The 125,583-nt window shown below is 49.6% G+C and overlaps 3 protein-coding genes and 1 long non-coding RNA gene across 8 annotated transcripts; 1 reads left to right on the forward strand and 3 right to left on the reverse strand.

Moving 5' to 3' along the window:
- Positions 1-20,402: 20,402 nt before the first annotated feature.
- LOC135328563 (uncharacterized) lies at positions 20,403-23,470 on the reverse strand. Its single transcript, XR_010389575.1, has 2 exons — positions 21,181-23,470; positions 20,403-20,741 (listed from the first exon to the last, which is right to left on the reverse strand). It is a non-coding gene; the product is annotated as an uncharacterized LOC135328563 (long non-coding RNA).
- Positions 23,471-26,290: 2,820 nt separating this feature from the next.
- FEN1 (flap structure-specific endonuclease 1) lies at positions 26,291-28,034 on the reverse strand. The gene has a single exon (XM_026109312.2). The coding sequence runs from the start codon at positions 27,665-27,667 to the stop codon at positions 26,519-26,521; it is 1,149 nt and encodes a 382-aa protein (XP_025965097.1). The 5' UTR covers positions 27,668-28,034; the 3' UTR covers positions 26,291-26,518.
- Positions 27,973-29,558, forward strand: TMEM258 (transmembrane protein 258). Its single transcript, XM_026109272.2, has 4 exons — positions 27,973-28,140; positions 28,326-28,435; positions 28,551-28,699; positions 29,419-29,558. Exons 1-3 carry the CDS (start codon positions 27,988-27,990, stop codon positions 28,675-28,677), a joined length of 390 nt encoding a protein of 129 aa, XP_025965057.2. The 5' UTR covers positions 27,973-27,987; the 3' UTR covers positions 28,678-28,699; positions 29,419-29,558.
- A 2,056-nt stretch (positions 29,559-31,614) lies between these two features.
- On the reverse strand, positions 31,615-114,359 carry MYRF (myelin regulatory factor). 5 transcript variants are annotated; one of them, XM_026109299.2, is made up of 28 exons: positions 114,007-114,359; positions 79,526-79,613; positions 78,202-78,531; positions 73,980-74,041; positions 65,115-65,415; positions 64,405-64,577; positions 63,972-64,095; positions 52,837-53,032; positions 51,873-51,949; positions 51,459-51,569; positions 51,010-51,100; positions 48,985-49,185; positions 48,170-48,278; positions 47,370-47,479; positions 46,063-46,223; positions 45,421-45,493; positions 45,003-45,091; positions 44,029-44,097; positions 43,277-43,357; positions 41,098-41,183; positions 40,701-40,862; positions 39,704-39,809; positions 39,516-39,604; positions 38,300-38,387; positions 37,850-37,924; positions 37,238-37,340; positions 36,018-36,092; positions 31,615-35,610 (listed from the first exon to the last, which is right to left on the reverse strand). In XM_026109299.2, the coding sequence occupies exons 1-28, from the start codon at positions 114,050-114,052 to the stop codon at positions 35,524-35,526; spliced, it is 3,363 nt and encodes a 1,120-aa protein (XP_025965084.2). In that variant the 5' UTR covers positions 114,053-114,359; the 3' UTR covers positions 31,615-35,523. The 5 variants fall into 5 exon arrangements, with proteins under 5 accessions (XP_025965084.2, XP_064369449.1, XP_025965082.2 ...); XM_064513379.1 differs by lacking the exon at positions 43,277-43,357; XM_026109297.2 differs by having other exon boundaries at positions 39,516-39,809.
- Positions 114,360-125,583: the final 11,224 nt, after the last annotated feature.

Consider the following 125,583-nt stretch of genomic DNA (forward strand, 5'->3'; position numbering starts at 1 on the left):
CCTGAAGACCCCTTAGCACTGCTCTTTTTCCCACAGAACCCCTCCTGGGGACTTCCTTTTTTCTCAGTCATTTTTTTGGCCATTTAGTCCGCCTAGAACCCCTCTAGCGTACTCTGGACTACTCTTTCATTCTTCCTTGTGCCTCAGAGCAGTCTTTTGGCCCTCTAGACCCCTTAGGGCCCCTCTAGTTCCCTCAGGACCCCTCAGTCCCACAGCCCTTCTGTTGGTACTCCAGCCCCTTTAGGATTCCCCCCCCTCCTGTAGTCCCCTCACAACCCCTCCTGAGCCCGGCTGGCTTGTTGTTGTTGTTTTTGTCATATAGACCCTTTAGGGTTCTTCTAGTGTGCACTGGAATCCTCTTTCATCCTTTCTTGTTTCATAGAGCTGTATCTTGGCCCTCTAGACCTCTTAGGACCCTGTAGTCCCCTCATAACCCCTCCAGAGTCATTTGTTGTGCCCCAGAGCTGTCTTCTGGCCCTTTAGACCATTAGGGCCCCTTTAGTCCCACCATGAACACTCATGAGGCCTTTGTTGCACCCTGAGCCCCTATTTTGGCTGTTTTAACCTCTTAAGACCCCTCTATTCCCTTTATGACCCCTCTTGAGGCCTTTCTTGTGCCTCAGAACACTGTGTTGGCCGTCTAGCCCCCTTAGCAGCCCTCTAGACTGCTCTGGACACCTCTTTTGGTCTTTTTTCCCCCCACAGACATCTGCTGGCCCTCTAGACACCATAGCACCCCTCCAGTGTGCTCTGGACTACTCTTTCACAGCCTCCTTCAGCCCATGAGTTGCCTTTTGGTCCTTTAAACCCCTTTGTGTCCATCTAGTCCGCTCAGAACTCTCCTGGAGGCCTTTTTTCTGCCCCAGAGCACTCTGTTGGCCCTCTAAGCTACTTTAGCACTCCTCTTCTCCCCTCAGGACTCCTCCTGAGGCCTTTGCTCTGGAACCCTCTTTTGGCCCTCCAGCCCCCAGTGGACTTTTTTGTTCCTTCAGAACCTCTCCTGAGGTCTTCCTTGTGCCCTAGAGTTGTTTTTTGGCCATGTATACCACTAGAGGGCTTATAAGCCCTCTAATGCACTCTGCACTACTCTCTCAGCCTGCCTTCTGCCCCAGAGCTGTCTTTTGGCCCTCCAGAGCCCTTAGGATACATCTAGTCCAATCATAACCCCTCTGGAGGCCTTCATTGTGCCCCACAGCCCTCTGTGGCCTTCCAGCCACTTTAGAACCCCTCCAGTTCACTCAGGACCCCTCCTGAGGATGTTTTTCTGCCCCAGAGTTCTCCATTGGCCCTCCACCCCCCTCGGCAGCCTTCTAGTCAGCTCTAGACCCCTCTTTTGGCCAAAATTGTGCCCCAGAGGCATTTTGTGGTCCTCCAGACCTGTTAGCAGCCCTCTAGTTTGCTCTGGACCCCTCTTTTGGCCTTCTTTGTCCCTGAGAGGCCTCTGTTGGCCCTCTAGATCCCTTAGGACCCCTCTAGTGTGCTCCGGACTACTCTTCCAGCCTTTCTTGTTCCCCAGAACTGTCTTTTGGCTCTCTAGATCTGCTAGGACTTCTGTAGTGTTCTCAGAACCCCTCCTGATGCCTTTCTGATGCCCCAGAGTGCTCTTTTTGTCATCCAGCTGCCTTAACACCCCCATTTTCCCCTCTGGACCTCATGGGAAGCCTTTGTTGTTCTCTAAAGGTTTCTTTTTATTGCTATCTAGTCTCCATAGGAAATATCTAATCTGCTCTGGATTCCTCTTCAGGGCTTTGTTGTGCTTCATAGACTTCTATTGGTCCTGTAGACTCCTGAGGAACCCTTTTATTTTACTCTGGACTATTCTTTCAGCCTTTATTTTTTGCCAGAGCTCTGTTTTGGCCCTTTAGTCCCCATAGGTCCCCTCCCGAAGCCTTTGTTGTGCCCTAGAGCCCTGTGTTGGTCTTCCAGCCCTCTTGGCACATGTCTTGTCCCCTCAGAAGCCATCTTGAGGTCTCCTTGTACAAGTTCTCCATTTAGCAATACAGAGATAGTATTCCCCTGGGAAGCTACCCATTCTACCCACAGACCCCTTTTTCTAATTATTCTAGGTACTACACAGGAAACATCCCCCTTAGGAGGCACTCATGTAAACAGAAAAAAGACTTATTCCAGGATTTTTCTTTTTTGATATCTTGGTTTGCCCTACAGCAAATGCTGTCCTTCCAGAACAGCTGTGTTACATACATGCCTGAATCAATTAGAAGATTGTGGTGTAGTGTTCCCTTTATAGGTTATGTGGAATGTTGTAGCTTTCTTTTTAAATATAACCAGAACTGACTTCTAATTTTTAATGCAAAGGCTTGTACTAGTCAGGGTAAAAAGAAGTTTAATAACATACCTCATGATATTGTGGATGTAGTATATGAAGTCCTAGTAACAAAAATAGATGTTCTGTTTCAGAGGTCCACTTATCCATTCTGTGCTTTCCATTCTAGATACTGAGGGAAGGAAAAGACATGCTTTTGCCTAGCTCTATGTATTTATGGCTGCCATTGGTTTGCCCTACCCCTCCCAAGGGCTTGTGGGTAGGGCAGTGGATGGGACCTATGGTTGCATGGACTGGAGATCTCAGCTTGGGGAGCTCATTTTGCCTTTGATCTCTTATGGGAGTAGTACTCTGGAATTGCCTTAGTAAATGACAGTATTTGAGCCGGTAAAGCTACACAGGAAACTCTATTCCTACCCTTGGAGAAGAAAATGCTATTCATTAATGTAAAAGCAATGGATAGCTCAAGCTGGAGTTGTGAGCATGACAGAAAGCTGTTTGTAGTAGGTAGTTTTTTTTCTTGGATCAGTATCTCAGCATGGGGTGCTCAGGAGTGGAAGAGGGCTTCTGAGTCTCCAGTTGTATCTTTTGTTAACTGCTAGTATTGTTTTCTGGTGTTTCTGTGTTTACTGGGGAAGGGGCCTAGCTTTATCACTGGGCTCTTCCAAGATGGCTACACTTGCAGAACTGTCTGTTCCTCTCTAGGACTGCAGCAAAGTGGAGACAGTGGGAGTTCTGGGAACACATTTCCTTCTACATTTGCACCCTAGGTGTGTGTGGCTTTTTTTTTTTTTTTTTTTTTTTTTTTTTTTTTTGGTGCAGTAGCATGTCCAGTAATTGGGATGTGTATTAGGTATTGCCCTCATCAGGGTTCAGGCAGTCCAGGCTGGTTTCTGGCTTGCTTGTTGGATATTTTGCTGCTCCTCAGAAATACTGTCAGCCCTGTTTAGGGAGAAACTGTGTGGAGTTTGTGTAGTATGTAGATCTGTAGAAGAGCCCAGACTTTGTATGAAGAGGGAAGGAAGCATGCTGCCCTAAAAGCCAGGGTAGGGGTCAGAAGAGGAGCCACAAAAGAGCAGGTAGCAGTGGGTTCAGGGGCCTGGATGTAAGAAAAGAGCTGGTAGGCAAAAGTGCACATTGGTTCCCAGTGGTCCAGAGAAATCCAGCATTTTCCTACCTCTCAGTGCTGAGGCTTGGGCAGGAAAAAGAGGTGAGTTCATTGGCTGTGTATAGGTTGGCTTTTGAGCTCTTGGGGCACATGGGCTTAATCACAGTTGTGTTTGATTTCCAATGAGATGGCGGTTTTTTTCCTCATCATACTGCAGCTGCAGGGAGGGAGGATAAAGTCATCCTCAGAAATGCAGTGAAAACCACATAGCTTTCAATGTCCACATGGGTCAGTCAGCTGTGTCTCACCAGTCGGAATGGACTCGGGCAGGACCTGCCATGTCAAGAGAGTTTTGAGAGAACTTTGGATACGGTGGGGGTGGGATACACTTATTTCTTTGGGGATTTTCTTATTTGGCAGAGATTCTTGTTGCTAGCCAGACATTCATACTGGCTTAACTCTGTAGGGAGGAGGCTGCTGTCCGTTGTGTGGATGAAGTTTTCGCTACTTGTCTGCAGTAAAGAATGTAACTCTGGAGAGGGGAGGGGCAGCCCACTATGCTGATTTGGTCACAGCATCAGACTAGATGCAGCATGTAGTGTTTTGAGGGAGTAATGTCTATGGCAGGTTGTTGTTTCTTTTCTCTTAATGTTGCTGCAGGTGGCAGCCCCGGCACCCAGGAAGAATTATTGATCATGTCTGTCCAAACTGGTTTTTGAAGTGTGTCCCTGATTGCTGTGAAAGCTATGTGGATTAGGGTAAACATAGGAAATGGCTGTTGTATGGGAGGCCCTAGTCTGAAATCAGCATCATGTGGATAATGGTACTGTAAAGCTGAGAATCCGGACAGCCCTGAGACTCTCTGGGATAAAAGGTGAGTGTGTGAGTAATTGGGCTGAGTTACTGCCAGAGATGTTTTTGCGAATGCTAGAGACATTCTGCTGGGGGGGGGGGGGGGGGTGGCAGAGGAAGGGAGGGGAGGGGATCGAATGGGAGGAGATGAGTGATGATCACTGTTTTCCTTTCCTCTAGGAGGAGGCATGATCAGAGGGGTAGCTGGGGCAGCGTATAGTCAGCCGGGGTGCATGCCTGTGGCTGAAATCAGTTGTCGTCACTCCATGGTAAAGCAGGGGTATGGTGGAGTTCTCCAGTTACAGGGCTAACCCTGATGCTGTGCTGATCAGTTGTCTACTATGGAAATGTTACTTCTTTGATGCAGCGATGGTGGCAGTACTGCTGTTCTGTTTAGCTTTATTGGAGACTGAGTGAACGATGGAGCAGGGTACTGGAGCTTAATATTTTCTCTGGTTTTTCTGCCATTACAGGTGCCACAGTGCAGATCTGCCCTCAAGGAAGGGTGTGAGGAGTTCAGTTCTGACCATCAGTGGGCAGAAGAGAGTCCTCTGTAGGCTAAGATGAAGTAGTAAAATTACTTGCTAACCTTGATTTTTGGCATTGAGGGACAGGTACAATACGAGGAGCACAAATAGGTGAAACACATTTTGGGAGGAGGGGGGTGACAAGGTGATAGCTCCAAGGCTGTAGGGGATGTCACAAAGGCGGATGTGAGTGCAGCACCTGAATTGCCAGGTAAGAGAATGGGGAGGCAGGGTTGGACATGGCAGAACGGTTTTCTTCGGTACTCTGGTTTGGAGTGCTTGGCCAGCATCACCTTCAGCTCACATGCATCAAGCTTCTGCTTCATTGAGAGATGGCTTAGTCATCGAGTAGTTGCGTATCACAGAATCACACAACCATGCAGCTCAGATATTCTGGAGAAGCCCAGAAAAAGAGCCAAGCGCCACAGCCCACAATGGAAAGTGGCCAGCAAGGCCAGGATGATTGATGCAGGAGACACAAGAAAGACCCAAGGCCATGACAACACAGGGAAGAAAACCCTGAAAAGATACCAGGAAGATACAGAAGAGCTGCCAACAAGGCCTCAATGGTCACTTCGAAGATGGCCAGCCACAAACAGCTATGATGCAAGTTTGGCATGACAGACCACCCCTTTGAGCTGGCACCTGTCTGCCAACCTGACCTCTTGTCTAGAGAGGTTTGTTGCCTGCCAGGGGCTCGAATAAGGGATGTCATACAAAGACTGCCGAGGCTTGTCCACGCGTCGGACTATTACCCTCTGCTGCTCTTCCATATGGGCACTAATGATACCAAGGGCAAATTGGAAAGCATCAAACAGGATTTCAGAGCACTGAGGATGGTGGTCAAGGGTCTGGGAGCCCAGGTCATTCTCTCCTCAATCCTGCCAGTGAGGGGGGAGGATGGGAGGAGGAGTGAAGGGATTTTCCAAGTTAAGAACTGACTGCACTGCTGGCGTTGGCAACAGGGTTTTGGTTTCTATGAGCATGGGACCCTGTTTGAAGATCGACAACTGATGGGGAGAGATAAGCTCCACCTCATTAAGAGAAGTGCGTGTGTCTTTGTCAATAGGTTGACCAGCCTGGTAAGGAAGGCTTTAAACTAGGAAAGATGGGGGAAGGGGAGAGTTATAGAGACAGGGTAGTCAGCAAAACGCGGCTCAAGTCGGGATGCCTCCAGCAGGTGCATGCAGCTGGGAAAGTGTGTACGGGACATGACTATGGAGGATCCTCTTGCATCCCTCCTGGGGAAACCTGCACACTCGATTACCTCCCTGAAATGCCTGTACACCACGCAGCATGGGGCATAAACAGGAAGCATTAGAGATCTGTGTGCGGTCGCAGGGCCATGATCTCATGGCAATTACAGAGACATGGTAGGATAGCTCACATGACTGGAATGCTGTCATGGATGGCTACGTGCTTTTTAGGAAAGACAGGCCAGGAAGGCAAGGTGGTGGAGTTGCTCTGTATGTGAGAGAGCAACTGGAACATATGGAGTTCTGCCTAGGGGTGGATGAAGAATGAGTCGAGAGTTTATGAGTAAGGATTAAGGGGCAGGCTAACGTGGGTGACACTGTTGTGGGTGTTGACTACAGGCCACCTGATCAGGAAGAGGAAGTTGATGAGGTCTTCTACAGACAGCTGGAAGTAGCCTCACACTCACAGGCCCTGGTTCTCATGAGGGACTTCAACCAGGTAGAAAAAAATGGTGACCAAGCCACCATATGTCACAGGGTAGAAATAAGCCTCAAGAGTCAGGGAAGCAAAGCAAGATGCTGAGCTCTATTTTCCTTCTGGGAAATCAGCATGCTCAAGTACCTCTCTAAAGTGCCTGAAGTGCCTGTACACACATGAATGCAGCATGGGGAATAAACAGGAGGAATTAGAGATCTGTGCGCAGTCGCAGGGCTATGATCTCATCGTGATTAAGGAGACATAGTGGGGTAACTCACATGACTGGAATGCTGCCATGGATGGCTACGGTCTCTTTAGGAAGGATAGGCCAGGAAGGTGAGGGGAGGGAGTCATCCTTTATGTGAGAAAGCAACTGGAATGTATTGAGCTCTGCCTAGGGATGGATAATGAGTAGGTCAAGAGCTTATGGGTATGGATTAAATGACAGACTAACAGGGGTGACCCTGTTGTGGGTGTTGACTACAGGCCACCTGATCAGGAAGAGGAAGTTGATGAGGTCTTCTACAGACAGCTGGAAGTAGCCTCACACTCACAGGCCCTGGTTCTCATGAGGGACTTCAACCACCCTGATATCTGCTGGAAAGACAACACAGCTAGGCACAAACAGTCCAGGAGGTTCCTGCAGAGCATTTTTGATAATTTTTTGACACAGGTGATGGAGAAGCCAATGAGGAGAGGCGTGCTGCTGGACCTTGTACTAACAAACAAGGAAGGACTGGTTGAAAATGTGAAGGTAGGGGGCAGCCTTGGCTGCAGTGACCATGAGATGGTGGAGTTCAGGATCCTGTGAGGAAGAAGCAGGGCAAAAAGTAGGATCACAACCCTGGACTTCAGCAGAGCAAACTTTGGCCTCTTCAGGGACATTCCTGGTAGAATCCCATGGGATAGGGCCGTAGAAGGAAGAGGGGTCCAAGAGAGTAGGCTAATATTCAAGCATCACTTCCTCCAGGCTCAAAATCAGTGCATCCCTATGAGCAGGAAGTCAAGCAGGGGCAGGAGACCTGCATGGATGACCAAGGAGCTCCTGACAACACTCAGACAGAAGAAAGAAGTGCACAGAAGGTGGAAGCGGGGACAGGCCACTTGGGAGAAATACAGGGATGTCGTCTGACTATGCAGGGATGGGACTAGGAAGGCCAAGGCCCATTTGGAGTTGAATCTGGCAAGAGACATCAAGAAGAGCAAGAAGGGCTTCAAATACTTCAGTAACAAAAGGGAGACTAGGGAAAATGTGGGCCTGCTGCTGAATGGGGTGGGTGCCCTGGTGATGAGGGATACAGAGAAGGCAGAGTTACTGAATGCCTTCTTTGCTTCAGTCTTTACTGCTAAGGCCAGCCCTCAGGAATCCCAGACCCTAGAGCCCAGGGAGAAAGTCTGGAGAAAGGAAGACTTTCCCTTGGTCAAGGAGGATTGGGTTAGAGATCATTTAGGCAAAGCTGACACCCCCAAATCCATGGGCCCCGATGGGATGCACCCACAAGTGCCGAGGGAGCTGGTGGACGTCACTGCTAGGCCACTCTCAATCATCTCTGAAAGGAAATGGAGATTAGGAGAGGTGCCCGAGGACTGGAAGAAAGCTAATGTCATTTCTGTCTTCAAAAAGGGCAAGGAGGAGGACCCAGGGGAACTATAGGCCAGTCAGCCTCACCTCCATCCCTGGAAAGGTAATGGAGCAGCTCATCCTGGATGTCGTCTCTAAGCACATGGAGGAAAAGAAGGTGATCAGGAGCAGTCAGCATGGATTCACAAAGGGGAAAATCATGCTTAACCAATCTGATAGCCTTCTACAATCGGATGAATGGCTGAGCAGATGAGGGCAGAGCAGTGATGTTGCCTCCCTTGACTTCAGGAAGGCTTTCAACACTGTCTCCCATAGCACCTCATAGGTAAGCTCAGGAAGTGGGAGATAGATGAACAGACAGTGAGGTGGATTGAGAACTGGCTGAATGGCAGAGCTCAGAGTCTGAGTTGCTGGTGCAAAGTCTAGTTGGAGGCCTGTAGCTAGCGATGTACCCCCAGGGGGTCAGTATTGGGTCCAGTCTTGTTCAACTTATTCATCAGTGACCTGAATGAAGGGACAGAGTGCACGCTCAGCAAGTTTGCTGATGATACTAAACTGGGAGGAGTGGCTGATACACCAGAGGTCTGTGCTGCCATTCAGAGAGACCTTGACAGGCTGGAGAGATGGGCAGGGAGGAACCTCAGGAAGTTCAACAAAGGCAAGTGCAGAGCCCCTCACCTAGGGAGGAATAACCCCATGCACCAGGACAGGCTGGGGGCTGACCTGCCGGAAAGCAGCTCTGCGGAGAAGGACCTCAGAGTCCTGGTGGACAAGTTGACCATGAGCCAGCAATATGCCCTTGTGGCCAAGAAGGCCAGTGGTATCTTGGGCTGCATTAGGCAGAGCATTGCCAGCAGGCTGAGGGAGGTAATCCTCCCCCTCTACTCAGTCTTGGTGAGGTTGCATATGGAGTGCTGGGTCTAGTGCTGGGTTCCTCAGTACAGGAGAGATATGGAGCTAAAGCGAGTCCAGCCTAGGACTACGAAGATGATGAAGGGGCTGGAGCATCTCTCATCTGAGGAAAGGCTGAGAGAGCTGGGCCTCTTCAGCCTGGAGAAGAGAAGACTGAGGAGGGATCTTATCAATGTGTATAAGTATCTGAAGGATGGGTGTAGAGAGGATGGGGCCAGGCTCTTTTCAGTGGACAACAGGCAGTGACAGGACGAGAGACAACAGGCACAAACTGGAACACAGGAAGTTCCATCTGAACATGAGGAAAAACTTGTTTGCTGCGAAGGTGACTGAACACTGGAACAGGCTGCCCAGAGAAGTTGTGGAGTCTCCCTCCTTGGAGATATTCAAAAGCTGTCTGGACACAGTCCTAGGCAATGTGCTCTAGGTGACCCAGCTTGAGCAGGGAGCAGGACTAGATGATCTTCAAAGGTCCCCCAAGAAGGCCAATGGTATCCTGGGGTGCATTAGGAAGAGGGTTGCCAGCAGGTCAAGGGAGGTCATCCTCCCCCTCTACTCAGCCCTGGTGAGGTCACATCTGGAGTGCTGTGTCCATTTCTGTGCTCCCCAGTATAGGAGAGACCTGAAACTACTGGAGAGAGGCCAGCATAGGGCTATGAAGATGATTAGGGGACTGGAGCACCTCTCTTAAGAGGAAAGGCTGAGAGTGCTGGTCCTGTTTAGCCTGGAGAATAGAAGACTGAGGGGACCTCTTATCAATGTACACAAATATCTTAAGGGAGGGTGTCAAGAGAATGGGGCCAGACTATTTTCAGTGGTGCCCAGCAACAGGACAAGAGGCAACGGGCAGAAACTGAAACATAGGAGGTTCCAGTGGAATATGAGGAAAAAATTCTTTACTGTGAGGGTTACAGAGCACTGGAACAGGTTGCCCAGAGAGGTTGTGGAGTCTCCTTCTCTGGAGATATTCAAAACCTGCCTGGACATGCTCCTGTGCAACATAGTCTCGGTGACCCTGCTTGAGCACAGTGGTTAGACTAGATGATCTCTAGAGGTCCCTTTCAACCTCAACCTCTCTGTGACTTTGACTCTGTGAAAATCTTTGAGCTGGGGACAGGCTTTGAGGGTTTGGCTTTGAGTTGGGACCAGACTTCGAGCGTTAGGCTTTGCGTTGCAGACAGGCTTTGAGGACTAGAGTTTGAGCTGGGTCAGGCTTTGAGGACTAGGTTTCAAGCCTGGGTCAGGCTTCAAGGACTAGGCTTCGAGTTGGGGACATGCTATGAGGGTTAGGCAACTAGCTGGGCAGAGGCTTTGAGCTGGGGCCAGGCTTTGAGGGTTAGGCTACCAGTTTGGGCTAGGCTTTGAGCTGGGGACAAGCTTTGAGGGCTAGGCTTCCAGTTGGAGACAGACTTTGAAGGTTAGGCTTTGAGTTGAGGACATGCTTTGAGTTGGGGACAGGCTTTGAGGGTTAGGCTTCGAGCTGGAGACAGGCTTCTGGTTGGGGAGAGACTTCAAGTGTTAGCCTTCGAGCTGCAGATAGGCTTCAAGTTGAGGCCTGGCTTCAAGGAGTAGGCTTCCAGCTGGGGCCAGGCTTCCAGCTGGGGCCAGGCTTTGAGGGTTAGGCTTTGAGCTGGGGACAGCCTTCGAAGGTTAAGCATCGAGCTGGAGACAGGCTTAGAGGACTAGGCTCATTATGGACAGGCTTAAAGGGAGAGGCTTTACAGTTTGGGTCAGTCTTAGGCGGTTAGGTTCAGGCTTCGAGGACTAGGGTCAAGCTTAGCGGGATGGGCCTTAAGGTTTAGGCTTCCAGTTGGGGACAGGCTTTGAATTGGGGCTAGTCTTCAAGTTGGGGATGGGCTTCGAGGATTAGGCTTTGCACTGGAGACAAATTTTGAGGCTTAGGCTTCACATTGGGGGCAGCCTTTGAGCTGGGGACATCCTTAGATTCAGGGACAGGCATCGAGGATTTGGTGTGTTGGGAAGCCATTTGAGCAGGGTGGCACTCCTAGGAGTAAGCTTTGAGTAGGCCTGGTGTGTCGACAGCGGAGGACGGTGAGCAGGGCATGAGCTGGGGGGCTGCCGTACGCATGCAGAGGCAACCTTGGTGTGCCGAGACCTCTTCCTGTGAGCCCTTTTTTGGGGAGGAGGCATTGGAGTAGGGAGGCATTGCGAGTAGTAAGCTGTGAGTAGGCCTGGTGTAAGTGTCGGGAGGGGAGTAAGGTGAGCAGGGCACGAGTTGTGGGGGTCCCCTAGCCATGTGGAGGCAAGCTTGAGAGCTCTTGCCTGTGAGCCCTGGTTGCTGGGGGAGGCGTTTGAGCAGGGTGGCACTCATAGTAGTATGGCATGAGTAGGGCTGGTGTAAGTTTAGGGAGGGGAGAAAGGCAAGCAGGGCATGTGTTTTGGGGTTGCCCTAGGCATGCAGAGGCAAGCTTTTCTTGCCCAGAGCTCTTGCCTATGATCCCTGGATGATGGAGCAGGTGTTTCAGTATGGTGGCCCTTTCGAGTAGTAAGCTGTGAGTAGGCCTGGTGTAAGTTCTGGGAGGTGAGGAAGGCAAGCAGGGCACTTGTTGTGGGGCTGTCCTAGGCATGTGGAGGCAAGCTTGGCATGCTCAGAACCCTTGCCTGTGAGCCCTGATTGGTGGAAGCTGTTTAGCAGGGTTGAACTCCTAGGAGTAAGCTGTGCCATGGTATTGTTCTGGCTTTGATAAGCATGGAGATGCCCATCAGTAAGTTCTGTGTCAAGAGCAGCAGGGTTTTGCTTAGGGAACATGGAAGTGATCCAAAGCCATCAGGACAGATGCCACCTCCTCCCTGAAAAAGCTGGAAAGGAAATCTTGCATGCAGGGCAGAGAACCCGGGAGGGAAGTCTGCTTCTGTGGATCAGAGCAGCAGCCTAAAAGAGCCCTGGGCTAGTGTCCCTCTGGGCAGGTCCCTGGTCACTGACTGCAGTGTGAGCCTTTGGGACAACCCCTGAGGTGGGATACAGAGTCCCAGCTTCCTTCCTGGGCCTAGGTGTCTCTCCAGCAGAAGGTTGGCTGACATTCTTCCCTAGGCTTTCTACCCCTGGGGGCTAGCATGCCCATGGGAAACTCGCTTCATCCTCTTCCTCAGCCTCCCCTTGAGGGAGGGGGAGGCACACTGAGATTGCTGGGGAAGCAGGAGGCAGAGAAGAGCTAGGTCCTGTTGCTAGCCTGATGCCAGTTTACCTGGCATGCACCCAGGAAACCCCCTGCTCTCTTGGTGTTGATGGGCTCCTTCAAAAGCAGGTCACTGAAACCAAGCTGCCTCCTGGTGAGCCACAGTTATGGGGATGCTCCTGTTGGGCTCTGCAGGAGTGTCCAAAGCCTCGCCTTGAGATCTTGGCAATGCAGGACTTCTCCAGCAATATCACTCCAAGACTCCTTTCAGCTGACTTTGAGGAGACCTGGCTGCTAGCTCAGGAGAAGCTGAGCAAGCGGCACAAGCTGGAAGAAGGGAGAGAGTAAGTTTTGCAAGCAATCCTACTGTTAGCGAGTGACTGCTAGAGGCCTGGGACTTCCCTGCAAATTGACAGTCTTATGTAAAAAAACACTGGTTTTGTCAGCTCGCTGTTGGTGCTGCGGGTTTGGATTTAGAGGGAAAGTGGCACAGAAAAGCCTCTCTCTAGTCAGAAGAATGCTTTCTTAAAGCATTTGCAATTGCTCCACAAAGAAGAAAGAAGTGCAGGAAACCGGTGCAACGTTGTTGGCTGTTGCACTTCATTCAGGGACTCAGACACCTTTGTGGCCCAGGACATGGCCCTGCAGAGAGAAGGCAGCAGCCTGACCTGGGAAGGCGATCAAGCTAGGCTAATGTACACAGCTGACGAGCAAATAGTCCCCAAGAAGGACCATGAAGTGCTGCTTCAGATCTCTTTCCCTGGACCTGTGCTGTCCTTTCTAGATCCTCATCAGCCTTCATCTCTAAGTCTTTAAATCAGTGGTAACAGTGCCAGCAAGGTTAGTGAGGGAGGCTTTGCCTTTGAGCCCTTCCCTGCCTGAGAGGCCCAGCCTGTGTGATGGGCAACTGCTCCCAGCCCTAGACCTCTCAGAGTGCTTAAGGCATGGCTTGGGGAACTGCTGAGAGATCCTGGGGTGACACGAGAAGCTGGTGCAGCTGCAGCTCCCTCCTCTGCAGCAAACTGGAGTGCAGAGGCACACTGGGAATGTTGGACAGGCATCTCATGGCTTCTCAAATGATGCAGGAATACTAGCCAGGAAAAATGTGGAGGACACATGCTAACCTACAGCAAGATTGAGCTCTGTGCCCCCTTGCCCACATGGAGGGAGCTGTGAGGAGCATCCTGGTGCACTACCGAACCAGCTGCCAGGAGGCAGCTCTGGATGCAAAAGGTCAGAGACACCCATGTATCACCAGCTCCACAGACTGCTCAGAGTTAGAGCTTCCCAACATGCATTGTCTCTTTCTAAAGATCCTGAGGAATGGTTTGTTTTGAATCTCCATTTCCAAATCCATGGCTGTATCCCTTCTGCATATCCATGGGTACTGGTTGCCATTGTTGGTGTTTTTTGCTCTTTTGGGGTTGTTTCTTTCTTTTTTCTTTTTTTTTTTTTCCTGAAACTCTTCTGACCTTAAGGAGGGGAGAAGAGACTTCTTTGCTCTGAAACAGATGCCAAGGTGAGGTCAGTTGGGCTGCTGGAGATTGCAGTCTCCTTGTAATGTGTTTCGAGGCTAGATCCTCCCCTCGCAGCCCTCTTGGCCCTCTGAACAGTTCCTCATTGATTCCACTGTGTTTTGCTCTCTTGGGACTCAACAGTTGGAGCTCAAGCTGCCCCTAATCCAAAGCATCACTGAGGTCAGCTGTGACATCCAGGAGGTGGGTGACTTCCAAAGCTTTGAGCTCTCCTACAGACAGGAGCTGCTTGAGACCCTGCTGTTGAATGTCCTGGAACCAGGCGTGTCCTGTAGGAGAGTTTTGGGGCTGCGCAATGAGGCTGATTTCCTCAGAGGCACGATGGTCTCTCTGGGCTGGGTGCGGCCGTGTTCACCAAGCCCAGGAGCTACCACAGCCTTGTGCCCAGCAGCAGGAAATGGCCTTTGACCCAAACTAGAGCTTTGGCAGTGTTTTCTAATGCAGGCTTTCTGCATTTCAGTTGTGACTTGTCCACCGGCTGGAAAGCACTCAGAGGCACTTGGATGGCTCTGGAGAACATGGAAAGGTACCTGGGAGCCCTGGTGCACTTGGGAAGGGAGATGGAGGGGTCCAGAGGGAAGTGGGGGGCAAAGAAATGCAGACCCTAGGCCACACAGGGCAGACATGCCCTGCCCCTCCCTGGGACAGTGGGTGACAGTGCCATGTCTGTGCTGTCTTGAGCAAGTGCCTGAGCTGCTCCCACTTCAGGAGCTTAGCAGCACTGAGGAGAGCTTCCCAAGAGGCCTGCAGAGCAGCAGCAACTGGAAGATGCCACTACAGCCCAGGCAGGAGATCCTGCATCCCCACACTTTGGCAACACTCAGAGCCTTTCCCAGCCCATTATGGGAAGCTGCAAATGGGGAGCGAGTTGGGCTTTCATGCCCTAGGCAGAGACCACCTCAGGGCAGCAGAACAGAGCTGGCCAAAGCCCTGGCCTAGGATGCCTGCAAGGACAGCTGGGAAGCCCCTAGGGACACCAATGCTGGGGCCTTGCTAGGCAAACCTGGCCAAAAGAAAAAACAGTCCTGCCCCACACAACCAACCAATATGGCCACACACCTGCACCACACTTGGGATTGCCTCATGCACATGGACGAACAGTGGGAGAAGGCTGCTATGCATATGCTTCCTCATCTGCTCTTTCTGGGTGCCCACTACAATCACCATCACATGCTGCAAGAGCTGGATGGAGACCTCTCGCAGGTGGGCAGCCTCCTGCAGGGAAGGAAGATGGGAAGACCTCAGCAACGGCTGCTCCAAGCTGTGGAGATGTCTGTGCCTGGAAGGGCTGCTCTGGCCCTGGGCAACACTCTCGCCAGTCGCCTCCTGGCCGACTCACAGGGTAGCTGCCCTGCAAATGTGTAGAGAAGGAGATGGGGGCCAGCCCTCAGCATCAGCTCCTGGGTGCATCCCACCTGCCCAAGGTCTCAAAAAATGGGCTGCCCTGGCATGAGGCCACATCCCTGGGCCATGCGCCTATGCTCCACAGCCACGTCAACAGAGCCCCCACCTTGCCCACCAGCCTTATGTCATCAAAGAGTGGCCGAAGCTCCTCAGCAAGTGGCAGGCCAATGGTGCTAGTGCTCTTCCTGTCCTGGAGATGGAGCACGTAGCTGAGGATGGTGAGGGCCTTGGCTCAGAAGTTGCTGTCAGCACCTTGCAGTTGCTCCAGGAGTGCGGGCAGCAGGCCTTGCAGACTTCTTGCCTACATGAAACACAGAAGGCCCCTTTTGTGAAGCAAGGGATGATTGCATTGGCACAAATGCTCTGGCTGTAACACTCTGCAGATACAGGGCGGCGGGGGAGGTGGCAGCAGCTCCTGGAGCTCTCAATCCCTGCCACTGCCCTTCCCTCCACTGCCTTACCCTCCACCTCCAGCCCCAGGCTGCTGGCCTGACTTTGCCCGGCTGCCCCCTGCTCACTGTTCGGATTCTCTCAGACAGCATGACAAGGCCTGTGATCACCACCTCACACATCGCCAAGCTCTGGTTCCGCAGATGCAATTGCAGGAAGCCCAGGACATCCTCATCAATCTCCTGCTCAAAGTTGGTGCAGTTCCGCAACTGAAACACACACAGCTGCAGAGTGAGCAACTCGCAGAGCCAGCAGCACTCCCCATGTCCTCTGAACCATGCGCAGCCTCTCAGTCTTGGGCCTTTGTGAAGCAGTTGAATGTAGAGAACTGGCCCAAAGGGTGCATGACCTGCAAGTGGTTATGAGCCTTCTGACAGCAGGACTGGCCTCTTGGCAGGAACAAGCCCTGGCTGGGGTGACTGAGGGGAGTCCGGCTCCCATGGGAGAGAAGCCTGGCTCCACTGACTGGCAACCTGCCCCTTGGCCCATAGGGCAGGGAGCCCAGTGTTTGCAGGCACCATCCAGAGGCACCACTTGCCCCAGGCCCACCTCGATGAAGACAGCCATGGCAGCAATCTCTGCAGCTGAGTACCACGACCACATGGTCAGACATCCAGGCACACTCATCAGCTGTGTTCATCTGCAGCTCCCTGGCCGGGGAGGGGAGAAAGCGCTGTGGGCATGGAGCTGGGCAGGCAAACCTCTTTGGGCCTGTGCTGCCAACTCGAGCCATCCTCCCTGCAGCCCCACGGGCCAAAGCTGTGTGTGCTCAGCTCTGGCAGCCAGTGGCATTGGCTCAAGCAACAGCAGCCTTTCCCCACCACGCCTTGTGACGAAAAACCTGGCATCTTACCCAGTCAGGCTTATTTTGGTGAGAAACCGGAAAAGCACCCTTGCTACACCAAAGGTACGGCCTTCCAGCACTACGTCTCCAGGGCAGAAATGCTGGGGCAGATGAGGACGAAGGCAGCTCTCACCTAGTCAGCCAAGTGACTCCTGTGTGGTAGGTCTCCCTGCTCATAAACATGTCCCAGCCCCCCTGCCTCTCAATGGAATCAGCCAGATGGGCATAGTCAGCACGGCAGAGCACAGCTTGCATGGCCTGCACTGCACTCCTGCATGTAGAGCAAAGGCGGGTCGCACACGGAGGCCAAGCCCAAGCTCTGGACCCATGGGAGCAACCGGGAGAGAGGGATGGAGCACCTGATGGGGCTGACTGGAGGACACTTGTCCTCCTGGCCACACATCCGGCTTGGAGGTCCTGCAGAGTGTACTCCATGCTGAAGAAGATCTGGAAGAGCACCACTAGGTAGAGCTGGGGGAAGATTAACTGCACCAGCATTTTGCTGGAGGGCAGCAGGAGGATCTCGTTCAGGGTCCTGATTGCCTGCAGAAAGCACCCAGAGACAAGTCTCTGCAGAGAGATCACCTAAGCCAAGGCAAGGCAAGCCAAAGCTCTTGTTTGTAATGCCAGCAAATGAGCCTTCCTGGGCTGGAATGATGGTCCCCCTGGCAGGCCTCCTTGACCCTGCAGGTGGTCCTGGCTTCCCGGCCCCAGGCCATGCAGCCTGCCCTGGCCAGGCTGTGCAGCCCTGGGCAGGGCTGAGTGAGGCATCACCTGGAAACTCACAGTCAATGGAAGGATGTAGCTGTCCTTTGGCAGGAAGCTGTCCCACCTGAGCAGTGGCTGGTCTCACAGCCAAAAGAGCAGCTCCTTCAGCACCTCCTCTGCAGGGCAGTGCTTGGAGAGGCAGCATCCTCCATATGGCCCCAGCAACACTGCAGACCCAGAGCACGCTGTCAGCAGCCTGCCTCGGCCTGCAATGGCCCCGTAACTGTCACATGGCAGGGAGGTGTTCAGCAGGCCCTCGACCACCTGATCAGGGTCCAAGCAGCCCATCTGGAAAACGGTCCTGTTCAAGATGGCCTGGAATGATGCCTCACTGATGCCCATCAGCTTTTCGTGGATGCTGCTTACCACCTGTGGCACCTGGAGGGACACAGGTGAGAGTGGAGCCGCCACGGGAGTGTAGCAATTGCCCCAGGGGCCACTGAGACCTGATTGCTTCCCATTGCTCTTTGCTGGCCTCAAAGGCTGTCAGGTGCCTGAGAGCCCTGGCCTCCACTCCAGAGCGCGTAAGTACAGGGCAGTGCAGCTGCAAACTGCTTACCCTGTCCAGCTCAGAGTCAGGGTCTCTCAAGACCGCCTCCATCATGCTGGACACCTTGGTGTCCAAGACCCTTGGGTCTGTCATGCCCTCAATGGTTGTCAGGAGGAAGTCTGTCCTCTCGGAGGGGAAGAGAAAGCTCTCAAATGCCTGTGGGGGGAAAGACCCATAGCACTGAGTGTGCACCCTGAGGAGCTGAGAGAGTGGCTTGGGTGGGGAGAGAGGGGGAGAGAGAGAGAGAGAGAAAATGTAGATGGGCTCCAAAGAAAGCAAGCAGAAGCCCTCTTGGGCATTAGCCATGCTTTTACCCTCTGTGGGTTTTGAAGGGCTCTGCGAAATAGCCAGGGAGTAAGTGGGAAATTTCCTAGCAAGCAAAAAGGGAACATTTCTAGAAGGCAAAAGGGGGAAATTGCTGGAAAAGCAATGAGGGCATTCTTGGGAAATAATGGGGGAATTTCCTAGAAATTGAGAGGGAGATTGGCTAGAAAACAGAGGAGGAAAGTTCATAGAAAGGAAGGGGAAAAATTCCTAAACTACAAGGGGAAATTTCCTGAAAAGCAAAAGTGAAATTTCTTCAGAAGTGAGACTGACATTTCCTGGAAAGCAATAGGAGAAATTGCTAGAAAGCAAAAAGGGAAATCTCCTAGAAAGTGAAGCTATTTCCCAAAAAGCAAAAAGGGGAAAATTCCTAAAAAGCAAAAAGGGGAAAATTCCTTGTGACCAAACAATAACCTCTAAAATGGCAGAAGGCTCAGAGGGCAAGGTGCACCATGAAGCTCAGGGATAGTGTAAGATGGGGCTTGTGAATCCTTGCTGTTGCACAGAGAACTGGCTTCATCTCAACACAAAGGGGCCGGAGAGTGACCTTTGTTTTAGATAAGCAGCCGTAGCTGTTAATTGGACCACGTGTAAATGTTTCTTCCTGAGCTGACCAGAAGAATGTGAATGTCTCCCTGAGATTAGCCAGACCAGCATGGTGGAAGCATATAGATGGCTCAACCCAATGTAGAGTATAAAACCTGAGCAGCTAACAAAGGAATTTTGAAGAGAGCAACAGGCTTGAGCTGGCTTCAACCCACGTATTCCTTCTCAGCGACTGGGGACACCCAGCCTCATGATGGTGAGTATATTATAGAGACTGGTAATGGCAATCACATTGGTATTGTGATTGAACTGTATAGGTGTACACTTGTACTGTGATTTCAGTATATTGCTGGATCACTCTGCTAAAACAAAAATCCCATGTAACATCAAATATCTTCAAAGTAAACTTTTAGATTAAACATTGCACTCTGTGTGTGTGTGGAATATCTAAAAGAACCTGGTCAGAGAGTACTGGACTCTGACATTAACTGGCGTCATCGACAGGCTATTTCTGAGAATGAATATTTTCTATTGTATTGCTAGCATTTCAGCAATACTGGGATTTCTGATTTAAGGTTACAGTCATGAACAAGAGCCTGACAGGCGACTCATGTTGAGTGAGAAGGGTAATGATAAGACCAGCTGCAGACAGGACCGCTGCCATTAAAGAGGTTATAAAGCATTATGAAGAGTAACAAAGGCTGGAAAATGCTAGGCAGTAAATTTGAAAAAGCGGGATGGAAAACTCCTATCTGGATTTTTCATGGGTAAAACAACATTGTACTCCTCCCAGTGATATTTGGGATGAATTTGAAAAAAAGAAGAGTTCTAAAAAAAATTGAAGAAAGGAAAGGGAAAAGCAAGCCTTTGTTAGGAAGTTGCTTGTGAGCAGTAGTGGAAAAGTTAGAAAAGGAGATATATTAAGAATAACATGCTAGAAAAAGAGAAACAAACAGTTATAAAAGATAACATGATGTATAAAACCAGATGTACACAGCTATAAAATGAGAATAGGTTCCTAGAATCAAGATTGCAGCCCCATATCATAGCCAATGCCTACATACATAGGGATCACTTACTGCGATCTACTCAAATAGTCCCTGTTAAAGTAATGGCTGCAATGTATACTGAGGATGATGAATGGTCATATGAGATACCTGACTTGATCCCAGTTCTCCTGATCCTTCTCGTGATGATGATTAAGATGACAAGTCAGTCCTCCCATTACAGGAAAAACTATTCTCCATATGATTAAGACTATGAAACTCCTACCAACAGTCCCACTCCTGCCTAACAGCAAACCAGTTAACATTCCTCAGTATAAGCTACCTGCTCCTGCCATAAAACCTGTGACAGGATTTGTCAAACAATTAGAGCAGCGAGGTATTACAGAAAAAATCCATTCACCATAGAACAGCCCAATATGGCCTGTTTAAAAAAAAAAAAAAAAAAAAAAAAAAACAGACAGGACATGGTGCCTGACTATTGGCTGTAAGGCTTTAAATAAAGCAACTGGCCCTTTAACAGCCGCTGTTGCTAGCACAGTAGATGTAGTTAATACAGCAAATGAATGTGCTTTCCCACGGATGGGAGTGTTAGATATAAAAGACATGCTCTTTATGATCCCAATACATGAGCAAGACAACCCAAAATTTGCTTTTACTTGGGTGGTATACAGTACACCTTGAATCACCTACCCCAAGGTTGGAAACATAGCCCCACCATTGCCCATGCTATTTTAGCTAAAGAATTAGCATCAGTCATCCTCCCACCTGAAGTAACGATTTTACAATATATAGATGGTATTCTAAACAGAGGACCAGATGAGGAAAGGGTCCACCAAAGCATGGACACTATCGTCCAGCACCGACAAGAATTAAATATTTGCATTCCTGACTCAAAACAGCAAGGACCAAGTCCAGAGGTTATATTTTTAGGTACTTGATGCACAGGAGGACAGAAAACTGCACCAGCATATGTATTAAGAGGGATACAGAATATTCTGGCACCTTCTGATTAAAGAGAGTTGTTGGCTTTATTAGGAACTTTGGGGTTTTGGAGGTCACACATTCCTGGATTCAGTATTCTGGTGAGACCTCTATATGCTTACCTTGTCCAGCACAGAGTCAGGGTCTCTCAAGACTGCCTCCATTATGCTGGCAACCACCTTGGGTCAGTCATGCCCTCAATGGTTGTCAGGAGGAAGTCTGTCCTCTCGGAGGGGAAGAGAAAACTCTCAAATACCTGTGGGAGGAAAGACCTGTGGCACCGAGTGTGCACCCTGAGGAGCTGAGAGGGTGGCTTGGGGAGAAAGTGCCGAAGCAATGCTAGCACAGTGTCCCCAGAAGAGCTGGGCACAGGGGCTGTGCTAGGATGGGCTGATTGCAGCCTGGGGGTAGTTGGCAGTGAACTGCCAGGGTGCGGGTGGACTGCTGGCGTCAGGGTCACAGTGTGCTGGCCCTACAAGGAAGCAGAGCTCGTGGGTGGCCAAGACAGCCAGAGCTGCTGCTCTGCCACTGGGACAAAGCCTTTGGCTACGCCAGGCTCAGGGAGAGTGGGACATCCCTGCGCCCGAGGCCTGGGAGACTGCCATGCCAGCCCCACTGATTATGGATCCATTTGTTCCTCCAGGCCTCCTGCCGGCCCTGTGGCCAAGAATGCCAGCGAGGGAGGAGCTTCTCACCATGCTCTCATCAGTGGCATTGCTGGGCCGGAAGGTGTTTGGGGCTTCCCCCTGCCACTCATCTCTGGAGGCGCTAGATTGTCATCTGCCACCTTTCTACCTGTGCAGGAGGGGAAACAGAGCAGTCAGGAAGAATGATGGTGAGTTGGAGATGGCAGACTGAAGGTGTCAAAGAGAGCTCCGTGGCTTGCAGAGAGGGGCTGTCACTACCGTGTGGGGAGCAGAGAGCCTCCTAGGGAGGACACGGGCTTATTTCCAGGTGACAAAGGGGAAATTGCCTATTAGGATGCAGAAAGGCAGAAGAGTTTGGTCTGGCTTTCTGCTCTGAAGCAGGACAGCAGCCCTGGGACGCTGCTGCCACAGGCTTGCCAGTCTGCTGGTTATCAGGACAGTTCCTAAACCACTGCTCCAAGGGCCATAACAGCAAGGCTAAGCTGTAGCAGCGGGGACCAAAGCCCTGACCCCCACACAAGAGCGGGTCCAGGCCTGAGTGCCACATGAGCCAAAGCTTTGGAGGCATCTGCCCAGCCCTGCTCCCAACAGTGACCAGTGGGGTACAGAGCTGTGTGTCCCAGCCTGCCTACCCCTGCCTCCTGCCAGTTCTGTTGCCCAGCCAAGGGCAACCTCCCCTCCCTTCAGGCAGCCCCAGAGCCAGCATGTGGCAGCCCTGACAAGGTGAGGAGCGTGCTGCCTCCCTGCCTTGCCTTGCAAGGCTTTTGACTGCCATCCCTGTAAGCCCATGCCACTGAGGTGCCTAAACAAGGAGTCAGAGCTTGGGTCTTTCCCCGGCTCGCAGCTCCTCCACACACACACTCCTTCTTCCCATGGCTGATGGGAGCTCCTCCTCCTGCTCCCGCTGGCCTGCCCATCTCCAAGAGCACATCAAGCCAGGTGCCCTCTCCTCCTGCCTGAGCCTGCCTGAGAGGAGGGTTGCCCATGGCCTGGAGCCACCCAGTTACCTCCAGCAGAGAAGAGCTGCCCAGGAGCCAGCTCAGCCACACAATCCTTCCCACGGCCCTCTGGCACTCAGCCACTTTCTGGGATGCTGTGAAGGGCAGCAGCACCTGAGGAGACCAAAGCTGCTGGTCAGTGCTGGGACCTGACAGCAACTCCAGGAGCAACAGCTCTGCTAAGTGCCTGTCAGGGTTTCCACCTCTGCTGCCTTCCATGCACTCCTCCAGAAAGGGCCTTGCATCCCCTCCTCATGCCAAACTCCTTCCACTGCTTTGGTGCAAGGGAAGGCTTTTGGGGGTAAGGGGCTGAGGCGCAGAGGGCAAGGCTTTCCCGTGATGCTGGCGGGGGAAAGGACTCTGCCACCAGGAGAGAGAGCCAGCTCAGCCAAGACCATGGTGGGGCCCCTGCCTGCCTCCCCCCTCCAGAGATGGGCCTCTCCCCACAGCATGTTCTCTGTGCCTGGTCCCAGGCAGGGCTGGCCCCTTGACTCAAGAGGGTCACTTCCCTTTGGGGTGAGGAACAAGCCCTGCCACTGCCCCCCCTAACTCTTTGCAAACAGCAGACCTGCAAGATGTTCTGCAGCTGCCAGAGATCAGAGGCCTGTGACTCAAACACCAGCACCTTCAGCATCTCATCCAGAGCATCCAGGGTTTGCAAGGGGAGCAGAGGGTGGGCACCCCTTCTCTGGCCCCTCTTGCTTACAGGAGGCTGGCTCAAACCCCTTCTGCCCACGGCGGGCACCTTCCTGAGGGTAGAGTGAAGCATCCAGGCTTTGCATCCGCTCTTGGGGAGGAAGGGAGAAGATGCTGGCGATGCAGGTGCAGAGCAGCCTGTTGTTCTGGGTGTCCTTCAGGAATGGTCACTCTTTGCTGGCAGGAGAGAGAGGTGCCTGTGAAGTGCTGGGGCAGGGAGCAGTGCCCAGATGCCCTGGGAAGGTGGACACAGCCATGGGTGGTGGGAGTGCCCATGCTGGTAGCCATAGGAGGTGGGGAAGCCCTGCAGGTAGGTACCAATTGTCCTTCTCCGATGATGCAGACCCAGGGGCCGAGGACAGTGCTGGCAGGTGGGGCACAACGCCCACTCCATCTCCTGCCTCTCCCTTCAGGGGAAAAGCCCAGAGACATCCCTCTGCACTCCCGCCTGCCCCACTGAGGGTGAGTGAGGAGGCCCGACAGACTGCACCATCCAATGGGGCTTGGGTGGGGTCATCAGGGCCATGTTGTGGGCAGGCCCAGCTAAGCCAGCAGCTGGGGCAGGTATCTCATTGTGGCGATGGCCAGCATGGCTTGCTGCCGCACCGCAGAGTCCAGGCGGTCAGGGGACTCTTCTTCCAGCAGCACCTAGGGAGCACAGGCAGCATGGGGCACGGGAGCTGCCAGCCCCCAGTGAGCAGTTGGCAGCACCCAGCAGGCCCCCCCATCCCACAGCTGGCACCCTGGCTCAGCAGCCCTCGGCGAGGAGGGCTGTGCCCACGGGGGCCTGCCCACCCCTCCCTGTGTCTGGGTGCCCCAGTCCTCTGCGTGCCCAGCCAGCTTTGCCCCCTCCCACAGCCCCTCTGGCTGCCCCCCTCACCTCCATCTTCTCCGCCAGCTCGCAGAAATCAGCCAGGTAGCTGCCCATCACCTTGGCTCCGCAGAGGGTGTGGATGGAGGCCAGAAACCTCAGCTTCTGCGCCTCGTCCTGACAGCCGGGGATGAGAGAGACAAACAGGGCAGGTGAGAGGGCAGAGGCACTGCCAGCAGCACCGCAGCCTCAAGGGGCACGCAGTGACGGCGTAGGGCACCCAGAGGCAGCAGCTGGGCACAGCCAAAGGCCCTCCCAGAGCCTTGCAGCAGGCAGCAGACACAGAGGCAGCCAGCTGGGAGCTGCAGGCACCGCTGGGCTGACAAGGTCTGTAGTCACCTGTTAAGGGCTTGTGGGAAAAGGCCTGCAGATACTCCAGGGCTTCCTGCTCCTCTCCCTCCAACTCCAGGCAGGAGGCAGAAGAATCTGGATCTGGGGAAGGAAAAGAGCAGGGCTGTAGGTGGGTTCTGGCAGGAGGCAGAGGAACAAGCTATGGCCTCTTCTCAGTGCCAGGCCTGCTCCTGTGGACAATGGCCCTGGATTATGACATCAGAGCCTTGCCCCATGACATCACAGCCCCTAATGCCCAACCCCTATTCGCAGTTCCCCATGCTGCCACAGCTATGATCTCACAATCTCCAGAATCCCTGTGTCTAGGATAATTCAGCCCCTAGTCCCCAGTGCCCTGCAACCTCACTGTTCTTAATGCCCCTGGGCTATGACACCACAACCCCTGCGTCTCCACCCTGACAGCTCACATCTGCTTGCTTTCTGGGTGAGTTATGGGGCGGTAGGTAGTTCTGGTCAGCCCAGATGCCTAGGTCCCTGCTGGGGGGGGGGCGGCAGTGGGCACAGATGCCTGGACCCCAGGCCCTACCCACAACCTGTCACCCTGCCCCCTCCACTAGACACCACCCCTTGCTCAAGACCCACCAGACCTCCCCGCTCAGCCCTGCTCCAGGGGTGCTCCACACCCTAGGAGAGCCGAGAGTTCTGGGTGTCTTATGGGTGCTGGGGTTCCTGAGAATCCTAGGGGTGTTGGAGTCCTGGGGGTGCTGAGACTTTTTATGGGTCTTGGCAGTGCTGGGGATCCTGGGGGTGCTGAGGGTGCTGTGGGGAGGATGAGTGTCCCAGGAGTGCAGGGGGTCCCAGGGTTTCGGAGTGGGAGAAAGGTCCTAGGAGGTGCTGGGGGGTGAGACGGGGTCCTAGAGCTGCTGGATGAGGCCAGGGTGAATCTGAGTGTCACTGGGCTGGGGAGGCCCTGTAAACACTGGAATGGCAAAGAGACTGGAGGCTGTGGGAGGTGTGGGGGGCCATCCCTGAAAGACACCCCGAGGGCCCCAGGATGCCCCAACATGCATACCAGAAAACCCTGCAGCACCCCTGACAGGCACAGAGTAGGCTTTGGGGTGCACTAAAAAGCCTGCTCGGCTTCTCAAGGTACCCCTTACAGGCAATCTGCAAATAAGCCTACTTTTAGGGGTGGTAATATTGGCAGAAATATAATAAACATATGGGCTATTACTTCCAAACAGTGAGCCCCAATTTCTCTTTCCTGATGTTTGTAAACACACCTTAACTTAGCATTTTTTTGTATGTGTATGCACACGCAGGCACATGTAAGAAAGTCTACAGATCAATTGTACCTTTTGAACAGAACCACTGCCTTTCATTCAGCTTTCCATGTAAAAACCAAAATGAGAATTTGGTACCACAGAGAAAGACTATGGAGAAAAGAGGAAGGTCCAGAGGTCATCTTCTATCTGCCAACCTCACCATGGCTGTAATGTTCCCCCCACCCCCACACCCTTCTCTTATTTCTATACTACCTTATTCTCAGTCTTCCGGTGCTCTTTCTTATGTTTTTTTTTAACCTGTAGATTCAAATAATGTCAACTCAGACTCCAGGCAGGTCCTTAAAGCTTTCCTCACAGACCCAGGAAAACCATTACAGGAGTACCTAGAGTGGCTCAGCAGGTAAGAAACCAAACAGGAGCTGGATCAAGCAGTGTCAAAATACTGATCAAGTGTGGTAACAGCTATCCCTGCCTTGAACTTTAGCATTCAGATCAGAAAAACTTAGAAGCAATATCTGAAACAGGAAGAAGGGACACCTCTCCACACACTCCCTCTTCCAGCCATAGCCAGGCAGGATGTCCAACTTAAGAAGCTGTCTGCCAGCTACATGCAGCAATCACTTCTTTTGTTTACAGTACATTTTACAAAACATTCTGAATGTTCCCAGGTTTAAAACCAAATATTACTTTAACAATGCTAAGGGAATTCCCCTGTGAGACAAGCGCAATTTCTCATTTGAAACATGGGAGAGAATTGAGCCACAGAGCTTGAGAACTGGTGTCTATCAAAAAGCCACTATGAATGCCAGGATTCTACACATGGGAGAGAATTGACCCACAGATCTTGAGAACTGGTGTCTATCAAAAAGCCACTATGAATGCCAGGATTCTACACTTGATGTGTTAACCACTGTAACTGATGTGCTTTTCTTTAAAACTGGTATTTTATTTCAGCTGTGCAAGTACAGCCTTCAGCAACAAGGTTTAAGCTACCTCTCTGGAAAATCTGAGAAACATTGTATTTGTATGTAAATTTTATTCTGAAAAAAATAGCACATTGCTTTAACAGGTTATAGGAAAAGGTTACATAAAGTACAGCATAAAAAAAAAAAGAAGCATTTTCTTTTTTCTTCTTAGTCTGGGAATTTATTTATACCTATATTTTTGTTATTAGCCTAAAACTCTTCACTTCTTCATTGTTGAGAATAAAAAAAACCCCAATCCTAATGGTTTGGGAAACTTAATTATCTCCCCTTTCTGAACTTTGCTGCTGCTGCATTGTTGGTCTTTGCTTTCTTCTTTGCTGATCCCTTGGATTCTGGCTCTTTGCGCTTGGCTGATGTGATGGAGCCAGTCACCTTGAAGAAGTCATCCAGTCGGCCCTGGGTGCTGCCTTGCCGGCTCTTGCTCAATCTTTTGATCCCATTGCGGATCCGTTCTTCATTGAACTGCTTCTCTCCACACATGAATTGGATGAGCTCTTCTTCATTTGGCTCAGTCCACTTCAGTTCAACAGCATCAGGGTCTACCACATCTGGCTCTAGAAAGAGCTTCTGGGCCTCTTTGTGCAACCAGTTCTCAGGCAGAGGATACTTCTTGGTATCTATGTGCTGAACGATCTTTTCAATAGTTTTGTGTTGCTTGATGAGCTCAACTGCACGCTTAGGTCCAATGCCACGGATGCTCTCACAGTAGTCACAGCCCAGGAGAATACACAGGTCCACAAACTGTTCCCAGGTCAGATCTAGATCTTGCAGAATACGATTCAGGTGAAACTCTTGGACTGGTAACTTCTTAGCCTCGCTAGCAGTAAGGTGTCGCATCAGTACTGGACTGCCAAAGGTCAGGCAATCCATATCTTCAGTAGCAGCTGCATAGACCTTACCAGCTTTCACCAAGGTGGCACAGCTGGCTTCAGCCTCTCCTGGTGCCTCAATATAAGGAATGCCCATCAGCATTAGTAACTTCTTGCATTCATCAGTGTGCTGCTGGGTCACCTTGACCAGTCTCTTGCTGAATTTCTCAATGTTGTTCTCCTCTCCGGCCTCTTGAGCTTCATGCAAATGCTTCTCCGCCTCAGCACGGCGCTCCGTCCGCTTTGCTAGCTCCCCTGACTTCAGCTGAGGGGGCTTACCGTCGAAGACATAGACCGGCTTGATGCCGCTCTCCACCATGCGGATGGTGCGGTAGAACATGCCCATCAGATGGCTGGTGGTCTCACCCTCCTCGTTCTGCAGCACCTCAGCTCCCTGCCGCACCGCGATGAGGAACTGGTAGATGCTCATCGATGCATCAATAGCCACCTTCCGACCAAAGTAAGCCTTAATGTCGTTCTCCCGGATGGCAGCTGGGGCCACGTCGGCGATGAGCTTGGCCAGGCCGTGGATTCCCATCTCGGACAGCAAGGCAGGGCCCGTGCAGCTGGGGCCGGGCTCGCAGCTGCCAGACAGCAAGAGGAGCCGGAGGGTGATGGCAGGGCCGCAGCCCCCGCGCCGGCCGGGGAGGCCGCAAGAGGAGGCAGCCCGACGTGGGGGCGCCTCGAGGCAGCAAGGGGACGCGAGAAAGGCGGCGGCGGCGCTCGCCCCAGCCCACCGTTACCTGCCCCTGCCGCTGCCGCTGCCGCTGCCGCTGCCGCCGCCGCTGCCGCCGCCGCCGCTGCGCCTGCGCCGCCGCCGCCGCCGCCGCCGCGCGCGCTCTGCAAACCGCCTCGCCAATGGCGACGAACTCCTCCCCTGGAGGCTCCCGGCATGCCCCGCGCCGCGCCCTTCCGCTTCCGGGGCGCGGGACGGGAGGGGGGAGGGAACGGCGGGAGTCGGGGCGACGTGTCTTTGTGCTGCCAGGAGCCGCGTTGCGAGGGGAGGTCATGGTGAGCGGGGGGGGAGGCCTCGATGGGGTTCCACGGTGAGCGGGGGCGCGGGGAGGGCGGTCCCGGGGGGAGCGGTCCTGGGGGGAGCGCGGCCGCGGGGGGGGGGTGCGTGGTGAGCCGGGGGTAGAGGCTGGTTCCGCTGAGCCCCGACGGTGCCACCACGGAGCCGCGCGGTGCCCCCGCAGGAGCTGGAGGCCATGAGCAGATACACCAGCCCAGTGAACCCGGCCGTGTTCCCGCACCTCACCGTGGTGCTCCTGGCCATCGGCATGTTCTTCACCGCCTGGTTCTTCGTGTATCTGCTGCGGTGGGGCTGGGGAGGCCGGGCGGGGGGCGCCGTGCTGCCACCAGGGCCCCCAGCTGCCCCCGCGCTGCTGGCTGTCGCGTTTGCCTTAACCCCCAGCTCTCAGTTATGAGGTGACTTCTACCAAGTACACACGGGACATCTACAAGGAGCTGTTGATCTCCCTGGTGGCCTCGCTGTTCATGGGCTTTGGGGTCCTGTTCCTGCTGCTTTGGGTCGGTATCTACGTGTGAGGCCTGGCCGAAGGAGCCCCAGGTACAGCTTAGGCAGCGCATGGGGTGCTGTGTCCTTAGTGGCCGGATAAACCTTGAATAGGTTTAATGAGCTCACTGAAGCTCGATAATGCTAATTATGCATGTGTGGGTTTCCTGGAAATGTAATTTTGTGACAAGTTGGGAGAGGCTGTGCTTTACAAAACCCGCCTTCCTTTAGGGGCAAATTTGGGAATGTAAGAACAACCAAACAGCAGTGTCCTGATACCAGCTGTCCTATGGCAGCCCCTGCAAGGCAACACTTTGGCTTAAGAAGCACAATTACCCTGGAAGCAGCGCATCTGTGCAGATGCAGAGCTGCTCACTGCTTTTCACAGCACAGGGAAGCTGCACTTCTGCCAATACCTGAGCTACAAAGTGACTGCTGGATAATATAGCTGAAGAGTGTTCTTGTGCTCCGCCACCATTTTCTGTGAATTACGTGTGCAGAATTGGGATTAATCCCAGTTTGAGGCATTAAGGAATTGTATTTGTCATATATTGTCCTTTGCTCGAGGAGTCCTTTGGACCTAGCAGTATCATTTTTGAGCAAATCTGATATAGGATCTGCCGCTCAGGGTGTATGTGGAGCTTTCTCTAAACTCACCTCTACCATGTATCCCTTCTGACAGGCTGCAGCTTTAGTAACAGCAAGTCTGGTCACAGGTCCCACTCTGGGGAAAACTGTCTCACTGACCTCCTTCATCTCTTGCTTGGTTCTAGGTGGGAAGCCTTGCAGAAGCTCTTTTTATATTTCTTTTATACGTCAACAACAAAGCCTATATCAGACATGGACTGTGCTCCTGTCAGGTGACTTCTGCCAGCACAACAAACCAAAGCTGAATAAAACTGGTTCTGTGATATACCTGCTCTGGGACTTGCAGTTTGTGTTTTAGATTCTTTTGATCTGGCTTTTCAAAACTGCTTTGATCTTAGCACAAGATCCATGTGCCTTGGGATGGACCCTGTATTGCACTCAAAAGTAAACTGACCATTTCGTAGCATGTTTTCAGCAGCAGGAGCAGCTCTATTGTAAGGAACCAAGCATAGTTCAGATTTCCTTCTAGGCTGTTTAACACCTAATCAGAATTCAGACATGCATTCCACTGGAGAAACTAGTTAATGCTGTAAAACTGTAACTGGTGGCGTCTCAAGCATTGCTGATATTGAACTTAAGCAGCTTGACAACAGTTTTCTTTGGCAATGAAGTTCATATGCCGTAGTGAGTGGCATGCAGCTAACCAGTGAAACTAGCCATTGCATGCAGGGTTTTTCTTCTATGATAGGTTTCAGTGATATGATGTATTATCACTCTGACAGACTGTGAAGATCAGCATTGCTCTGTGACCCCAAAAGACTGGGAACCACAGGCCTGACAGGAACAGAATTGTGCTGCATAAAGTACTTGCAATTTCTTTGCAGTAACATAAGAGGGGGGGGATAAAGAAAGGATGTCTTCTCTCTAAGAGACTGCTTGTTTTTGCTAGGTAGGAGTACTTATCTTAGTCTTTTTTCATCTGTGTAGTGCTTTGTGCAGCAGGGCAGTGCAGGAGAAGCCTAAATCAAAACTGACTTGTTCCAAAGTGTGACCATCCTGTGGTATTCAGTGTTCCTTTCTAGGAGCTCTGCTTTTGAGAATTACACTTCTGAACTTCCTGATCTTTATCTGTCTTAAGTATTTAAACCTCTAGACATATCTGGGCCCAAAATAGTATCATGGTCAGCATTACAGAAAACAATGTTAAGTTCAAAACCATAGTCATAAAAAGAACATTTTAATCAGCTGCAGCTTAATCCCAGGGATTTTGAACTCCAGCTCCTTTGGTTTTGATCATAGATTTCCACTGTTGTGTATGCCTGGAAAGCACTTCAGTGCCATCTTGTGCCTTAGTGCAGAAAGAGTCCTAGAAAACAAGAGCTTCCCGCTTCTTTTTCTTAAGCTTACTCTTCTGTCCCTCAACGTTCACTGCCATCTGCCTTCCTCACCCTCTTACTGGAAAGCAGTGTCCTATCTTACCCCATGTTGAGCTGTTCTGAGCTAGCAGCTCTCTGGACTGAGTTTGGGGCAGCAGTGCTAACTGCCCCTTGCAGCGGCTGAGGGGAACAGGGACCACTGAAGTGGTTCACTTACCATTTGTAGTGTGCAGTTGGGAACTCTTGCATTAGAAATGGAGCTGATGGAAGCATCTGGTCCTGCTCTTCAGCCAGGCTCCATGCTTCTGAGGTGACTGGGCAGTGGATGGTGGCAGTGCAGCAGTGGCCCAGTGAACATGCAGTTTGGCTTAAGTAAAACAATACTTGCAAAACATCCTCTGACTAGAGTTACCATGTAGTAGGTTGGTGTGGCTCCTCAGATGCAAAGCAAGAGTAACACCTGTCTACTGGATGCAGCAGTAAGTGTCACAAACGATGCTTATGGGAAATCAGTTTTTCGGAGGAATGCTTGAGAAGTACTGAGCAGAATAACCTTGCAGCTTACTGTGGCCTTCAGCTAAGTAGTGAATTATTTATCTATGGCAGGCATAACTACATTTTAAAGGTATTTTTGCATTTTGTATCCCAGCTTTCAAAGCAATCTAACATTCAGCAGGTAGCTTACAGCTGCCTCTAATTTTCTATTTTGGAAGGAAGCTTTTCCTGTGCAGATGTTCTTAGATGCTTCTGCATCTGCCCCTGCCCTCTGCAGCATGAGCAATGATAACTCCTTTTTATATCTGTTCTAAAGCATGCTGCATAACAGTGAGCAAGCCACAGGTTATGACTGTTTTGACCTTGACTGGACCCCATCTGGGCACTTCTGGAAACTCAAGCTGACACTAGTGTTGTTCAGCCTTGGTGCTTTGTGAGAAGCAATTTTATAACTACTGAATTGAAAGATTTTTTTTCAGGTCAAGGGAGGAATGCAGCCAGGAGCCATCCTTGGATACAAAGCAGTATTTATATATTTATTTATATGGGTATATTTACCACCAGCATAAAACAAAGTCTAAATAAGCCAAACAAAAAAATGTGGGGAATCCGGAGACTCAGCACGCAAATTCAGCAAAATATAAATATAAATCAGAAAGAAAGGAGGGAAACCACACTTGTTCCCCACAAATAAAAACCAATAATCAATAATATCTGCTAAGAATACAGCTCTACAAACTTGCTGGCAATATACATTGATTAAAGCTGTGACAGCAACATTTAAACCAAACAAATTAGTGCTTTACTTTTTCTTAATTCTTGCAGTGGTGGCATAGTCTCTATTTACAGGCTTTAAGCTTTAAAAGTAGGACAGAAGGTTTGTGAATTTGCTTTTGAAACAAACTGCAGAACAGCCAAACTTTGGAAACTGGCCTCATTTTCACACTTGTCTTCCTTCCTGCCAAGAATGTCTAGAGAGATGAAGCTTCTAGTTTCCAGCTGGGACAAAAAAGAGTTTTCCCTAAGCTGCAAGGCTGGAGACATTGGCTCAGAGCTCCCTCCATCTCATGCAGGAAAAGGCCTGATGGTTAACTCTTTCTTGTTGCTGATTTGGGAAGGGGATGGGGAGAAGATCTTTAGTTACAGGTGAGTAGGGCAGAAACATCTTGTCAGGAAGTCTATACAAGCAGTTGTTTCCATGGGCTTAGAAGCCATCCTGCTACCCTTTCAGCATTAAAAAAAAAACCCTATTAAGTTCTAGTTTCTGCCTTGCTCTGGTATTGCTGCCTGGTGGCTGGTACAACTGGTATATGAGTTGTGACATACGTTAAGATTAAGCATACTATTGCAACATAAGACACTAAAAACTGCATTCTGAATCTCTGACTCTTCTTTCAATACCATAGATTGCTGTCAGCCCACTGCCACTCTGCTTGAAACAGTTGTATGTGGGTAGGACTGGCCTTTGCATTTTAGGTGTTGCCTTGTCTCACTACTTTGACTGACTACCATTTTTGAGGCACATGGCATTTATTGTACATGTGGGAAGCCACTGTTCCCTCATACAGTCCTACTAGCAGAAAAAGGCACTAGAGATGTTCCTGTAGTCTTAGGCACTTGGTTTGCTAGGGCCCCTCATAAACCCCATGCCTAAGAGTCACAGGGATACCTGAGAGACTCTCCCATCTCCTGTTGGGCCATGACTGTTAACCCATTTCTGGTGATTGATTCCTCCCCTCCAGGAATGGTTTCCCTTGCAGGAGGGTGAGATGCACTTGCGGATCTCAGCTAACCTCAGCCACTACCTCTGAGAACTTTTTGGGGGATCAGTTGGGTGGTGGTGATTGCAGGCAGTGTTTCAGCTCTGGTCCTCAAGACATTGCCAGTTACCGCTTCAGTTGCTAAATGAAAGCACAGGCATTCAGTCCAGCTCAGCAGAGGAGGGGGGGCAGCAACTGAGCCTGAGAACACTACTGCTCAGCTGAGCAGACTCAGAAGAGTGCATATTCACTAACCTGAATACGGACTTGCCACACTGGGCCACTGATTGCCAAGTGGAGAATAAAAGCTGCCAAGAAAGTTAACTTCCCAGTTTAAGGCCAAGCAAAAAAAGCTCAGGGCTGGTGGAAGGAAGAACTGGAAGAGCACAGAGTGTCCTCTCCAGAGAGCTGCACTGGGTTTCCTTATGAGTTGCAGGCAGGAGCAGAGAGTCCTACTGAGTATAGAGCTGACCTGTTTGTGCTTAGTTACTACCAAGCCCTAGGCCTTCTTGCTTTCCCTCTGAGCTCCCCACAGTTGGGCAGAAGGCTGTCCTCTAGCTGCGTACTCACTGGGTTGCCAGAAATTCCCTGCTCACTCTGCTTCCTGGCTGCCAAGGCTTAAGTGCATTTTAATAACTAGATTGCGTTAACAGTATTTGCTGCCCAAAGGCACAGAATGGGAATAAAGACCTGACCTTGAAACCACCTTACAAATAAAGGGCTTGGTCCTTTGGAAGCAGAGATGCCAACGCCTAGTGATGATACCAGGAATTGCAGGGCTATGGCTGCTTTGTCAGGACAGGCTCAGAAGGAAATTCTGAAATGGGTGACAGGAAACACAAGGGAGATAAAACTGCTCCCCAGACTGGAGAATGATCCCAAGAGATCCATACAGGAACCACCTCCGTATCTGGCTAAAGCACATTTGCAGCTCATTTCTCCAGCGCAGCCGAGCCAGCTGGTGGTGGCATTGGGGCATGTCAACCATGCATTCCTCAGTGCTGGTAAAAATGGATTGCTGCAGCTGTGTCCACCGAAGGCAACAAGACCAGCAGCTGGGGCCCCGATGTGGTTGCCCAAACCTAATTTGGTTAGAGTTGCCTACATCTAGTGACAGGACTGTGCAAGGGTTTTTTTGTTTGTTTTTATTTTTCTCTGAAGTCACTTTTCAAGTTTGCTTCAGGAAGAGTGGCATTCCCCTCCCCCCCCCCCCCCAACTGCCCTATCCTTTCCTCAGAGGTGGTTGCTGTTTCCTTAAAAAAAAAAAAAACAAAAAAACAAAAAAAACAGAGTCTCAAAAACTATTAACCTGGTAGTGGCTCAGCCTCCAGGAGTGTAGATGTTTCCTTCTTTACTAAGAGGTTCTGGAGTGGGACGGGGTGGAGGACACCTGGGTGCTGGTAGCTGTCAGTCTGGCATATCCCAGCACCACTGTAGCAGTCAAGCTTTAATATGGAGCTTAGCAAAGGGCCCCTTTGGTTTCCTATGTGAGACACACATAGCTCAATAGCAACAGAATTAAGAGGCCCGTTTTTATACGGCTTAAAAAAATTCAGTAGTTTAGCAAGTTAAGAACTTGTAACAGTAAAATACCCAAAATACACTTAACATAACTGCTTTTTTGAGAACAACAGTGAGAGTGAGGGCCCACAGTCCCTGCCATTTCTCCCTGTGTGGTGGGAGAAGACTAACCATTTTTCTTCACTGCTTGGCAGCGATCCATCGGACAGCAGAGCCGCATTCACCAGGTGGTGTAGAGAAACCAACCCACATGTCCGGAACAACCCCAATCCCGCTTTGCAGGGTGTGCTGTGCCCAGTAATTTTTCTCCCATGCGTTGATGACACGTGCCCCCCACACATGGTTTGGCCTGGGCACAGCTTTAGCAGCGTCTTAGTGAGGTTCTTGAGTTTATCCATCCAGACCTGTATATTGTGGAGGTTAGGGTATAGCGAGGAGAGGGAGAGAAGCTGCAATGGCAATGTTTGCCCTTTCTCTTGCTGTCAGCAGAGAACATGCAATTCATGGATCCTGGGGCCTCCAGGAATCTGTGGAACAGGGCTGCCAGGGATTGCCCTGGGCCAGCTAGAAGGAACAGCAGCTCCAGTGTATGACTTCCAGTATGTCCAGGCACAGCCTTGCTTTCCAGAAGAAATTCCAGTGTTTCAGTCTTGGAAAAGCCTCCAGTGTTGAGCAATTCCAGTGTTGTAGAGAGCTAATGCAGCACATCTGGAACCACTGGGCCAGTACAGGGTGGAGTTCCCAGTTGCACTCTGGGGTGTGGCAGGCCCATCCACATAAATCCAGTGTAATGCTTTCAAATCCAGTGTAGCAGGGGGAGGGAGCAGTGATGGAGGACACAGTTGTCCCCATAAGGGAAGGAGAGAGTTGTTCAGGGCAGCATGGGATGGCAGGAGTCAGTGCTAGGGTCAGCCCAGGAGAGACCGCAGGACTGGTTGTGTTTCTGTGGCATAAGCTCTGTTTGTGCTGTGCTTCAGTGTCTGTGACACCAGGCCACAACCAAACCAGCTCCACACCCAAAGCAGGAGACAGGGATAAGGTGGGGCTGGGGGCTAGTAGAGGAGGGGGTACAGGAGTCTCCCCAGTGTCACCAGTCCCGCTCCTCTCTCCAACCAGAGGGCACTGGCGCTGCTAGGACTCACTCACAGAGCCAGTAAAACTGAAAATAATAGTCAGTGAAAAGGTGTCCCATCTGCTCAGGAGCAGTGCTACAGTTGGCTCGACCCTATGTGAATAGAGCAAGAAAAACAGCTTACAAATAGCAGGATACGTACTCTAAGGGATTTGTGCCTGAACTATGGGCTGAGGCAGTGAAGAGCAAGTCCCTAGATTCACATACTGCCTCAGGAATAAACAAATCTTACCCTCTTCTAGGCCTGTGTATGAGCAGGTCTGCTCTTGTGTTGCCCTTCCCTTCCCAGTGCATGAGTGGGCACTTGTTCCCCAAGTAAATTACCTTCCTCCACTACATGTGTAACTGTGTGCAAGGGAACAACCACAATATACAGGGCTGTGGAAGGCTCTAAGCATGACTAAACCCATGAGCAGAGACAGCCCTGCCCACTCTGCTGTGGTCCCATTGCTCCACTCTCCATTCAGCCCTCGACAACAGAAAAGACAACTTGTACTCACAGGTTGGGCTACTCTGAAGTGGTATGTGAACTCCCTGAAAGACATCATCACTAGAGGCCAACGGTGCATTGTTTCCTGGGGAAGAAAACACAATAGCTGTGATGAGACTAGTCCTGAGCATTAGGGGACTTTCTCCTTGGCTGGATTAGCAAAGAAATATATAACTCCACTCTGTCAAATGACCCTATAGCTGTCTTTGTGGAGGAGTGAGGATCAGCAACGGAGCTGGACTGAGTGGACCAAAGAGGCACTCAACCATTTTACCCAGCTCCATAGGCATCACAAGAATGGAAGCTGACAGCCCACAGCTTTAGTTTGCGGAAAAGGCTGGTGAAACACGCAACAAAATACTGGGCTTATGCAGAGTACAATGCTTGCCAAGCTCCTTGACTCTGCCTCTTCTGGAAGCTGGCCCTCGCCCCATCACCCTTGTGCTGTTATCCATGACATGGATGTCCATGCCATGCCACGTTTCTTCAGCTTCTCAGAAGTGCAGCTCCCCAACTGTGCCGCTGCATCAGCCATCACAGAAGCCAAGGAGAAAGTAGGTGTGATTATTGCAAGTGTAAACCCTCCCTTGGCCTGGGGGAAATAAGCTTTTGTTTGAAATAAAAAAATACTGTTACCACCTCCTGGGGTCCTAAAAACACTGCCAGCACTTCTCACTTTTTGCTGTATCATGTACCCTTGCCCTGGAAGGAGTGAGCTACTGTAACCTAGTACTACTTTTTATTCTAACACACTGGCAACCTCCACCCCACACACAACTTTTTGTGAGTCCAGAGGGAATCATGACTCATGAAGAGTCTGATGCAGACTCACCACACAGAGATCTGTGGGGAATATCCCTGAAAGAGTTTCACTAGGACAGGTTACAGCAACATACAGCCTGGCCCAGGCTTTTCCTAACAGTCCTTGGGCTCAGGCACAGGGGCTGGGTGGGATGATTTCACAGGAGTGACCACAGCATCCATGATTCATGTATCAGGTTGGCAAACAGTTCCCTGTTGGGGGCCATGCAGGAATGTCTGAGGTACATTTATATTAGCAAGTGCGGAGTAAGGCTATCTGAGCATGAATTCCCACACACAACTTCTGTATTACCTTAGCCCAACTGCTATAGTCCCCCCTGCCCCAGAGGTAACTGCATTGTGCCGGGATGACATATAACATCTGGCTGCCTGTGAGTGTGTGGACTTTGTGAGCCATCACCTCCCTACCTGTGTGTCTGTGGTATTGATGAAGCTGTCCATGCTTGCAGCATCCTGGCATGGGTCGCTAGAGACAAGGCCACAAAGGGAGATGGACACAACAGAAGAGGTGCTAGAGAGACAAAGACACAGTGAGATCATGGAAGGGAGCAGGCTCTACTGTGTCTTTCCTAGCATCTGCAGGAGATAGCATGGCCACATGGCATAGTACCCAGCTGACTTCAAGAGAGCAGACTGGCTACCCTGAAATCTAATCCCAGCAGCTTCCCAGGCTGTCCTGTCACTCCCAAAACCCCACATGCCCGCTGCAAGCCACAGGAGTGACAATTCCCCCCGCCCCAAACTTCTGCTCACAGCTGCTCCTGATACTTCCATGTAATCTCTGCTTACCAGTCCCGTTATCTTTGAATTCCTGCTCCCAATTCCACTTCCTAGACCATCTCCCCATCAATCTTTTCTTACTCTCTGGACTCACTTCCTTCTCTAGCCACTCTTGACTGACACCCTGCAAACCCTCTCCCTCTGAGCAGATCTTGGTGAATCTCTACCCACCCTATGGTCTGCAGCCCTTGGTCTCTGCCAGGAATGGAAACACATAAAAGAGGAATCTAGTTCACTCACTTCATCTCCAGGGTCAGATTGGTGTTTACTGCTGTGAGCTGACTGACAGGGATGCGGTAGGTGAAGTTTCCAGTCCTGAGGACAGAGAAGGAGCATTAGACTTTGCAGCATCAGTTCATCCTGCTGTAAGATGGCCCAGGACAGGACCCAGAGTCTCTATTTGGCTGGGACTTCAGAGGGCAGGGGTTCCCAGCCTAGTTCCCAAGCTCATCACCAAATCACTGTCCGGAGGGGCAGCAGTCTTCCTGCAGGCACTCTTAGCAAAGGAGCAGGGACTGAGTCCAGAGAGAGTCCCAGCGCCTCTGCCCAAGGGGCAGCACAGGCTACCTTGCGACAGTAGCAGGAGAGAAGACGGCACGAGGCTCCAGGAGCTGGCTCTCTGCTCCTTTTACTGGAGCTTCCACAGCACTGCTGCCACCATAGCACTGGCACCAAGCCCTCTTCGCTCACCTGCATGCATCGCTCGCTGCACAGTACTGGGACTGGATGGCTACATTGATCTCCAAGATCCGGATGGAATGCAGCACTGGGCTTGGTCCTGTGGGTGTGAAACAGATTATTTAAGAGGAGCGAAGGGAGGGCTGTAAGGGATGTCTGGCACTGAGACTGCCTTTCCTCATCATTGTGTCTGAGGCGGGGGTCAGACTGTTGTTGGACTGTGCTGACACCATGTCCAGTCACGGTCTGGGTGAGCCAGCCTCACACTCTTGCAGTACTGGCCCCTGATGAGCTAAAGCACCCCCAGCTCCTGATGGTCATACCCTGCTTTGCCATGGCATGGCTTGGCTTGGCTGCCAGAGGGGTTGTGGGCTCATCAGCCCTGGGACAACACAGGCAGCTGAGTCACTCAATCCTCTCTCCTAGCACGTAGACCTGAACTTAAGTGTGAAACTTCACAATGGGGAGTGCAATTGCTTGCTGACAAAGGGCTCCCAGATCCCTCAGGCATTGCTTACTGTACATCTTTTTAATCACCTCTGCTGGCAAGACATGGCACCCTTGTCAGTTTGAGCTCCAGAGATGGTCCTATGCCCTTGCCATATGCCCCTCTCCCTGCAGCCTGGAGTTTTCTGCTCTCTGGCTGGGTGTTTGGCCCATGTTAGGCAGCTGGGTACCTTGTCTAAGCAAGGTCACCCCACAGTTGCTCTGAGGATTTGATTACCGCTCTATACTGCACTGAGAGAGCTGGGAACAGGTGAAGGGATATTCCTGGGCCTGCCTCCTGCACCTGAGAATGGGTGTCCCAGACTGTGCCATGGGCTGGTAATCGGCAGACCTCTCTGGTGCCAGCATGTCTGAATCTGTGTACATCTTCCTCTCGGTCTGATTTAGAAACAGCTGAGCAAGCTGTGATGGGAGTAGGAAAGGAGATGTTGACATGGTAGCCTCAAAAGGGAACTGGGAAAGCTCAAGATGGCAACCATGTAGCTGGCTAACATAGCCAGAAAGTGCAGGTCATGTGGGGGAGGAAGGGGAGGGCTGGAGGTTCAATCTGGCTGCAGTGGAAGGGCTGGGGCCCACATGGCTCTGTCACACTATAGAGACACAGTGAGAGGGCCATGCAGGACAGATGAACCTCAGCTGGTTGAGGATGCAGAAGGATGCCAGGAGGCAGCCCAGGAAAACAATGTTGTCACAGGGATGGAAGAGGAGAGGGCCCACCTACCATCCGTGCCAAGATCCTCTGCACGGGGCCACTCGCTCACCGGCTGCTTGACACTGCGCTGCTGCCGGGCCTGCCCCAGTGGCGAGTTGCTGCGGGAGAGCGAGAGGTTGGAGATGTACTTGGATTTGCCCTGGATGTGGGTGAAAGGGGAGGAGGGGCTGGCATTGGGGCTGCCGAAACTCTGAGACCTGTCAGGTGTCTTTGGCCACTTGGCGTAAGAGGTCGCTTTCCCGGAGACACCCCTGGATTTGGCTTTGATATTTGTCACTGGCAGAAGTGAGATCTGACTTTGGTCTGTGAAGGAAAGAGAGAAAGAGATTGTGTTCAGGCGAGTCAGAAAGAGACGGGCAGCCCTCCCAAATTCCGAGGCCCCAGGGAGCCTCAGCTCACCTGCGGGGAAGGGGGTCAGTGCAGAGGGAACAGCTACAAGCTCGGGGGTTCATTCTGTCCCCACTTTATACTCTTATGAGCAGCTGAGGCCTCCCAGCCCTCTGTGTGTTAAGGGAATGATGGGATCACCGCAGCAAAGGGAAGCTACAACAGGCTGTGGGAACAAAGTGGGGGCACAGACCTGTGGTTTGATAGAACGCAGTGTTTAAGACAGGGTTAAGGCATGACTCCAGGGGGTTTAGGGCTCTACAGGGACTGCCCAAAGCACTGTTCCTCCTGCAACAGCAACAGAGCAAGCAAGCTCTGCAAAAGCACTGTCCGGGCAGCCAAGACACAGCATACCTCATGGCCTGTCAAAATACTGCTCATGGTGAACACAGGAATGAGGCCAGGCTGCAAGGGATGGCTGCTCAGGCATGCTGGCCAGCTCAGCCTAGCCTCTCACAGCCCCATGCTGGCAGAGCAGACAGCTGCCAGAGACCTTCCAGTCCCCACTTATGCCAGCAGCATAACCACAGGTGCTTGTAACATGCCACACACTGGCAGTGAAGGCAGATCAGCCCAGCAATCACACATTGCCCCACAGGCTGCCTGCTGGAGCGGGTCTCAACACCTTCAAGCAGCAAGTGTTGATGAAACCAGCTGTCTTTCAAAGGCTGGGTTGCATGTCCTTTTCACAAGGTGCAGAGGTAGGAAATGAGCTGAGAGGGGCTGGGGCCACAAGATGAAGCAACAGTGGGACTGATGCACCTCAGCACTGTCCCAGCACCTCCCTCCTGTTGGACTGGTACTTACCTGTCTGGTTAGTGGCATGAGTGGGGCTGGTCTCAGAGAGGGCAATGGAGGAGACATTGGTGGGAGCAGCAGAGCAGCACATGGAGAAACACGGTGGGTTGAAGCACGCTAGCACACTTTGGCCAGGTAAGCCGTGGACAGAGTCATGCACATTCGCTGTGACTGCAGGGCAAACAGCAGGGACACTGGAGTAAGCCAGGGGAGAGGACATCTAACAACAGCAGCATTGAGAGCCCTGGGAATCCTCTCTACAAAACCACAGCCTCAGGACCACCCAGCGTAACAGCAGGACAGTGCCAGAGAGCCCCTGGCACAGAGATGCGTCCATGTTCATTACCCTGCACCACAATACATCACAGTGCTTTTCTGGCTGGCACTCTGCCATGCTGCAACCTACCTTGGTGTGTAGGGGTCCTGTCACTGGCTCTGTCTGATGCAACTGTGGATGGCACCAACTGAGTTTTATCAAAGTTCTGATTTGACCTAAAATGCAGGAAAATACATATGAAAACCTCTAGCACAGGGGACAACATGTACATGGAGAAGTGACTGCAGCAGTGAGTGGGTGATGGAACCTGGTATGTGGAGCAAGAGCAGACACAAAGAGTGCAGCAGCGAGGAGAAGCAGACTGAGGTAGAATGGAGCAATCAGGCAAAGGAGAGCAATGCAGGAAAGGGGAGAGAGGCACACAAACCACAAAGACAGCAAAGAGAGTTAGAAAATGCCCCAGTAGACTGGCCTCAGCACTGCATGACTGTCCGTGACTAGTCCCAGATGGTTCAGAGGACACTATTAATGCTCCCTTAGTGCTCACTGTGGAATAATCTGTCCTCAGGGAGTTTGTTTTCTAATACTGATCTCTTGGATGGCTTTATGACCTCAGACCCTAGGGCACAGCATTCTCCCCACACAGCTGCACTGATAATCCCCATGTCTGGGAGCCTCTATGCTCATGCTCATGCCCAGTGCCGGGGTCTCAACACTCTAGGCCACGGTGGGTTCCAAGCACTCACCATTCTTTAAGGGCAGTATCCTTTATCAATCAGAGACAGATTATTCCTCGCCTCGTTTTTTAAAAATACAAACAATCCAACTCAGATTCATCCTACATAATTTCAGGCATCTCACTGAAGTGTCTGAGACCTCAGCAGAGCTGCCACAGGAATCTCCAGAGAGCAAGTCAGATCTGAAAGAGGAGGTGCTGCTGTCTCCTGCTGCTTGTTTCTTTCCACTGTCCATACAGGCAGCCTAGAGCAACACCAATTCTGGGCACTTCAGCTACTGCTGCAGAGAGGTAGGAGGAATGTAGCATCTCACCTTCACAGACTGAGCAGAGATTTTTACTGCACTCCTAACAAACATGTTCAAGACTTCCTGTCCAGGGCCCCTGAGGCATAGGAACTGTTCAGTTTTTTCTATCCCACATTTTGCTTGTTCTTTGCCAATGCAAGGCTTCTCAAAGATAAATGTAGTCTTCATTCATTTAGAGAAATCAAAATACCATTTTGTCACCTGCAAGACATACCTCACTACGTATATTTCTTTCCTCATGAAAGGAGATAAAACACCAGTCTTCTAGAGGCAGTGTGGACAACACCCTCCAGTGCTTACTGTTATCCCAGCTGAAAAGCTACCACTATCCCTCATGCACCTCCCCTATCTTGTCAACATTTTTCATACATGGCTTTATCCTGCATCCCATGGCCACTATCTTTTCAAACAGCCTCTTGTGAAACATTCTGCTGTGGAGTCCTTAAAAGAACACAATAATTGTGCCTTGCATTGCTCTTTATGCAGTAGTTTGCTGACTTGTTCAAAGGATTCTGCTAGGTAAGATGTTTTCCTTTTAAGGAAAGTATGCTGTTGCATCCCTGCATTTCATGTTAATTGAGGTGTTTTACAGTTCTGTTCCTAATTAGTAACTCAGCCAGCTTTCCCTCTGTTGTGCAAGGCCATACCTCCCAAAGACACTCCTTTTTCTTTTTTTTTTAAAGACATTACTTTTCCTGAAGCTGTAAAATAAAGGAGCCGAGTTCTTTGAGCAGCTGGGGGCTTCAGTAACTTGCCTGTTCCTGGGTCAGATACCAGAAGAACTGTGTCAGTATCTTTCCAAACATTCCCTGTGGTGATGGTTTATAAAAAGAAATAATTTAGTTTTTTTCCTGTCCTTTTTTCTCCCACTAAGCTGACCCTTCACAATAAAGCTACTCACATACAAAGAGGTAGTAACATCCTTTTCGCTAATTCTTTGAAGTCTTTATTCTTTTTACATATTGTCTTCACTCCTCTCAGACTGCCTATTCCTGCTCTACCTAAAATATGCAATTTCTTTATTCAGTTTTGATTAAGTGGTTCTTCAATCCCCTAATCCTAATGCCCCTTCCATATTGCCTGATGAGGTCCATGATCCTTCCTGTTGGAGTCCCACTTGCTGAATGATATTCGTATCACTCTCTTTGCCTTCACATTTTGCTCAAGATTCTTTGCTTTCTGTGGTGCAGATGGAAGAAAAAGAATAAGAATTGAGAGAAAGGATGCAGCAATTAAATAACAGTATAATGAAACAGTAACATACCGTGGGCATAGAGCGACCGGGACCCCAGGACCCCTGTGCCGAAAGAGTGCCAGGAGACAGGCAGTGGGCACAGCAAAAGAGCTACAGGGTAGTGAAAGAAGAGAGGTTGGTAGAGGAAGAGAACAGGAGAGAATGAAAGAGAATACAGAAGATAATGGAAATGAAAAGACAAGAAAGGGAAAAATTAAAGAGACAGTGGAAAAGAAAGTGGGTTAGATGAGAGAAGTAACCAGAACAGGAAGGAGAGAAATAAGACAGGGAGAGAGAGAAAAGGAAACTCATTATCTAGTAATGTGAGCTCCAAAAGGAGCAAAGTGTGCTGACACTAAATGCCCAGCACAGGCTGTCCATATGCAAGCTTGCTGGGTTGGGGCCATTCACTGGCTGCTCTCCTCACACTAAGGACCCAGTTTGGAGAAGGAAAACCCTCACCTAGCACAGACTGCTTCAGCACCACAACAATCAGTGCAGCTATGCTGTTTCAGTCCAGCTGAAGAGGCATCCTAATAACATTTAGACAGGCCACGAGTAGAAATATGAGTAGCCAAACAACGTGATATTTTCTTTTTCTTCTTTCTTCCTCACTTTTTACTCCAGATAACTTTCCTGACATCAGACTTGGATGCAAGGAAGCATTTGGTTGTATTTACAGCTTGACTCACTGGAACTGTGGTCAATCGCCCTGCAGCAACTTGTGTCTCAGAGACCCCCCCAGTCACCTCATCTTTCCCACAGAACCCAGAGATACCTACCCATCAATATCCACAAGGTCCTCCTCATTGCGCAAGCTCAGCACGTAGAGGGTGGACATGGACACCACACTGGAAAGATGGAGAGAATTACAGGCTGAGGGACATGTCATGGTGCTGATCTGCTTCCAAGGGATTTCAGCCCATGAAAGTAGCTGTAGGTCCACAGCCTCTCACTGCCCACCCCATGGATGGCAGTGAAAGCCAGGCCTGCTTGTTCTGTGCAGGGGAAGTGTAGTGGGGAGCTGTGACAGGGAAAGATGTCTCACAAGGCACCAGTATGTTTCCCTACCACCATACAGACTGGTGCTGAGAACCCTTGAGATTGCAGTGAGAAGTGACATTACTTCTGGGAACCAAAGCAAATCCAGTGCTTCCAGCATGAACAGCTTGGTCAGACTGGTCCAGGACAAACCAATGAGTCGTAGGGATATAGACTGTTTGTTCAGCACATCCCACGGCTCAGCAGTACAAATGACAGAGAGGAGACAGCTGCTGAGCTAAGACAACAAGTGATTCACATGCCTCCTCTCTCCAGACCTGAATGGGCACTGGGGTGGCACTGCAAGGGTTAGAGACTGGGTAAATGTTGGTGATATGTGTGAGATGAAGTTGAGGGAGACGAGGGTCTGGCTAGTGCCAGATGGACAGAGGCCTGCAGATGGAGCCAAGTATGGTGCCTATGGCAAGGCCTAGGCAAGCAGGTGTCAGTCTGCTGACACCAAGGAGAGCTGGTCCTGACCCTCCAGCAAGGGCAGCGAAAATACCCATGTGCTGAGAGGGGGAAAAACCATTCTTCCAGCTAGCGGCAGGGATCCCCAGCAGTGTAACATGCTGGGGAGAGGGTGGCCCTGACCAGCCTGCTGCAGCTGGGGCTGGGAGAATTCCCCAAGGCTAGCCCTCACTGTGCTGGGAGATCTGAGGGAAATCCCTCCTCGTCAGTGTGGAGAAGAGGCAGGCTGGGTGTGCAGTCTTACCTGAATGCCATGATGATGACCAGGGCAATGATCGTGCCTTGCAGGAAGCGTTGGCTGATGCAGGCTTGTTCTGGAATGACTGATGGTGACTGCAAGAGAAACACCAGAAGATTCACTCAGGGCGCCTTACCACTCTGGCCCTCTGCTTCAGAGTACGGCCCATCCTGCCCAGCCCATACAAAGCTCTCCTCCTGCTTCCCTGCAAGCCCTGAACTCCTCAGTGCAGAAGCCAGATAACATTTTTGTAAGGCATGGACTAAAATGCTGCCACAGGTAGGAAAGAGCAGGAAAATGGGAGCTGACAGGGTCTCCCCTCTGTAATGTGCATAGGACAAGACATGAGAATGATGCAGGCAACTACTTCTGGACAGATGACCTCCTCCCGGCACAACACTGTTCTTTGGAAATGGTTCCTTACCTTGCTGGCTACTTTGTGTGGCCTCTTTTTGTGGGGTACACTTCCTGCACGGCTGAACTGGCTTCCTGTTTGGCTGCAAGGAGAAAGGAGGAATTGTGCTGAGCTGTGCAGGGCACTGCACTGAGAGCAACTGTCAGACAAAAAGTGTGTATGTCTGCCAGGGGAGGAGTCTCTGTGTGACATGACAGTCACAAACTCACTGTCACTCAGTCTGCTACAGGAACAGATGCAGTGCTGGTGCATTGCCCAAAGAGCCTGAACTCTGCCCCAAAGCCCACATAAGCAGATTAGGGTCAGTAGGATGACTTTGGAAGTGTGAGAAACTCTTCACCTTGAGAAAGCTGCTCACTAGCTCTGCAGGAATGAAGAGGCAATTTCGTACTGGGTTTCTTTGGGCTGGTCTGAGAGAAGGATGTTGAGAAGTACATGGCAGATCTGTCTCATCAGTCTCAGAACCTTGAAATCTACCGCAAGCCAAATGGCAACTGTCAATACCCCACTGTTCCCAGGCTGAGCTGACAGTACTGAGATTCCACCCAATTCCTTCCCAGCTTCGCTTTCCCAAACTGAGATGGCATTTAAGGCTGCCTGGGCTTGCAGGGAGACATCCCTTTTGCTCCCTTGCCCTCAGCATGCCTGTACCTGAATGTCCCAGAGCTCACAGTTGACTTCATGCTATCCAGCCGCTTGAGTTTGGCCAGTTTATGACTCCACCTTTCCAGCTCATCAATGCGGGTCTCCAGGTTGTCTGTCAATTTGCACAGCTCCTTCACAGCTCCCACGTTCTCCATGAATATCCGCTCCTGCCAGGGAACAGGTCTGAAGTCTAAGTGGCTTAGCACATGGAGGCACTCCTGCTTCTCACCCTGGGTCCACCCACTCAGACTGCTATCCCATGCCCTACCCCAGGAGAAAGGTTACACAAAAATACCCAGCACTGAGGAGGTAGGGGAACCACCCAGCAGGGCACACCTAGATCTCCACAGCTCATAGATGTAAGCACAAGAGATACTCTCTTCAAACTCTACCAAAACAATAAATGTTAGAGCCCACACAGAGCTTCCTAAGGCAGCACATCTCATTTGCGTGCTGGCTCAGTGCTGAGAACAAAGAATCTTCGATGCCATGGATAATTTGCAGTAGCGGGTAGATGCCTCTTCAGAGGCTGAAGAGCTCAACTAGAGCAAACCACACAGCCTGCTGCAACATGCCTTTTTGCAATTTGCACCATGCAAGAACACTCTGCCCAGCTCTGCTCTGAGGGCTGATGAACAGCAACAGGCTGGCCATGTGCAGGTGGGACAGAAAATCCAAGAGCTCGTGTTCCCAGCTGCTACTAGTTGGTGATATAACTGCAGGGATCTAGCCTCCCACAAAAGAGAAACAAGGCACTAAGTTCAAGCCCTGGCCATCCCTGCTCCGGGCAGTGAGGACAGAGTGATGCAAGAGATAGCTGGCAGCTTTGAGAGAACAGTATGGATGTACGCCATGGGAGGCTGTCTGCTCAACACCCAGAGCAGCAAGCAGGCTGCCATAGGTTAGGGAGAGGTCAGGCTGCCAGGTGCTCTGGGTTATCTTGACATAACCCCTTTATCTTATCTAGAAAGGAAAGATTATGAGTAAGAGCCTCCCTACAGGAGGCTGCCAACAAGAAGCCCTTCCTGAGAGAGCTGCTGCCAACTTCTACCAACATCAGGCTAGTTCTTTCCTGTTGGTTTCTGCTGTCCACCCACATCTGCTCCCGACACCTGACAGACCAACCAGGTCTGAAACTCACATAGGTGGTATTGGCTGAGAATCATTTCCCAGGCAACGCATTTTCACTCTTCCATTTCCAACTTTATGCTAAGAAAAACGGAAAAGAAACTTCTCTCCACAACCCCCCTGACCCAGGCTCATGGCCTCCCCAGCCTCTCTGGCCCTCCTTTTCCCTTCAGGCTGCCACTAACCTTGTTCACCACCAGGAAGTTCTCAAGGGTCTTCCCATTGGAAAAGACCAGGTCCCCAGTGTCCTTCACAGCTTCTGGGAGGATCTCCTTTACTTCCTGAGCAATGACACCTGGGTGGAAATGGCACAGTAGGTCACAGTGGTCTAGGCAGGGCTCATCCTGCTGCAACTCTTTCTCTAGCCCATGAGGTTGTTGGCAGGACTCCTCTGCACTAGCAGCGATTCAAGGGCACTCCTCCACTCATCCTGGCCTGTGCACAGCCATGCAGAGCTCATCAGAGGCTCCGTGGCCTGGGTAGTCCATATACTGCTGAGGTTCACCAGCAGAAGAGTGGATGAGGAACAGCGAAGCCAGAGGCTGTTCAGTCACAGCTGGTTCTCACATTAATGGAGACAAGGGTATTTGCATCACCCTGCTGTAGCACACAGCTGTGTCCAGGCTCCCCATGCACTCCTGAAGAGAAGCGTAGATTTGGAGGAGCCTTATCACAGCCCAAGAGAGGGGCTCTGAGCTACCTGAGGCAGGTGCCATTTTCTCTCCTATTCACTAAAGGGGGAGCTTCATTAGATGCCTAAACTTGAGGTAATGAGAAGCCCCCTCTCTCCTACTCCCATATCACACATGTCTCTACCACTCCAGGGGCTGCCCCAGGGCAGAGCTGGCAGGCATGCTACAGCTGCCAGGCAGGCCAGGGCAGTGGCACTGGGCACTGCAAACAAAATGTCACTGTAGGTTGCAAAATGCAAGGTGTAGCATTGCAGACATAAGCAGGGCACCACAGTATGAAGCAGGGGCCCTACCTGTCTCAGAGCTGTTGTCAATGCCCACAGTGGCTGCAAACTCAGGCTTGTAGTTGTAGTGTACTAGCCGCATACGGGAGATCCTCTTCAGTTGCTCCGTGGTGTCCACCTGGGACAAAACAGACACATGTAACTCATAAATGGAGTGTTGCTTCCTAAGTTCCCATAACCCTGACCCCAAGCAGCAAAATGCACTAGGGCTCATGGTAATGCCTTTGCAACCAGTCCTAAAAGCCTGAGGCACTTCATGAGACAGCCCTGAACCCCGCTTGGACCAGTCATGTGGACAAACAGCATTTGCACTGGGATTACTCTCTAGTTCTTGTCACTGGACACATTTCTTGGACAGTGAAGCCAGGAGAAGACTGAGCCCCATTGCACACCAGGCATAGGACGGAGACAGTTCTCATAAACATGAGACTATATTGCATCCAGCTTTTCTGTACGGCTACATCCAGCTGAAAGGATTTAAGAGCAGAGCAGAGCAGAGCAGAGCTGAGTCTTTCACCCAGACTCTTTCCCACTGTGCTGTTTGATGTATTCAGCTGTTTCAAGGTTTGTCACTTCTGCATTTCCTACTTCTGGCTAGCAGTGGAAGAGCCAATATTCCCTAGGACACACTGGACAGGCTGTGTTTGGGACAGATAGAGGTATTTCCAGTCTGGTCAATAGAGGCAGCTCACAGCCTCTCCAGAAAGACTATGTTACTGTCAAAATCGTCAGCTGAAAGAGGCTCACAAGGACACTCGCGCTGTCTGTGGTGCCTCTTTGGATCCCTAATCATCCTGAGCATAGCTGGTTTTCTCAGCTCCTACCTCCTGGATGTCCTCCTTCACGCGGATGTCTGAAGGGTGCATCAGCGAACCCATGACCTTCACATTGCCATGGACCACAAGGGCTTCATCAGGGCGGTCTGTGTTAATGCCAACTCGACCGTGGTGAAAGACAGTATCAGGGAGCTGTGCCCGCTGCCAGAGCACATCACTATCACTCTCAAACTGGCCAGGGTTTGAGGCCTGTAGAGAGACAAGAAAACAGGGACTGAAAAACAGCAGTAACAAAACAAGGGAGAAAAACACTCAGGGGCTGCTAGGCAGCAGCATTCTGAGACACAGACTGAAGACTTCAGGAGAGACCCACAGACCCAACCCACTAAGCGCACGCCGGAAGGACTGGATGGCAGGAGAGGCCACGGACAACAGATGCACATTAGAGAGCCGCAAGCTGCCATGGTGGCCTGCACAGTACCACATACCTCATTCCAGCAAAGCCCCATTCCCACTAGTATGGGGGGAAAACAGATGGAAAATAAAGTTGGGCACAAGCAGAAACACCCTGATGATACAGCTGTGTCTTTGCTTTGCAGAAGGGAACCAGGGATGGGGAAGATCTCGGATGAAACTGGGACACCCTGATCCAGGTGGCTTTTGGGATCAAGGGCTTGGGATCCTGGCAGAGGCACCCTTTCCAGCCCTCAGTGCACCTGAATTACAACTCTGTGATGACCTTGAGGCTGATCTGTGTCCCCAGCCTCACAGAAGGGACAGCAAGGGAGTTAGACAGACAGGCATGGCAGATCCAGCAGAGGATGAGCAAGGCCATGGAGGTATGAGACAGAGCTTTGCAGCAGTACAAAGTGGCAGGGGTAGGGCTCCACTGCCAGTCCTGGGAATAGATCCCACCCTGCCCTTACAATAGAGACAGCCAAGGCATTCATCTATTGGCCCTGTATGAGCTTCTCTCTGCAGGAACCAAGGCTGTGCCTTTTCTTGTGCCTGCTCTGCTCCTCTCCCTGAAGGAGCAGACCTGCTCTCTTGAGATGTCTGTTAGCTCAGTTTTCAGAGCTGCTCTAATGATCTCAACAACTCCAACCAGAACTGCAGAGGCTCATCTCCTAGGGGCTGGGAGTTACCGAGTCTGCAGAAGGAGACTGCAAGTGACATGGCTGTTGCTCCTGGGCCCAGAATCCTAGGGTCCTGGCCCACCAGAACAGTTCTCTGCAGGCCTTGCTGTGGCTGTGACCAACTTGGGTTGAAACTGGGCAGTCCAGGCTGTCTGCAATTCCCTAAGGTTTTGCACTGGGTATCCTGGAGACTGCATAATTTGTCATGTACTTACTTGTCTGCAGACTCTAGGGTCCCCATCTGTCCTCTGCTTGTGTCTTAACCCCGCACCAGCCCTTTGCTAGAGGAAATGGACAAGCACTTAAAAGGCTGCAGGGCACACATAGCCCATCACAACTTCACAGACTGTCCTGCAGAAGCCACGGGCTCCTGTCTTCAGGCCCCAGGACTGAGAGCTCTCTTAACAGAGCACTGGGAGAGTCTGGGGATAGCATCTTCCTTTTCCTGCTCCTGTGCACTTCATTTAAGCACTGCTGTCTTAGCACTTGTGAGAGGGTGCGGTCCTCCGAAGGCATGCCAGTCTTCCCTGTGCCTGGAGGCTTGTCCCTGCTGCAGAATCCCAACAACACTGGCCCCACACTCCGAACAGATCTACCTTGGACATCTGTTCAAACTTGGGAGAACGGATCGCCTTCCCTGTCCATGTCTCCCTGCAACAGATTCTTGCATGCCTTGGGGCTGCTTGGACCGGTGCACATGGGTTCAGCAGGTGTGGAAAGGCTGGAGTGAAAACCCAGGCACAGACAGGCATAGCTACAGGCAAGCCAGTGAAGTTTTGGAGAAGGCAAGCAAGGGCTGGGAGGGGAAAGCACTCAAAAGCCAGAGAAAGGTAGGAGGATTGCCCAGGCAGTCCAGCAAAGGACTGTGGGGCACTCCAGAGGCTGAGAGAGGAGAAAGGGAACCTAAAAGCCAGGTAGAGACAAACAGGTGACTTACTCTGACGATGATGCGTTCGGAGATGTGAGCTGCAAGTGTGTAGTTCTGGTTCTGGGCATGTGCCTGCAGAGCTACCACAAGCATGAAATACCTGACAAGAGGGGAGACAGGTCAGGATGCCATTCCTCTGGCACGGGCAATGCACTGGGAACTGCTGAGCCTAGCCTAGCTTCTGGAGGCTGCAGGCACCAGACCGTCATGGCAGACTTGGCATGTCACCTCCCCTTATGCTGTGGGGCACACCCAGTGTCTCCAACCCCTCACAGTGGGGAAGGCCCTTCTTGTGGGCACAGGAGACACTCTCTTTCCTTCACACAGACAAGGATGGTCAATTCAGGACCCATTCCCCTGTCTCCTGGATTCCAGCTACACTCTCCAAGATGGGGACTGGCACATCCACAGGCCCTGACTGCTGAAAACAGTCTGGAGAAGGCCTCTCCACTTCTCACCTCTGGTCCGGGTTGGGCTTGCCTTTCTTCCGCATGTTATTGGCTGTGGTTTCACTGAAGTGTAGCCGCCCCACAGTGACCTTGGTGACCTGCTCTGAAGGCAGGTTGACCCTGGGGAAGGAAAAACAGACACGAGTGAGGACACTGCTGGAGAGGAGAATCCTCAGAGAATGGCCATCTCCTAGCCTGTTCCACCATGGCAGGTCTATGAACCAGGCAAAGGCTCAGGTAGTGCACGGTGGAGTAGGGAATGCAAAGGGAGGAAAACTTTGCTGTGGGAGACAGAGGAGAAAAATGGAGGGTGTTATGCCCACAGTACTATTCTGAGGCCTCCAGCTCAGCCCCCTTCCCCATCCTCTTTCTTATTCTCCAAAAGCAGTTTCCCCACATGAACATACCCTTGGCAATACTCACGTGACAGGGTTGAAGGGCCGTTTGCTGCGATCAGACTGTGACTGTTCTATGTTGATTGACTGGTTCAAGGCCTCTAGCTGGAGAAAAAGATTCAAGCATGTGACAAAGGGGAAAACTGGGACTTTCCCCACCCCAGCTCCTTTTACCCAGATTTTGCATATGCCAGCAGTTTGCCCAGGCCCTTCTATGACCTCATACAACTAACTTACAACACCTAACTTCAGTGTAATTATTGTCCAAGCACAACTGCCTCCCTTGGCAGGGGGTAGGTTGAAAGTGAAGGGAGAGAGGATTTTCTCAAAGTGCCCATATTCCTCTGCAGTCAATGGAGAGTGACAGGCAGCCCTGAAGACACCCAGGCAGTGATCGAGTCCATCTACATCCAGTCCTGGGATACAGGACTGGGCCCTTCTCTAATCTACATCAAACCCAGTCCTCAGAAAATTTCCCATGCTCCCCTCTCTACTCCTCTTCTGCAGCTATGAATTAACTGAAGAGAGGGGCTGGAGCTCTCTGCACACTCAGGCCAAATGGCCTCTTCCAGGTACTGTCCTAGATGCAGATACACCCAGCCACAAGCCCCACCATGCCTAATTCCCTAAGGAGCACTTTTTGTTGCCTGTACCTCTTAGCTGCAAAGATGGTGGCTTTGCTCATTCCCATCTTGTCTCCTGCTTGCAGGCAGAGACAGAAGACAGGCTTCAGCCAGCTAGCAGTGAAGTGGTGTGAAGACAACTATGGGGGCCTGGGACAGTACGGGCCCTCATCTCCTGACCTAGGCATGACTGCCATCTAACTGTGGGCCTCACAAAAAGCACAGGCAAGAGATATGCCTTGTTCTGACCTTCAACACTCTCCTATGCATACCCCTGCAACTTATTGTGTGAAAGACATGTGGTGTTGCCTGATTCCAGCCATCTGTCATGCACCCCGTCTCCCTGCTGCAATCTTAGCTCCTGCTTGCCTTCACTCCGTGCAGCTTCAGGTAGAAGCACTCTAAGGGTTTCAGGCCCTCGGGAGTCTTCACATACTTGGGATCTCCAAGCATGCCAATGTAGACTGTGACCTGGAAATGATTCTTCTTCTGGCACACAAAGGCGTCGTCACCCACTGAGAAGTTGAACCCCTTGTCGGCATCTACACGGTATGTGAGCATAGGACTGTGGAAAAGGCAGCAGGCATTAGACCAAAGCCCTGTGCACAACACTAGAGGCTTATGTTGGGGGAGGAGGGGGAGGATGAGCCACACCCCCAGAAGCAGCTGCAGCCCCTGTCTGAGCAAGGGGTCTGTATGGCATGGCTAATGGCCATGTGCCAGGCTGCAGATGCACATGAATCATGCCACCTCCATTATCAGGAGGTAGAAGGGCAGGGGCAACAGATCACTTCCATGTCCAGCCACACATGAACCGCAACTGTGGCACAAACAGTCCCACCTCACCACAGACAGCGAAGACCACCTCTGCTCACACATACAGCCACAAAACTTTCCTGAGACAGAGCAAGCACACAGGAGGAGAATGAGGCTGCACTGAGGCAAAAGAGGCAGCATCGTTTAGCCCACTCTGCAGAGCACCAGGACATGCTGCACAGGTCACACAAGCAGTCCATCCCAGGCTATGCTGATGCTGCTCTAAAATGCCTGCCTGGCTGAGTGGCACAGGGAGGCACTGCCTGATGTGAACGCAACACCTTGTCTGAGCTCTCACAACAAAGCCATCTTGAGGTACAGGGACAAGAATTCAGAGAAGTCCCATATCCCCTTGAAATTGCAAGTATTGCTTTAGGAGGGTTTTCAACTGCAAAGAAACAGTTCCTGCGACGAGGATTCGATGAGGATGCTGGGGCAAATACCCCTCTACTATAAAAGGGGCTACAGGACCCTTGACAACCATGAGCCACAACAGGCTATCAACTCTTTTCTGAGGTGCTGCTTCTAAAAAGTGCAGATCTTTAGCCCTGGCTCAGCGCGTGCTGGACATAACAGAGCTCCACATGCTGCACTGGTCAGCACCAACTTGCCCAAGGCCTGGATCAGACTCCTGTTGAGCTGATTGCTGATAGAAGCAGCTCAGGCCAACCAAGGGGGACTCTCACATCTCTGCTTGCTTTGTCTGTCACATTCCCTAAGTCACCTACGCTGGCCCTACTACCAGGCAGTACTCGTCTGTGCAGTGGATTCCTGGGGAAATCAGAACCACCTGCTCTGGCTGCTGTTAATAGCTTCCAGCTCCCACCTTGCCATGTCTAAAGGAGGAGGGGGACTCTGGCTGCACAGAAAAAACACGTACCAGCTGGGAAGGTTTAATCTACATCTCCTTAATGGATTGGTTACCATGGGAACAAAGGAAATATGTGGCCTTTGCAGCAAGTCCCCTTTCTCCCACCAACCAAAAATCCAGGCTCAGGGCTGGGGGGCCCCTGGCACATGCTCCCTGCCTGACACATGGGAGTGAGGGAGACGCCTCTCATCCAGGCTGCCCATCAAGAATTTCTAGCAGAACACCCAAATCCCACCTTTTTTGCCATTCCTTTACTTAAAGGAACATGCATGTAAAAGGGAGGCATGTGAGCAGCCTTGCCTCTTACATCAGGCTTAAAAGTTATTGAGTGCTCTTCCACAGAAACAAACTAGCCCCAGCTTCCTCTGCCAGTTCTTAATAGAGCTCACTAGAGAGATGGACGGATAATGCCCAGTGAGTACAGCAATGGAAGGGGAAGGCAAACAGATTGACAGCTACAGATGAGACTGACATCATCAGACTAGCAAGCCCAGTGATCTCCAGGGAGCAAAAGATATGGAAAGGTCACTCTCTCTTGCATCCCCCTCCTGCTCCCTGCTGTGTCCCGGGGCTGACTGCCTCCTTTCCTCTGGGATGAAATGCCATTCTCACCCTCCCCACCCCCCCACTCAAACAATCAGACTACAGCAGGATGAGAGAAGTAGGTATGAGGAATTTCTCAAGAGCTAGATGTGCTCCAGGAGAAGTGCTTCACCATGGTCACCTAGTGCCAAGAGCAGTCCTGCAGTGTGTTGACACACAGGAGACAAAGATCATCTGCTCAAGACATTATGCCCAGAACCTGGTGGATTCACACTGCATGGACAGCACCCAGGCTAAAGAATGCAAGGAGCTGAGGTCAAGACAGATAAAGCCTGGCTCAAGGTCATACTAAGAGCCCAGCTTTACTGGACCCCAACCCTGAACTCTAACACAGCACCACAGTGTTCTGGGACCCACAGGTCTTCTCACAGCCTACTCTACACAGCGCTGGCACAGGGCTGGTTTCTCTCCATCTATGTCACTGCTTCCATAGAGCTAGCATGACCGGCTGCCAGTCACATCACCTCACGCCATGTTCCTGGGCATGGTCCTTCTGGGACTTCCCAGGCAGGAAGCGGTTAACATTGGATGAAATCTGTGGGGTATTTCTAGGCAGCCATGAATAATGCCTGGGCGGCTCTGTGAGTAACCACTTATTTTTTGCACCCGAGGGACCTGGGCTGCCTGTGATGTGCCCCAAACACAAACCAGATGGTGGAAGCAGAGCGCTACCTTAGCCCAGAAGTATGAGAGGAATTCCTCTCTGTTCTTGCCTTCCTCACAGCTTCAGCCCCAAATTCTCTGGCTGGTTCTTCTCACTGGGGAACTGCAGCCTAGACTGGCCTGACCAACCCCAGATCTGTGTGGCACAGCCATTCCTCAGTGAGCAGCAGAAATCCCAGGAGGCAGCCTGTCCCTGTACCTCTTCCTGCTCCATTGTTCGGTCCTTCTCACCCTGTTCTCTAGTTCCTTGCTTTTTCATGCAGTTCAAGCTGAAAACCTCCCTCAGGTTTGTGTCTCTGGATGCACTGCCCTCACCGCAAACACAAATGTCTGTTCCCTCTCCCCATTCACTGCACAAATACAGCCGCCTCTTCCCAACCCATGTGGTCATGGCACCCCCTGCAGATGTGAGTACCCTTCCTGATTCCTCTCACAAACACTCACTCTCCTGAGATGCCACAGGTTCTGAGTACCCAGGATCCACGATCATTAACCACTCACCCCACTGTTTCTTAAACAGAGAATGCAGAAGAGGGGGAGGGACTGATCAAACGAGCGATGCTTCCAAAACATGCTCTGGTTAACTTCCATCCACTCAAACTGATGGCTGCTAAACACGTGCTGAGAGAGAGCAGACATTCAGGTTCCCCTACCTCTGTCTTCCAGAAATGCCTTATCCCTCCAGACTACTGTTCTCAGAGGTCCCCTTCCCCTGAGTTCCTGAAGGACAGAGCTTTACAGTTGGCTGTGACTCATGGCAGCCCCCAAAGTGGGATCCTTGCCCATTAAGGGCGGATAAGGAGACTCCCCAGGATAGATCTGAGGCAAGAATTAGCCCCCCCCCCCCCAATATAAAAGAGGAGAGGGAACGACCCTGCCCTTTGCCTTCACCTCTAGCTGAGCCAAATAACTGCTGTCAGAGATTGTACCCCACTCCAAACTGTTCGCAGGCTGGGATATCCACTGGATCGTTTATTCTGGTGCTTGCTTACTCTCACATTCTAAGTCTCACTTGGAAGCAACAAAGCCACTTCTCCACTGCCATGCTGTGTAGGGACATCACTGCCTCCAGCATCATAAGAACTCAGGTGACACTTCTAAAAACATCCTCTATTTCATCTCAACCCAGTCGTTTAGAGTCACTGCCACCCAGCCTCTCCTCCCTGCCCAGATACTAGTCCTCAGGCAGGCGGGCTGGGCAGTGTGTCCCTCTTGAGAGATTGTCTCTGGGTGGGGGGGTTGCTGCAAATGTAGTGCTAATACAAGGGGCAGCAGGTGATACCGAATCAGAACTGGCTACTGAGATTAGGAATGATGCTAGCTGTTGACTGGCCTCTGCTGACCAGTCAATGGTTTGGCAGCAGCCAGGGCAATGCTGGCTTCTTCCAGCGATAGTGCAAGGGTCAGAGGGCAAACTGTCAGGAATAAAAGGTCTGGGGTCAAATGGATTATTTTAGCCAAAAGGCCTCTACTGACAAAAGCAGATTAACACGGGACTCAGAAGGCCAGAATCCGAGGAGGAGAGATTTCTACCGCCAAGTGAGAATGAAAGGTTACAAACTCCCCACTGGCAGTGTCTAGCATCAAGACTTAGAGGAGCCACGAGACAGCAGGGAGAATCAAACACCCTCACCCTCCACATTAAGGTGCAGAGCAAAGGAAAAGTCACTGCAGGGAAAAACATCTCTGTGACAAAAAGGTATTTGCATTTGTGGCTGGGAACCAGGATTGTCAGAAGGATCCTCACATGCCATCAATTGCTTCCTCTCTGGAAGAAAGATCTCCCCCAACTTTCGCTCATTTCCCTCCTTCCTTCTAGATCCCCCAATATCTCATCCATTCCTATGATAACGCCTGGAGACCCCCTAATTCAGGCCATTCACTAGCTTCATTCAGTCTCCACTTTGTTTCTCTTCCAGGATATAAATGCCAGAATGGAGGATAGGAACCTACTGTTGAGCAGCACCAGTGTGCTACCTCACCCAGTCTGTGTTAGACTGACACAACCACACCAGCTTGTAAAAGGCTCAGCACCCATCCATGGTCCCTTCAGATGCCTGAGACACCTCACTGCATGAGAGATCAAGACCTCAGTGATCAATCACCAAGGGATTTGCTAAGCCTACTCTACCTCTGGGAGCCAGCTGGCCAAAGGGATTTGCCGAAGACACTCTGTGCCATCCAAACTGAAAGCCCTGCCAGAAGGATAGGACCGTGTCACACTGGACTCTGTCTCTTTGCTGAGATCCAGGTTCTGCACTAAGGACAGGTTTGCTGCTGTATCTAAGAACATTTATTCCAATCAAGGAGTACAAGCATGAAAGAGCAGGTTCAGCCTGAAGGCCTGAGCTCTGGCTGGCTTCAGGCTTCAGAGCAGGAGACACAGGATGTACTAGTTTGCTTGATGGGAAGGGGACTACACTAGCCCAGTTCCCTGGGTCAGAGCACAGAGGCTCTAGCCTCAGCATGGAAATGTTTCTGTTCAGCTCTGCACTACCCCTCACCAGCTGCCTTACCTCAAACTGTAAACAAATGGAGAGAGGGAGTAAGGAGCCTGCTGGGATTTATCAGAGCATGCTGTCAGAAAGATGAATTACTCCTGTTCCCAGGAGTAAATTAGTGAACTGCCTTGTTCCAGGCCTCTTCAGCACCATTGCTGGAAACCAACTAACCCTTTTGAAGGTTCAGTGAGTCTGAAACCACAAAACTAGTGCAAAAGGCTAGGAAGAAATATATTATCAATAAAACTAATCTAGAGACTTTGGTCTCTTTAAACCAACAGATTCCTCAACCCACATAAGCAAAGCCTGAAACCTAAGTCCACCAAGCCAAGACAAAGATTTCCAGGCGCCTTGATTCAAATTCATACAGTAACCCTTCCTCCCTTTCCTCCATTTTGGGGAAGCCCGGTCATGCACAATAGGTGACACCTCCTCTGTTTGTGCAAGCGAATCAGAGACTGCAGCCCCTTCAGTGATGCCACGACGGCCTCAGTGAGGCACACTGGCCTGGTTATGACAGGAGCACTGTTCATTTAAGTGGAAGAGAGAAATTCTGCTTCTCACGCCACGAGAGTGAGAGCAGTGAGGCTGTGTGGCACAGCAGGTCTGAGTGACAGATTAGATCTGTGCTGTGCTCAGATTAGCAGGTTGCTCTGAGGCAAGCCCAGGAGGACTTGCTCATCCTGCCCAGAGGCAGGTGACCTAACTCCTAGGTGAGACAGGAGTACACCAGACTCTATCAGAGATGGTCAGTGTGGTTTTCCAGGGAGAGTGCTCATAGCAGCTGTGAACACTGGACTGAACTGAACCAGACCCCAGCTCTGCATCAGAAAATTTGTAAAGGGTTCTGACAATAAAAGGGAGAATTATTACTGACCATTGGGGAGCTGGCTTTCCATCTTCCTGATAGCCCTGTGTCAGCACTGAGTGGGAGATGGGAGAACTAAAGCCTTCTCTTTGTGCAAGCCATTCTTCAGATACATCCCTCCTAAATGTAGCTTGTTTCCAGGAAGACTGTGTCAAAACTAAACACTTGCGGTTCACATCATGCAGGCCCTGTTCTCCTCTGCTCCCCTCCTGGCAGAGAAGGCTGTTGCATGGGGTGGGTGGGTGTGTAGCTAAGGCAGCAATGATCAGCATTTAGCCATGACTACCATCTTCACTGAGAGCAGCATGAGTGGAAACTGGTGCAAGAAAAGGTTTTTCTCAAATCCCAACACCAGCCAACACTAATTAGAGTACGTTTAGTTCTTTAGAAGGCCTTTTGGCAAGAAACTGGAAACAAAAGCTGGAATTTAAGGAAGACATGGCCTCACCTTCCTAACAGCCTCAGCTGGCATCCACATATGTGGAAGGACAAGCCACTGGAAGGGGAAGGCAAATGGCTGCCAGTAGATCCACAGGTGCTGCTGGTGAACCTGCTCAGCTACACCCACAGGATTCAGCTCTTTGTGTATTCTGACTGCAAAATGTACCTTATGACAAGGAGGATTCTGTGAGCTCTGTACAGTATACATGTACTGCTCAACCTTCGCCAAAGAGTTTAGGACCACATAACCTCTATCTGTTCCCAGGAGACATCGCTTCACGGTTTGTTCTGAGTACCCTCTTCTGTTGCTGAGCAGATCAGACAGCCAGTGGGCAAAGCGAATGTACATGCAAGGTCCTGTCAGAAGTCCGGCAAGAGCCCAGCAACTTGAGTTTCCCCCAAAAAAGCAGTATAATGAGACAAGGTGGTACCACTGGTTGACACGGACAGGTTCTTGGATCCCAGAGAAACTCTACCACCCATGTCTCATCACATTTCAGCATCTCCCTGAAAGAGGTTCACAGCAGAAAGACCATATCAATCTATATGTCAAATCTGGAAAAATCTTCTCACCTGGTGGATCTCCAAACATGACAGACTTTTAGACACTATTGTCCTGCTCATGGCAGAAAGAGAGAGACTGCTAAGGGACCCAATTTTGGGTGTGCAAGAGAAGGAGCGTGGGAAATTATTTAATTGTATTTTTTGCCCTGCAGGTGCACAAGCACCAGGGTGGAAAATACTGTATAAGTTCAAAAATATATTAATAATATACTGTCAAAGAAATTACTCCACCAGTGGGACACTAGCCCAATAGAAAGTGTCATGCCTAGATGCAGGAGCAGAACTGGATCTCTCCTGTGCAATAGTAACCACTGGACTGGCTTTCTCAAGTCAGAACAGGAGGCAGAGTGAGCACTACGATCCTGAGAAATTCCCCTCCAGGGAGGCTGTGAGTAGTTACACCTTTCCACAGAACACTGACTTTTGGTAGCAGGATACAGCCTTGAGGTTCACCCTAGGCACTCACTAGTTCCCAGCAGAAAACAGACCAGAAATGGCTGTTACTTGCTTTAAGATCTCAGAGGAACCTAAATCGTTGAAATACTTGCGTGTCTCAAAGAGACACAGATGCCTGCTCATTTGCTTAATATATCCAGAAGGCAAAAAGGAAGAAGAAGGAGTCTCATAGCTGCTAATACATGAATTGATGGACCTAAAGAATGCCAGTATAGAAGAAACATGGGAAAGTAGACCTTCCGGAGCTTCTCACAGATTCGTTCTTGTGCAGTGCTGTACTAGGAGAACGGTCTAAGTGATTGTCCATTTAGAAAGAGATGTAGGTTCAGCTTGTATAGGCTCTCCTAGAGCTACCTTACTGCTAACCCCCTGCAAAGGAGGAGGAATCCACTGAGGTAGTACATAACAAAAAAACTGTCAATCAACCCTTGACTGTAACCCTTAGCTCCGAACAAGTCTACAACCACACCAAACTGCACATGGATTCCTAAAAACTACATGAATTCCCTTCAAAGGAATTTATCCATTACACAACTGAATGATGACCTAAATGCTGGAAAAGCAAGTTTGCTCTGGCTTTCACACTAAATCCTAAAAGCAGGTATTAGCAAGTAGACATAGATCCAAAGAACGTGGCAGTGCAGGGCTAGGTTTGTGGGAGTTTGAAGCTATGGCTTGCAGTACCGCAGCAGCTTCTCTATGCCCAGCAAAAAATATTGCATAGCTTACTAGCACTGCTTATTTTATACCTAGGTGCAAGATAAATCTCTGAAACAGGAACTGTAACATCTGGCAAATGATCTGTGACAAGCTGAAATCTGCCAATGAGAAACTGGGCCAGGGAGCTGTGACGTTTCAAATGAGAGACCGTTTACCCAGGACATGTAAACAGCAAGATGGAAGAAAAAAGGGAATTCATTATGTCAAAGAGAAAAGCAAGGCCATGCAAAAGGTCTGTTCCTACCCTTACTAGTAAAGGTAAACTTATGCTTTTGCCATATGCTGAAAGCACTGTTGAGACTGAAAGCAGAAGAGAGGCCACTTGAGGGGCTGAGAGACCGTGACCAAGCATTGCCTGAGTTTGAAAAAGGTTTTGCTTCTCTCTTGACCCCTCCACCTTTCAAAGCCCCTTTGACTTTGGGCAAAAATACTAATGCTCACAACCAAAAGCAGTACTGACATGAAAAGAGAGAGACTGGGAGGAGGATGGTTAGCTGCAGCAAAAACTGAAGATGGACTGAGAGAACAACTGCACTGACTGAAAGGACCTCCTGGTGACAGCTCCATCCAGTGTTTTCTGCACTCAAATGAGACGGGCCCTAGTCCAAGCAGGCCACATGTTCCCAGAAGATCTCTTCACATTCCAGAATTCTGAGAGGCACCTTGCCAGGTAGGAAAACTACAGCATCGCAGCTTCCCAATGATGCCCAGGCCCTGGTTTAGACTCAACAGAGATGACGTGTCCAGACAGTGCTCCAGGGAGGGGGGAACGAGGGAGTCAAATGCAAACACTGCTCTATGCAGGAAAGCAGGAACAAGGAAACAGTGACTCTACTGTGTGTGTGCACTCAGGAAGAGATGGCCAGGTCCCCCCTTCCCACAAAAGCAAACTGATCATGGAGAACAGAGGCAGGGCTACAAGACTGGACTTTGGAGCTACTCAGAAGTTCCCAGAAGTAGCCCTCATATCAATACAACACGTGATGGGAAAATAGTTTGGCAAATGGAGCCCACTGGGAAGGTGCCAAGCCATAACACCATAAGGAAAAACCTCCAGGCCACAGAGGAAACACTGGAGTTTGAAATAAAGTTCTGCAGAGAAGACACCTGCTTCAGCAGACTACTAAATACCCTGAAAAGGAGGATTTAAGGTTACATGATAGGTTTAAAACTACCAGATGAAGAGAGACTCCCCTAAACTTCTACAAGGTGAAATACAGTCCAGATGTAGAAAGCAGTGGAGAAAACCATCAGTGGAAGAAAGAGGAGCAATGTCTAACAGGGTAGCATGGAGTGTGTTGCTGTTCATGAAGGAAACAGCCTACTGTTCCAGGTAAGGACTGTAGAAATTGTACATTGTCATGTTATTCACTTCTCTGCTTCCCCTTTCCACTGCCAGGGACAGGTCAGTAAGTGTGTTGTTATTCCACCCGAACGTGGAAGATGCTGAGACAGGGAACAACACTCAGTATAACAGCTGCCCCTCGCTAACACAGCCATAAGGAGCTATTAAGCTCCTTTACAGTAATAGTCCAGTAAAACAGACACAACTATGACCCAAAATTCCCTTCCCTTGCTGTAGTCAGGAAAACAGCCTTTTGACACACAGCCTTTGCAAATGACAGGATGTCACCAAAGTAAATGAATCCATCAGCCATTTCTCCTCTGCAGGGGAACAACCTACAACACATCCCAGTCACCACCAGCTCTAACAGCAGACACACTTAAAGACAACACAGGGACTACAGCTGGACTGACCAGGACATCCCTGAACAGGAGGCTTGGGCCTTGCAATGGCAGCTTCCCTTTGTGTCACATACCCTTCTTTGCCTCCACTGGTGGAGAAGACTGGCCAGATGTCCTTAGCCCCTTAGAACACCATCTAGGCAAGTTATGATAATAACCTTGTGGTTTCGGTATGGCAAACCCAGCGCCCCCCTCCTCCTCCATGCCTCCCTGGACGGCCCATGTCAGATACTGGCTGTGTAGAAACATGAGGAGGGGAAACAAGGATGTTTACTTGGCAAGTGGTTCCTGGAACCCAGCCTGCTGCTTGCCAGTTCTCTGTCACCTCTGAGGAATGCAGGGAGGATTCAGAGTGGTTTCTTCCTGAGCACTCATCTTTCCCTACACGGGTTGCATCCACGCACTGCCTCCACCCTCCCTCTGCCCCAGCCTTTCCTTCCAACTCTCAGTCCTGCTCATACCCTGCCAGCCCACCCTCCTGCCTCAGCCTTGCCCTTCACTGCAGCTTCTCACCACTCAGCCTTTCTCTCTGCTTCCCTGTCTGCCTCAGCCACCCCAGGGATTCCTCTCCACTGACTATCCTAGCCTCTCTGCCATCTCCCTGACCCTCTCAGCTTCCCAGCTTTCACCCAGCACTGTTTCTCTCTCCCTTCTTTCCTTCTCTCCATTTTTATCTCTTCTAACCATCAGCCATTCCCACTCCTCATCAGGCTCCTTTCTAGACCGTTCTCAGGCTGTGCTGAAGTGGCTCTGGACTACCCCTCACTGTCACCCATGCCATGCATTGTCCAGTGAATCCCAATACTCATTTTAAAATCCAGAACTTTGGTAAGCCTGGTAAGGGGGAAAGGGTCCTGCTAGTCCAAACCATGCTCAGGCACAGCTGCATTTGCCAGTACAAGACACTATTAAGCACGGCAGATCAAGGTCTGAGTGGCATTTAGAAGAGCTTCCACCAAAGCTCCCGAATTGCCTTCCACTGTCTTGACCTGCACAGACAACCCCACTTCTTAATCCTTCACCAGCCCTGCAGAAGTGCAGAGAAGTAACTTTCCCAAGGGCAAAGGTAAAGGAGGGAGAGTATGTCCACCACAGTGTAGGCAAGCAAAGATCCTCAGGTGATAGGGAGGACAAAGGGGAGTCCAAGATGACCCTTGCCCCATCCTGTGAGTGGCTTCCCCCAAACCTAGCCCCTTGCCACTGATGACAAGAAAAGGTGAATCTGACTTCTTCCAGAGGTGGATGAATTACTCACAGTTCTTTGTAGTTGGCATCATAGAGGGTTGCCCACTTGTTTTGCTGATGTGGCTGCCACTTTATAGACTGGTAGTTGGGATCCAGGTAGGAGCCATTCAAGCTGTCATTATCTTGAATCAGGCCTGTGGTGAGGAGGAAATATGTACTTAAATCACTCTGACAAGGCAGTGTCACACTCTGGCAGTGGCCAGCCTGAAGCCTGCCTCCTGACTGCCAGGGCACCACTGTGAGCACTAGATCTAGGCCAGGAGAAGCACAACACCCTGCTCTCCTTCTGGGGGCCCAGCTAGGGTAAGCATTGTTGGCTGGCATCCTGTGGTGCCCATATGCCCTCCTCCCAGGCACCCTGGCCCAGCAGGGCTTCTGGGCTGGCCACAAGGGTTTACATGCTGGGGGTATTAAGAGGGAAGAGGGGGACAAAAAACACGTACCTGGTGAAAGCGCCCCCGGCTGGTGCCAGGGAGGCGTTTGGACTCTGTCAGGGTTGAGTGGCACAGACCCCATACCTGGCTCCTGCTTTATCAGCCCGTTGAGCATCTGTGCATTGAGGGTGTTGGGGGGTGACTCGGAGTGTTTCCTCTTCTTGGCAGGGTGCATTGGGAGGCTGCAGAGACCAACAGGAAAGCAAAGGCTGAGCTAGCAAAGAATGAGCTGATGCCAAAGCACAGCAAGGCAGGGGGGAAGGCTGCAGGAGTGAAGGGAGAAGTGGTAACATGCCCATAGCAAGTGACCAGGAAAAGTCTGGGATCTCACATAAAAAACAAAACTTTTATTTAGGGCACCACAGGCTCTTTCAGAGCACCACCTTCTTCCACCAGCCCCTGCCCACCTACCCTTTGACTGCCAAGCACTGTGCCATTTGTGCCAGCACACTGAGCCACATCTTTGCTTTCCTCCTGTCTATCCCCACCATTCAACTCCAAGCTATGCACTGCTATCCCTGCCCCATACTCTGGGTCATCCCCATCTTGATACCTCCCAAGCTTGTTCCCACAGAAATAGGGCACACTCCCTAACTAGCAATTAAAACCAGTAATTTTGCTCACATGTTCTGCAAGCCTCAAGCTCCTATTGCCCCTCATTCCCACTTTCCCATATCATGCAAATAACTCTGAAAGGACCCAGCGCTCTAAGGCCTTACTCTGCTCCATGTTGCTGGAGTAGCTGGTGCAGCATCTGCGACTGCTGGGCATGGTGGAGGTCGCCCGGCGACATGCCCTGCCCGATGCCATACGGTGGCATCAGTGGCTCAGCCTTCATGTACATGTCCCGCTGCAGGCTGGGGTAATGAGGGTTGAGCTGCTGCTGGTGAAGGTGAGGTGGAGGTGGGGGAGGACCCTGGAGGTGGGGAGGTGGAGGAGGTGGAGGAGGGTGCTCCAAGCGGGAAGGGGGAGTCATGTGGCACATATTCTCAGGGGTCATGGTCCGAAGAAGGTGAGGATCTTGAAAGAGAGAAAGAAAGAATGATGGATCTGTTAGACCAGCAGGTAAGGCAATGCTCTGCATATCCTAAGACCATGTCCAGCACAGACATAGACTCTGTTCCAAATCTACCACTGGAAATTTCCTTCAAGCACTCCTCTCCCCCCAGAATTGTCCCAATCTTGGTTAGCTTCACGAACCCATACCTCCCTGCCTCTTCTGGCTAGCCTCAGCAAGGCTGTGCTCCTTCAGCCACCTTGTCTCCCTTGCAGTGGCCACCTTGCCCCAAGTTGACTTCTCTCAGGTTCTTCAACAGCCCCAGCATCTCATAGGGACTTCCGGGGATTCTCAGCAAGAAAATTGTAACTACAGTTCCTTTATCATGTCATCAGCATCACAGGACTTTCACCATTCACAGGACACACACCATTCATCAGCAAAGGGGCTGAGGGAGCCAGAAGAGAACACCCCAGTCAGGCTCCCAAAGCGCAGAATCACAGAATGGCTGAGGTTGGGAGGGACCTTTGAAGATCATCTAGTCCCGCTCCCTGCTCAAGCTGGGTCACCTAGAGCAGGTTGCCCAGGACTGTGTCCAGACGGCTTTTGAATATCTCCAAGGAGGGAGACTCCACAACTTCTCTGGGCAGCCTGTTCCAGTGTTCAGTCACCTTTGCAGCAAACAAGTTTTTCCTCATGTTCAGATGGAACTTCCTGTGTTCCAGTTTGTGCCTGTTGCCTCTCGTCCTGTCACTGCCTGTTGTCCACTGAAAAGAGCCTGGCCCCATCCTCTCTACACCCATCCTTCAGATACTTATACACATTGATAAGATCCCTCCTCAGTCTTCTCTTCTCCAGGCTGAAGAGGCCCAGCTCTCTCAGCCTTTCCTCAGATGAGAGGTGCTCCAGCCCCTTCATCATCTTCGTAGTCCTAGGCTGGACTTGCTCCAGTAGCTCCATATCTCTCCTGTACTGAGGAGCCCAGCACTAGACCCAGCACTCCAGATGCAGCCTCACCAAGACTGAGTAGAGGGGGAGGATTACCTCCCTCAGCCTGCTGGCAATGCTCTGCCTAATGCAGCCCAAGATACCATTGGCCTTCTTGGCCACAAGGGCACATTGCTGGCTCATGGTCAACTTGTTGTCCACCAGGACTCTGAGGTCCTTCTCCGCAGAGCTGCTTTCCGGCAGGTCAGCCCCCAGCCTGTCCTGGTGCATGGGGTTATTCCTCCCTAGGTGAGGGGCTCTGCACTTGCCTTTGTTGAACTTCCTGAGGTTCCTCCCTGCCCATCTCTCCAGCCTGTCAAGGTCTCTCTGAATGGCAGCACAGACCTCTGGTGTATCAGCCACTCCTCCCAGTTTAGTACCATCAGCAAACTTGCTGAGCGTGCACTCTGTCCCTTCATTCAGGTCATTGATGAATAAGTTGAACAAACAGCTCAAAGTAAAGGATTTGGTTAGACCCATCATGAGCAGGAACAGGGGCTACCTGGCCAAGTCATCAGTAGATAATGCTGGTGGTAGGTAACTCCCCCAACCCTTTATGGTAGATGTTTTGGCAAGTACAATAGCTCCATCACTTAAGATCACTAACGAGGCCCTGCTAATGTCTTGGGACATCAGTATGTTTCTATATCAAACCGCTATTTTGCCTAGCAGTCTAATAGTTGTTTGACTATTCTGTGCCCTTCCTCTTCTCTTTCTGCATCCATCATTTGAAGAGGTGTTAATAGAGACTGATCTCCAGGAGGACAATGACTTCCTATGTAAAGCGCGCAGTAGACTGACTATCGACTTCAGACACAGTCTGTCCAGGCAAGCATGTATCCACGTGGCATCTACAGAGCACAGATGTAGCAGGACCCTGGCTGGTCAGCTGATAAAGGGATGCTCTAAGAAACCAGGGGTCTTTTACTGTACCTCTTCTGAGACTGTGCTGGGAAAATGCAGAGCTAGAGAGAAAGCACCTGAACTTTGCCTAATTTTACTGATTCTAGGCATGGCCCAGGGAAGTTGATCTGTTCAAGGAGACCAGCTGAGGATCTAACTGCCAGGCTTCACTGAATGACAGGATGTACTACTGAGAATATTTAGTCTCATGTCCTAGGCAACAACCCAGGCCCTGATTTTCTTGAAGGCCTGCTGGGCACTATACAAATACATGTATGCAAACAGAATCCCTCTGCAAAGGGCTAACATGATACAAGCCCCCGGGGATGCAAGAAGTGGGTAGCAGAATGCAGACCAGTGAGTGAGGGTTTGAGAACGCAACCAGTAGCCTATCTGCTCAGAGCCTACCCACTATTTGTGGCTTACAGGAGATCCTGCCAGAAATGATGTGGGAGAATCTGTTTTTGTATCTCAGATGCTATGCCCATAGCCCCAGCCTGCTCTGTGCCTATAGCTAAGTCCCACTAGCCCTGATGACACAGACCACTGACACAGACAAAAACAGGCTGGCCAGAAGCCAGGGGTGCCTAGAGGGACTCTCTACTTCATGATACCAGAGCACCTCACAGCTGTGGGACACAACATCCTGCCATGAAATAAGACTCTTACACACCGAAAAAGCCTTGAGAAGCTTAGGGTGGAATTCATCTCACTCAACACTGGCCAGCTGAAAGCTTGGTGTCTTATCCCAGTGAGTTGCCTAACCTCCTCTACAGGCCTTGCAAAGAGATGGACATCTCCACAGGGTGACTGGCCCTATCCTAAAACAGGTGGAAGAGGTCCCTCCCTACAATGATTATGAAGGAGGTCCCAGAAAACACCTTTGGTGTCAACACTTCATTGCTGGAGAGTGAATGTTAGGTGAGGTGAACCCTCCTCTCAATGACTCATGCAAACTCATACAGGGAGCCTGGGGCAGAGTAAGGCTTTGAACCCATCAGACCCTACTCTTTTGGCCACAGCATTCACATACCTTGCAGTCACTAACCCCCATGACTAATGATGGGCTCTCCAGAAGCTTCTCTCTCATATCCATTACTCCACTCAACCTCAAGTACATCTACACTCAGCTTGTGTCTAAAGCACCAAACAAGGCTTGTCACTGCATTAGAATATTACCGTGCAAGAACACTCACCGTGTTTTTCTCCAATGAGAGTAGAAAACATGGAAGCAACTAGAGAAAAGAAGGGATAACCGAATGATCTGAATATCTCCAGCTCATTGGCATCATCAGTGAGCATTTCTGCAGCAGCACTTACTTGTTTTTTAACTTTAAACAGATGACAACTTTGATCCCTACATTTAAATAAACAAAAATGGACATTCAAATGTTATCCTACCTCCCTCTTCCTCTGTGTGTAATTGGATACTGAAGTGATGCCCTAATTAGGGTTGATTTGCCTAAATCACCATGAAAATACATACTTGGTGTGTGGAGGGGCATGCAAATCACTTTCTGCAGCTCTGTTTAAGACTCCAGCTAGCCATAAGCCCAACACAGCAATACCAGTGTTCAGCAAAGGGCTTTGGTTATAACCAAAACATTTCTGGAGGCTAGAAGCAATTCTATTTGGAAGTTCTGTATAAAGCTGAACAGCCCATCACACTGGTTAACCACTTGCTTGCATTGTTTTGTAGACTGTCCTTAGTGGTTTCTTGTTCTAGCTCAGAAAAAGTCAAAGTGGCTGATGAACACTGCCAATAGACAATCAGTGCTCACTGAGTATCAGTACAAACAATTCCTCTGGCTTCATGAAAAAAATTAGATGCATTCATGATGTCAGTCATCTCATGTTACAGCAGGAGTCTAAGATAGTGGAAAGGAATTTATTTTTCTCCATTGAGTAGAAAGGGGCCTGCAGAACTAATGTGGACTTCTGCAGTGAAATTTCGGATGTGTAAAGCTAGGCAACATCATGGAATCTCACCCACCATGCCTAGAAAATGTCTAGAAACTAGTGACTTGACCAAAGGAAATAATATCTACAATTTTTCTAAAGGAAAGCACACACCTCAGTAAGAAAGTTGGTATGCTGGCAAGACTTAAAAAAGCTCCGTGCTCATCTCAGATGGAGCAGGAAGGAATTTCTGGGTCTCTTTGAGGCCAAATGTGTTTGTATGACACTGTCAATGGAACCAATGGACTGGCCACATTGGTGACTGCAACTGTGAAGTTTTTGTGATCAGAACTCAGCCATGATGACAATATTAGGTATCTGCTCCAAACCTTCCAGAAATCGTCAGCTTTGGCATCATTCAGTAGCTCATTTTTAATCTTTTGATGCACCCTAAAATGGAATGGGCTTTTGCCATATGTAAGTGAAAAGCAAAGACCTGAATCTGACTAATTGCAATAAGCTTCTACACTAGCTTCACTATCCCCACTGATGGTCAAAATAAGCAATGTAAAGAGGAGTGATATTAGTCAGCCAGGTTTTTCATTTTGGGCAAAATCAAGCCCTTCCACTATCAGATACTGCAAGTGAAGAAACAAGGTGAAAAAAATACAGAAAAACTAAAAGAATTAATGCTAACTTTAGTGCAAGACACATATGAGAAATGACCTGACAAAAACTATAAGAGGCTCTACACAGGAAAATCTGTGCACTGGGAAATCTTAATACTGAACATCTGAGAAAAAAAAAAAAAAAAGGTCCAGAACAGTGGTTGCTGAAGATGTCATGCCAATAAAAATATGACCTGAAAGCATTTGCAAATTTTTCCATGAGAATCAAATAGAAAAAAAAAGTAAGTGAACATCTCGGATGTAGATGAGTGGGAATTCAAGGTATTAACAGATAACTCCTGGAGAAGCAGGTAATATCTAAACCCTAGTGTGGATGTTCTAACACTTTCCAGCATGGAAGTCCTTCCCTTCAATCCTAGCATTAAAATTGAAGATCTCTATTCCACTCCACAATCTGCATTTGCAAAAGAGATAGACAGCATAGTCCTTTAAAGAGTGGATAAATGATAACATAAAATAACAGGAAAAGAACAGCTAAATTCAGGTGATCCTCCTGATAACTCTCTACAATCTAGTCCACCAAATCTGTGCCAAGAGAGCACACTCATACAGGTTTAATCAAAAATTCGCAGAAAGCCAGGTCCTGAAACAGCTCATGTCCAGCTGACAGCACATCATCTACAAAGCTGGAACTGAGAAGCAAGACCCAGTTAGTCAGAAAATGTGGAAATGAGCTACTGGATTCAAAATAAGAGCTTTTCATTAAGTTTCCAGATCTGTGGGAAAAGTGCAGCATGTTCCCCAAGCCCTCAATGCAAACCAACTTTCTCTTCATAATCCTGAAAAGTGGGACTGCACTGATCTTTTCTACAATAGAACAAAGCTTATCTGTTCTCCCAGCCTTTGCCTAATGGATGGAGAAGGTGTGTCTGCATTAGCCTGCAAGTTCAGGTGTCTCTGCAGAAATTTAGGCACTGGCTCTTGGGATACTTGGCCCTGGAATATGAGGAAGCAAAGGGGTTGGGAAGGGACAGCGACTCTGCAGGTGTTGCAAATGCAAGGCAAAGCTTCTTTGCACCCACTATGAGGGAGGAGGAAGAGGATGTGGACAGCAGGGACATCTTGCTGGACAAACAAGGTCAGCTGAATTCCCAACTCCACTGCATTTAAGCTGGCCTGAAGATTCATTCCTGGGCTTCCAGTAGAATCCAGTAAGGGACTCTTCTGTTGACACTGCTACTCAGGACGACCAAGCAGAGTACGTGGAAGGTGCCAGACACAAGAGAGTACTGGTCCAGGGCTACTCAGAGAGGAGGAAGCACTAGGAGAAGGCTTGACTTATGACAAAGAAGGAGCAGCTAGCACAGCTTTTCCATTCACACCAAAACGTAAGGTCACTCCATACGTCTCCACCCACTCCTATCTCACCACTGCTCACAAGACAAAATCCAGGCAAACTCCACCTTGCAATCAGTCAGTCTTCAGATGTTAAGAAAAATGAAGCCTGGGCATCTGATGAAGCAAAGTGCCAGCGAACTGCAAGGAGGAGAAAATCCATGAAGCTTGTTACAGGCTGTCAGACCATTGGAAGGGAGAGCAGGGAAGAAATCTGCATGTTCTTTACTAGAGTGCTTCCCTAAACAGGTGCCACTAGCCAGCCTTCAACCAGAAACTGAATTGGATGGACTATGGTCATTCAGAACAACCAGTCAAGTCAGTGGTTGACTGATGAGGCCAAACCACTCAATTAGAAAGAAGAAAACTCCTCTTATTCTGGTGTCTGGAAAAGTGTGTAAACAGCGCCCTTCTACGGAAGGCTACCCGAGGGGAGGGGGGTAGGGGAGAGTGCTTCCACATATTCAGCCATTCTGCTCCCTACAAAGACTTTTTGCTACTCACTGAGATCTCTCAGTGCCTTCTTCTGACATGCATTGTATTGGACTATCCTGTCCATGCTAATACGCAGCGTTCCTGCTCCCAGGCCAGCCTACTTTGCTGGAGTTGACAATCTAGCTGAGCACCAACCCACACTGCTGCTGCCCCAGGGAAGAGGGGAGTTCTCTGCCCAAAGGAATAGCACTAGCCCACTGGGGTGGTCTGGGGACTGGGAGCTGTCAGGGGCCAGTCCCTCCCCCACAACATGCAGCAAGCAGGGATCTATGGTCTGAGCCTGGCAGACTGAGGCAGGAGAAGCCACATCAGGAACGGCACACAGGCTCCCTGGAAAGGGAGCGGTTGGTTTATGGCAGCAGCAATGGGGTACAGAGCTTGCTGGGAGTGAGAATTAAAGCCAGAACTAGATCAAACCACCTCCAGCACTGCCTCATTTCTCTGAAAGACCACAGAGCTGTGAACTAACCTATACAGCTACCTACCTCTCAAACGAGAAGCTCCAAACCAGGGCTGAGGCTCCTACAAGCCACACTGCAACTATCTGGGGAGAATGGGGAAAGAACCTCAGGAATTATGACTTCAGGAACAAAGAAAGACCAGCCTTGCTCTGGCTGCAATGGCTGGGGCTGACAGGTGACAACCCTGGGATACAGTATCTCTCTGCTTTTCAGTCATGTTGTGATGGTACTGGGCACGACATGCCCCTTGTCCAGCTCTGTTTCTGACATCCTGCACAGTGGGGCCTCTGCAGTCCTGGCAAGTACTGAACTTCCATCAGCATAATCTTGGGCAAAGACTAGCATGGCTCAGCAACACAACTGGCCAAGCAGTCTCTGCACTGTTCATTCCAGCTGGTTGAGAAAGCTTCTAGTAATCTCCAAACAACCCTTTAAGGGGGCCAAGCCATTACAGACAGACAGCTGCTTCAGGGCCAGAGGAGGACCCTCATGCTCTCCTGTGCAAAACACTGCAAGAAATGGTTCTTTAGAACGTCCTTAGTAAATGTCCTGTCCTTGCAGTACAGCCAGATATGGCACTGGTAGCTTGTGTACAAGCTGGGACACCTTGTGCTGCTTTCAAGGGACAACCCATACAGAAGTTTCAGAGAACATGCCCTTCCAGCAGGATACTAGGAGAGCAGATACTCCAAACACGATCTTCACTATCTCCATAGGGTATCATAAGCAAGCTCCACATGCTTCTAACTCAGGGCAGGGAAAGAGGCTGGGTAATTGCTGATGCCTTTGCCAAATGCGGGACCCATGCTCTGTGTTCCCAGCAGTGCCAGATCCAGGGAAAAACTAGATCCAAGAATTTGATCCTTCCCTCATGAGGAATGAGCTGTTCCGTGGGTACTCTCCAGAGCTGCTTTCTCCTGTTCTCCCAAAGCAGCAGTGCTGCTGTTCTGCCAGTATGTCAAAGCAGTTCTCCCTGTGGTGAACAACTCGGCCTCTTTGTTATATTTAAGGAAGGGCCAGGAGGAATTCCAGGGATTTTTTTGTAAGATAAACAGAACTCTTGACCTCTTCCATCGAAAAAAAGAGCAGGCACCGTTCCTGGTTGGGGACTGGGCTGGAGCCTGGGGAACAGGGTGCTGCTGGGGAGGGGGAGGGGGGATCAGGAGTAACTTTCCTTCCTCACCAAGGAGTTTCCTCCATCAAAGGATGATGAAGGTCGGAAATAACACCCAGTGGCTTCCCCTTCCCCATAGGGAGTCAGAAGGGCCTGGCAGTGACCCTGCCTGTGCCTGGGAGGGGCCCAGCTCTCCCTGTCCTTTGCAGGAGGGGCAGAAGACCCCCCCCAGGATCAGCTGGCCTCACTGAAGGGGAGGGAAGGGCTCGGAAGGAACTTACTGCTGAACGGCGAGTTCATTTCTGTCTCCCCGAGCTGAGCTTCATTTCGGACATGCTTGCACTCCTAGCCTTTCACTCACCCGAGGCGGAGGGCAGGACAAGGAGGCTTGCAGGCTCCACATCCCACCCTGCTTGGGGACAAGCCACACTCTGCCGATCTCTCACAGTGTAAATGGATTCACACCTTGCCTTCTCTCCTGCTCCCTCTCTTGTTCGCTCTCCCCCCTTGCAAAAACTAGCAGTAGAACAATAGGCGAAAGTCTAGGGATATTTACTAACTGATAATCTCCCCACGTATTGCAGCCGCCTGTTTTCTCCCGTCTGATAAAGATTTCAGAGCCAACCACTTTCACTGAACAAAGAGGGGGAGGATGTTGGGTTTTGTTTTTTGATTCCCCCCCCCCCCTTCTTTTAAGCACTTACCATTCACCTGCTGAGGGGAGTAGGCTTCTGATCCAGAATCCGGGGGAGAGTCGGGTAAAGTGCTGCAAGGGATTGGGAAAAAAAAGTGAAGGTCATTTTAAACCAGCTTCCAACATAATTGATAGGTCCAGTTTGATCAAAGCACCTTCCAGACTCCAAAGGGAAACCTCAGCTGCACCCACAGCAGATTCCCGTCACCCTAAGTGCCTCCTGCTGACAAGGTAGAGACTGCTGTAGCTGTCACTCTGAACCTCTCCCCACAGGTCTTCTTTTGATCTGATTTGCAGGGACAGACATTTTGCTGACCTGCCAATAGGACTTCCCTCTTTGCTCAGTAGCTCATGACCAGTTAAGAAAAGCCAAATAGAAATGTATATGAAAGATACAGAGAAAGACCACTTACTTCACTATGAATAAATAGGACGCTCTGGGGAAGCCTGTCTCTGACCTCGGATCTGATGCATGAAAGTGAAGGCTGGGAAGCCTGCGAGCTGGTTCCTGCACTGCCTCACAACCTATGCAAACCTGAGCACCAGAGCTGCCAGTAGTATCACCCTGGCTTTACTCCAGTGTCACCAAGAGCAGAATTTGGCCAACAGCAAAATGAAACAAAAAGAAAGTGGGAAATCTCAGTGGCCTTATCCAGCACACCCCATAGCTCAAGGACAGCAGGACTGACAATCAACTTTCTACTTGTGCAGTGGCAGCACAAACACAGGGAAGCAAGCTGATTAACTCCTACTTTTAGTTCCTGCTTTATTCTTTTACCTTCAGACAGCTCAGACTCCAGGCAGCTAGATTCTTTAGCCTTTTCCAAAGCATCTTTTTGTGAATTAATTTGAACTTATTCTCCATTTTGTTTTTTCCAGCCCCTCCACCATGCACAATCCCCTGCAGGGGAAGGCTGAAGACTCACAAATCTTCATGCCAGGGTCATGCCAGGCATGCAAAGGCCTTGCCTGCCTCAGACACCAGTTCTTCTCCAGAGACATGGGGACCAAATGCATTCAAAAAGCTGAGGCCCTGGTCTCAACTAGACTAAGCCATGGCCACTGCAACCCAGAGTTACAGCAGAGACAGGCAGGGAGATGGTGGCTTTGTGGGCTGGATGGCACAATTGTTGCCTACACTCTTCACAAAGGCTCACTTCACTTTAACATCGGCAACGCGCTCTGCCTCCATGGAGATATTTGGCAGGGACTTATTCTGGCAGGGAGATATCTTGTCTGTCCATTCATATCTGCTGCATCCCAGGTGACACACAGCCTCTGCAAATTCCACCAGGTTTCAGCAGCCCAGCACCCTGCCAAAGCCTGCTTTTTATGAGACAAACCTGACTGTGCTTTCCTCCCCACCTCCTGACATCACATTCCTTGTCAAAGGTGGATTTCCAATGGGGATCCTTTTGCACTCTCTGTCTTACGCCATCAGCTTTGTGGCAGCAAAATATTCCCAGACAAACCAGTGCTGCTTGGATGAAAACTGGCCAAAAAGCAAACTAAGCCCTTAGGACTGTGGGGAGGAAACGTGCAGAACACCATACACAAGTCTCTCTGAAACCAGATCCTTCAGCTCCCAAGGGCACCCAAGTGTAAACCATACCACCCACCAGGACTCCTGCACCAATGGAGTCAACTGCCTAGGAAATGGGTTCTCACCAACTAATTGGTACACAACAGGAGCTGCAGAGAGATAGTGTGGGATAATCCTAATAAAGAATTCTCACCACTCTTCCCTCATGCTCCACCTTCATTTCCATCCCCCTCATACTCTGAATCTGGAGTATCCATCACCAGCCTTATTTCCAGGCCTCTTGCCAAGCTGGCCATGACTTTATACTCTTTATTTCCTACAAATTTATATGGATTTGGGTCTCAGCAAGCCAAGTTTTGGGCAATAACAGAAGGACCAGGGACATAAAGGAATCCCGGAAGCCTGGAAAAGGTCTCAGTGCAGAAAGATGGACAACACTTCAGAGTTCACTCTGAGAGCTTAGGGAGGTCAGGAGGACACACTCAGTCCACGAACAGGGTTCGCTGGTATCCAACACATAAGATTGTTTCTCCAGGAAAAGCCTAGGACAACAGAGAAGAGTTATTCTGGGATGCTGAAGAAGTGCCACCACCGAAAGTGACCCAATTCATCTACACCTAAACCAAGTTCTCCATCTCCAATAACAAGGATTTGCTAGGAACCCAGCTTCCATTACTTGCGACAATCACCAGGTCCTGGAAGAGTCCGCTGAGGTAGCCATATGCCAAGGCAAGGATCCATCACACACAAAGCTGAATGAGCCATATCCAAGACATATGCCCCAGTCACCTTACCCCAGCCCCTGAATGAATACAGAGCTCTTCTCACAGTCATAGTGGTTTCTGATGTCTCTGCAAGACTAGGGATTTCTTGTTCTGGTATAAGGCAAGATGACATATAACCAGCAGACAGGTAATTTGGTCTAGTTTATGAACATAGTAGAGCTATGATCCTTAGTCATGATCTCTCACATCCTGGAGCATGCCAGATGCATGCAGAAGAAAGGGATATGACTGAAAGGTGTCATATTACGCTTTTGGGCATGGCTCTCCCTGAGCTACTTCCAGCCTTCTGGGTACAGAACAAGGAAGAACTCCATATTATCACCAGTCTAGGAATAAAACAGAGGCAGATTTTTTTGGCTGTCTCATTCTGAACGATCTTTTCAAGTTCATCCAAAGGGCCATGGTCATCCCAGTGGAGTCACATTTATACCGAATCATTGGTTCCGTGAGCTGGGGGCTTCCAAGTCTGGGAATAATGTTGTACTTGCTGGCAACACTAGAGGGCACAAGACAGAGGAAGAAAAGCTAGTGTGGTTTGCAGAGATGAGCCAGCCTGGAGACCATTCTGACCTCCTTGATCTTTACATCCAACAGCCACCAACTGCACTGAAGAAGGCCCAGAGGATGGCTATAGAGGGAAGGCAGCAGGACTATCCACCACCAGTACCACTGGGACAGATCTGAGCATCAAGCAGTTCCTTGTGGCATGACCCCTGCCAACTGCTGAGGCCTCCTGGTACTGGATGCACTGCTGCACACTTTAATTTTCATCTACACAGCTTCAAATCACCTTCTTGTTTCACTTCCCTGTGACTGGAGGAGAGCAGCACAGACCAGAGGACCAGAGAAGTGCATGAGGAAGAAGAAACCAGATGTATTCTTCCCTTTGAGTCTTCAGGCAATAAAGCTTTATGCAAACTGACCCAAGGCTGCCAGGAACTGAATGCACATAACTGCTGCATCCAGGGAGCATGATCCTCTTCTCTCAGCTATAACAGCTCAGGAACGTTTTACCATGGACACACGGTTCCCTCCCTGACTCACAATCTCTAGTAACTTCTCCCTCCCACCATGCTAATTCCTGTTCCAGCCAGCACTGCAATACCCTCCCAACATGCCACGTCCAATTGCTCTTTACCAACAAAGGTGCTGTCTGGTCCGTTCAGCCATTGCAGACCACAGCTGCCATGTTGCTGTGCTCTCCTAGCCTGACAGGGTCATTCTCTTCCTGCCTGCTCTGGACAAGGCCACCCCAGAGAGCGCAAACCACATCTTTTCTCCTCCCAGGTCTAATTGTCCAGTCAAGTCCATCAGCAATACTAAAACCCAGTTCTCCTCCTTCACAAGGGCTGCATCCAGAGCTCATTGTAAAGGAGTACAAATCCAGCTCAGATGCCATCTCTTTCTCCTCTTGACTGGAGTATCTAAAGCATCAGGCTAAGCTAAGTGCATCTCTTTGACCAATTTCATTAACATCTTCCCCTGGGATGGATAGTCTGGAAACATCCTGGAGACTGAATTTTCTCTTTTTCAAACTTATTCTACAAATTTTTCTTCCTAAAAAAAATAATAAAATGTTCTCCCATCACACAGTTGGAGGTGGACAGCATGACTATCTTTACCATCCAAAGCCATTGTTCTAACACCACCTGCTGACATATGGGATGTTATTGATTCTCTCTAATCCAGTGCACATACTTAAGATCAAAACTGTGAACAATCTTTCAGGAACTTCAGGACCTACACTCATAAAAAACATCTCTTTGTGAAGCAAGGACTTAATACACACTGAAGTTGTCAGCCATTAGGGTACTGTGGGAAAAATAACCTCCAGGCCCCCCCAGCCTCAGAGGAATGCCTGGCCCATTATTTGCCCTTGTTCTGCCTCCCCCAATCTCACTTACCCAGGTGCATAGGAGGCCTTGGGCTCCGATTTGATTGGAGGGACCGCATTGTTTATGCAGTGGCCACCAAGGTAGCCCTTGGGCACCACCATGCCATTGTTGTTATTGCAGTTGAGGTGAGCGCTGGGTCCACAAGGGTTGGTCAAAAGAGGACCATGACGGATTGGGATCTGGCTGCCTGGGGGAGGAAGGTGGAGGGAACCACTGGAAGCAGGGTTGGTCACATGCCCAGCACTGGCGATGGAGCTGGCAAGAGGCACATTGATGGCGGCTGAGCTGGAGGGCTGGGGGTGTGCATAGCTGGCTGAAGCAGGGATGTCAGGGAAACAGCTGTGAGAGAGAAGGGGACAACCTCAGTGGTACAGGGAGATGGCACTTTCCACCCACTACCCAGCCCTTCCCTCCCCAAACATGCAGGAATGGGGACAGAGTTTCTTAGGTGCACTAGGGCATTCAGAAGATGAGCAGAACAGTCAGCATCCTACTGGCACTGGCAGGAATATGCAGGCAAGGAAGGTGGGTTGCCTGGATTGGTGGGACCAACACAGCCCTAAGGGTGCAAAATCCATCTGTGGAGCTTTAAAGGCTAGAAGCACCCAGGATACCAACCTCAAAGCTTGTGAAGGCACCAGCAAGGCTAGCCCCCATTTCCCTTCATCTCGCCATCGTGGTGCTGTTACACTATCAGGTCCCTATCATGCCACGATGCCTTCCACACGGACATCCTATCTGAAGCCTAAAACGCTTGCTTTACCAAATACAACATGCTGGTCTGACAGCAGGCTCTGCTCACTATGGCTCAGTTTATGGACTTGCGCAGGCAAGCAGCTTTGTCACGTCAGCTCCAAAGATCTTGCTCCCACCCTATGATCCAGATCATCCAAACTACTATCAAGGTCTGGTTTCCCCTGCACTCTGCCGATGTCAGTGCACATAGGGAGACCCTTCCCTGCTTCACACACGTGTTGTGCTGGGGATTCAATCTCTCATACTGAGCTGCTGGTGCTTGCTTTCACATTGCCCAAAGCAATGGAGGAAAAGTGTTTTTCTGTGCCATCAGGAGAAAGAAGGGAAAGAAGAGAGTGACTAAGAGACTGGGAAAATTCAAAGGCAAGAAGCAGGGAAGAGACAGGAGGACGGACAGGAAATGAGTAAGGGAAGAAAGAGCACTGAAGGAGGACTTTAAGAGGGACAGGGGTGCAGCCAGGGCACATAGTGATTTATAGATAATTCTTCACATTGCAGGACAGGGAATTGCTTGACTTCTCTCCACAGAAAACAATAGTGGACACTGTTCCTGCTGTGGAGCCAGGGAAGCACTTACATATCTGGTGAGTCTTCCTTGCTGATGTACTCTTCCAGGATGCTAGTGTCGATGTTAGATGGTTCCAAAGCTCCATTAATGTCGTGGCCTGCAAGGGGAGAGGAAGTGGAAGCAAGAGCCATGAGAAAGACAAAAAAGGCCCTTGCCTTGGAGGTCAGAATCACCTAAAGCCCTACACCAGACCGTTTCAGAGTCAAGAAGCTGATCCAAGAAGATTAGCAAATCCTTCAGTTCAAGAGGTACCATCTGTCCATACCTATCTGCATCCCAGTGTAAAACCAGACAGAAACAGTGTATGTGGGACAAGTCAGGGTGGTGACACAGTATGGGAAGCTGGACAGCCAGAGAAGGCTTGTCTACAGCAATCTGTGAGCCAAGCTCTGGCTGCGAGACATGCAAGCTTCCTGGGGGTCAGTCTCAGGATACATGGGAGAAAGGTCATGGAGTCAGGCCTGAGCTCTGTAAGGCACGTGGCTCCACAGAGCTTGCCCAACCAGGACCAACCTGGAGCTGATGTTGCCTGCAACAGGCTCCATTAGTGAAGCTACAAGAGCCACTGGTCTCACCAGGGTCACCTCAGCATTAATAGCTGCCTGAAGAGCTGACTTTTGCAAGCCATGGGAGAGTGCGATCAGTGCAGAGGCAAGGGCCCTGTGGCAAGGCTATATGTGTGGGCTCTTAGGGTGCTTTTGGAAGGCTGGTTTCTTCTCTTTGGACCCTTGCCTCCATTTTGCAGAACATGCTGGAATTTCTCCACTGCTGCCATGACAGTTCTGGAACAGCTCCCAGCCTCTGCAGGAGCCCTCCTCCCTCTTCCCTCTCCTGTGCGGGCAAGCAATGGACTTTCTTCCCCTTTCTCCCAGAGGGTTCCTCCTCCCCTCTTCTGTTCTGGGGAAGCTGGGCTGGGTTTTGTTGACAGAAAGTGCTTTCTTTATCTGTCTCTCTGAAGTGGGAGTCTGCAGCCCTCTGGGGTTGATGCCAACCCTCAATGCCAAAGACACTGCCAAGAAAGTGGAAGAGAAGGCCCGGCTCCCTCCCCCTGAGCTCAGATAATGAAGACGGCCCTTCCTGAAAGGCCCAAAAGCTTCATATTAAAACAATGTCACTTGCCCAAAAGACTTGCTCACACACAATCAAAGGACTGACCCCCATCCTCCCCCCCCAAAGGCCAAACACTGGGGAAAGGTTAGCCAATGAACCGCAAAAATGAAAACGAGGGGTTTCAGCCTGTACCCAGCCAATTGGAGCTCTCCCCTCTGCAAATCCCTTTCATACCAAGACAAGCAAATCGGCAGAAATAAATCCAGCTAGGAATTCTGCCAAACGGACAGGGTGTGTGTGTGGATGGGGGGGGATCTTTCCCTTAGTAACCCTGGCTAGAGAGAAAAACCTGGATAGCTGTTCCCTTGAAAGACACCTAACCCTCTGTGTACCACACACCTCAGCAGCAGAGCCTGGGAATTGGGGGGGGGAAGGAGGTGACACTGCTCTCATGCGAACACTTGCTACAGAAGGAAGCATCTAGCAGACAGATGTGCAACAAAGCTGGCAGGCTAGCACCCTGGCTGGCCAGAAGCAGAGCCTGTGAGTTCCTGAGCTGTGCCAGTACCTCCCCCATACAGCCACAGACCACGGGGCCAGCACAGCGGTCATTCCTTCATGACAGCCTTGTCTTCTCACCCCCTAAGGTTGCAGCGATGCAGCAGCAATTGCCTGTCTGCTGCTCTGAGCGATGTTTGACTGGAAGAGTCAACTGAGGGCCAGCACCATGGGCACATGCTTCCCTCGCTCAGTCCCTAGGGCCCAGCCTCTCTGCTATACCCCACTTCTGACACTTTACTACACTTGGATCTACCCAAGCACTTCTTTTCGAAGCAGCCGCTCCTCAACCTCCCCCCCATTACCCCTCAACATAAGCCAAAATGTTCTATCAGGTGGTTAGCACTCCCCTCCCCCCCTTCTGCTGCCTCACTCTTGGCCAAAGAGAGACCATGCTAAATCACATGATGTGTTTGGCAAGCATCCACGACAAACTCTATCAGAAAACTCTGTCTTTATCCCAGGCTCCAGGATTGGGACCCAGGTTCACAAAAGCAAAAAGGGCAGTTTACCAGTTTTGCTGCCTTTCCACAAGCTACTGAGCCTGTTCAGGAAGAAATCTGCAGATGTCTGACCCCGAGGGGTTTCCACAGACCTTCACACCTCCAAACTCCAGAAGCTTTTCCATTGGGGAAAAGGAGTCAAGGGCCTCTCCAGAAAGGACAGAAGGCGCTTCACAGACCTAAGTGGTGCTGGACTTCCCTTTTTCTTTGCTACTTTGTCTTAAAAGTCACCTTCAGAAAAACTCAATTGAGACCCAGGCAAAGGGTAAGATAAGCACCCTGACGTGAAAAGTGTGTCAGCTGAACAGCTCTAGAGCTGCAGCAGAGTTGATAACAGTTGCAGCAGGGGGGCTGGCTACCGGCTGTACATGCGTGGCGGGGGGCAGTTGTATGGCGGGGGCTACCTACTAAAAATAAAGGACTTTCCTCAGGCTGGGGCCAGAGGCACTTAAGCCAACTACAAAGAAACTGGGGGAAGGCAGGGGCTCCACTATCTTTTCCCCTGCTCCTTCTAATTCATTTTGGCCATCTGAGGATTCTCTTCCCCTCAATTGCCTGCCCTTGCTCCAGCCTTCCCAGGGTCCTTGCTCATCTCACTAGGCAGAAAGTATCCTGGGAATGCCTGCAGCCAGCCCTGAGGAGCATCCTATGGTGTGTAGCTTCCATTCAGTAGGGGCTGTTACTCAAAGCCAGCTTAGGTGATTAATTAAAAGCTAATACTTCTCCTTAGAGTCACGAGCTCCTAATAACACTAACAATGCCCCTCCCCCTCCAAAGTGGGGATTAAGAGAGAGCTGGAAGCCACAAAATAGGGACCCTGGAAAGCTTAACACCCACACAGCTCCACACAGGACAGACTCATGCATCTCCAAGTCCCAGTGAAAGAGAGATGAAGCTCAAGGAGCCACTGAACTCTTCCATGCTGCTATCGTTCTGCATTCACCCTCTCTGTGCAAGGAAGAACAGGTGCAATACTAACATAGCATCCACCAGCTATGGCCCTGCCTCTGTATCAGTGCTTGCTCCAAAGAATATACTAGAGCGCTTGTTGCCCATAATTCCTTTAATGTCCCCAAAGCTCAACAGGCCAAATTTTGCCTTCTATCCCAGAGCAATGAGCCTGGAGAGGTGCTGCAGGCCCCCTGCAGAGTTGCCTGAAGAGCACCTTTCTGTGAATCAGCTTATTAGCACTTTCTGCACACAGCAAGCATCCCAGGGAAGGAGAGTACCACTGCCTAGTAATTCAGCCACACTATATTGCCCTGCTTCCAATGTGCTAGCCTTCCTGTATAAACATGGAGAGACTCTTCCCAGACAACCTTCCATTTCACAACTCCTTCAGTTAAAGTGGCTGCAAAGAAACATCCAAACCTGCTAGGTCCCTTGTCCTGCTTTCACCTTGTCATACGCAAGGCATAACTCTTCTGGGCCTGTGATTCAAAGCCTCTTCAAAGTTCTTGTGCATCCTTTAACACTTTGTACAACCTCTTCTCACCTCCCTCTCAGTGTTTCCACTCAGTGCCCCAGTTCAATACCTTACACCTCATCCCATGTCCCCCCTTCCTGTGCTCCACTTTCTAACCCCTCCCCACAAGAGGACTGAGGAGATCCCCAAAAGTAAACCTTGTCTGAAGAACAGGAAAATATTAAATCTCCAACACCCTCCTTACAGATGCAGCTGGGTGAGGGGAGGCCTCTGTATGTGTGAGAATGCCAGGAATCCCAATGTTTGGACTGATTTTTCTCTGCCTTCCCCAAACTTCCAAACATGATCAATATCCAAACAGAGGTGCTTCCAGCACTACTTTCTCCTCCCTGCACCCCCACCCCACTCTGATGGCATGGGTTTGCAATCTTGTCTCTCCTCATGACTCTGTGCCTCTACATAATTGGCCAAATCATCCTCTTGGTTCAGGAACTTTCTCCCAGGCCCATCTTCAAGCACCTCTGAGCCCTCAGGCTCTCCACCGCATCACACTTCTTGTCAGAGATGGACGCATGGCCTCAAGGCTACAGGGTGCTGCAGGGCTCTGAAAGAGTTAACAGTGCCTGGCCCCTGCAAGTCATCATATTTACAGGTCTGAGAGATTAAAACCAGAATTTACCTCGAGTGATAGGCTGATAAGTTTATGGTACTTCTATTTATAACAGTCCCTCCCCCACCTATTCTTGCTCTGTTGCCTGTCTTGTAATCACCCATAATCCTGTCTGGGTCACCTGGGGGTGGAAGGAAGGGAGCAACTTGGAGAACTGCATCCTGGGATCTCATAATGAGAACCAGATGTGGGAACCTAGAGATGACAACAAGGTCAACTGTTTTAACAGGCTGGGGAACACCAGCAAAGGGTGGGGAGACACTAATGATGAGGAGGAAAAGAGTATGCCAAGCTGAGCGCCTCCCTGTGCCACTGAAGCCTTATTCCAGAGGGTCAGTTTTTGTTCTTGGTTTCAGAGGAACAGTGTGGGTTACACTCTTGAACTACAAATGAAGCACTCTGTGCTCTGACGCAAGTGCTGTGAAAGCCAGCAAGGAGAGAACGGGAGGGAAGAACAACAAAAAGCCATAGACTCTGTAAAGTCTTCCTGCTACACATTTCCATTTCCTGACCCACAGACATCTGCCCCCATTATTTTTCACCATCTCAGCTCTGCATGGTTCCCAAAACAGAAAGGATTTGCAAAGTTACAGGTACCCACCATGGTCTGTTCTGAAAGTCCAGCTATTTCTCCAAACACTTTTGTCTCAAGTGCTTGCAAACGTCACTGACTGTAGTGCTGCTGTGCATTCACTTCAGGCTTGACAAGGGAGTGCTCCCAGAGCACTATGGTAGGCAAGCCTCCAGCCCTGCCGCCAGCAGGGTGGGAAGGGGGGGGCAAGTGTCTACAGCCCAAGGGCCTTTGGAGGATTGCTGCTACACTGACTTCAAATCAGTTCCCCACTTCTGACAGGCATTGCCCAAAGTACAGCAGAGCCAGGAGAGGGAGCAGCCCGCAGTGATCAGATGAGAAGATAGTGGCAGTGGCCATTTGGTTTGTATCCCTTGGTCTACAAGAGTCACAGGCAAATGGCCCAGGTCTATCATCTCGTTGTGCGCAGGCCTTCACCTGAAACCCAGTCCAAAGGGCACTTGATTCATTCTTGGCTATAGCAGGCTTGGGAAACCTTCACATAAAAAGCAGCAGAGACGAACACTCACAGGGATGCCAGTGGCAGTATAACAGTGACAAAATACATAGTGGATGTGTGGTGGAACAGGGCCAGCACCATAGGCCTGAAGACCCCAGGAGCTCCTGGCTGCCAGTTCTACAGCAGGGAGGCTCTGCACAGCCAGGTGCTGGGTTTTGTCTCCCATTGCAGCCACAGGGCACTCCCTGTGCCTGCATACAATGGAATGGGTGCTGAGTGTCACAGGGATACAGGGCTTAGTAGGGCAAATGCTGCTAGCCTTGGCAAACACACTATAAAGCAGGAAGGCCCACGAGGGCAGCAGCAGGGAGCCAGTACCTCGTATAAAATGGTATGGCCTGGTTTCTTACCAAAGCTGAGGAGATCAGCAGTGGCGTGCCAGCCCAGGAGCAGCTAGTGTTGTAGCAAGATGCACAGCTCCAACCGAGAGGGGCTTGGCACTGTGCATCACAGCTGGATGTCCCCAGGGTGGCAGTGGGGAAAGTAATGTCAAGAATCAACCCTGCCCTGTGCGCACCAGCGTGTTCCTGCAGCTGTGTGCAATGGGTTGTGCAATCAGCAGGCTGGGCTGCAGCATCGGCACATTCCCAGGGCCTTGCTCTGCTCAGCACCCCCTTCTGCTTCCTCCTGTGTTTATCCTTCCCCCCTGGCGGATTGGCTAAGAGCCTGACCGCGAGCATGAGGAATCCATGCCACGGCTCTCTAACCAAACACCGCCTAAGCCCAGGGAGCTGAGGGGTCAGGACTCAGCTCCAGATTTGCTTCCACATCATCTGGAGCCTGGCTGAGCCTGCCATGCTGGGGAAGGCCCAAAGGGCACCCAGCGCTACAGCCTCAGCCTGCTCCTCCGAGGCTGTCTGGAGATGTGACAAGCCGGCTTTGGCAAGATTCCTGTGCCTGCCCTTGCCCCAGGATGGGACACAGTGCAGGCTGAAAGAAAAGTCCTGTCCCTGCCCAGAGACTTAGGCTATGCACACGCCTGCTGAATAAGACCCAGCCAGCAGGTTTCCAGAGGGACAGACAGCTCCTTGCTTAAGGGACACTGGAATGATCTCCCCATTGCTCCACAAGCCCAATCCTGAGCTACCCAGAAGGCACAGATGGATCAAAACTTCCCCTCCAGTGGGAAGGTGGTGATGAAGCCTTCCCTCTTAGCTGCAACCCCCACAGCCCCTGCCTCTCCCCCAGATACATGGCCCAACATTCCTCCTTAATTATGCTCTTTATTACCTGACTGTAACAATAACCAGTCATTCCCAGCAGAAGTGGCTCCTGTAACCCGAGTGGGAGGCAAAGCCAGGCCACTCCCCCATCTCCCCCAAAGGGCTTTCAAGACAACCACAGAGCAAAGTCTCTGCTGTCCATGGCACTCAAAGGAGCCCCTCTGCCCCATTCCCGAATTGCAGCATGGTTTCCCCATGACGTGCGACCCTCCTCACATACCAACTTCTTTATCACTTTTACTCAGGGGCTGCAAGCCCCTCCAGGACAGCCTGCTTGTGTCTGCACAGATTGTCAGTAAATATGCCAGTGTGGGAAACTTTTATGTGATGTCAGCCTATGCAACTCCGTGATTTCACAGGCCTTCACTTGATCTGACACTAATGGAGCTATGCTGATCTACACTGGCTGGTTACGGACTTGTAAATGCTATTAAGAGCAGTTTCAGTTGTGTTAGGACACCCTTCTCCCACATGCATGCACACACAACACATGCACCTTCCCACCACAAAAGGCAGAACTCTTCAACTTAATGCAGAAGTATGGCCATTATCTTGTATCTCATCCCTTGGGCATCACATTGCCAGCCTATCACCAAGGATAGCCCTGCCCCTCCGAACCAAAGGATGCTCACGCACCTTCCCCCACCCCCAATCATGCCAGAATAGAAAACCCAAGCTCCAAAGTCACATCAGAAACACAGCCTATGCTGAGCTCCAGGAGTCTGTGGGGCAAGATCTGGGGGAAAATGCTAAGCTCAGGGTTAAGGGGATGGAGGTTTGAGGGAGTTTGTGCATTATCTGGAACACTTCTCTGTTCCAGCGAGCCCCAGGAAGCCTAACTTGTATTTCACATATTTGAAAGAAACCAACGAAGGGAGCAACTGAGAGAGGCTTTGAAGACACACACCAGCTTCTCCATGGAGAGGCCAAGTCTCCACTCAGCTTTGCCTGACCGTATCTGATCCCCTCCCTCATGGCAACTATGTTGCATTCTAAGTAGACTACTGGGCAGCAACACAGCTTCTATTTCTAAACCCCCCTGCAATCTACTCACTGTCGAGATGAGAAACTGTTATTTTCCCATGCCAGCTAGGGCAGGATGCAAAGACAGTACTCATCATAAGAAACGGAAATACAGAACAGGATTTAGCCAAGACCCCAGAGTTCACATGGTACGGTAGAAAGAGCTACAGGGTCTCGAGTGGCCAGGAGGTACAACAACCTATGCGAAGAGACAAGTGGCACCGGTGGCAAAAAACTCAGAGTAATCAATACTAGGTATAACCAACATCCACATCCTGCAGCCTAGTGCCCCACTGAGTCAGCGGCCGTGGCCTCAGTAACATCTTTGCATTCCCTAGAGTGTTCCCGTCTGCTCTCACTCAGGCCTAAATTTCCTTACCTTATGCGCTCAGAAGAACATTCTAACAACAGCGTCTTTGGATAATCTGAAAAGGAAAGTGTCCCTAACCCATCTCCGTGTCTTGTCTCAGGCCCATAGTAACTGTTACCTCCAAACCTGCTGTACAATGCATCTCTGTTCCTGTGGTACTAGCAGGATAGGGATATTGACCAAGATACATATCCCTCTACAGGTACATATAGAGAGAGATCATGCCCTCTCTCCTTCTCCCAGGCCTAGGGAAGGACAAGGGGTTTGGTGAGGGATAATCCCAAGGCAGAACAGGCAGGAGGAGCCAGAGGAAAGCATCATTCTGTGTAACTGCAGAGCAAGGGCATCTCCCTCAGGAAGCCTCATGAGAAAAGGTTGACAGCTCCACGCAGAAGAGATGACTAAGCCCCATGCTCCCCGCCTTAGACCTCTTAAGCCCTTCTCTTGGCTATTTTCTCTCCTCCTACTGCCTTCTCTGGACCTTCCTTTAGCCACTTCTCAGCATCTTCCCCACTCTCACTCTTCCAGCCCCTCTCATATTTCCCCAGCTCCCTTCTCCTGTTATCACTTCCCTCTCAGATCCGTTATCCCTCTGGACAAATCCCTTCCTCTTCCGGCTTCTCCACCCTTGTCCTGGCTTCTCCTCCGCCCTTGCCAGCTGCAAACCTTGGCATGGATAGAGCCATTGTCCATTGGGCATCAGGGCTGAGGAGGAGGAGGGGAAGGTGTGAGAAGAGACACAGTGGAGCATTTGTGTGTGTCCCTGCACCCGTCAATGGCCTGCTTGTCAATTCATGCACTAAGATGGCAGAAACAGCAGCACCCACACAAGCATTACCATTTGGCATGGTCCAAGGTGCCTGCCCAGGGGGGGCACATTGGCCTGTTTGTCTGCTGTCCCACAGAAGATAACGCCTTTATCTCCCTCTCTGGATTGAGGATGCTGGAGGGCTGGGAGGGGGAGACAATAGGACCAGATAAGGCCATTTCATTTAAACACACTGACACTTCCTCAGCTCAGGACTGAAACTGAGGTACCACCATGTTAGGCTGGCTTTGTGACCCTTGCACATCCAGCCTCCAGGTTGGTACTTGCCACCTAACATATGATAGTACTGCTCTCCCAGCTGCACAGAGGGCAACAAGCACACAGACCAGCACTCACAGGTAGAAAAAAATGGTGACCAAGCCACCATATGTCACAGGGTAGAAATAAGCCTCAAGAGTCAGGGAAGCAAAGCAAGATGCTGAGCTCTATTTTCCTTCTGGGAAATCAGCATGCTCAAGTACCTCTCTAAAGTGCCTGAAGTGCCTGTACACACATGAATGCAGCATGGGGAATAAACAGGAGGAATTAGAGATCTGTGCGCAGTCGCAGGGCTATGATCTCATCGTGATTAAGGAGACATAGTGGGGTAACTCACATGACTGGAATGCTGCCATGGATGGCTACGGTCTCTTTAGGAAGGATAGGCCAGGAAGGTGAGGGGAGGGAGTCATCCTTTATGTGAGAAAGCAACTGGAATGTATTGAGCTCTGCCTAGGGATGGATAATGAGTAGGTCAAGAGCTTATGGGTATGGATTAAATGACAGACTAACAGGGGTGACCCTGTTGTGGGTGTTGACTACAGGCCACCTGATCAGGAAGAGGAAGTTGATGAGGTCTTCTACAGACAGCTGGAAGTAGCCTCACACTCACAGGCCCTGGTTCTCATGAGGGACTTCAACCACCCTGATATCTGCTGGAAAGACAACACAGCTAGGCACAAACAGTCCAGGAGGTTCCTGCAGAGCGTTTTTGATAATTTTTTGACACAGGTGATGGAGAAGCCAATGAGGAGAGGCGTGCTGCTGGACCTTGTACTAACAAACAAGGAAGGACTGGTTGAAAATGTGAAGGTAGGGGGCAGCCTTGGCTGCAGTGACCATGAGATGGTGGAGTTCAGGATCCTGTGAGGAAGAAGCAGGGCAAAAAGTAGGATCACAACCCTGGACTTCAGCAGAGCAAACTTTGGCCTCTTCAGGGACATTCCTGGTAGAATCCCATGGGATAGGGCCGTAGAAGGAAGAGGGGTCCAAGAGAGTAGGCTAATATTCAAGCATCACTTCCTCCAGGCTCAAAATCAGTGCATCCCTATGAGCAGGAAGTCAAGCAGGGGCAGGAGACCTGCATGGATGACCAAGGAGCTCCTGACAACACTCAGACAGAAGAAAGAAGTGCACAGAAGGTGGAAGCGGGGACAGGCCACTTGGGAGAAATACAGGGATGTCGTCTGACTATGCAGGGATGGGACTAGGAAGGCCAAGGCCCATTTGGAGTTGAATCTGGCAAGAGACATCAAGAAGAGCAAGAAGGGCTTCAAATACTTCAGTAACAAAAGGGAGACTAGGGAAAATGTGGGCCTGCTGCTGAATGGGGTGGGTGCCCTGGTGATGAGGGATACAGAGAAGGCAGAGTTACTGAATGCCTTCTTTGCTTCAGTCTTTACTGCTAAGGCCAGCCCTCAGGAATCCCAGACCCTAGAGCCCAGGGAGAAAGTCTGGAGAAAGGAAGACTTTCCCTTGGTCAAGGAGGATTGGGTTAGAGATCATTTAGGCAAAGCTGACACCCCCAAATCCATGGGCCCCGATGGGATGCACCCACAAGTGCCGAGGGAGCTGGTGGACGTCACTGCTAGGCCACTCTCAATCATCTCTGAAAGGAAATGGAGATTAGGAGAGGTGCCCGAGGACTGGAAGAAAGCTAATGTCATTTCTGTCTTCAAAAAGGGCAAGGAGGAGGACCCAGGGGAACTATAGGCCAGTCAGCCTCACCTCCATCCCTGGAAAGGTAATGGAGCAGCTCATCCTGGATGTCGTCTCTAAGCACATGGAGGGAAAGAAGGTGATCAGGAGCAGTCAGCATGGATTCACAAAGGGGAAAATCATGCTTAACCAATCTGATAGCCTTCTACAATCGGATGAATGGCTGAGCAGATGAGGGCAGAGCAGTGATGTTGCCTCCCTTGACTTCAGGAAGGCTTTCAACACTGTCTCCCATAGCACCTCATAGGTAAGCTCAGGAAGTGGGAGATAGATGAACAGACAGTGAGGTGGATTGAGAACTGGCTGAATGGCAGAGCTCAGAGTCTGAGTTGCTGGTGCAAAGTCTAGTTGGAGGCCTGTAGCTAGCGATGTACCCCCAGGGGGTCAGTATTGGGTCCAGTCTTGTTCAACTTATTCATCAGTGACCTGAATGAAGGGACAGAGTGCACGCTCAGCAAGTTTGCTGATGATACTAAACTGGGAGGAGTGGCTGATACACCAGAGGTCTGTGCTGCCATTCAGAGAGACCTTGACAGGCTGGAGAGAGGGGCAGGGAGGAACCTCAGGAAGTTCAACAAAGGCAAGTGCAGAGCCCCTCACCTAGGGAGGAATAACCCCATGCACCAGGACAGGCTGGGGGCTGACCTGCCGGAAAGCAGCTCTGCGGAGAAGGACCTCAGAGTCCTGGTGGACAAGTTGACCATGAGCCAGCAATATGCCCTTGTGGCCAAGAAGGCCAATGGTATCTTGGGCTGCATTAGGCAGAGCATTGCCAGCAGGCTGAGGGAGGTAATCCTCCCCCTCTACTCAGTCTTGGTGAGGTTGCATATGGAGTGCTGGGTCTAGTGCTGGGTTCCTCAGTACAGGAGAGATATGGAGCTAAAGCGAGTCCAGCCTAGGACTACGAAGATGATGAAGGGGCTGCAGCATCTCTCATCTGAGGAAAGGCTGAGAGAGCTGGGCCTCTTCAGCCTGGAGAAGAGAAGACTGAGGAGGGATCTTATCAATGTGTATAAGTATCTGAAGGATGGGTGTAGAGAGGATGGGGCCAGGCTCTTTTCAGTGGACAACAGGCAGTGACAGGACGAGAGGCAACAGGCACAAACTGGAACACAGGAAGTTCCATCTGAACATGAGGAAAAACTTGTTTGCTGCAAAGGTGACTGAACACTGGAACAGGCTGCCCAGAGAAGTTGTGGAGTCTCCCTCCTTGGAGATATTCAAAAGCTGTCTGGACACAGTCCTAGGCAATGTGCTCTAGGTGACCCAGCTTGAGCAGGGAGCGGGACTAGATGATCTTCAAAGGTCCCTCCCAGCCTCAACCATTCTGTGATTCTGTGCGATTCCGTGAAAAGGGGCTGACCAGGCTCTCACCCCAAGCTAGGGAGAAAGGCCTGTGGGGCCTGGGCTGCCTTGCTTTCCACACCGCCTGGGAAGGTACCTGCCACTGCTTGCTCCCCTTCTTCAACAGGCTGCAGGAGAAGAAGCCCTTACAGAAGGCCAGGTGACATTCTGCCTTTCAGTCCAGACAACTGCACAGAAGAAGTATGGCAGAAGCTTACCTTCCTGGCTGCTTCTTTACCCCAATAGGTTTTGTTTCCTGCACCTCACCCACACCAGGAACTTAGGAAAGGAAGGTTTTTTGCTGCCTGATTCTCCTCCCCACGAGGAAGACAAGATTAGGGAGAGGCTTTTCAGTAAAGCCTCAATATCTCCATTTTGCTGAGGCTCCTTTGTGCTCATGGACTCAGGTGATCTGAGACAAAACAGCACTAAGCTTCGCCTGCATGCATCCCATCCCTCCAAACCCTCCTGCAACCAAGATTGAAGCACACCAGCCACACAGCCACTGCACTTTACCACACTTTAGTAGGCTGTCATTGAAGGACTGGACAGAAAAAATGAGACCTAGGCTAAAGCTTCTGATCTGGCACAGAAATCCCCAGTGCACTCCTCTTTCTGCAGCCCATTAACTTCATCTAGACTACAAGTTTTGGGTGTGGGAGCTACCTTTTTCTGTAGGGTAACATCTATCTACGTGATCTCCCCATCACCACTGTAACACATGTTGCTGAAAGTGAAGGCCTAGCATAGCCCTTTTGCCTCGCAGTGCAAACACTTTTCAGTGTGAATTATCAGAAAAAATTGTCAATACAGAAGAAAACTAATAATTACTACATGCTACGTACATGCATGCAGAGTATAGGACCCATTTCCCCATGGCCCAGTCATGCTTGGCAAAGGCTGGGAAAGGAAAGAGAGGCCCAGAGAGGCGAGGTGACTTCACTAGGCTGACAGAAGGTTCCTGCACAATATCACTGCTGCTCTGCTACTGCCAGGGAGAGAGCCACTGGGACACGGCCCACTGGTTACTGACCCCCACTGCAGGGCCTACCAAGACCGCGGGGCTGTGGCCCCTGTAAAGGCTCTTATGAAACTCAAAGACCCAGGTGGTCCAGAAGAAAGCAACAGCCATTCTGGAGACTATTTTCAGCCCAATTCTAAGGACATGCACACCACACACATGCTGGGGAACTCAGCAACTGGTTTGGCGCTATGCTGCCTCTCCTGGAAAATCCCCAGCATGCAACAATCTTTAAGCGCAAAGATTAATAATCAAAGAACAAGAGAAAAATACAATCCTACAGGCAGCCAAGCGTTGCCTGGAACACCACGTCCAAACTGGGTATCTCATTCCTCCCTTCTAACATAGCACAGAACTGTTAGGGAGGCAATAAGGTCTCTCCTGTCCAGTCAGGAGACTGGAAAATAAGAAGGCAGAGCTATTTATCTAGATGGGACTTTTGCCAGGGCTTGGGGAGGGCCATCACTCTTTTGGTGCAACCAACACTAATCTTTCACAAATGAGAGTGTTGGGTCACTGGGCTCTTCCTTCTCCTCTCACTGCTGGGATATGCAGCAACACAGCATATACTCTCAGCACTATACTGTAATAGCATTTGCTCCAGAACTGACTCCTGCAAAAAAATCACAAAAGACACCATAAGATTCTTAATATCATTGGGTTTCCTCTGGATGCTTCACACCCAAAACCTGATTTCCCTTACTCCCTTATGTACTGCCAAATCTCAGTGAGATTACAAACTCCGTACAAAATGAGATTACCTGGGAAAGAGCCATCGCTGCAGGAGGTCCTTGTTTACCTCTGCTATACACTTGGCACAAACCTCCAAGACATGACACCACTTCCCAGGATTTAAGAGCAGAGCAATGCAATCAAGAGAAGTGGACCAATCAGGCAGACAGGTACAAAGCAGTCATTTCCTTCCTCAAGGAGGAAACAAGAAAGATTCAAATTATCCTGCTTCAATGGTCCAAGCCTTACTTCTATGCAGTACGAATGGCATGTTTGTAGGTATTCACACAGTGAGCATGCATTCTACTTTAGAGAACAGCATTGGAGTTGCTTAAATGGTCCAGTGACAGTCTTCCTGCTCTGCCACCTGGTTTAGGTTCAGGATTGATTCATGAGCGATTCACCCTGCTTGTGAGTTCTTGCCCTCTTTGTGCTCTTGAAGTGGGATGGACTGAAGGATACAGTGAATACTATTTCTCTCTGATTTCATCCATCTTAAGACAATGCCAACTGTTACACCCCTGAGTAACGCAGACCAAAGAATTTCACTCAGCGTGGCCCCCATCAAACCCAGAATTTCTTGCTGAGCTGAATATATCCTTTGGACAGAGGCTTCAACTGATGAAATCATCTCCTGAGGAAGGGGCTACACTAATAAAGCAGCACACCTAGTTTCTCATCCGAGTTTGCATGACACATCTTCATATCCCTAACTGCTAGAATAAAGAGCACTCTGCTCCAGGAAAGCTACTTTTCAAAAAAGCATTCATGGACTAGCTCAGTCCTTTTCATACTTTTCTCTTTCCTGAGCTAAGCTAAGTTTTGGTAGCTACCCCAAATAAACAAGCAATGACACAATTAAAATGATTTTTTTAAAAAAAAAAAAAAAAAAAAAACACTAGAGAATATTGCCATCCATGCTGGCTATTTCCACATAGGTTTTCAAATTGAAAATTAAGCATTTTTCTTTTTCTGCTTTTATTTTAACTTGCTGTTTGCTTTTTCTGACTAACCGTGAGCTCTCTCCCTCACCAGAACATAGTTCCTGCACCAGGGATTTTGTAAAAAGTCACTAGACGATACAGATCATATAGCAAATGTGCTTCTTGGATCAATTCATCCTACATTCTCTTTGCATGTTCCATGTCCAACTTCATAACAGCATGTTGTCTGGAGTGATACAAATGAAGAAGGGGAAGATGTCTGTCGCTGCATGAGCATGCTGTGTGAGGAGAGGCAGCACAGAAGTATTCACAGAGACCACAGGATATAAAGGTCACCCTGGGACTGGGGAGGTGGGAGGCACTGAGTGAAGACATTCCCATAGGAAGCACAGTCCTTGGGGCCTTGATACTCTCTCAACACAGAGAGTCTCAAGCAGAGGCAAGTACTGAGATTCAAATCAGGGTGAGATGGTGGAACAGCAAGACAAACCTCATGGCAATGCTGTGAGCTGAGAGTGGGGGAAGTGTGAGGGATAGATGACAACTGGTGAGAGCTCATCAGAAAGGACTGAATACAGAAGAGATGCATGAGGAAGGTCAGGTATTTGGGAACTAAACTGAGGACCCTCTCCTGACACTTCAGCCTGGACACTAAAGCCTGACCAAACCTCTGGGACCCATCCCTCTTCTGCTGCAAAGATGACTCTTCTCCCTCCATTTCTCTCCAGCACAGAAGACAACAGGCAGTAAACGATGCTGCTTCCCAGTGCTGCGGGCCCGGCTCCTTCTAGCAGAGCAGAGCTCAAACACTGTTCCTGTTTTAAAGCACCTGCTGGGGAAAGCAGCATGTAGGTCCTGAACTAACAAGTCAGTCTCACTGCCAGCCAGAAGAACTGTGACAAAGAGTCGGGTTGTGAGAGAAGAGTGGGAAGGCAAGGAAATTACACAAACTGTATGAGTCACTAGATCATTAGATTAAAGGATCTCTTAGAGCCTTCTGTCCAGCGTGGCACAAGGTAATTCACTCCAGCTTACTCCTCGGGGCTCTGCCCTATGCATCTGGATTTTCATCACTTCCATTTGAGAGATGAAGCTGCAGCTCCACACTTCTCAGAATCTGGCAGTTATCCTCAGTGTCTGACCTAAATGCTCCCTTTCTTGTTTCCATTCACTGCTAATGCCCCTTGTACTAAATAGCACAAGGATTTCACAGTTGGAGCATTCATTATCTTCTAGCCACAACCGCCTCACAGATCAACTCCTCCAGCCCTGGCTACCATCAGCCTCACATTATCTGTCTTGTGCAACTGTCCCCAGCCTGTGCACAATAATTCCTGTACTATTGCTGCCTACTGTCATCCCAGCATCTGTCACACCTGGGAGCACTGAGGCTGGCTGTCTCCCTGGGAATATCTGTGTTTGGAATTATTTTCCCCCAGAGGCATTTTGTTTTGCTTTCCGAAAACAAGGCCAAATGAGCTGGGCTGAACCAGAACAGTTTGCTGACTTCATCTGAAATGAAGCAGAAGGTCTGGCCCTCCTGCAAAATCCACTTTTCATCTTTTCAATCCTTGTTTTTGGTACTAGCAGCATCTTTAGATTGCTAAATATATGTTATTGAGGTGAGTCTATAACATAATCTGGGCACTACTCAGCTTGGGGTGGTCAATGCAAATATCAAACTGGCAGCCCCTGCCCTGGAGGGTTTACAGTCTTGAATTTCTCCAATGCCTTTCACTTAACGCCACACAACATCCTGATTAGAAACTTCTACTACATGAAATTCACAGAGAGAACATAAGACAAATCAAATACTGCATCACTGACAGAGCTAAAATATAGCTGTTAACACCTAGATATCAAAAAGCAGTGTGGTTACTAGCAGAGACCCTGAGGGATTGGTACCTGGGCAAAAGCCGTTCAGCATTTTTTATTGCTGATGTCTGCTGATGAAGTTTGAAGGCAGCACACAGACTAGTGGGATAGCAAAGAAAGGAAATAAAATGTTCTTTCTTTCAAAGCATCCTGAATCATCTAGTTGAGTGAGACCAATCAATCACTTGTATTTTAAAAAGCAAAATGCAAGATGATACAAAACTGGGAGGAGTGGCTGATACACCAGAGGTCTGTGCTGCCATTCAGAGAGACCTTGACAGGCTGGAGAAATGGGCAGGGAGGAACCTCAGGAAGTTCAACAAAGGCAAGTGCAGAGCCCCTCACCTAGGGAGGAATAACCCCATGCACCAGGACAGGCTGGGGGCTGACCTGCTGGAAAGCAGCTCTGCGGAGAAGGACCTCAGAGTCCTGGTGGACAACAAGTTGACCATGAGCCAGCAATGTGCCCTTGTGGCCAAGAAGGCCAATGGTATCTTGGGCTGCATTAGGCAGAGCATTGCCAGCAGGCTGAGGGAGGTAATCCTCCCCCTCTACTCAGTCTTGGTGAGGCTGCATCTGGAGTGCTGGGTCTAGTGCTGGGCTCCTCAGTACAGGAGAGATATGGAGCTAAAGCGAGTCCAGCCTAGGACTACGAAGATGATGAAGGGGCTGCAGCACCTCTCATCTGAGGAAAGGCTGAGAGAGCTGGGCCTCTTCAGCCTGGAGAAGAGAAGACTGAGGAGGGATCTTATCAATGTGTATAAGTATCTGAAGGATGGGTGTAGAGAGGATGGGGCCAGGCTCTTTTCAGTGGACAACAGGCAGTGACAGGACGAGAGGCAACAGGCACAAACTGGAACACAGGAAGTTCCATCTGAACATGAGGAAAAACTTGTTTGCTGCAAAGGTGACTGAACACTGGAACAGGCTGCCCAGAGAAGTTGTGGAGTCTCCCTCCTTGGAGATATTCAAAAGCTGTCTGGACACAGTCCTAGGCAATGTGCTCTAGGTGACCCAGCTTGAGCAGGGAGCGGGACTAGATGATCTTCAAAGGTCCCTCCCAGCCTCAACCATTCTGTGATTCTGTAATGATCAGCCAGAAGCCCAGAGTGAAAGCAGCATCTACAGGTTGTGAAACTCTCTTGGAAAAAATGACTAATAAAAAGGCTCCAGTCTTCAGGACTAATCACAGCCATACAAACCCTTGACATAATATAGCTATGACAGTGACTGCAGACTTCTCCATGCACAAAGGAACTATCAAGCAGAAGTGGGAGAAATGGTTCTTGCTTTTTTACACATCATTGCTGGAATCCTGGGCCCATCTCTGTTTGTTTGGAAGAGGACATGGAAATACTGGAGAAAATTCAGAAAAAGTCATAGTAATGCTGCTAAGGATGTAAAAGAAGCTATAGAAAGCAAGTATCCATCTGATCTGTTTATTACTAGGAGGTTGAGAGGTGATTCAGTCCCTATATATGTGAACTCCCATGTGAAAAACAAGCCTGCTAGGAGGGAGTTTCAGTCTCACAGAAGAGATATGGCAGTTGAACTGCAAGATTTGTCAATGTCAGCCATGAAATAAGATGTGGTTCCTTGAAGGGAGGAACAGCTTTCCAAAAGAGGTAAAACATGCACGTCAGGGACCATCTGCTACTCTGTGCTTATAAAGCACTGCCACAACAGGCCCAAGGCCTTCATGTGTGACTGCAATAAATATGAATATTAACATTACAGGTCACCACCTTTTCAAAATTATAAAACATTACTCTCAGATGCTCTAGGAACAGTTCTACCTTTCAGATATCCTGGAGGTCCCTTCTAGTTGTAAAGCCTACAGAGTTCTGCATCTAACATTACACAGAGGCAGCAGGCAGACTGTCTCTCAACAGAAGCACAAGGAGCTCAGGGAGACAACATCAAACTGTCTCAGCACAGAAAACCACAATCATGGTCCATTCTCTGTCTAATTGTCCTCCAGGTTCTTCACATCACTGGATTAAGGGTAAAGATATCAGAATTAACTCAGTGATTAGAAGGTGATTTAGGATTTTTAGTGGTACAGAAAACACTTTTGAAAATGTTTTCCTATTTCCTTATTCCTGCTGTAGTTTACTAATCCTCCCATTTGAGTGCTATTGGCAAAATTTACTCAAAACATAAGTTACTGCAACTCTAAGTCATGAAGTGTCCATAGAAGGGGAGCAGAGAGAGCACTGACTTCATGCCACTCCCACCAGACACCTCTCTCTAGCACCATACACTAGGTTCATCCCTTGTCTGGAGTCTATCAGACACAGTTCCTAGCTGTGAGAGAAGCGTGCCTGGAAGCTGAAATAGAAGTAAGAAAACAATTTCTTAACTCCAGCACAGCTCTAACAGAAGACAGACTGTTCCTTAAAAGACAATAGGTCTTCTACAGCTGCCATAGGATACCAGATGGTACTGAACATCCCTGGAGATAAGGGAAGCTCACTTGAGGAGTGGCAACATAAAGACAATGCAAACACGTATGTTCTGGTAAGGCTTTCAGTGCACTACATTAGACCCACACAACAAGTGCCCGCAGCCCCGAGTAGCATCCCACAGCTCAGCTTCTAGTGAGTTTTTCTCTGTCAATCCCACCTGTCAGGAAGTTTCAGTTTGAACCCCTGTTCTAGCCTGCTCGAGCCCAGCAGCCCCCTCCTACTTACCCAAACTTTCAAACACTTTCTCCACTTGAAATCTTCTATGCATCCCTACCTTTGCCAGCCTTCAAGACTTCTCTGATCCTGCAAGACCTCTCTTAAGGAGACGCTTGCTGCAAACAGACTACACCACCAGGTGATCTTCAGACACATCCCGTTCTTTACAAAGACCTATCTTTGCTGCAGGTTACACCTGTGCCATTCCAAAGATCTATCTCCACCTAAAGCCCCATTTTACTACTTTGTCAATGTATGGATTAGGGTGTCACAAAAGGAATGTTGCTTTTGCCTGCTGCAGATTCCTGGGTCTCTCCTAGCAACCTGTTCACACATGAGGCCAGGGAAGAATCTTCTTTATACCATGTCATTAGTAAAGTACATTAGTGATTGTGCCTTAGGTCTAGAACTGAATTAAATGTGGTTTGATAAGTCTCCCTCTAGATACTCAGTGAACTTTCTGGAGCTGTTCCACCCAACTTTGCTGCAGCTGGGAAAAGGACCGCAACTGTCTTGCGGGGAGCTGACTGTCCTGCCATCTCACTGCATCCCACGGGGTCGTTCATACAGCAGGGATCCCATATTACAGATCTGATCTTCTCGCAGGAGAAGGGACCCTGGGAAAGACCCTTTGGGGACAGCAGTGCTGTCCAAGGTACCAGAGTGCCACTGCACCAGTGGCCTCCTGTCCACAACCTCACCCTGCACACCAGAAGGGAGAGCTGAACAGTCTCTTTCCCAGAAGGACAGTCCACACTGATTAACAACCACAGTGATCCTCACCAGTAATTTCTATATTAGCAGTTCCTAGAGCTCTGATCCCTATGACATCCCTGCTCACGCTGGACTAAAGGAAGTCCTCAGATTACTGGCCTCTTGTTTCCATACAGTACCGGAAGGTCTCACCCTGTTCCCTTATGCAAGGGGCTACACAGATTTAAAAAAAGGGAAAAAAAAGAAGAAAGGGGAAAAAAAGAAAGAAATGGATCTTGCCCCAGAACTGTACAAGTCTGTTAAACAAAGGGCTGACACAGGCAAAGAGACTGAGAACTGCCTGGATTTATACTGTAAAACAGTGGTGGAGCTGAAAATAGAAAAACTTATCCAAACGCATGCCAACTGTTCTGTCTGGAGGACCCCCACTTATCGCTTCAGAAAAAAAGCACAAAACCTGAAGATCTGCTAAAAGAAGCTGGCACACCTAGCCTCTGATAGGACAGAGATACCATTTTTTCTTTTACAGAGACCCATACTAAGACTGGCCAGCAAGTCAGATCTGTGTGCTAATCAACTTTTACACTGCGCTCTTGTTGGAAACTTTTATTCTTGGGGCTTGGGTTGGCGGTGGTGGTGTTTGTTATTGTTTTTTAAGGCTTACAGCAGAAACAGATGAATTTCTGATGATCTGCACTAAGTCTGTGTGACTTCTCCAGTCCCTCAGAGAAGTCATCAGCCCATGCAGAATTTCAAGGCTGAGCCAAGTCAGAACCTGGCTAGGAAGAGGCCAAAGACTCCAGTTTCTCATGGTTCAACAAGATATATTCTTTCCTGAAAAGGCTATGTTCTTTCACAGATGAAACATAAACCCACAACCACACATGATCAGAAGTCTGACAGTTCTCTTGGCAAAGCTGTGTTATTAACCTCAATCTCATGGATAAATTCCCACTGGCAATAAAGAACACAAAACTTTCAATTAATCCCTCTACAGTTTCAGTTGGAGGTTGCACTGTTCCCAGTTGTTACACAGGTCATGCTAGAAGATCTGATAGTCCATTCAGGCCTGAAACTTAACTAAGTGCCTTTGTTTTAAGAAATGATACTTTCAAAGTAGAAAAAAAAATCCTAAGAAAGGTAATTTTTATCAAAAGACCTACTACCACTGCCTGAGCCTTATGAACTAGCAAGTAAGCAAAGAGGAGAAACAGGTGTAAGAAGTACAGATTCACAGTTAGCTTCATTCATTCATTTTCACAAAACATAGCAGAACGGTCATTAAATGTGGCACTCCCTGCTCAATGAGAGCAGAGGAAAAGTCTGGTGCTGTAGTTAGCACACTGCAGGATGACCCAGGAGACTGAATTTCATTCTCATCTCTGTGTGTTCACTTCATCAGAGTGCTCCTTAGCTGCCTCTGTAAATAAGGAGAATCTGTCTCTCACTGTATGGAGGCCATTCCAAGGAGGTTCTGAACTCACCCGCACTACAACATAACCGGTAGTGAGGACGTGCATCTTAACAATACGAGACTTGACAACTGCTTATGGACACTAAACTTTTTTCTAAGTATGTTAAGGCCTCTGGATTTATTAAGAGTGCTATAAAGTTTGCAAAACAGCAAAATGAGATTTAACAAGGTTATCCTGCATTAACAAAAGCCCTGAAACAAACAAACAACATCCTGACTCATTTAGTCAACAAGCTCATCAAAGCAGAAACAGCTATAACAAAACTTGAGCCTCAGACCTTAGTCTCCTTCAGATGGTAACTATCCTCAGGGAACAATCTGCAGTCCTAAAACTCATGTCTCCTTTTCACTTACTAACATTAGCTGTTCACTGGCAAATCACTCCTCAGATTAAACCACCAAGAAAGGCTAAATCAGACTAACTTTCTCCAGCCCATTCCCACTACCTAGTTCTCAAGCTCATTCTCAGTGTGGATTGGTTTCCAACACTGCAGAGAAGAGGTTTTAAAACAAACGAAAATGCCCAGGAAAACTCCACTATTTCTCCCCTTCAGAGAGCTAATTGAAAACGTTACAACTTATTTCTTATGGGCCAGATCTCACGTAGTGAAACAGAGCAAAGTCCTCCTGATTTCAGGGGCATTGCACCAATTTAAGAGAGCTCTGAAGATGCCAAAACTTGCTGCCAGGGTCCCAGCAATGCAAGAGCTTTGCCTTCACCAGACCCCCAGTGCCTATCTAGAACAGCGGTTCCCCACCCTGCAGCTTCCACAGTAACACGTAGCCCAGGAAACCTCCACTGCTGCTCACAGCCACAGGCCACTCATTTCTTTCAGATGAAAGCACAAACCAAGGATGATGATACTTGCAATGTGTTGTCTGTTACACACTGCTGTCCAGGTGCGGTGTGAGGCTTTGCTCTAGACCAGCAGTGGCAAACATTTGTAGTTTCTGGGGCCAGCTTTCTTAAGCACTATAGCTCATTGTCATTGGTACCCATTCTCATCTCTTTAAAAGCCAAACATAGCTTTGGTGAAACACTGCAAGTTCTGGACAGCACAGTGGCATGAACACCCACTTATTTGGGCCTTGACTAAATTAAGACAGCTGTGCTGAAAATTCACAGTAAAAATGCATGTCTATCAGTGAGCATCCATGATCTGTTTTATCCACAGACATCTCCCAGGTGTAACTGAGCCACAGTGCCCATTTCTAAAAGCAGAGAAACAGTAAAGGTCCCTACTCTGATGTCCCACAAGCCCATCCTGTCAGATTATGTTGACTTGTGATCAGTTCCCCTTTCCAGGCCCCTGAATATCAATACAACATCTAGTACCTGAACTTTTCATTCCAGGCTGAGAAGCCTGTCCCTCGTTTCTTGCTGTTTCTTGTGTCCCATCAGCCCCTCAACACCAACAGTGACATGAGTTATGAAACCTCATTTATCACCTCCCCCTCTTTTCTATATGTTCCACTATGCTGCATATGAAAATTCATCACCATCCACCTCTCCATTCCAATATCCCCTTCAAAGGTTTGAAGTAAAATAGACAGGAGGGGAGGGGAATGGACAGAACCCCTCCTATTCCCTGCCCAGAACTTCGCACTGACCTGGAATCTTGATTTGGATGGGACCTCACTTGGGAAAGGACTGTTTCTATTCTCACTCTGAGCTCAGCATTGATTATATTATGAGCAGTCAACTGTGAAATGTCTTAATGGTCCTTATACTGCAAACTTTTAAGTTTGTGCTTTACTTTAAGTAGGTGCTTCATTTCCAATGAAGTCAAAGCGCACATTTTAGCGCTTTGTTGAATCAATGTCCATAACCATTACTTGTCACAACAGAAGGGATAAGCCAAGATCAGGCTGACTGATAAACTGTTTAGCTTCCTGTTTATCTGGATTGCTAGCAATCAGCCGCTACCAGTACAATGGATTAAAAGTCATAAAATGATAGCTTTTTATGAATAAACAGTCAGACATACAAACTAAGTGAATCTTCAAGTTCCAAATTGAATTCTATTTACTGTTTATATTACACTCGCTCCTAGAGGCTGCAAGTAAGCCAGGTACTGCATGCTTTACAGAACCACAATAAGCAGATGGTCCTTGCCATCAAAGCCATCAGACAAACAGCTTGCAGGAATTAGGCTCTCAACTCTTTTGGAAACCCTACCTGTGTCTTCCCAAGCCCACCCCCATGTCCTCTGTATTGTCTCCATTCCATCAATTACTATCTTCTTGGCTTTAAGCAAGAAAACTAGATCAATTTGACACTTCATGTCTCCCAAAACACTACAGTGCTGCAATGTTGGGGTGATGATGACAGACTCTACAGGAAAAAAAATACAGTGCCAACCAAAAATGGTTTCATAACCCTTTTTTAAAAATCAGAGATCTCAAAAGTCGGATCATGGCAGTTTGGATTACCTGTGCCTGTCAGGTTCTTACTCACCTCTGGTCCCACTCCACACTGCTTCAGCTAACCTGTCAATCTCTATTCAGACTACTTGTTACTTTCCAAATGCATCCTCTCTTTTTTTCCCTCTTCCTACTGATGCAGCTTGCAATATATTAGGGCATAACACAGCACATCTCCAAAATGCTATAAACAAATGATGAGAGCAGAGGAAGAAAAGAGGACTGGATAGAGCAAAAGTGATGAGGGATGCAGAAGGGGAGGAAAGGGAAAGTAAGGAAAGATTAATGCAAGATAATTCCAGGGACATAAAGAAGACTTTAATTACTGCAGAGACTGATGCCAACTTTCTTACCACTAAGCCTGTCTGGCGCAATCACTGGGGTATGAGAGAAGGAATAATGCTGTGCTGCACCAGAGGAAATGACTCTTATCCTCTGCCTGCAGTCCTGCACAGTAGCCCTAACCCTGGACATACCATAGGATTATGATCACAGCCATATGGTACCCCATTACGGCTGCTCCTCCTGGTTCACTCTAGCCTCTGCCCTCAAGTCCTGGATTTGAACACACTAAGGCTATTTAAAACTTCATTCTTGGCCTTTTTAGCCAGTCTTCCTCCCCACTGCCCCAGAAGTCAGCAAAATGAACATGGTTTTGCTGTCATTCCACGAGAAATCTGGCATCTACATTTTGCAACCAGGGCTGGCCACTCTCTTCATACCCATAGCCCTGCTCCTAGATCATCCTTTCACCATTTTGAGTAACTGCATCAAAACAGACAAAGTTCAGTGAGATAAGTGGTGGACCCTGGATATCACATTACACTTCCCCTCAGGAAGGAAGCCTTTCATTCAAATGTGCCCTTAATGTGTTCCAGTGCATGCAAAAGAAGGCAAGGAGAAAAGGATCCCAGGCTGCCCATTCCAGCTCCACCACCTCAGACAGATGTCCTCCCTGCCCGTTGCGCAGGGCAAATTGTGCAAATGGGAGAATGAAGGTCTGGAGGGTAAGCAAGGGTATGCCAAAGTGTGTCAGCCAATAGGAGCAAGAGGGCATATCTATAAGACCAGAAATGGGAGCCAATGGATAGTAAGGTTTAGTGTTCATAGCAATCCACCTTCTACTTCTAAGAGCACCCTTTTTCTCTACACGTAGAAGCATCCTCCCTTGGTCTCCATGCCTCCCCTGCTTATCTGGCACAATTTCATCTCTCTGTCCACCCCTGGCTTATCTGCCTGGAAAGCACCAAGGAGATCATGTAGTGGGTTTTCTCTCCCAGAGGATGCTGCTACTGGTGCATGGGAGTGGCGTCTGGTAAGCAGCAGGCTAGGCCCAAAAGCCGCAAGTCTGTTCCTGTTTGTGTCTCCAGTCACAGCTGCTCCCCTGTCCTCTGGCAACACACCTGTTAGTTAATCATTCTTCAGACACATTTAGCTTACTAGGGTTCTTATCAGAGAGTGCAAAGTCCAAGGGCAAGAGCTCACCAATCAGCAACACTCCTGGAAAGAGGCAAGGGGGTTACCCAGCAAGCTCTGCAAAGCAGGCAGCCACACCACTCTTTGCTCTGCCAGAGCACTGCCATCTTGAGCAGGGAGATCCCCGGGCAAAGATATGCTGGAGGGAAACCAAACCATGGTCTAGAGCCCTGTCCAGGCAAGACAGAGGAAGGGAAGACACCTGTAGCACTGTTGCAGGCCAGGAATTCTTTGGTCACAGACCCTTGCACCCTGCTAGCAAAGCTCCCAGATCCAAGGATCTTTTAGGCCTTGCCCCAGTAAGACGAATCCATGAGGACAGGGCAAGTACCTGATAACCAGGACAGGGAAAGTACAGCAGGGCTCCATTTCACTTCCTCCCTTTAAAAGGCATCTTCTGTTTTTATTTCTCACTAAGTGACCAGGGACAGAGAATGATACCAGGGCAGGAAACAGAGAGAAAGCACAAGACAAAGAAAAAAACACTTAACTTTGACGGAAGGCAGAAAGCCCACAGGAAGAGCAACCTTCCCCACACACCATTCAGGTGGGGCTATATTTCTCTGGACAATGAACAGCTATTTCCAGGGCTAACAATACACAGAGGTCCAAGGGCCATCTTTTTCTGTAGTTACTGCAGCCAGTGATGTGATAAATGGGATGAGTCTGGCTCTAGCAAGAAAGGGTGAGGTTGTGGAGAGAAACCCTGCCTCATTTACAGCTCTAGACAGAAGGCAGGGCACTGGTCACAAGAGGCCAAAGAGGAGGCTCCAGGGCTCCAAGGAAGCAGCCAAACCTCAGCTGTCACCATGCCTCCTCAGCCTCCAGGTTACATCAGGAGGCTGCTGAGGTCATCTGTGTTTCCAAGTGGATTTTTTGGGGTCACAAAATCTGCTTCACTTCCAAACCTTGCAAGCAGCCTTATTTCCAGCAAAGAAGCCAAAGTAGCCCATGCCCTTGCTCCACAAACCCTCAAGGAGTGTGACTGGGGCAATAGGGTATTGCTGACTGTACACCTGGCCTGTGGACGCAAAAGCTTTCATCCTCCAAGCTCTCCAGCTCATCAGGCCTCTCTGGGAGATACCACGAGACAGATGCCAGCACACATCACATGTTGAGCTTGGTGAATGCTTCTCTTGCATAAACCAAGCCCCAGGTCCTGCTTTTAGACTAAAGAGGAACCTCAGTTTAAGCTTCCAGACAAGATCTGCACTCATAGATCCAACTCATGGCAATAAGCCAAATACCTGTGCTCCCTGCAGCATGGGAGGCCATGTTAGTCAGAGCTTCCACACTCACATCTGCTCTCTAAAAGACAAGCAACTCACTTCCGCTGCTGCCTTCTCACACTCAGGTAAGCACCCATGGGACTCCTGCTTTCGCAGACCTCCTGGCACAAAAATACTCCCCAGAGTCCAAACACCTGTAGGAAAGGGCAGTGAATGCCTTTGGAATGAATCATGCTGGGCTGCTTCCTCACAGGATGTAGCCGGATGTAGCCATGCTGAGGAAAGCACAGACTATCTCCATGCTCCAGGCACAGCATCAAAATGAAGAAATGCTGCTCCATAAGGCTCCTGGCCCCAGCCAGCTTTTCAGCTCCCTGTGCAGGGTCTGGGTCAGCCTCCCAACTGACTTCCCTTCAGCTCATGGGATAAGGCCTGTACCATCATCTCACAACAGGCTCGATGGGGTCAGTGCCAGCACCTTGTAGAGCTGCCTGCTATCCTGCGAGGGAATGATGAAGGGCTTTTGGATGCACTTCTTCCTCAGCCCCAATAACCAACTAACAAAGACCACAGATTTTAACAACTGGACCACCCTGGCCAGTACCCTAGTAAGTCTCCTGCCTGACTGGCATCTGTCCCCCAATATCCTTCTCAAGCAGAAGTCCTCATGCAATCATCCTACTCCAGGCACAGGGAGCAGCACAGGTCAGCTAGGTCTCTGAGCCACCAACACACCCGTTTTCCAGCAGCCTGGTCACATATCACGAGACTTCTTTCTAATCTGCCCGGACAGCCACCTCTTCTTGGCTGCCTCCACCCAAACACCCATCTGGGCCCACTCCAGGCATAACCCCTAGGACACCAACCTGTGGAAGACATTAACCAGAACATGGGCAAAGGACCTCTCACTGTCCATGAAGGAGGCGCTGTGGCTGCACGTGAATATCACTCTTCCTGAGTCACAACCCACTCCTCATCTAACTCCCTAAGGGATCCACCCTCCCATAAACAGCTGTCTGGCCTTCTTCCATCAGGATGTCCCCTTTCCTTCTCCTGCCCAGGAAAAAGGAGTTCTTTGGAAACTGGGGAGAAAGGGCAGATGTGCAGACCCTAGAAAAGCACTGCCACAACTGCGAGACCACATTTGAAGTGGCAGACTGTTCTGTGCTAGCCTTGCACTGAGGACTAGATGAGGACAAGCGTTTAGGTGCTGAGAATCTTTCCTGCTATTGGGCCTGCTGAGATGGAGGTGGCAGTTTCCTCCTGTATCCAAGAATGCCCGCTGGGGCTTAGCCAAACTCTGCAGCCCATTGATGATGAGCTCAAGGGAACATCTTTTTCCCCTCCCTCCTCTGCACAGAGCCTAGGATGGAGCTCTGCTAACTCGCAATTTCATGTTACCTGCTCTCTTTCAGGACTCATGCTAATCAGAGGCAGAGACTCAGGTAGGCTGGGGAAGCTGGAGATAGAGGGCAGAGAGAGAAGGACCAGGGAATAATCACACTGGAAAAAGAGACAGAGAGGTGGAGGGGAAAGAAAGCTCAGCTGTGGAAGGGTTAGGGGGTCTGTGCTGTTACCTGCTCGGATCCAGCGCATCCTGAGCATGGTGAGAGCAGATGTCAAGCTGCTGCTGTGTCCCTGCTCTCCCCCTCTATCATTATGTTGCCTAGCTTGGCTTGTCTGGGTCCCAGGGCTGCTGCCTGCTGGCTTTTCTATTCCCCCAGAGAAGAGTGGGAGGGCCAGGGAGGAGGCTGGGAGGCTGCTGCTACACTCTGGGATTTGGGTCTGTGAGGGGATTACCAAGAGGGATGGTCATGTGTTTCTGCTGTACCAGGTTCCCCAGGACCATTCTGTCACAGGCTAACTCTGTTCAGCAAAGCACTCCACACAAAGCCTCTTACTTTCCCCACTGCACCAACCAGGGCCCAGAGAGACTGCCACACTGCAAAGTCCCTGCTTCCCCAACTCTCTTTCTCCTGAGGAGAGCTGGGTCTGGGCACCAGCACAGGAGCAAAGCACCTGGATCTAAGTGCAGCAAAGATCATACTGTGCTTTTCACAAAAAGTCTGTGATTCTCCACTGCCTTTCACAGATGCTTTCCCTCTGCCTTTCCTCTCATCCCACCTAAGAGTTCCATGGGAGCCCTTCAGGAAATCCTCTCTTTAGCATGCCATCAGAGCCAAGGGAAGCATCCAAGGGACACAGAGGCTAAGGGCCAGACAGCAGCTGGACAGGCATTCTTCAGCCTCTGGAAAATGAGTGTGAGGTCCAGTTCCCAAGAAAGCTGTTATTCTATATAATTCAAAGGAACAAGAAGCTCTGATCTGCTGTCATTGTAAAGGTTTTCCCCATCCTTTTGCAGCTGTAAGAATGCCCACACCCACACTGTGGAACTCTTGAACAAAAGCCCTGCAAACGGCTGCTGGCCTCCCACTTACAACTAAAATGGCCCTATCCCAAACTCCTGCCCATGCTGCTGCGAGCTGTTAAACAGGTGCCCTCTTCCACCCAGGCGGCATTTGTCTTTCTGTGGGGAGAAAAACATCCCTCCTGCCCAATTCTGAATTTCCCTGGCATACACATGCCACCTATGGTCCCCCACCTCATCTGTCATACCTTCCGCATGCAGACTCTACCCCATCTAGTAGTGGAGGGTAGTTGTGTGCAGTTCAGTGCCAGGGGGGACTTTTGGAGTTGTCATGTGAAGCCCAGAAGTCTAAAGATTCATGTGGGACCAGTTGTCATAGTTTCTGTGGTGTAGCTTCCACCTCCTAATCGGCACCATGATAAACCCTACAGCCTCTGATCTAGAGGCCCCAGGTCTACTGTCCTTCAGTCTTTTTTGCTCCCAGTGTTTCTGGTCACGAGAGACCATCAGTCTCCCCTCTGCACTCCCAAGTAGGCACAAAGTCTCCAAGCAGCCCATTGTTTCTCTGTGACTCTTATTCACACTCCTCCAAGTTCCTGCCTGGCAGAAACTGAAACTCTCTCTGCGCCGAGTGACCCCCTCGCTAGCAGCAGCTAAAACCAGTAGCCAGAGACCTTCCATCTCAGTGAAGATCTCCTCTACCATTAGTCAATGGGCAGCTCTGAAAAGCAGGTGATTATTCCTCTTCTCTTGAGTTCATGGCTTTGCTGTTTCACATCAGTGAAAGTTCCACCAGTGAAGTCCTCCTCAGCTCATACCCATCCATCACCAAGTCCTTGTGCAGATCAGCACACCAAAGCAGCACGCAACCCTTATGATAGAGCATGGTGGACAAGGGGAAATCCATGAGTCCTGAGTTTTGTTCTCTGCCTTAGCCCCATCATTTCATCTTTCTGCATCCAAGGAAAACGAGGCAGTAGCCCAGACCTCCTCCTGTGGGTCTGCGAGGTGGCATTTGCTGCTAACATATTGGAAAGTGATCTATGATCACAATAAATATCACCAAGAAAGCAACCAATACCATTAACACACGTATACACACACTCCTACGGGCAAAAACATTCACTAATACAAACACACTTGCTGCCTTGCTGATAAAACGCCTGGTGCTCACTTGCTCACTCCCAGCTCAAAGACTTCTGTGACCTTTCAGGCAGCAACCACAATATCAACAGCGTAGCTACGACAGCTCTTCCGAGCCTGCATGCACAGATACACACACAGTCACTCTACAAACATATGCTTCAAAGTGTTTCAGCCACTTGTGCTCCGCAAAAAATTGTGAAGGGCTGAGGTAAATCTGCTTCATTTCACAGGACTTGCGCATCCTTACTGAGAATCTGAGTTTTCCTATATAACCAAGTACTGTCTCCCCCAATGACAGTTCAACCCAGTGCTGCCAGCCCTCCAGACTTTTAGTGTTCCCTATTCTATTTCTCCCAACATTTCTGAGTTCCCTCCTTGCCCCATCCCCATTCAGACAGCTTCCAAACCACCCATTCCCCTGCCCCCCAGGCCCTGTTCTGCACATCTTTCCTGATACACATTCTTTAACAACCTCTTATCTCATAAATTAGCCAAGAGAGAGAGGGATCCCGAATAGCTGAGCTCTGTCGTAACTGTTTCCCTTACGTGAGTGGTAGGCAGGGAGGAAGGTAAGGTTTCTAGCAGGATGCCAGCCAAGGGTCAGAAGCTTTTGACTCCCTACTTTTCCTTTGATACAAAATACAAATGCTCTGGGTAAACACTCCCAATACTATGGAAAGACCAAACTAAGCTCCTTTACCTTCCCTGCCAGAATCCTCAGCATCCCACGCTCTCTGCCTCAAAGTTTTCCCAGCTGTCTGTCCACAGTTCTCTTCAGCAGGATGGTCCTGGGCACCGCCTAACATGTTTACCAGCTGCAGTAAAACAACCAGGATGGCAACGATCTTTCTCACACAGGACAGGCCTGCCTCGAGGAAACTCAGAGGCCATTTTGTCAGTTCACACTCACAGCATCTTCATCCCATCCCCTAAGAGGGTGTGAAGTTATGCCCTTTACATCTAGAAGCCCCTCTGCTCCTCTCAGAGACTGCATACGCTTTTTCCTAGTCCTTTTCTCAAATCTCAGAGCGAAGTCCAAGACTTTTCACTTCATTCTTTTGCTTCTCTGTCTTCACATGTCTCAGAGCTCACTGTCAAAGAGCAAACAACTACATGCCAGGATGTAGTAGATAATGATGATGTAGATAATAAGGATATCCTGCCTCAGCAGATACTGAGAACCTTCCTTATGAAAATGAAGTTCTGTCTCCTAAAACTGGGAAAACCAGATCAAGCCTTGCTTTCCACTGGCTGGACCAGGCAATGAGACCTGAAATCTTAGGAGCACTCTATCTATCTTCTAAAAAAAGTCTTGCTCTGCAGATGGATCCTGCTGTACTGTCTTTGGAGCTAGCCTAAAGCCAGGATTTGGGATCAGCACAGATACCAACTCTCTTCCACACCTCAGATAAGTCATTTAGCCTCTCTCTAGCACAGCCTCCACTCCCCAAAAGTCTGCAAGGACAGATCAGTTAATCCTCATCTGACACTTTGAAATACCGAGTGCTATATAAGCACTAAAGGATTACTCTTAAATATGGTTGGATTGCTTACAGCAGACTCAAATCCAGTGCAAATCAGTTTCAAGCAAAGGAAAGGGAATTCCCAAATTATATCAGACTTTTCAGTGTACAGGAAGAAATCTCCTTAGTGTGAAATCTCCACTTAGACAGAAGATGATCTGTGAAAAGAAAATAGATTTCACTATTACAGAAAGGCATGGTTTGAACACGCATTCCCCACAGGAAGGGAATGAGCAGACTCAGTTTAAAGAAGCTATAGGGTAGCGGTGAATCAGTTCTACTAATGAATTTATCTCTGTAAATTAATAAAGTCCAACAGATCTACTGTTCACCACTATATTACCCATTCAGAAAACATTAATCCTTCAGGACACCAAGATACCAGGGCAAATCCGACTCCATGCTGCAAAGCTGGCAGTTTAAGGCACTGACCTTCACTTCTAAATAACAGAGGATCAGTTTGGTTGCTTACTCCTTCAAAGCACTACGATTAACCAGCATATACAAGAGAAAAGAACCTTGTTTCTTCACCGCTCTGCATACACTGAACAGAAATCCTTCATGTTAAAACTTTCTCCTCCACTCCCTCTCACCCTTAACTGCTACATTGCAATATATGCTGTTTAATAACGCCGCAAAAGGGACATAGCTGCCCAAAGGAAATAAACAACTATGTTAGACTCTACAATGAAATTAAGCGTTCAGAGAAGGAAGTTATATAACTGAGCAACTAAAAGAGATGAAGAAATATCCCTCAGCCCATTTTTCTCACTCTTTGTTTTTATGGGGACAGGATGTTTTCAGTTCAATAGCTCCATCACAGAGACCGACAGACGTACAGACAGACGGACAAAAAGGCTTCCCCCCTAAAAAAAACACTTTAGGAGAGAGATGAAGTACCTTTCCTCCAAATGAAAACAAGAGACAGTTGCAGTCTAATGTCTGTAAATAACAACAGGGTTGAGTGAGGGCTGCCCAGGACACCAGTGATGTGCATGGTGCCTAGAGGACAGGAGGCAGGTGGAACAGGACTGTGGAACTTTCTCCAAGTGTATTCCTAAAAACAAAACCAGCCCCCCGAAGGCTATGAAGAAAACAGGCTGGGAACACACGATAAGAACCCATGTGGCAAAGCTTCTTGTCCTCTCTAATCCTGTTCCTCCTGGGAATCCAGGATCATGGCTAGAACAAACAGGAGATGCTTTTCCTTTTGAAACAGAAGAGATGCATTATTGAGGCATCTCACACATGCCAGAAGAGAGGAAAATCAGAGGTAAGTAGTTTGAGCCTTCATTCAGCTCAAGTCACTCCCTAGAGCATCTTCTATTTGTGGCACCTTCACTTTCTTCCACAGGTTAAGACCTTTCACTAGCCAGAGAAATGGAGTGTACTCCTCACATAGTCCTCACACCCCAACTGTTTTGAGTCAGTGCAGAGCGAGAACTTCGGAGGAGCAGGCAGCACACTTCTGAACCCACAGCAAGCGAAGCACAGCAAGAGGACTCAGAGGAGATTCAGACTCCAGGCTTGATCCACGTATACAGTCTGCTCTCCAGCGAACTGGGGATTAACCCAGCACACTGCTCTGCCACTTGCAACAAGACCTGTTCATGCAATGGAGCCTAGCTAGGATGGCAGCATTATCCTCCCTTAGCAAGGGAATCTGCATGTCAGGAGCTCATACCAAGCTGCAAGGCCCACACAACCAAAACCTTCACCTGGGACAAAGCCCACTAGACAACAAGGGGAACTCGATGTTGGGATGAAGGGAGACAGCACCAGAAAAAGAAAAACAAAGTCAATGAGCAAGACAGAGAGACAAAAGGAAGAGTGAAATGTGTGAACAAAGCCAGAGCAAGGAGAAGAAACACTGAGATGATAAAGCAACAACAAGGTGCATAGACAGCAGCAGGGTCCCACCCGTTAACACAGCCTCACAGCTTGAACTCAACAGTTTAGCTCTAAAGACTTCTCAGCTGTTGCAAGCAACCACATACCACCCCTGCTTGACAGACTGAATTCGCCTTACAACCATATTTCCAGCATTGGTTTCAATAAAAGTTGCCATCAGTTTGCACTTAAGTGACGGAGACTCCAGTCCATGGTCACATGTGGCCCATGGGAGTCCAGAGCTCTGTCTGGACAACACTGACCTACAGAAGCTGATTAAAGAGACGGTTTTGGGGCCCACTGCTGAACATTACTGCTGTAGTATTGGCTATGTTCTAGATCAAAGAAGGATGATTCCCCCAGTGAAAGCACGCAACTGGGAGTCCATTTCCAACATGCTATGCCCAGGGTCAATGGCTCAGGAAAAAGGTATTGAAGCCTCTGGTCCTGAGGTGAGCAGAGAGGCTGGCCAGGAGTTTGGCCGTGGTGTTGTCTGTGATCCATACAGTGAAGCTAGTGTCAGGAGCCTGCAAGAGGGCTGCGTCTGCTCTGAGGAAAGGAGAAGCGCATACCAAGGTCCTCGCTGGGGTGTAGGCTGGTGTCTGAGGAACAACACAACACATTCCTGAGCGCCTGCTGCAACGGGAGCTCCTGCTCAGGACCTGTGACATGCCCATGGTGCTCTGGAGGATGCACACCTGAACCCAAATCCTCCCCAGGCACAGGAACATCAACCAGCTGGGGATTTGGCGCAACTCTGGTGCTGGTTGGGTGGTCAAGGTGGCAGCTGTGTCCTGCCTCCGGTTCGGGTCAAAGACCACCTCGATCCCAGGTGCAACGCAAGCCTGGCTGGGCCGGCATGGGACCAGCCTGGCCCTGCGGCAGGGAGGCAGGAGAGAACCATGACCCAGCAGGGTGCCCCTTACCTTCAAAGAAGCGCTGCAAAGCCTCCGTCTCGTCCACCACCTCCATAGTTGTGCCATGCACCGGGCGGCCGGGCTAGTGTCGGCGCCCGCAGGGGGGCATCCCCCCGAGGCGAGCCGGGTGGCCGCGCTGGGCTCGGGCTGGGGCCGCGCTCCGCGCCGCTCCGCGCCGCCGGTGCGCGCCGCCCTCAGCGCCCCGCGCCGCCGCCCCGGTGGGGTGCCGGTGCCGGTGCCGGTGCCGGCGGCGAGCGAGGCCGCCCGCTGCCCATCGGCCTCCGCCGCGCACCGCCGAGCGCTACCCCCGAAGTTGGGCTGCGGGCTGCCGCGGCGCGCTCCTCCCCGGCCCGCCCTCGCTGCCCCGGCCCCGCTCCTCCCCTCCGGCCGCTCCGCCACCCCTCTGCCGGCCGCCGCCGGCAGTGCAAGCCCCGCCGCCAGGGAGAGCCCAGGCGCCCCGGTGGGGGAGGCAAAGAGCCCGCGGCCGCGGCGGGGCCGCCCCCGGGCCGCGCTCCCGCCGCGCCCCCACAGCGCCCAGCGGGCCCCGCGCGCCTGCGGGCTCGGCGCAGCGCCGAGCCGGCACGAAGAAGGGCAGGGGGTGCTCCCACATCTGCCGCACAAAGGGGGACCTCGGCAACCCACCACCACCACCCCCTTATTTTTGCCAACAGACATCTCAAATCTAAACGGCAAAGGTAGAAAGTGTGACCTCAGCACAAGCCCCATTCTTAAAACCTGCCATCTTTCTCTCTTTTCAGATATGGGAGGGGAAAAAAACCTCTAGCAGAGGGGGCTGGGGAAGGGACAGTTGTGTTTCCTTCCCCAGATGTGCCCACAATCAATAATAATGCCTCCAAAAAAAAAAAAAACCAAAAAAACAGTACAGTAGCTAAATGAAGTTACAGTTATCTGACCACAGTTAACCAAACGCAGAGCCCCTGCCAGCCAAAAACTGTGGGACCATTCTCTTCTGGGAAGATAAAGCACACAATGAGGTTTTGTCTATCTCCACAAACCAATTCAGAAGGGCAGATTCTCTTATATATATAAATATATTTTTCTCTCTCACACAGCTGTGCAGTGACCAATTCTTCTCTGGGGAGGGGAATGGGGAGGGGAGGGGGCTGAGGTTTGGGGACAGTAATAGGTCTATTATTTCAGGGTTGGAAAGAAAGAGCTCAACAGCCTTTTTTTTCTTCTCTCTCTCTCACTCTCTTTCCATTAAGACAATTGTTATTCTCTGTTACCCCACGCCCCTTGTTCCTGCACATACATACATCACATACACGCACACTCATCTCCCCCAACCCCCCAGCTTCAGACACAAGCTGCATGGGAAGGAAGCAAAACATTTATCTGCTGAGATTTATTTTAGCTATGGAGCCTGAGTGCTAACCCAGATCTAAATCTGGTCAGTTCCTTTGTCCCTGTTCAATATTAGGCCCTTGTACCAGAATTAAATTCTCCTGAACCTAATAAATGACCAGACCAGGATGCAAACGTAGCCAGGGCTAACTCCGATGACTCTATTTCTCTCCTCCCCCTGAGCATGCCCAGACATCTGGGGGAGCTGCTTATAAGTTTAAGATCAGATCTGATCTCCTACATTCATAAAGAGTAGTTACACATACAGTAAGATACTCCTTGCTGTAAATGAGGGCTTTCAAAAGAGGCCCTTCAGAAATACATCTTGCGTAGTTCAACTTCTGTTAGTTTTCATTCCCTTTTTCACCTGTCTTATCCTTGTGCCCTAAGGTCTACAGTGCACCCCCGATGCATCTCTCCACTCCCTTCTGGAAGGGCCATGCCACTCATCCCCTCCTCTCCCCGTCCGAGGTAAGAGAACAATTCTGGAAGGTCTGGGAGAGAGAAGCACAGGTAGCCTCTGATAAACTAGGACCTTGGCTAGGCTCACTGACCAGTGTGTATGATGAGTTGGGGGAAGCTAACCATTTACAGGGATGGCAGGAGAGAGCTGGAGCTGGAGCTTCAGCTACTCAGGCACAACAAAATGCCATGGTAAGGCCAGGGCTATTCTGGGTCACTTCACCGGTGACTGTCAAAGCACTCAAAAGAACCTGTAAACAGGCCACGCTGACACAAGAACTCCTGCCTCTTACGGCATTGGACCCTAGAGCTGGGTCAAAGATGATCAAAATATTTTAGAAGAAAATGACTGAGACTGATCTACCTTGGATTTGTAACTCTCTAGAATATCTGCGTAAATCTTTGGCTAGGATTCGCAACCCTAAGGTGCAAATTCCTGTGTGGTGTTCAATTTAAAATAAAACCCGATGGCCTCTCTCCTTCCCCTCAACAGTCACGTGAATGGCCCCAGAGCTCCCTGTAATGCAGCACAATCCAGCAAGCCCTCTACTCCTCACCACAAAGTGCCACGCGCACACACTGCTAAGAGGACATGAAAAGCCCTTTGAGAGTAACTCACTAACTACTTAAATGGTAGCAGAGAGTGGCTACAACCTCCAACAAATTGTCCTTTTCATAAATACTCTAAGTACGTACCATGGGGGAGCAGGATAAACAAAAGCTCATTTCTATTGTCTATGCCACAAAGTTATCATAAGAACAACCAGGCCAATGGCCCAGAAATAATTTCTGAAATAACTTGGTATCTTTGGGCAACAGCATTAGGCTGGCCAGGTATATGCACCCAGCTCATCGCCATGGTATCCCAGCAGCAAGCAGGTAGGCTCAAAATGGTTCTATCTGTGTACATGTACGATACGATTACCATGGTATCAAGCACTCCATAATTGCTAACAGATTTTATTCTAAAGATAAAGAAGTATCCTCACTTTGCTCTTCGAAGGCACAGGTTAGGCTGCCTGCACTTGTCCAAATCCAACCAAGCAGCCTGTGAAACCAAAATTCCTCCCTCAGGTGGGTTTAGCATCTTTGTTCTTTCCCCAGTGTCTGAATCAAGCAAGGTATTGTATTGATGATCTTTGTCCCTTTCACCTTATTTTTTCTTCATGCATGTTTGTCTTACAGTACAGCTTAGATCTCTGTCCCAAAAAGTGCTGCTGTTTCCATTCCTGGACCCAATTAAGGAAAAAAGATAAACTGGGCATGCACTCCTGATGGGCATGAGGTATACACCCACTCTCATCCCTTCTGGACAGGAGAAAGAGCATTTGGTCCCTTATTGCAACCAGTTCTCACTCTGGCATTACAGAGTTAGAGTTTAATAATCCCCAAGAGATACTGGGGAGATTCGAACACAGAGAAATTAAATGGTATCACTTTGAGCTACTATTGTTGCACAGAAAACAATGCCAGGGAATAGGAACTCAGTCCCCGTCGTAGTGTGCTATTTGTTCTCCTTTTCATTCTGTTGTCTCCCCTCTGCCATTCTCCCTCCTTCTCTTTTTCTGTCCATGTCTTCCCCATTTCCCTTGTCCCTCTCCCCCTCAGACACACACACACTCCCTTCCTGATTTCCTCTGGGTCACACTCTCTGTAAACACTACTCTCTCTATACCATGTGCTTGGTTGGGAGTGTGAGCCAAGGAGGGGGTGGAGGGATATTACTCATGGAAGGTGTGGATGCTGCTCCCTCCAGCGCTAAATTTCAAAGTCCAGTTTGAAACAAAAAAATAATTCAACAGTTCCCCCGCCTCCCCAAAGCCCAACCACCCAGGCACAGTCGGGCTTTTCAGACACAGCTGTGAGACTTTCTGTCGCCTTTTTATCTTCTCTCCTCAGCACTGACTGTGGACCTACACCCCAGTCCCTATACAGTGGGCCAAAGGGACTCCCTGGTAACTGGCCAGGCAATCGGACACTTTATCCTAAGGGGTGCAGGACAGAGACAGAGCTCCCAGAACAGTCAACCCTATTTCAAGCAGGGCAAGAGGAGCTCGATCTACCAAGTCAAGCACTATGGACACGTGCACCCCAGAGAGGTTCCTGGGATCTACTTTTACCTACAAGGGAGTCTGGATCATGAGAGTTGCTGAAAACAAGCCATGGGAAAGAGAGCCGATGTTCCCCTGCCAGTGACCTGCTACCCATGGTTTCTGGGCATGCGCAAGCACAATTCATCACATTTCGAACAAAACATCTCATTAATCTGGCTAACATGAGATTCAGCTGAGCAGAGCACTTGGGCCAAAAGATTGCTCCTGATTTGCCTTTGCCATGAGATTGCAAAACAGGCTGCTAATTAGTTTTTGGAGATGCTGGAATACTGAATATCTCATACTAATAGCTTATATATGTTATATACTCCTAGTGTGCAAATATCTATTTCTTAAGCATCTTAAGCATCAATTTAGGTTTTGATCCAAAGCCCACTCAGGTTACTAGAAATGATGTTGCTGAATTTCACTATCATAAAAATCAGAGTGCAGCTAGGCTGTAAGTGTCCATATCAAAGGTAGTTTTACATCAACAGTCTTAATTCCTCATTCTTTGTTTTTTGTCTGGTTTCCTTTGGAAATGAGGCTTACAAAATCACACTCTGTGTGTGCAGCTGTGCTTTGCTATCAAACTTCAGGCTGCACTAGTCAGCCTCATCTGCATTTAACAGAGGGGCAGGGATCTGAAAGACACTTTTCAGAGATGCAGTTCCTAAAAGTTTCATGAAAATAGTTTAGATGAAAGAACAAGATGATCACTGTCTTGTGTAGGCAAAAGTCATGGTGTAAGCATCACCTCTATCAGGCACCAATCACTCCCCACTGCAGGACAAACTGCCCGAGTGTTACACCAGTGAGGATCCTCACCTTTACAAATCCGTCAGAAACCAGGCCGCATTTCTTCCACCGCTCGCAGAACTGCTACTTTTGTGGGACAGCTATGTAGGGGTGAACTCACGGAAAACACAGCAACCAGTCTGCTAAGGGACCCAGGACCTCATAAACTGCCTGTGCTCATTATTGCCTCTCCACACTGACTCCAGGCTAATTTTCAGACCTCTCTCCTGCTACTCAATGCCTTCAGCGGTCTGAGCTACTAGAAGACTGCTGCTTCATCTGGAACCAAAGACCCTCTGCTTGATCAAAGAAATTGTTGACCAGTACAAAGAAGTGCAAGTGCAGGAAGGGAAACATTCACGGTAGCTGGAATGGCTCAGTCCTGCAAGGAAGAAATGCAAGCATGGACTTGCACATTCCCAGAGGCAACTAGAAAAGGCATCTCTTTAGGGATGCCTGAATTAGATAATACAGTATAGATCTTACCTTGTATTAAATAGGATGTACTGAAACTTTCACATGGACAACGTGAATTGCATATAGGCAACCAACCTCCTTAGCCATCCAGAGTTTTTGAATATGTCAGCCAGGATAATGGTAGCTGCTACATCTTAAAAATACCCATTATCTTAGTCAACCTTCTGAAAGATTTTATCCTCTGACAGAGTCTCCATACATCCAAAGTGGGATGTAAAACAACTGCAAAGACTTGCAGACAAGCCACAGCAGTACTTCTCAACTGGGATACAGTCCATCAGTATGTAACCTTTTTTTCCAAGACATGCTTACAGGCACAAGCAAGCAGAAACAAATAAGAATCTTGTAAATCAGTAACCGTTCTGAATTTAGCCAAATTTTACACAGCTAAAAATGAAAAAGATACAGGGCACACATACCCTCTGGGCTTTTTCACAGGTTGCTGTAGTCACTGGATTTAAAAAGCGGAGAAACAGTAATCTGGCTAATCTACTGTCACTCTTCAAGTCTGCAAAGAAGGGAAAAAGAAAGAGGTACTATTGTTGAAAATGTCTGTAATTACTGTCTACAGCACAGCACTTTGCTCACCATAGATGCTAGGAGGGTTAAAAGGTCTGCAATTCAGGAGCATGTTTCAGCAGTTCCCTTGCTCGGCTCCAATCCTCCCCTTCTATGAGGTAGCAAGTGTCTTTGGAGCCACATGAGTGACCTAGGGGGTGACAGTCATTCTGGTATGTTGGTAAACTGCAGTAAGGGACTTTGGATTTACTAAGAGGGTTATGCTGAGTGTAACCTCATAGCCATCCTTATGGAGACCAGGTTAGTTTCCTGACCTGGGAGAGCGTGCGACATTGTGTGAGTGACAGGGAAGACAACCTATCTCCTGAAGGAGCTGCTAAGGCAGTAACCATGTGTGATACATACTAGTAGCAAGGTTACTGGGTGTTTGGGTGAAAAAGAATCTGTTGTGTAAAGACTTTATTTGGGGATGATTCATGCAGCCTCATGTGTGCTCTCCTCAGTTTATACCCATTCCAGGGTTTGCAGTCAGCTCATTCTCAGAGTATATATTCTGCTTATGTGCAGAACTTACATATTGCCTGCCATTATTCTGCTGCACAGGGGTGCAAAGGAGAAGCTCCTCTCCCTGACCCCACCTGACTTCCATGGAAGAGCTGTGCTCTTATCTAGTGTCAGTCACTAGACAATGCTCCTTTGAGCCTGCCAGTGAATTAAGCATGAACACACAGGGATCAAAAACCTACAACCAAAGACTAAAGTTTCAATGAGTAACTCCATGGGAATGCAGTCAGTGCTATGCATGGGGATAGGTGAGCATTGCCTGTTGTACAGAGAGAGCTGGCAGACCTCAGGGCCCTGCTTTCCAAAGTCAGCCTTTAACTTGGATTCAGACCTCTTCCAAACCAGCTCTAGTATTCACACATTCACAGCAGCACCTGCAGCTCCAGCCAACCTCCACCAAGCAGAGTGCAACATTCACAAACCATCACCAATCATCACAGACTGAATAGGTTATGCCACAAGGATGGTACCATGAATTTAGCATGGTCTAGGCCATTCATACATCACAGAGGGAGGACCCTCTTACCTCGGCTGCATTTCCTAGTTCTGAAAAAAACATGTAATAGAGTATGTTATGTTGAATTTTACGGTGAATGTATCTTTGTGCCACCCCTTAATGTAGGGCAGCCTAGCTTGTTACTAAATTTAACCTGTGGGGGGAAAATAAGGAGCTATAACACATTTAGCCAACATCTGCAGCTGAAATGCATTAAAGAAGTAATGTGTGTACAACAGTGGTGTGCAAACAGGTAGGATGCTAGGATGGTGAACAGAAACTATTTGGAAACTTCGCCAAGACTGGATGCAGCAGTTTGAGGCTTGTAGCTAAAGACTGAAGGAGAATCTCTTTGATCAGTATGACTGAAAAGTGGATTCTTTTTTTGTTCTCAATAGTAGAAGGTAGGTGAGATGAGGAGAGTAAGGTTTTTTGACTTATACCATGGTAGCTGGAATGAGACACTGCAGCTGACATACAATCCAGCTGCAAGCAGAGAGGATGTGTGGCCCATGGAGTGAGCTAACTGGCAAGGCATTATGGAAAGGGTTTCAGATACCGGAGTTATCCCATCCCATTCTTATCGCACTTGACAGTCTCAGGCAGGAGGGGCTCTGTGTTCTGCATGGCTCACAATGGAGACAACTGGAGGGAAGTGTGAAGGGATCTTTGGGACATCTCTGTTAGGCTGGGGATACAAAGGTAGGGAGAAGCCCATAACACTGCGTTCTGTTTCTTGTTACTGCTTTGTTCTATGAAACTTCTCTTTGTTCAACTCAGTCTTCCTCCTATTCTTGTAATTGGGCTTTATCTGAGGGCACAGAAAAGCAGAGGGAAACGTGAAGGGACTGGAAAGAGGTAACATCAGAGCAGTACAAAGGAGACTGTCATTCACTCCTAGGTCTTTGGCCTTGTTAGCTTCAACTCACTGATATTGTTATCACTGGTGTGTAAGGTACATCCTAGATTGCTCTCTTCCTGCATTCTGGGAAGAGCCTGCCTAGCTGAGAGAGTCTGAACAAGGAAGCAAATTACCTCCATGCCCAGCCTCAGTAGGGCACCTGCTACTGGAGACAGAGATACTTTGGTTTTATCCTGTTGCAAGATCTGCCTCACCATACTGCCAGTGCAGCCCAACTTAGAAGAGCCCTCCCTGTTTGTACACCAAGGGAACTAGTGATGAAGATTTGGCGAGAGGATCCAGTCAACTTTCTACACTAACATTTCTCATTCAGAAGGAGTCCTCCCTTTCGTGATGACCAATGCTGATGTAATTGGGTTTAGTAAGCGTAAATACAGGCCAACTGAAGAATCAGGGCTTGTACCACAAGTCCAACCAGTTGATTTCTTTCTTTGCCTCGCATTCATACAAATATTCTCTCCTTTTGGACCCTTTTTCCTTATCCTCCATCCTCCTTTGGCTTTAGAGAGCATGCACACTTCTCTACGGCTCTCTCTGAGGCAGCCAGCACAGCAATCAGCAGGCAATCTTATAAAAATTGAGGTGCATTTCATTCTTCCCCCGGCCCCCATGTGCATCCTTCTCTCCAGGCTGCCCGATAGCTTTCATCTTTGTGTTATAGCATCTCCTTGCCTCAAACACTGCTGCAATTCTTCCCCTGCTCAGCAAGTGTGGTTTTTCTGGGGGCCCCCCGCCAGCTGTACAGAATGCAGGCATTTCATAATGGAGGTTGTGCAGCCACCTAAACAAAATGCTGCTTGCTTGGGCTGCCTCTCACTAGTGCTTCAGGCAACTCCTGCCAGTTTCTGGGCAAATTAGGAGTCCAGGGGGCCTTGCTGGGAGCCTCTTTGTCAGCTTGAAGGATGTAAAATGCTCAGTGAAGGTCCTCCATTCCAGGAGCTCTGTCTTCAGAACACAGTGAAAAGACAAATAGGGGTGTGTCCCCCCCCTTACTTCTGGAGCAAGACATCTCAAATCAACAGGCAGATGCAGAAGGAGACCAGCCTGGCTCTGCTGGCAAACAGATTCTATAGTACAGCACAGAGGAAAAATATCTAAGTGATAGGAAAAGAAGCCTTTGTAGACATGACGGGTTGTCAAAGCTGTGGAAGATGTCCCTCAGTGCAGCCACAAATCAGTACTCTCTAATCATCAGCACCAATGCAAGAGCACACATGCATGCAAGAACACACCCCATGCACAAGCCTTTTGGTCTTCTGTGTCTGACTCAAAACACGACACCACAAGGGCCAATACAAACAGATCAGGCAGGCAAAGCTTGTTCAGCCCAGGCAGGCCCGTCCTTACGAAGCCTTTCTTGGGGATGGCCTGCTTTGACTGTGAACCTCCTTGCACTGAGACTGCAAGCCTCTTTTAAGTATCAGCCAGCGCACGCGAAAAAGCAGTGGATGCAATCTCATCCTTCTCCAAAACTCTGTACACACCCAAGGTAGCTCCCACACTGCTGGAGGCGGAAGCAGTCTCCTGTGAGCTCGTTCTGTTATCTCTTCTTGGCAAAAGAACTGCACTGATAAATCTCTTGCTGGTTATTCATTAACTGCAAGAGGTTTGTTCCCAAGATGGAGAAAACATCACCATTGATTTACAAAAGAATAAAGGAAGATTGCCTGCAAGGGAACACACTTCCATTCTGGGAGATAGGCTGCAGTCAGAAGCATGGAGATTCAAACCAGCAATTCTAGGATTCAGAACAACCAGAGCAGAGTGGGAGTGTTTGCACAAGAAAAAAAAAAGAAAAAAAAAAACTTTTCAGCAGGTTGGAAAGTGCCATTTACTCTGTGCTGAACTCCTGTGACTCCTGATAACCAGAAGAGATTCAGCTACCTTTGTGGGCAGCAGTGTTTCCAGTGAAAGAGACTGCCCAAAGAGCCAGAGACACAAGAAATTCTTTCATGCTGCTACTGCATTGATTTCTCAGGCTCTTCTCCCCAGAGCTTGTGCCACTTCACAGTATACGTGAAGCGTTCCAGCAGCAAGACCCCGGGGGCCTAGCCTCTCACACATTACTGATCAGTTAATTTATGCATTATTGTTACTCCCCAGGCCTGTACTTTGCAGCTGCAGAGCAAGCACCGGGAGCAGGCAGAATGCAATACTTCAATATGTGAGGGTGCTCAGCTGAGCTAGGCATAGGGAATACCTGCAAAGTGGAAGTGTGCAAAGCCAGCAGCAGCTGCAAGCACGGGGACAGCTCCCTCTGCTGCAGCACAGCTTACTGACACCACGCTCCCCAAACCCCAGCACCATGGGCCAGAGAAACCAGCACAGGGCTCCACAACTGCACAGAAGAAAGCAACATGCATCCACCTCTGCAACTCCCAGCAAAGAAATTAAGGCTTGCTCAAGCTCCTGTACCGACTTCCAGCAGGAAAAAAACAATCACATCCAGGCTTTTCCATTTCTGCAGTTTTTCAAGATCTCCCTTACACTGAGGCAGACTGACCTGACTCCTCACCTCTTTGTATTAATCTGGCCCCATAAGACAAACCAGGGCGACGCACCAATTCCAAACAGCATGCCTATTTTTTCTACTGTACCATTAATTGAAAGAACTAAAGAAACCTGTATCAAACCACTGATAGATAGAGACATCACCCAGCTAAAAGCCCTTTCCATCTGTAAATTGTTTTTATTTCCCTTAAGCTTAACGCTGTTCCCAAGAAATATTACTTGGTCAAGTAAAATTTTGTGTAATACAGCTGATCAGATCAGTACCTCTTCTAATAAGTACAGACTCTAATTAAAAAACTGTTGACCTTTGGTGGCATGATTTTTTTAAAATATACTCTCTGTACGGTCACCTCTAAGTTATTGTTTCTTAATCTTTTCTTTTTCTTCTTTTCTAACTGAAGGACCACCTAGCATTAAAAAGAAAAAGAAAGAAAGAAAGAAAAAGAAAAACCGTGATGAACCAGCTTGTCAGCTTGTGCAATGCTGCCACGGTGGTTTTCATGTACAAGTAATTAAAACAAGCTTAACTGTTCGTATATTACTGTTAGTTTTTACATATTTTCTTTGTTTGCTTGGGAATGCATCGGCCTGGCTTGCAAATTGTTTAAAAAACTGTTTTGCAGTGTAGTTCTGGATGCTTTAGGGATAACAGGTTGAAAAAAAATGTTGTTTAGTAAACTAGAAATTTCTCCTATGACAACCAACATGTCACGCAGTCTTCCTGGAAATGGCAGCTTACGTCCCTAGCCACATTCATTAGCTAAGGCCCTTAGTAGTAAAAGAGGGTTTAAAGCAACATCCAAAATGCCTGCTATGTATGCATTCATATACTTTCACCTTAGTAATTCTATTAAAACAGTCACTCATTCCTAAGCATGGATTATTTTATGTTTATACAAGGGTAGGATCCAGAGATTTGTTGTTGGGTTTTTTTTTTCAGCTGAAGAAAGTGTTTATAGAAGAGGTAATATTCTTTTATCAGACTAACTGATATGGTTGGGGGGGGGGGGGGAGCCAAAAAACTCCCAAGCATCAGACAAGCATTTATACATACCAGCACTTTTTCTAGACATTTTTATAGGAACTGAGTAGTTCAGCCACTTTGTAGCTCTTAATTCCATGACAGTACTAAGTTTGTTCAGGAACAACCATAAAAACTATTCCATGCAGCCATTAATAGGATTATTTTCTTCCAGGCATTCCTTTTCCCTGTCCATATTTCTAACAGCTGGTCAGAAAGCTCCTGTACCTTTCACTGACCTGTTCCATTGGCTTCCCTTACTTTCCTTGCCTCTCCATCCCTGTAGTCAGGCTACTGCTTTCCCCTTTCCAGAATATGGTTTACTATGGTATTTTTCATACATAGTATAAACAGCACC

The sequence above is a fragment of the Dromaius novaehollandiae genome, chromosome 5, assembly GCF_036370855.1.
Source record: "Dromaius novaehollandiae isolate bDroNov1 chromosome 5, bDroNov1.hap1, whole genome shotgun sequence".
NCBI classification, from domain to species: Eukaryota; Metazoa; Chordata; class Aves; order Casuariiformes; family Dromaiidae; genus Dromaius; species Dromaius novaehollandiae.

Bases quoted from the DNA above. Each gene is read 5' to 3' on its own strand.
- FEN1 (XM_026109312.2), bottom strand. From the start codon at position 27,667: ATGGGAATCCACGGCCTGGCCAAGCTCATCGCCGACGTGGCCCCAGCT.
- TMEM258 (XM_026109272.2), top strand. From the start codon at position 27,988: ATGGCGACGAACTCCTCCCCTGGAGGCTCCCGGCATGCCCCGCGCCGC. The intron at 28,141-28,325 runs GTGAGCGGGGGG...GTGCCCCCGCAG, and splicing joins CGTTGCGAGGGGAGGTCATG to GAGCTGGAGGCCATGAGCAG. The intron at 28,436-28,550 runs GTATCTGCTGCG...CCCAGCTCTCAG, and splicing joins TTCACCGCCTGGTTCTTCGT to TTATGAGGTGACTTCTACCA.
- MYRF (XM_026109297.2), bottom strand. From the start codon at position 114,052: ATGGAGGTGGTGGACGAGACGGAGGCTTTGCAGCGCTTCTTTGAAG. The intron at 79,614-114,006 runs GTAAGGGGCACC...CTCCCCTTGCAG, and splicing joins TTTGCAGCGCTTCTTTGAAG to GCCACGACATTAATGGAGCT. The intron at 43,358-44,028 runs GTAGGTATCTCT...ACTACCCTGTAG, and splicing joins GACCTTGTGGATATTGATGG to CTCTTTTGCTGTGCCCACTG.